The sequence below is a fragment of the Saccostrea cucullata genome, unplaced genomic scaffold, assembly GCF_032062105.1.
Source record: "Saccostrea cucullata isolate Sc308-1 unplaced genomic scaffold, CSIRO_AGI_Scuc_v1 ctg227, whole genome shotgun sequence".
In the NCBI taxonomy this organism is placed as follows: Eukaryota; Metazoa; Mollusca; class Bivalvia; order Ostreida; family Ostreidae; genus Saccostrea; species Saccostrea cuccullata.
In genome coordinates this window covers 92,647-195,000 of record NW_026925050.1, presented here as the reverse complement: position 1 = coordinate 195,000, position 102,354 = coordinate 92,647, and the positions used below count along the sequence as shown (strand labels likewise).

The following is a 102,354-nucleotide window of genomic DNA, read 5'->3' as shown; positions in this document are numbered from 1 at the left end:
CTTGTTATAATCTGCTTACTGACGTAAAGTACAATGTAGATGGGGATACTTTTTCAGGACCATATTTATGAGGCCAAAGCTAAAGATGCTGCATATTCCACGAACAAAAGTCAAATTATTGGTCTCAGAATTCTCGCTTGGTTTATTACAGTGTAAGTATATCATAAAAGTACTGTATGCAGGGAAATTTTCGTCCCAGTTTTATTTTCGCCCCTTTCACCCTTACCTTGATTGGGCGAATTTAAAAAGGGGTGAATTCAAAGAATACCATATAATTTCTTTTAACAAAACTGTGACTGGGCGAATTTAAAACAGGGCAAAATTGTTTGCAAGTATGAGAGGGCGAAAATTAAGCGGGGCGAAAATAACCCTGTATACAGTATATAGTAGTATAATTATACTCTGGTAGATGTTTACTTTTAGAATAATATGTATAACAATGTCAAGTGCAAAAGGTAACTGACACTCATGTTTTGCAATGTAAAAAAATATTAGATACATTATAAAGTTTTGCATTTCATTAGAGTTGTCATATCTGACAATTTTTAGTAGCTAACTAGCTATATAGTTATAGTTTTTGGACGAGTACCCGGTTACTAGTATTTAAAGGATTGTTTCTTTTGCGTCTTGATATTTTTCATTGCTCAAGCTTATTTAAAAATTACTGTAGTATGTAATTATATGTATAAATTCTTATTTTGATTGCATTTTGATTGCATTTGTAAAATATGCAAGATATACATAAGAAACCCTATTGTTATTGGACTCTTTCAAAAATAAAGTGCAGAGTAGGAAATGTTTACAATTCCACTCTTATTTATGATACTGATATGTTTACTAAACAACCACTTTATTTTCAGACTAATCATCGGTGGTGCCTGTGTTACCATTGTATTCCTTGTCATTTATGTGAATTTTACAGACCAGGCCCCCAACTCCAAAGTAAGACCTATACGATACTCAAAGTATCTTCAACTTAGATTATGTTTTATTATTGATTTATCATTATTTATTACTATTATAATGTGTTATGAGTATTACTCATTGGATATTACATGTAGTTACTTAAATTTAAATAAGTGATTGTTTGTTTCTTTTTTTATATACAGGAGAGTAACACTGATTTTATACAAGTGTATGGAACGCCTATTGTATTCAGTCTCGTTAATTTGCTGGTTCCTGCAATAATAACCAAGGTAAAATAACGTCACGGTGGTATCACCAACAATGATTGAAAGAAAAGAGCTTATATATCTATAGCCCTTCATTATAATGAAAAGAAGGCATAAATGGGAGATATTCATTTCGAATTTTGTAGAAATTATCTCACGTGTGATGTTTCTTGAGACGGGTTAAGATACTTGCATAAAAATAATCACTCCTGATTAATATAATTACATGGATACCAGGGCCACTAAAACAATGAAATATATCTTTAAAAACTTATTTTACTTACATTTTGCACATGTTTGCTGTCTTGTTATAATTTTAAAAAAAAGTTGAGCAGTTAATATACTAGTCCAACATTTATGTAGTTTATTTAATATAGGTCTAAGAATGATACAAAAAAATGTATAGCTCAGTAGTATACTAGTAAATAATTTTAAAAAAAATACTCATACTGAATTTGATTTTTTAAATTTATGAGTTTGAAATTTAAAGAAAGAGTTTATGATCATGCATTGATGTATACATGTTAAGGTTGACATACACTATTTTCTTACATGTACTAATTCATATGAATTAACAAAATAATAGTTTCATAATGTAGCAGCATGTATCTCGACAAAAAAAAGGTGCTTACAATGATAGAAAGCATTTTTAAAATTGTATTTTTATCATATTAAATAAAAGTGTAAATCGTTTTTCTTGGTATAATGGAACATGTAAATGAACTGGTAATTATAGAAAAAATTGTTGTCATTTTCAGATTGTTGCTCCACGATCATGTTAGTTTTAGTGTACTGATGTGAACTTCTATAAATGTGTTAATAACGCATATTTTATACATCATTAGTACAATTGAGGACACAGTTTACCTTAGGTTATATTATCAGTTCCGTCATTGGTGACTTTTTCAGCACGAAATTGTAATTTATTGCGTTTTACTGGGAAACCTCGATAGAAATCGGAACTAATCTTTGAGGATTATCATATATACATGTATGTATAAATGTCGGTCGCTAAAATGGCCATTTAGTTTCCTGTCGGTACAAGGCATAAATGTTGCTATGCTACTAAATTAAAGATACCAAATTGTCACAATTGGTCCAAATTTTGTACATATATATAGTATTTATGCATTAAAACATTTGAAAAATTTGTTACAAGTAATTTGACAATCTTTAAAGAAAGTAATCGAGTGTTGATATTTCAGAAAGCGTGACTCAGCTCTCATGAGATCCGACTGTAACAGTTTATATCACTGACAATCGATTTTTTAAAGAAAAAAAGATGGAAGGTGACGCAGAGCAATGTATATGTCCTTATGCTTTTCAGAATAATTTTTAAAGAAAAAGCAATGTATAAAATACCTTTTTATCGTCAGGAGTAGATATACACTTAGTCTAGTAGTAAAAAAAAATGAGTTTTAGAATTAAGTTTTTGAAATTGTAAACGAATAATGTAAAAAAGATAAACTAAAACCAAAACCAGAAGTCTCTGTCGAGACTGTAACTCCACTGGTTTGTACTAAAAAAAAAGGAAGAGAAAAGTAGCAGTTGGGACTTAAAACTTTACAAACGCAATAAATAAGATAAATGATCCTTGATTAAGTCTATTTTTGTGGCAAGATTGCAATAAGACTACATCTGTAGGAGTAGCTTTTAATAAAACTGTAAAGAATTTTCAATTTTAGTTACCATGGCAACATCAGTCATCAATTTCAAAAACACAAAACTGATGCCTATGTTTCTCAGTGTAAGAATTATGTGACTTAGTGTTGTCTACCTGTATGCCAAGTTATATTGAAATCAGACCAAAACTTAGCTGCATATCTGTAGCGTTATGGTTTTATATATTTGTCTTTGACCATAACGCTACAGATCCCGTAATGCAAAAAAAAGGTGCACTTCTGGGGAGAATTTCTCCACTTTTTTGCATTGGTCAATCAACTACCTTCCACTCCCTAATTCTAGACATATTTTGTTGCCAATATGAATATTTTATCCACCTCCCGACCATTTATAGTTGTCTCTGCAGGCAATAAACTCGTTGGAAGTGAATTTTCAGCAATCTAACAAATAATTCTAATCAAGCGAGTTTCTCACTTGTAGAGACGACTATAAAGGGTTGGGAGATGGATAAAATATACAGATAAGTTAAATATTGTGCCTAGAATTAGGGATTGAAAAGTAGTTAATTGACCGATACTAGAAAGTGGAGAAATTCTCTCCAAAAGTGCGCAAAAAATATTGCACCATAAATTGCACCTTTTTGCATAACGGGATCTGTAGCATTATGGTCAACGACATTATATAAAACAATAAAATCTGCAGCTAACCAAAACTGTAAGCATTTTAAAAGTATTTCAGAGAAATTTCTAGCTTAAGTAACCACGGCAACACCATTCATCGAAATCAAAAACAGATAAAAAGAATTATGAATCTTAGTGTAGTCTACTTGTGTGCCAAGTTATATTGAAATCGGACCAAAACTGTAGCAAGAGAGCATTTTAAAAGTATTTCACAGAAAATTCTATTTTTAGTAACCATGGCAACACCGTTCATCGAATTTAAAAACCGATATACAGAATTATGTATCTTAAAAAAAAATTATACTGAAATCAGACCAAAACTGTAGGAGGAGTAGCATTTTTAAAAATTGTTTACAGACAGACAGACGGATAGACGCCGGACGCATTACTATCGCATAAGCTCTACTGGTCAGAGAGAAAAGAACATTTAAATACTGAAAAAGATGTCTAGAAAATGTGACGTTTTTTTTTATAAATTGTATAATTACCTCAGTTACCACTGATTGAGAAGTACTCCAGTGGGAAGGTGGAGTTGAGTATCACTCTAGCCCGAGTGTTTTGTCTGCGGATGGCCAATCTCTTTGCTCTCATCGTGACCCTATATAGTCGTCTTACCAAGGTACGTTTTATCCCAAGAATTGTCTTAAAAGATGGAGAATTGTTTGCTTCCTTAAGTACTTAACACTGTCAGTCAGTTTATTTAGACATGAAATATAATAACAGCTTTTTCAGTCTTAAATGACATTGTAAGCCTTATCAATAGTTTATATATGGAAGAACCATGACTTGCAAAGACAATCCGTTATAAAAAGGATTTACCTGGTGTGATACGAAGATTATTATTTTACAATAATACTTTGCCTTCTTTTGTTTCAAAGGTCTTAAAATAAACACATATTAGCAATCCTTTTCAGTTGACATATGATTGTACTGGAACAGTTATAGGACAAGAGCTATATAAGCTAGTGGTTATGGATACATTTGTACACGTATGTGTTGGATTTTTCCTACCTTGTTTAGTCAATGAATTGCATTTGTTTAATTTCTAAGTAGAAAACAATATTTTATTTTTAATAATGTAATGTGTTTTATGATGGATATTGTAAAAAAAAAAATTGAAAAAATAAAAGAAGTCAATTCCCTTTTTAAAAAAATAAATTTCCTTTATTGAAATAATGTGAATAAGAGTACCTTATAAAAGATTCATGGAGTCTAAGCATACTCTAAAAACTTTTTTTGGCCAGGTCATCGATCAGCTTACTTATAAATATCATATAAATAAATTTGTATACTTGTTTCTATTAAAATCATTTTAAAGAAAAGATTCAGCAAAACTTATAACGAGTCATATTTACAAAATAATTATTTAGAAGTTATTTTAAAAGCAATAGATAAAATTATTTAAATAATTTAAGATATAAATAAAGTTAAAGTTCTTTTTTATTGTTGCAGTTATTTGGACAGTTAGCAGTGAACTACATTCGATATTTCTGGACGCAAGAAAAGTCAGAATTTGTTATTTCAGGACAAGCATTGGTTCTGATTTACCGACAAGGACTGATATGGGTAATGTATGGAAGCATATTAAGATTTATCTGGAAGATAAATGCATAAATTGGTCCTAAGTTTGCATTTACCCTGACTGGAAGAGAAAAATTGTTTTTGTTAAGGTTGTAAATATGTATATCTGTCCGTCATTTACTGTGTCCAAGGGATAAATATCAAGTCCTTTCTATATTGGAAGAAATTCACATTATTATCTTGACTCGAAACTGGCACATGAGTAATTGAAACTGTTAATGATCATAAAGATATCAGGTGGTGCCTTGAGCCACCATGTTACTAAAATTCTTTGTCAGTTCTTCGCTAAAAAAAAAGTTTTAAAAGTTGCATTTTGCTGCTCGCAAAGTTCGCATTAATTTACATAATTATTGAAAAAGACTATACTAATGAAAGAATCGGGCATTTTACTACTCAGGTTGGTACCCTGGCCTGTCCTCTACTCCCCCTGATCGGTGTGTTCTCAGACGTTGTATTCTTCTATGTGAACTACTACATCGTAAGAGACACCTGTAAACCCCCTTTGAAGCGCTGGAGTCAGTCAAGGAACACCGGTTTCCTCACGGCATTTTTATTGATCACGCTCATCCTGATTATTATTCCAATTTCCATTGTTATCGGCAGGTATGCTTTTAAATAAGAAGAAATAAACTTTTCTCTATCGAAATTCAAAATTTTGAAGCTTTTTGACAAAAAACGTCATACAGTTACATTTAAATGTATTCTTAATAATAATAATATAATAATAATAATTTCCTTGTTTTTTCATAGTCAGCAAGTTATCAATCTGGGACAATCTTCTAGCTGTGGACCCTTTGGTCAAGAGAAGCCTACATCAGTCTATACAAAGTTTCAGCTTCAGCAGTCCCCTTTATTCCAGAGAATCATGCAGTGGGCAGTGTCAGATAGTGTGGTTTTACCATTGTTCCTCCTGCTGTTGTAAGATACTTATATAATCCTAATATAGTCTAGATAATGCTTCTCGCTGATTTTCTTTTCTGTTTGAGAGAGAGAGAGAGAGAGAGAGAGAGAGAGAGAGAGAGAGTTAGTCATAAATATTTTATGAGTGAAATTATTATCATTTATTCAAACTTAGTAATAAATTCAATTGCCTATGTGATATGTATGATTACTATCTCCCATTTATATGTTTAAAGTGCATGTCTTCATATGCAAATCTATCTTTCTGTTGAAATGTACTTTCTTCCATAGCAACAACGTGTTTACCATTTTTAGCTCATATTATCATGAGCTAAACCCTCAAATGAATTTTTCTATTCAAATGTCTGTCATCCGTCTGTCTAAAGATTTTACATTTTTGACTTCTTCTCCAGAACCACTTTGCCAGTATAAACCAAAATTTTCCGTAAAGACCCTTGGGTGAGGGGGATTAAAGTCTGTTTAGAAGAGGAGTAAAATCATCTTTCATGGGGGTGAAATCATGAATTTGGTTAGGAATAATCGAAAATTAAATGGAATTTCTGTAAATCATCCGAGAATCACCGGGGCAGAAAAGTTGAAGCTTTATTACATAGTGTAGACACAAATAATTTAATTTTAATTGTAACACATCATTTGATTGGGTAAAAGATTTAATCCATTTCGTATAACATAACTTGCCTACGTCACAATGAGTTACGTCAAAAACGTATTACTCTGCTTGGAGTTTCTTTTAAAATAATGCTCAATTTGAAGCCTTTTTCCGGAGGAAATATTGTCTCGTTGTCCACATTGAAATTAAATTATAAGGAATGAAGCTTATTTCAACTTATGTTATCAGATATAACAAAACTTGGGGCAGTTTACGCTTTCTTCGTAAACTGCCCCTAGATATATTATAATATCGGATAACATAAGTTGAAATTAGCTTCATTCCTTAAATGTATTCAAATAATGAACCTTATGTGATCAAAGTTTTACCTAGGAATATTTTTTAAAATCTGCTGATGAAGAAAAACGGGGCCAAATTGACTCAAGTGAGCGCTGTTGCCAATTGTCCTTTACTTTGTTAAGTGTAAAATCATTTTCATGACTCATGTATACATAAACTTAATTTCTTCTTTTTTTTCGTATACTGAGTAATTGATAGATGAATAATCTTTTTGCTGTTTAATTGTCTGAAATTTTAGAAATTCTTTTTTACAGAGCATATATATTTTACCAAAGAGTGTTGATATCAGGGGAGAAAAGACATCGCCTGATACTTCAAGCAGAATTATTACAGGTAACACGGCGTGCACGCATCTTTCTTGACTGGTAATACCAACTTACATAATACAGGGACATTTTTTTTTATTCCTTCAATGTTCAAATACTTTTATAAATGTTTCATAGAATGTTACTTTAAAGTTACTTTGTAGGATTACATGTACATTAAATTGATACCAAAATAAAAGTCTGATTTGGAAGTAATATCTGCCAAGCATTTTCTTATAAGAAATATTACTGATAATTTTTATGAGATATTGTCTAAAACAAAACAGGATACCTTTCTTTGTAAATGTTCAAAGTGTTGTCTTGAATTGTTCAATAAGTGAACAAAAGATAAATTTAAGACAGGCCAAGAAATCAAAAATATACTTTAGTTGTTTTTATTAACAATCAAACGTCAGAGCAATGTTCGTCAACTTTTTTAAAGGTTATTAATTTTTTAAAAAAATAAATTTTTCTAAATTATTTTTTGTAGGAATCTGAAGACAATGCTGATTTACTTGGAAAATTACAGGGTATACCAAGTTATTCCTAAAAATCGGAATAATAATGATTGATCGTTATCATCCTAAAAAGGAGCATACTCGTAAATTTCATTTTTTTTATTATTAGAAGGTATTTTTAATACATCATAGACACAATAAACAACAAAAATACTAGATTTACAACACGAATTTTATATTGAACATATGATTGTAATAAACATGGACACCATCTATTGTAATTTCTCAAATGAAATCTAGAAACACTCTCTGAATTACAACATTAAAAAAAAAACACGATATTTTTTATTTTTAGCTAAATTATTCTTATGTCAAGTGCCATCTCATTTTTAATCTATCAGAAAGCTGTAAATACCTTTAAGCATGAAAACTTCAGCAATTTTCATTGTATAAAATGACAATGGGCACCTTGATCAGATGACATGAATTTGTGTCAAGGATTTTTTTTTCCATGAGAAGTAGACATGATTGAGACACGAATAATTATGCCAAGTCACTGCTCTTTAATGATCTGTCAAGAATTTCAATTTGGAAACGTATTTTCTTCCAGAGAAGGGACTTTTATCCGTGTTTTATTTTAGCATAGATAAGAAATCGTTTTAATTATTTTCTTTTACATGTTATTCATATGTTTTGAAGCGTTTTGCATAATTATAAAATACAAAGTTGTTGAGAAGCATGGTCTGTTGAAAAGTAGAGGAAAAACTATAATATACTAAAAAAGAGAATACATTGTTAGTATTGTACATGCACATGCGCATTACATTTTGCCGACTGTACAAATATTTTTTTTTGTTTTCATATTAAGAATACAATTGTATATTTAATGGGAAGATTGTGAAAATGTCTTATTGCAAATTTTTTTGGTGAAGCAATGATGAAATATATGAATTAATTCAACAAAAGGTATTTTTCTTGATATAGATCTTCATGGTTATAAATGCTTTGAATTCACAAGTGAATAACGACAAAATTACATAAAGTATGGGTTTAAGTACTTTTCTCACATATCTCAATGTATGCTTGATTGTTCTCTAGTGATCAACCGTCGCCAATGTTTTACTCAGTTTATCCCTTTAAAAAGCCGGATAGAAATTAGCAATAGCAGACAAACAGACAGAACATTTAGGAATAAAGAGTTCGACAAGTTGGACCCTGTTGATGTTTTCTTCTCGATAAGCCCAGAAAGGTAACTTTTATCTCCAACATCCGCTTTCCATATAAAGAAGTTGAACGTTCCAGTGCTAGAGGAATTCCCAAGAAAAGCTTGAGTATTACGAGAAGTAAACCACAAATATCCTTTGTCATCGACAAAGGGACTTTCTAACCACTGAGTCAGACAATTTTTTGTGACTAAGGATTTTTCCAGAAATGGATTTTGTGATCCTGATTTGGAATAATCCCATTTGTAGACGGAGCCACTACTGAGATCGGTTAAATATAAACCAGTTTTACTGCTATAAAGTCCTGTGCTAACAAAATCTTTGCCCCCAGCCTCTTTGACAGAGTCATCAATATCTTCACTAGAACTGTTCTCATCTCTTAAAACGGTAGTACTTATTTGATACAATTTTTTCCCGACTAAAGGTGTGTAATAAACATATTGAAAATTTGGAGAAATAGCGATGCCTTTAATCCCATTTCTGTGATATTTAATGCCGCTTATTGTAATATTTTCATTTTCGTTCTCAAAGTTCATTGAGGAGTGCGTTATATGGCGAGCTGTTTTGTTTTTGATGTCAAAAATAATTAGACTATGACCCAAAGAGTTTGAAATGTATGCAAACGCGGCAGTTTCGCCGACATAATCTAAGACAATATCTTCAAGAAAGTATTCTTGACCAAGCACACTATCCGGAAACTCATATCGGAACGCCTCTGACTCTTTGTATAAATCATAAACAACCAGTTTTGGCTTACATGACTGGCCTTTGGCCGTGTCCAGAATCAACATATATCCTGTGTTCATATCAATCTCAAGGCTTTGAACAAATTGCAAAGCGTTACAATCGCCTAACATATTCATAGCAGCCGATGGAAAGGGTATGATATAATTATCGTTCAAAACACCAAGTGTGGCAACAACGCCATCTTTTATCCTAGGTATAGTGACATAAATTTTGTCCTTGTGCACCCTAATTCCGCTGATTTCATTATTTTCAAGAATGAATTTGCTTGAATTTATTGCTTCTTTTCTTTGTATGCATGTTGGCCATTCGTATTCTAAGCTCACCCACTTGTTGGCGATATTTGCGGGGTGTGATCCTGTTGAGACTGACGCCGAACATGGTTGCCTAGGGCTGCCTCTAGGAGCAGATAGGTATCCTTTTTCACCGACATACACTTTCCATACGTAATAATTTGTTCTGCCAGGGGAGGTGCTATTACCAAAGTATCTGTGTAGGTTATTTGATGTAAACCAAAGATAACCATCCTCGTCCATACCAAGGGAATCCACCCATTCTATGGAAGAATTTTGAACCACTACCTCTTTCTTGTTTTTCACGATGTCCCAACGGTACACTCCATTTTGACCTAAAGTTGAGTAATACAGATATCTTCCCTTGCCAAAATAAAGTCCATCCGACTGAATATGTTTGTTTCCGAGAATTTTAATGGCATCGTTTATGTTTGAATTGTTGTTTCGGAGAGCAGACGTTGAAACACGGTACAATGTTTGAGAAGCAAGAGGGCAATAGTAAACTTCACTGAAATCAGAAGATAATGCGATTCCATTTACACCTAGTGGTGTCATACTGCTTTGGCCATTTATCTCAATATTAGCGTATGCAGGAACTCTTTCAAAACTAGAATGAAGAAAACTGTAAGACCTTTTTTCTTTGTGATCATAGACAACCATTTTCCATCCTAAAGTATCACTAATGTACACATACCTCACTTCGTCCTCAGATCCATAGTCCAATACAAGATCATTTAGATAGAAACGCTGTTTAACCACACTTGCAGGGAAAATATATCTGCCTACCTCAATGTTACGATTGATGTCCCATATCAATATCTTTGGTGAGCAGTGGTCAGCGACTTCCGTAGGTGAGCGAGGAACATAAGCCGTATCTAGGATCCACATGAGTCCCGTCTCAGGATCAATCTCCATGCTTTGAACCAACTGAAGCTTACTGCAGTCCCCTTGAGTGTGCATCTCCCAGCTGGGGTAAGCATTCAGTTTCGGCGACTTCACACTGCCCTGACCTTTGTCCACCTTTCACCAAAGAAGCAGCTACGCCATCCTTCAGCCTGGGTATTGTGAGAAATATATCCCCTTTATACAGTTTTATTCCGTTGATTGCGTTATTTTCCGGGATGTATTTTCCAGAGTCTATGTACTCTTGCTTCATCGTATCGTTCGGCCAGTTGAACTCCACTGATACCCAACTATACACAAGCTCTTCCTGATGGCTTATGCATTTGCTTGATGTCCGTTTTAATAAGCTCAAAATTGTGATCAATAAAATCACTTTGCACTGCACCATCTTGTGCTGTTATTTTTTTGTTGAAAAACTTAAGAAATTAGTACACATTTATATGGTCCACTTATTACCCTTTTGTTAATGCATGAGTGGTCCAAATGAAAAATTGTGAATCAACCCCATGAATTTTAAACTGTTTTCTCTCACAATGGGAAAACTTTGGAGGATTTTAAATACCTCATGATCCCTGGGTTGTAAATAACAAAAATAGATGTGCGATCTAGTCAGCAAATCGTGTAGTCGGGCATTTATCAATGACTTCGTTTTTGTCATGGTGGATGTAAGTCATAATGACGTAAGGCATAGTCTAAAACCTATCTATAAAGGCGAAAATGTACCGAAGAGTCAAACTCTTTCTGCCCCAAATTTGGCACATATGAATATATTCTGAGTTTAAAAAGATCAACAGTGATACAAAACTTTTAGTTGATCTACATTTTTAAACATGGCTTTTGCTTGATAAAGCAAAACAAGTTTACTGAGGAATGTCATAAATAAATATTTTAAAGATTATTTTAATTCATCTCGAATACTAACTTGTTATTTTATTATATTTAAATTTTTTATTCAATGATACTTTCAACACTACGGGGAAAACGATGACTTTGCTGTAATTTTGTATAAATTCATTGTGTGTTCCGTGTAGCTTTTTTATCTTAAATGTTTAAATATTTCCCCTTGTTAAATTTGTTAAGAAAAAGCGTCGTCGTGCATCGGACACAAGTCTCTAAAACATAAAAACAACATAATTTGTACATGTAACTTATTAATTTAAATTGAATTTTTTTATAAATGCTAACGTGGATAACAAGGAGAAATATACTTTTAGAGGGGCTGGGTGGTTGTGACCATTTTAAGACTATTTTGTTTTCTTTTAAAAGAAGAGCTTTATATAAAGATATAATAAAATCATCAAATTCTAAAACTAAAATTTATGAAAATTTTCTTGGCCAAATGATAGTTGACAGCTTAAGATATCATGTCTAAAAAATAAGTTTTATCTGGTGGGTTAATTTGTTGACCCCCTAGCCTCCTTAAAAGAACGTCAGTGAAGAAATTAAAATTCTCAATTTGTATTTGATATTTAATCAAAGCGATACTAATTTTGGTGTTGTCCGATTGCATGTAATTTGCGCCAATATCAGGAGAAGTATAATTTAACTTGATTTCACTTGTTTGGTTTATCCAGGTTTTTAACTATACCATGAATCTATAATGTGAATCTAACGAATAAAAGTGAATAAAAGTGCTAACTTTGACTATTAACCGCGTTTACCCAAACACTTCTCTTTATGTAACATTTTACAATCGATAAGATCTCGTCATAAAATAAGCATTACCCTTTTAGCGTTTCCTGCTGAAATCTGCATTTATAGACATTTGTGATACCATGCACGAAATAATAGAGTTACAGCTTAACGCACTTTTTAAACTCACTTGGTTTTTCGCAAAAAATTAAATTCACATTTTTCTTGCGATAAAACTTGAAATTATCGAGTTTCAGTACGAGACATAACCCTTATATTATTAGATATTTCATGCTAAAGGTGCATATATGCTAAAATCATTATCTTTACACAAAAGTCAACTTCACAAAGGGAAATTGTTTATAAATTGTTTTTTAATTTTAATGAAAGGTGTTGCCGTAGGTATTTACAAATTAATTTTCTGAACTTTTTTGATACTATTTTGGTTGATTTCAATATAACTTGGCACACATGAGTATTTTTCTAGGTACTTTGCACATTTTCCATACTTGTTTGGTTTTGTGAAATGTGTTGCCATGGTTAAAAAATGACAAATTTCTGCATAAAGAAATCATTTAAAGAATAGGATTATAACACTCCACCATGGCACTTGATCCCACCTCTGATATCCGTGTTTGCTTTGCTCCTCATTTGTATTGTTTTATGGAATTTGAATTCGAATACAGTGATTAATTTTTCATCTCCATATTTTATTTATAATTTGAAAAACTGATAGGTAATGTGATGCACAAATTCATTTTAAGTTCAAGGCTCATGGTTGTGAGACGAGACATTGAGAAACGAGATATTACGTAATTAAAAAAAACTATTATCACCAATGTATTTGTAAATTAAGGCTTTTTAATATGAAACTTAAGGTTAATCTCATTGATACAGAAAATCAGATATCAAAACTGTAGTTTACCAAATCATAACTAATGTTATTCGCAAAGTGTGTGCATTACATGTACCTGCATTATCATATATTACAGCTTTTAGAAATTTAAAATAAGCACATCATATTATGTAAATATATTTGTTTTGTTGATGTGTGAGGTTTCATTCTATTTGATTGAACAGAAAACAATTTACGTCATTTTAGAACCAACATGTACTGTACCCGCAAAGCAGACTTAATGGCAATGTTATGTCATAGCGTCAAGAATTTCTAAAAAAAAAAGTCCATCTCTAAACAATTTACACAGTATACTAGTAATCCAATGCCCACTCATTTAATCCTTTTTCCAATACTTGACTTTTTCTATATTGCATTATTTTCTTTGCTAAGATTTGTTTATATTAACATAACCTGCTTTCACAGTGAAATAAGACAAAACAATGATGAAGCGCCTACAGGGTGTAAACGGATATAGACAAGGGACGTTCCAACTTTTTAAAATTTTAACAGTTTAACCGTTTCTTCACAGATCGCCCTCATCCGATACAAAACTGTGTTACAACTGAAATTAATCCACCTGTATTACTTATATAACTTGCTACACACATGCATAACTCGCTACATAATAATTATTTTGTGTTTCCTTGAACATTTTTATAGTTAATTCAAAATAAAAAATTCTGTAAAATTTTATCAAAAGCCACTTTATCGGTTGTAGTCTTATTGCAGTCTTGCCACAAAGAGAGACTAATCAACGTCATTATTTTTGTTGTTTTGTAAAGTTTTATGTCCCAACTGATTTTCTTTCAACAAAAATTAAGACAGTTTGGCAGAGACTTCTGATGTATCAAAATCTTAATTAGAATTTCTAGGTTGTTTTTCGTTTATGTTCATTTTTACAGAGAATAAGACTACATACATTATTTAGTGTATTATTTGTAACTTACACAATTTTGACCTGCTCCGCGGACCGATTTTTGCGTTTTTAAAATCTGGATAAGTTTTGAATAAATCGTCCTGTTTTATAAAAATTAATATAAATCATTTGGATTTATTGTTAAAATATTTCTACCAAATTTGGATAATATATGAGCAAATAAAAATTAATTATGAAAATAGAACTTTTTGAAAGAAGTTATCCTATAAATGATTTTTGTTTAACATTATCAGGTTATCTATATTAAATCACTGGCCATTTAATTGTGTGTAATTGATAAATTTATCCGTGGTAAGAATATGTTAGTCCATTATTTAAACATTGAATTGATTGAATTGAACCCTTTTTGCGTTTCATCCAAACCAGGGTTGGGGTCAATTACTTTGAAATGTAATCAAATACTTTCAAATATATTGATAATTTTGTCGATTACTTACAATTACAATTACATTGATTTTTTTCAAATGTAATTTATTAATTACTTTGACAAATGTTTGACAAATGTTATGAAATACATTTCAATTACAGTCCTTCAGTTTTATTTAAAAAGAATCTTGAAAAACATATACAAGTATATAATGTTTCTACAGTTTTGAGTTCATTTTAATCATCATTAGATTTCAAAAATCAGATATCAAAACTGTCTTTACCTAATCATGAAGATTTCTTAAAAGATCTAGTACCATTGAATTATATATTTGGTTAAAACATTGCTGTGATATACATTCCCTTTTATTGCAGTATTTTACCTGTGGAAGTCCTGTGTATGAGCAGTCTGATATTACCTCAACAAAATTAGACTGTCTAGTCATTTATCCTTCAAAATTGCCCTGGGCAGCATGCCATGCTGTAATAAAAAATGTGATAATTTAACAAACAAATTAAAATTTCTCACACAGAATGATTTAATTATTGCAAAATTACAAAAAAATGAAATTTTCAATTACACCAAAATATACTGCAAACTATGCATTATAAAAAGTTACCAGATAATGCAAACTAAAAACAAAAAACATTTTAAATGTAATTGAAAAGTAAACTTGAAAAACATTCAATTTTTAAAAATGTATTTAAATACATTCAATTACTTGTAATTGAAAGCAAAGTGTGCAATTACAAAAGCACCAAATACTTTGAAAATTGTAATTAATTAAAATAAAACACAAACTTTACTTTTTATAAAGAACAACATTCAAACAATTTGATATTATTTTACCATGATAATGAAAATTCCTTGCAAAATCAAGGTAACTACATGTCAGCATATGATAATCAATACTTAATTTAAAGTTTGCAACAAATTTTGAAAAAATTTAAGATTTTCAAAAAAACACCTGATATTTTGAATTTTTTTTTAAATGGAACATCAAAAACAAAGGTATATGTTTACGCTTAACATAAAAAAAATGAAATGGACTAGTGTACCTTCAGCATCAGCTTAATTTTCTGTGGATATTCTTCATATCTGCATTTTCAATTTCTTTCCAAATCCATCATTCATTTTTGTCCTATATAATTCGTTGCACCGCTTTAATATCCGTGTAATATGTTTTAATGAACTAATTACAATCAATTACAATTACTTTTTTCAATTACCCCATCCCTGATCCAAACAGATAATAAATTACCATGATAATGTTCTTAAATCAGTGGTCACGAAAGGAATATATGTTAGTCATATATATTCTATGATTGGAAAAAAACTATGTGATTAAAGAATATATACATAAGTTTCAGTTTTCAGAATTTTTTTTTTCTAATTATCACTGTTTGGTTAAAAAAAAATGGAATTGGGTAAATATATTCCTTTATATAACTACAATATACTTATGAAAGAATATGTGTGAATTTACATTGTAGAAAACTTCTACGTGTAGATCATCTGCACTTAAAGGTGAACATTTGGATTTATTTTCTTGAACATTGGACATTTTTTATCGGGATTTTAAAAATTGAGTCAGATAGCTTTCTAAAGGTATTTTACTTGCAATTGGCTTCTACTTGGCTGAACATAACATTTATACAGGCGACCAAGGCTTCTGCTCCCTCCCCATACTTTTTTCTTCCCTTCCTTGATTTCAGTAATATAAAGCTGAAAAAAAATAAAGCTTTCTTCGATACTTTTTAAATATAGGGACTTCTCAGTACTGATGTCCTATTTATCATGATCTATTCTAGACAAGTTTGTGAACTAATGTAACAAAGATGTTAATGTAAATGCAATACTTAATGCAACGTTGTATAGAAAAAGTCAATTAAGGCATGATCTTACTTTAAAAACTAATCAGACATCCAACATGATTAAAGCAAAGATAAAAGATTAAAACATCATATTTTTGTTATTAATGGACAGTAATGTAAATAGTGCTTTGTAATTTTAAGTTAACATAATTATATGCTTTCATTTTCTAGATAAAAATATTTTCATTCTAAGTAAAGAAATGTTTGTATGAAAAGACATTGACACTTAGAACCATTGTTTTACATGCACAAATCCGCGCACTTTTTTAAATTCAGTGTCAGGTGGGGTTTAAAATATACTGCAGTAATTAACCTCGCATTGTTACAATGCGAAATTATGTACCAAAGCAACATATAACATTTTAAAATTGATTGTTTAAAATAATTTTAATTTTATTTCACTTACAAAAGGCATAAATCGTACGTAACAATTGGTACAACTTTGATATGCTCCTTTTTTGGTTTATACCTAATCATGACGGTTCCAAAATTATTGTTCATTATTTCTCATCAGATACAGCCGTATTTGTATGCGATCTCAAGTTAAATAACCCTTGCATCCAGGTCCTGTGAATGGACCCTGTCCCAATTGAAAATTTACTTTTTCCCCAAATTAAAGTAAAAAATTTCCCAAATGACAGACAGCCTGAAACTGTACTTTTTATACTAACACAAACTTAAATTTTGAGATTTTAAGATACCTTAAGGTGGGAATAGAGAGTAAACCTTCAAAGAAGAATATGGAGATAACGAATAGTATTCAATATCAAAGTCCATAAAACAATACAAAATAGGAGCAGACCAAACACGGACCTCCAAAACATCAGAGGTGGTATCAGGTGCCATGAAGAAGTGAGCATCCCCTGCTGACCGGTCACACCCGCCGTGTGCTCCTTGTCATGATCGGGAAATAACAGAAAATTCGTCGTCAATTCAATGTATAAATAATGAAACAATTGTTCAAAAACGTACATTCGACTTAATGATGAATTGTATTTGTTCATTGCTAGAACTTACAAAATGATGGCTTTAAACGAATCTGCTGATATTCTTGTATCACCAACTTGCTTGTAAATAATTTACATCGTTTTAGAAATTGTTCATACGTGATGCAGGTATATTGAAATATATACTGTATGCATAAGGTATATTGGCATAAGTAAAAGAAGTTGATGATAGAAAAGTTAAAGGCATCACGTTTATCATATAGCTTGGTTGTTAGATTACCATTAACGTCTTTTTCAAGTAAAATATCCAAGTATGAAACAAATGAGTCAGACTCTGTGGTATCTTTTATCTCAAGCTCTCCAGGACATATCGTATCGACGTAGGAATGAAAATTACCATTGTTAATTGACAATACGTCTTCGATATATCTAAATGTCGAGTTGAAGGCCACAACAAGTGTTTTCTTCTTTTCATGCATAAGATTTTGCAAAAATTCTCCTTCATATGCATACATAAATAGGTCTGCTAATAACGGAGCGAAATTGGTACCCATGGGAATTCCAATAGATTGTTGGAATACCTGGTCTCCAAAACCCACATATTAGATACTGTTAATCAGAAACTCAAGCATCTTTGTTGATGTCAACTTCAGAGTACTTGTGTGTACAATCAGAATGTGTTTTAACAAAATGATATTGCAAATGATCAATAAACAAGTAAGTAAATTTACGAGTTCCATTTTTATTGAAAATGCAGCTGTTCATAATATCAAAAAGCCTCGACCTTAATTATCGTGGGGAATGGTTGTGTATAAAGTTGAAAAGTCGTAAGTTTTTAATCTGTTGATTTTGGTTAAATCTTGTGATTTCAAATTTTCTAAAAGTTCTTTTGAATTTTTGAATATCCACATCTATTTCACATCACTTCTTGAATCAAAGTAACTCTTTATTCAACATTTTAACATAAAATATCACATCAATATTTCCATATGTTACCACTTTTTGTTTCAAAATTCCCAACAGGACCCTGTACCAGGCCCTGACCTCGAGATATTGAAACATCTTAAACTTTAATCAAAATGTTTATATTGTATTAAAATTTTGTAGAAGTCATTCATCCCTAAATTATATTACTGTATTATTCAAATCTTCAAATTTAGAGAATAATTCAATAATTAATATACATTTTACAGGCAAATGAAAATTTGACTTCAGTTTGAGTCTCACAATCCTGGGGTCTATTTTTTAGAAACAGCCCTTTGCCTTGCCTAGCCACAAAAACAGAGCAGCTCAAGTATTTTCTGTATTTAGTGCATAAGCATGACTGTAAAGTGCAAGTCAATAATGGCATTTCTCATCGCTGTGACTGGTCTCTATGTTTCTTTGTGCAGAGTTACTCTCTGAAATTTAAAATTATGAAAGATATGTTCCAAAGACAAAAGTCTCATACGTAAATGTTAAAGTAATTTTTCTCAATTACATTTATGGTAACAATTTACTATTTTAAAAGATTTCAAATATCTTCATCATCTTTTCTTTGTGCGTGATTTCCTTATACAACATTGTCCTTTTTCGGTGCCACATTTTGACAAAACCAATACGAGTATGGTAAACAAGTAGAGAACATAGAAATATTTTCATCTTCAAAGAAATATAAAAATTTCAAATGAAAAGTATCCAAGAAAGCTCGATTAATTCAATTTGTTTATACCTATAATGAATTCAAATAGTATTAATATCAAGCCATTTATTGACGAAGTCTCTTTTAATGCATGATTTAAAAGGACATGTGCCTTTAACATGAGATATTTCATGCATATTAGGGTTGTCTTTTCCTGAATGAAAGTTATGCTTGGTGGATACAAATTATGTAAAACAATTACTATTTTGCATTTTTCATTTATTAAACATGACTTTCATTAAATTAACATATAAGCAAACATCAATATATGCTATCTCTGAAATCTACATGTAATTAAATATAAAATATTACCCACATCATTTTTGCATGAGCCTAAATGTAAGGAATAAAAGGCAGAAAAACATTTGAACATATATTTGTATGAAATGATTCAATTTAATTCAGACATTCGCACTTGACGCAATTCTTGAATTTTTGTTGGCTAATTTAGAAGAATTATAGACTTAAGGTGATACAACTATGTCAATATAAATTTTAAAAAACATTAACAATGCATGACTGTGTCAATTGATCCATACAATCCTTGTACAGTTTTTATTGCTATGGCAACAAAGAATGAATAAATGTAAATATAATCATTAATATTCTCAATAAAGATAAAACTAAATAGTCTGGGAGAATACTGACAAATAAGCTGAAGTTCACAAGATGAAACTCTGCATTTATTGAACTAAATGGTGACTGAAGGTCTACTTAAACGTGACTGAATGACTGATATCTGTGACCTTTCCATGAACATTTAGTCAGTAGACAGTACAATTAGTACACTATATGTAGTGAAAATTCATTCTGTGTTTATCTACAATAAATCTTATATTCAAATCTGTTTAATGTACAAAACATGAAATATTTTATTGATTATCCTACACGTTTTTTAATGAAATATATTTCGTATATATTCACGTTGTCGTACATGATAATATATAATTTGTTAGTATTTCAAGATTGAAATCTGTAATCATTTCGTCTTAGAATCATTGTCTGGTGTTACTTACATGTATTGCAAATGAAAAATAAAGATGATTAAATAAATGATTTCCTTTTTTAGCTATATTCCATAACAACTTTTTTTTATTTAACTGATTTTCCTGCTTCTCGGTTTTTGCTAAAGAAAAAAAATATTATTTTGATTTGTATTGATTTGTAAACTTTTATCAAACGCAGGGACAATTAAGCCAAAATGAGCAGATTTTGAAATGCCAACTGTATGTCCGTTGCATAAAAGAGGCGTACCTGTACTTTATGCATTTTAATATAAAAATGATAAGCAATTAAAACGTATCTGACAGCATGATCTGTCAAACTCCCAAACAATAAATACATACTTAAAACACGGTATTACTTTTACAAGCCCTTGAGATTTCTTCAATGAGTGAAGTTTCTTTTTAAATACTGTGTTTGTCGTATATTTCATTTTGGACGATAGTGAAGGAGAAATAACTGTCATTTTCTTTCAGAATCTTAGGAGTGAATAAAGCTGATTTAGGAAGAGTTCTTGGTTCATCGGTCTATTTCAACATATCATTCCTTATCGCCACAGGATGAGAAGAAAATCTGAAAATTAAGATAATTAAAGATTAATACATGTATCTCTTTAAATTGAAGGTTTGTATCAAAACAACATGCATTCATATATGAATGTGTGTTGAATGGAAGTATGTGTTGAATAGTAATTTATATTGAAATTCCAAAATATATGGAGGAATGATTACCTTTGTTATACCTTTGTTATAAAATAGTAGTACAAAATCACACAATAAAAACATAAAAGTAAATACAACGGGAATTTTTTTTAAGTTAAATATTTGAAAGAGTAAGTTTCAAATGCATGCGCATCAATGTAGGTCTATACATCATCAAAACGATTTAAATTTGGAATATTTAAATTCAACATCATACTATTCTTAAATTCTTTGTCATTATTTTTAATTCTATAAAAAAATCGTAGTGGATTATATCTATATTATACATTTATTATATAATTATTATTAACCGCATCCATTTCCAATCTTAAACTGAACATAAACAAATGAGGTATATTTTTATGTCCAAATTAAGCGCAAATATTTCTATTCTTTCAGATTATTATTTCACACGAAATACCAGTGTTATTATAAGTAACGTATACTAAAGAAAAAGGTCAATATGCAAGACAAATTACTAGTACTCTAAGAAGGACAGTCATATTGCACGAATTCAAAATCGAGAAGCACGTCATTTCAATAAAAAAAAAGTGCGTGGAAAAGAGTCAGTGTCAGCTAGAACTATTCGTAAATGAAATGTCTGAAATAAGCTTTTGGATTTATATATTTACATTTATAGCCTATAAATAGTACCTATATAATCTATACAAACGCATATATTTAATAACATTACAAATTCAACGGATTTAAAGCTGTATTCACCGGAGGGTCAATGCCCGTGCAGCGGCATTGTGAAGTCACAATCGACACTTCAAACATCGTTGGAAACAATGGTTGCAATGGCCAGAACCAGCTATGTATTTGAGATATTTTCTAAACTTTTAAATGTCTCATGGAAAAACTTAGAAAGGAAAAAACAGTATTACAAATTGTAATCTTGACTCTTTTTGTTTTAAATTTCAGCGAATAAAGTTTGTGAAGGAAAATGCTTTAAACTCAAACTCAGACTATATAATTATACAATTATGGGCTCTTTAGGTGGTAAATATGTACTGTTATTCACCAGAAAAATATTAATATTGACTTCAGCTTCGTCTTAGTCAATATTTATCGTCTCAGTCAATATTTATATTTTTTTAGTGAAAACAAACCATATTCACCACCAAAAGGTTCCATAATTGTATAATACTTAGTTTTTCTGTGTTTTTCAAATAAGACAACTGTGAAATTAATTCGAAACCTACTTTTGTGTTTACTCATGCATAGTAATATATACAAGGTGAAACTTGTGCAAAGTGACGTTACAAAGAGGGAGATATTAAAAATGTTATGCAACGTCACCGAAAAAATATTTATTGAGAATATTTTTGGATATTTTAACATGCAAAATGTAATATAAGGAATGTTTTAAAGTATAGTGTGATTATTGGTGTGTAAATCACACAGAGTTGCACGTAGGAAAATTTTTCATCAAGCACTAGCTTATGCTGAGTCGAGAAAAGGCTGGCATTCTTTTTTTTAAAGATGGCCAATTAAATAACATGAATTGATATCACTGGAATTTTACACATCAAATTCAATTCAAATTTTCCACAAATGGATTTGCAAGTACGTGCATTTTAAACTATCATTTATAAATGTTAAATCAAAACCCTAAATGAAATTATGTATACCACAGCCAATAGCATTGAAAAAATCTTAATGCCTTTTATGCAAGCTCATTGCTGCAAGTAATGATAAAAAGGCTTTCATGCTGCCTAATGCATACTAAATTTTATGATTGTTTAAATTATATAATGATAAGTATTTTCTTTGTGCTGACGTTGACTTGAGTTAAAGTAATTTGCATTTACACTTATGAAACTCTAGATTGTGGTTTTGTGTGGTTTTGTGTTCTTACTTGTAAATTGGAACATCGGCTACTTTTTTCCTCTGTAAAATAGATCTGGTAAATTATAGAGTGAATCCACAGTTCCTAAGTTTCTTTTTTGTGTCTGATGATGCGATTGGGGAAGTCGTTGATTTAAAAGTCTTAGAAGGCGCACCGCTGAAAGCACAATACGTTCCTGGAAAATGATATACATGTACATGTATATAGAAGTGTTTAAGCCATGACATGGGCATTTAATACCAAATAAATCATCATAGCATGGCATAAATTTACCTCTTGTTCTGTTGTTTGTTTTTCTTTTTCGTATGATACGGTTAGACAGACAGACGAAGTGAAGAGGCATACACTACAGAAAAACCACGTGATCTGGCTAACAGTCGCCATTCCCCTCCCTAAAGAAATTAAAGCAATTCTAAAATGGGAGGCTTCTCATAAAAATGAAAATAGGAATAAGGGATATTTACTCTTTCATGGCACTTAATCCCAACTTGTTGCTGATATTCAGGACTGCTTTAACTCGTTCTGCTTCCGATGTGTATTATTTCAATGAACAGTTTAGCATGTTGACTTTAATTTATCTCCATATTTCTTTGGAGAGATTTACAACCATATATTTCATTTGAAAGAGTTCAGAAATTGCGTAATATTTAATCATTGTCATAATATTCACACTATAACTTTAGACAATGCTTGAAATTAAACGGTGGGAACCGTCAAGGATAAAATACGTAAGTGTTTAGTTTTTACTCACTATAATACATATATAATTATAATACTTTGGTGTGAAACCATCACTAAGAAGTTGAGAATATTAACCTACAATGTAAACAATTCTGTATCATTGGATCTCACTACGACATCAAAACTTATCGGATTATCATTATCGTGCTGATATTATTCAATGTCACGCCTTTGTCATGTAGTATTCCGAAGAACAGAAGTCTCTTTTATCTTGAATAAAAAGCATTTAATATGTTTTCATTAAAACGGGTACACAAGATACGCTAAAAGCTTTGCATTTTTTCTAAACATGGACATTTTATACATCAAAGCCGTTTTTTTAATATATAAAAGTCACTCGTTTCAAAGAATATGCTGTATAGATTGTATTATATTTTGGGGTTTTATTTTGATGAATATTAATTTTTTTTAAAATTCTTTATGGTAATTTTATATTTTGTGTGAATTTTAAATTTTATACTGAAAGAAATATGGAGAAATCAACCTGGAAATTTTCAAAAATCCATAAAACAATACATTCGGAAGCAGAGCAGATGGGGACTTCTAAAATATCAGAGGTAGGAATCAAGTGTCATGAAGAAGTAAGCATCCCGTGTCGACCAGTCACACTGACCGTGTTCCCTATCATGAGCGGGAATAAAATTTAAAGAGTCTCTACTCTAGATAAGAACACCCGACAAGACAGCCAATGACATTAAAGACACAGTGACATACGTCGTTACTGATTAAAAAGAATTTGGACAATTACAAATAATGAAGGTTCCTCTTTCATCATTGTGACAATTTTATATTTAAAAAAACAATTGTCTTAAATTTGCTGACTAGTCCATACTCTGGTTTTATGTAAAGGTTTTTTTTAATATATAAAGTATGAAGATAATGAACAATTTGATCAAGTTTCAAACTCCATTATAGCAATACAGATAGGGAGCACAGCAAGCATGAAGAAAAAAATAGCGATTACAACTTAATTTCATTCAAATGTTAGCGGAAATCGTACTTTGCTTTTCATTCTAATCTGATATAGTCAATGAAATATCACAGGGCTCTTGTAGAAAGCAACAAAACTATTTTTAAATATATATATTAACATGTACCATTTTTATTTTTAGGACAATACTCAAGCAAAATATTTATGAAGTTTAAATGGTCGATGGACTGATCAATTTTAACATATTCATCAATTTATTTTTCAAAATATAAAATAATTCTTAAATGTCTGTTTTTATTTAATAGAAAGAACAAAATAATAACTATTTGCTGCCTGAAAAGCAAAAAAAAAAAAAAAAAAAAAAAAAAAAAGCAACAAGACACCAAAGATTGTGTCGTGGCGATGCTTGTAAAGAGCCTACCTGAGAAAGATCTGTCGACAGTCGTGTTGGTTGCCTTCTAATGCTGCAATGCAGTGCTTGTAGCCGATAAATAAGCAATCGCCTCCGAGGTCACATATACCAAGTTTATACCTACGGTATATTGACTGACAGCAACTCTAAGCAGCATACATTATCAACATTTGGGAGTTATACACGATTTTCGTCATAGACTGTGTTGATTGCGATAAGTGGTTTCTCGAGCAAATTAACAACTCTCTAATGTTCACCGTTGGATTGGTAAATAAATCTAATTAAATACTGAAACTTACGTCAGTTTATTTTCAAAAACAATAATTTGTTTTGTCTGATTTGATGAATATGATAAATACAATATCGTTGAACTTTATAAAAAAAAAGTACGCATAGAATCATGAACTTTCATTTTCAGGCATAAAATCTAAATTTCTTTTCATCATCAAAGATCAAAGTTAACCAATGTACGTGATATAACATTCATACCGAAACAGCACTTATTTCTTCAATGATAAAACATTTTAATCATTTTTTATAATTGAATTCTCCTTTTAAAAATATCCATTTCATAATATGAAATTTAAATCTATTTTTTGATGCTTACAGTCAAAATATTTTTTTCTGTTTCTGAAATGATTTTTCTTCAACAACCATATCTAAAAAAAAAAAAATAATTGCAAAATGTAATTTTAACATCATCTACGCAATTACGATAAAATGTACATGTGATTATAATCATCACTCTATAAGACAAAACACCTTGCATTTGAACTTTAAAATGACACATTTTATCTTTTTTATCTTCTTTTACATGTTTTTTACGTGGTAAATTAAAAAAATTAAATTTAGAATAGTATAAATTCAAACTTGCCCCAGTTTTAAAGGAATAAAATGATATTAACACTTGTATTAAATTTAATGCTTATTCAGAATATATTTACACGTAATTCTCTTGATCTCTAGTTATGAAAATCTTTTTTTCTGGATGAGAAATATGCATTCATTAGAGACAAAACGTAAAGATTACTGTAATTTGGTGAAGAGATAGTATGTTTTCCAGAAAATTATGGTATGCCACTCTGTCTTGTTCATGACCTCCACAATTTATACTGAAGGTCGAAGCTCTCGGGAATTTGTTCAGAGCAATCACAAAACAGTTCTTCGAACAATTTTCTGAGTACTGGGTGTTCTTTAATTACATGTACCTGACTTTTTTTTCGAATTCCTATGAAGCAAAATTCTAACTTATAAACTTCAACTCCTTGAGTGCGCCTTTTAATTCAACATAACGACGTTTATCAACAAAAAAAAATTTCCCAATCATACGCACGTTGTTGCAATACATCAAAACAGATTGAGGGACATCAATTATTTGTAGATATTTTACTATTTTAAAGACATTGTTGGTCGATTAACAACTCATCTTTATGATAAATGGTTTAACCTTCATTTATGCAGTAATAAACCATTATCACCTTCATTCCACATTACTACTTTTATACGCAAGAACGTGTTCTGCCTTACGTCAATGTTCATTTTGAGGCTGGTTCCGACAAATACGGTGCACTGAATTGGTTAGAGATATCAACATTCTCGATAAATTTCTAATTTTACCTCATTCTATTGGTGCTACATGGCCATTTTAAAAGAAAGAGCCATTATGAAGGGTCAAATGTCGATTGAAATATTTAAAACAATCGTAAAATCATTGCATTAGATACTGATTTGTCTAACAATTATTCTACTAAACTATGTTAACTGATCAAGAAAAGGGATGTAACAATTCAAAGAGGTTAAGCGCCTTCAGATGTTACTATTTGTGTTTCCAAAGGTCCTGATATCGTCTTATTATTTTTTTATTCGATATTAAGATTTTGCATGAATTTTACATTTTATAGAATATCGTGTAAAAAATTAATTATTGACACAAGATGTACTGTGGAAGCATTTTCATTTGTGGGTGGGGGGGGTGGGGGGTTCAATGTTCGTGGGCAAGCAAATCCAGCTGGTATCCGTGAATGTAATTTCGTGGTCAAAAATGTAACTCGTTTAGTTTTAAGCAGGCAAATGAATAACATATGTAATCGCTGTACTTTTAGAATTGATTTTCAGATTTTCATCTGGAGATCTTTATACTAGTATGTTCTTTTGAAATACCGGTATGTCTAGAAATTACGTTAGTACAAAATATTGATAGCATACAATGGATGGCCAAAGTTAAATAAGTATACATAAATAAATAGATAACTAAAAAGTACATACACACTTTGAAATTCTTGCCTTTCCCTTTGCCTTGTAAAAATATTAAACAAGAGGCCCAGGGGCCACATCGCTCACCTGAGCACTGTGGCTAGGAAAAGTAGAAATTGGTTTATTATTGAAAAGTTTAAATCCAAAAGTAGTCCCATGACCAACCATGGATTTGCTATTCTTGAGAAGATGATTTTTAAAGAATTTTCCTATATATTCCTATCTAAAACTTTGGTCGGCCATTGTGGCCCCGCCCTACCCCCGTGGGTCATGACTTGAACAAAATGGAATCTACACTACCTGAGAATGCTTCCATATAAATATGATGAATTATGGCTTTGTCATTCTTGAGAAGAAGATTTTTAAAGAATTTTTCTATATATTTCTAAGTAAAACTTTGGTCGGCCATTTTCGCAACGCTCTACCCCCGGGGGTCATGATTTGAACAAATTGAATCCACACTACCTGAGGATGCTTCCATATAAATATGATGAATTATGGCTTTGTCATTCTTGAGAAGAAGATTTTTAAAGAATTTTCCTATATATTTCTACGTAAAACATTGGTCGGCCATTTTGGCCCCGCCCTACCCCCGGGGGTCATGATTTGAACAAAATGGAATCTACACTACATGAGGATGCTTCCATATAAATATGATCAACTATGGCTTTGTCATTCTTGAGAAGAAGATTTTTAAAGAATTTTCCTATATATTTCTATGTAAAACTTTGGTCGGCCATTTTGGCCCAGCCCAACCCCCATGGGTCATGATTTGATGAAACTTGAATCTACACTACCCGAGGATGTTTCTCCATAAGTTTCATCTTTCCTGGTACAGTGGTTCTTGAGAAGAAGATTTTTAAATCATGCCAACAAATTTTCATTAATTCCCAATTATCTCCCCTTGAATGAGGGCGTGGCCCTTCATTTGAACAAACTTGAATCCCCTTCACCCAAGGATGTAGCAAGTCTGGTTGAAATTGGCCCAGCGGTTCTCGAGAAGAAGTCGAAAATGTGAAAAGTTTACAGACAGACAGACGGACAGCTAGAGAGACGGACGCCGGACAAAATGTGATCAGAAAAGCTCACTTGAGCGTTTGGCTCAGGCGAACTTATAAAAATTTTATCCTTATTTCTACTGTTTTAGTATTGTACATTAATTCAATAACAACATGGTTTTTCTCACCACTGATAATAAGATGCAACATTTTCTTACACGTTATGACAGGAAATATGGTGCTGACTGATCAAATGGAAACATAATAACAAAAACTAATTACCGCCAGGGAATATTTTCATGGAGTTTTGAATGAAAAGCATATTTACTGCATAGAAACAATCGATAATGAGCATTAAGAGAAAAACTTAATCAAAATATGATTAAAGGGCCGACCATTGGTTTCTGAGAGTGGGTGGGTTTGTTCACATCTATTTAATATTTTGGAACTTTCACAGACTGGTATATTTGGTATAATCAAATTAATCACCCGCAAAGACAGTAATTTCAAAATGCTCTGTTACATGTATATTTATCATAGAGATAAAGAATATAATTTGGACCACAGTGTTTAAGATAAGTTTTTTTTTAGTTAACTTCATCAAGATAAATTTTATCTTATTCTGAAACATTGGCTATCAAAGCTAGAAGGTATGCTTTTCTATTACATGCATTCAATTAGTAATTTGTTAAGAGAAAATTATTTTTATAATACATCATAGAATATTTAAGGAATGGTGGTTATTTTATGTTATGTTATCGATATAACATGAGGGCAGTTCATGCTTTATAAACCGCCAAGGGGTTTATTTAAAAGCGTTAACAGTTTCAGTGTAGACAATAACAAAATTTTCATCTCCAAAAGTGGCTTCAAATTGAGCATAATTGTATTTTGAAATTAACGTCAAGCGGAGTAATACGTTTTTGACGTAATTCATTGTTATCTAGGCAACTTATGACGTGTTACAAATTAAACTAAATTATTATATATTATAATACTGTGTCTAAGAAGAAAATATAAATTGAATTGTAATTTTATAAATGTAACCTCTTTCAAAAACAAAAATCTACGGAAATTCATTATCAATAAAAATGTAGACAAGAACAATGCATTTATTAGCGCTTACCTATTGGTGTAAAGACCGAAACAACTGAAACAGGATGTGATTCTGTTAATAAAAATTAAAGACTGGGGAAAATGATTGAATTTAAAAGTTATCTATAATAACTTTTAACGTATGTCACTCGTCAGCGTTTTAGAAAAGTTCACGCAGTACCTCTTACTTCAAAACTATTTATTAAAATTCAATTTTTATAACATATTTAATTTCAACAATGTTAATGTTTCAACATTCAACGAAAAAACTGCTCAAAAAGCTTCAAAGAAGCAAGATTTATGAGGGACTATTTCTTGTGGTGAAAAGATATTTAGCAGATAATTCTGCAAATCTGCACATTTATTAAATGTAATATCTTGGAACTTTGGCCTTACATACTTTTACTCGGAGAATATTTTCCATTATGATATTGCTAGGAATATTTAATATAGGTCTTAATTTATATTTTTAGAACAAGTTTCAAAATTAACATCACTGACCCCAACTTTTTCTTTCATTATTTTAAAGTACTTGATACTTGTGACTGATCAGCATTTAAGTCGTAAAAAGCTTGATTTAAGAAAATGTTTTATTGGCTATTTAGTTTTTTAATACCCCAAATATATTACTTTTTAGTGCAAAAAGTTCACACAATAATTTACACGCATAAATATGCAAGATTTGTTCAATGATAAATATTCCTCAAAATACTTTACGTAAAATAAAATAATATTTATTGCCATGGTTACATCTGATAAAATATGATAAAGGTTAAAGTAATTAACCAAAGAATTAAAATTTAAGTGCAAAAAGGTCAACTTCATTGTACGGTAGATCAGTAAGATGAACACTGACCCCCTTTTTTCTCTGCGATTTTGAGTCACTCTATATGAGTATTTATCCAAAATATACTTCTCAAAAAATCCTTGATTTAACAAATTTCACGAGTGACATACCTTAAATTTAACCCTTTTCCTCACTCTTTAATTCTGACTGACGTTTTCATACTATTTGTTACATATGTAGTCCATTTTTTATACACTGAATTGACGACGGGATTTTTCGTAAATATTTCACGATCATGACAAGGAGCACACGGTGGCTGTGACCGGTTGGCAGGGGATTCTTACTCCTCCATGGCACCTGATCCCATCTCTGTTGTTTTGGAGGTTCGTGTTTGCTCTGCTCCTATTTTGTATTGTTTTGTGGACTTTTGATCTTGAATACTGTACGTTATCTCCATTTGTTTCATTCAAAGAAATCTTTCTCTAACGTTACGGTCAGCGACTCCGATCATTAAGGTATTAAAAATTATATTTCAATTTTCTCTTTCATTTTGATTATTTATACCTTGTAAACCGTCGCATTATCTGTGTCTAAATGTTCAATGTTGCATTTGAGCATCCTAACATGAACAAATTCAATTAATTAAGATCTCAGGTATTTAAATCGGTTTGTAACACTTGACCTTAAGTGCAGCGATATAAAATTTAAGATTTCAGTCTAATGCAACACTAGTGCTCATTTACATAAAATCAAATATATGCAGGGCAGAAATAGATTTTCAGGGCTGATACGGATCGCCAAATAAATTAAACAATAGTATAGTTCACTTTTTTGTTCACATGAACTCTTTATTTTAAATTACTGTTCTTAGATAACATAAGCTAAATGTCAGCACATATATAACGTGTAAGTGCATGATAAAATTGTATTTGTATTTTTTAAAGCGATGTGTGCTGACTTTTATTACTAAGTATGCAATAAACATAATAAAACATACCCTTTTCCACATCACGTCCTGTATCAGCCCTAGGGCCTTTGATTCTTTGGCTTATATTTGTGTCTCAGGCTGATACAGAATGTGAGATTGAAAAGAGTAGATGTATGTAGTATTCTTGAACGAGAACCATATGCATTTATTGAGGAGTGCTCTCACCTTGATAAAACACTAGTATGTTCTTTTTGTGTAGTGCTAAAATGTCCCTTTTCTGTCTACTTTATTTTCTTTAAAAATAAGATTAAGATGTCAAAATCTCGGTATGCAGTATTCTTGAATGAGAACCATTTATTAAGGAGAGATTGAGTACTAATACAAAATATTTATTTTCCTTAGCTGAACATATTGCATTACAAAATCTATTCGGAGAATTTTTTGAAGAAAAAAAACCTCATCGATAGCGTGTTCGTAGATCAAAAACCCTTTTCGTAAATTTATATAAAAAGTAATATCAAATGCCTGTACTGTGTGTTACGCACAGATATTCAGATGAACCTTAAGTTGGGTTAAGATGCAGAAATGAAATAGATTTACACCATTTTCCAAAATGTATGAATTTCATAAATCACATTCAAAAATTGGTCTGTACATTCCTTTGTTCTAGTATGCTTAGAGAATTGTCAGCAGTGTTTTTAAAGCTTACACATTTTGTAACACATGCTGTGTTCCTATTCCATAATTTAAACATTCAAAAAGGGGATGAATAAATTTATAATTGGTACAAGTTCAATGAATAATTTTCAAAGTCCAGTAAAGCGCTGCATAATTTACTACAATAACAAAAAAGGTCAGTAATTAAGAAATAATTAACACGGTATGTAATAATTAACTGTTCTTTCATGTATTAATTATATATACTGTGACTGTGTTTAAGCTATATATAATTAATATACAATTTTGCTTTAACACCTATTTTTCGCGTTTATTTAATATTCGAATGTTGTTTCATTATTCGATCGTCGGTCCATTCGACTGATAGTCGAATAGTCGACTATTCGTTGACATTCCTAGTACTAATACATAATCAGCTGATACAACAAAATCTCAATATCTTATGCAAAAGAACCGAAAGCAACGTGAGGCAGTCGAGATTTTGCAACACATTTTGTAACACATGCGTGTCTTTTCCCCCATTTTCTAAATTAGAAAAAAAATACCTGAAGATACTTCCATATTAATATAAGGTACAACAAATCATGGCTCTATACTGTTCTTGATGCGATTCTAAAAAGATTTCCCCCTTTTTTTTCCCATGTAAAACTTTGATCTCCCTTTGTAGTCCCTTAAAAACCTCGGTGGTCATAAAATCTGTACAACCTGGAGATACTTCCATATTGATATGACTTCTCATGGCTTTGCTGTTTTTGAGATGAAAACTTTTAAGATTTTTTTCTTTTATTTTTTTGTACAGATTTTGTGGCCCCTCTCTAACCTTGCGGGCATAATTTAAACAATGTTGAGTTTTAATTATCTAAAGATATTTCCATATAAATATGGTCAATCATGGCTTTGCTGTTCATGAGAAGATTTTTTTTTCAAATTTTCCCCAATTCTTTTCAAATGTAAAACTTTGATCCCCCATTGCAGGCCCGTCCTAACCCTCAACAGATCATCATTTGCACAAATTTTAATCTACACTACCTGAAGATGCTTCCATATCAATATAACTAATCATGGCTTTACTGTTTTTTTCGAGATATTTTCATTAGTATTTATTCAAATTCCAAATTAAAATTTTTAAACATAGGGTAAGGGTGAACATAATATTAAAGGAGCATGGACAGTTTCAGCTAAAATTTCAATTTATTTTTCCATTTTCACAAAATATTTAACTAAGGTCTTCATCAAAAATTAGAACACCAGTTGTCTAGATATAAGACAGATCTAGAGCTCCAAACCTCTGTTATGTAAACAAGGCTAGTGTCATGTTTTTATTTACACAGGTTAATATACTAATAAATGTTCATTCAAAGTAGATAATTTCAAATAAAGGTTAATTTTAAATACGATTCGACAGTTTCTATTGATTTGCTGAAATTCGTTTTGTTATAAATATAATATTTTCTATAGGTAAACAAAAACAAGGCACGAGCCTTGTTTACAGTATGAAGAACTCTAAGTTCTGTATCTTGTTTGTTAATCAACAAATGGTGTTCAAAGTTTTGCTAATCAATAGATGATGCCTTAGGTAGGAATTGTAAACATTAAAATCGGTTAAAATAATTCAGTTAAAACTGTGCCCAGGCCAGTAATGCTAAACTTTGATCTCCAACTGTAGCAGCATCCTATCCCCGGGGGTCATTATTTGAGCAAACTTGGATCTGCACTTAAAAAAAGTTTCCTTTTCCCAAAGGTTCTTGAGAAGGTATTTTTAAGTTACCGCCATATTTTCACTATTTCTGAATTATCTCTTCTTGAAAGAGGACTTAGCCCTCATTAGAACAAACATAAATGCCCTTCACCTAACGATGCTCTGTGGAATGTTTGGTTGAAATTGGCCCAGTGGTTTTTGAGAAGTTAAAATGTGAAAAGATTACAGAGGGATGGGCGGACAACAGACAGACGGATGGACCAGACACAAAATATGATCAGAAATGTTCACTTTCGTATTCAGTTCCGGTTAGCTAAAAAAGATCTTCACCAGTTTAGTTCCTCGCAATGGAATCTTTAAACAAGAGGCCCATGGGCCACATCACGCACCTGAGCACATGGGCTAGTTATAAAACACAATCAGCTCAGTTTTGAAAAGTTTACTTGTTAGGGGAGGGGAGATTTGAATTTTCTAATATGTTTTACGGTGTGACCGTTGGGGCAAGCGCAGTTGTACCTTCAAAAATACACCTGAAACGTTGATCAGCCACTTCAAACGTCAAGTTGCACGAGACATCTAGACTCTCACACGAGAGCTTGTTACTTTTACGGAAACAGTCGAGCTTCTAGTTGAAACTTTAAACCTGGTTCAATTTTTGCCGAGAGACATTGCAGAATTATTTTTTGTTTCTTTTAAAGATTTCTACAAACTGAAAGCCTTTTATGCTTTACCTTATTAATTATTTATTAATTTATTCGCGCAAAGGGTATTGGGTACATGTAGCAAAGGAATTCTGGGAAGATTCCACATAAAAACTTGCCTGACAATTTCATCAAATTCGAAATCAGAATTTCCTCTGCTCGTACACATTAGTCTATTGAGCTCGCTTTGCGAGCATCGTTTCGCCACGCTTGCTGCGCTCGCTGTTACTTGAGAATGTCACTATATCAATAAACAAATATGTATAAATTTGCCATACTTGAAAAGAAGATTTTTGATCTCCCATTGTGACCATTAATGGGGGGCATTATTTGAATAAATCTAAATCTTTACTTCTCTCACATTCTTACAGGTCAATTTTACTTAACAAAACTTTTCTGTTCCGGAGAAGATTTTTTCCAATATATTCTTATGCAAAATTTTGGTCCCTCATTGTAGCCACATCCTAACCCCGGGTTCATAATTGGAACAAACCTGAATCAAAACCACCTGAGGATACTTCCATTAGTTCCATATAAAAAATATTACTTTTCATGGATGGATTTGGTGTTCTCCAGAAAATTTTTAAAGATATTTAAGTATAAATTCTTATGTAAAAATTGATCCCACATTCTGTCTCCACCCTATACCACCAAGAATTTGAACAATCTTCAAACTACACTACCTGGGGATGCTTCCATATAAATATCACCAAGCATGCCATGGCTTTGCTGCACTTGAGAAGAAGATTTTTAGAGATTTTTCCTATATATTTCTAATTAAAGCTTTGATTGCCCATTATGGCCCAACCCTACCCCCAGTTGTCATGATATGAACAAAATTGAATAAACTCTAATCGACGATGTTTCCATATTAATATCATCAATCATGACTTTGCTGATCTTGAGAAGAAAATTTTTAAAAGATTTTTCCTACTTATTCCTATGTAAAACTTTGATCAGCCATTTTGACCCTACCCTAGCCCCAGGGGACAAGATTTGAGCAAAATTGAATCGACCCTACCTGAGGATGCTTCCACACGAGTTTCATCTTTCCTGGCCCAGTGGTTTTGAGAAAAAGATTTTTAAAAGATACCATTTATTTTTCATTAATTCATAATTATCTCCCCTTGGAAGAGAGCTTGGTCCTTCATTTGAACAAACTTAAATCAGCTTCTCCCAAGGATACTTTGTGGCAAGTTTGGTTAAAATTGGCCTAGTGGTTCTTGAGAAGAAGACGAAAATGTGAAAAGTTAACGACAACAACAACAACGACAACGACTACGAAGACAACGGACAAATTTTGATTAGAAAAGCTCACTTGAGTAACTTTGGCCATTCTGTTTTTCACCATAGTCCCCCTTGTAATACCTGATGTGGCCCAACCCAACTTCTCTCCAGGGGTCATAATATTTATAGTTTAGATTCTACACCACCCTACAATGCTACCTCATTAGTTTCAGCTTTTCTGAACCAGTGGTCTTTGAGAAGAATTTAAAATATTTCCCCTGAATATTTCAAAGTTATAAACTTTGATTTCCTATACGCCCACCCCCGGGATCAATATCTGAAAAATTCAGATTATAAATTTCCCCCAAGCAAATATTTCAAACAAGTTTCAACTTTTCTGGCTCAGTGCTTCTTGAGAAGCTCTAAGGTCCCTTCCTCCACCCAGGGGTCAAGATTTGAACAATTTAGAATCAGCACTATCTAAGGATGCTTCCACATGAGTTTCAGCTTTCTAGCCCAGAGGATCTTGAGAAGATGTTAAAAGATGTACCCAATATACTAGTAATTCAATGCAAGACCTGGATTCCTTATTGTTTCCCGCCCTATCCCCCGAGGTCATAATTTGAACAACTACCCCAAGATGATTTTTAAATGACCTCCCCCTATTTTTGTCTATTTTTGATCACGATCAGAGCACGTCCTGTCATATACAACGGTAGTCAGGAGTTGTTTGAAGGAAGAATTCTTCTCTGGTTTCTGACTAGATGAAAAATTCAAAGTGCATTTGCTTATATGTCTTATACATGTATATTTAAGTGTAATCATAACAGATTTAAAAGACCATATCTTTCTTTCCTCATCACAACTGTACAACTTTAAATAGATTTTTTTTTAATTAATGCCCAGGAAAAGGGTAATGACCTTGACCTTGTCTCTAATATAAAACGGTCAAATTCAATCTCACTGACACCATCACTTAGTGATATTGTCTTCGTGATTCTGTGAAAATTTCATTAATTTTTAAATGCAAGAAAAATGTGAGAAGAATCCTCCCTTAAGTATTCCACGTCTTATTATTATGACTGACCTATAGGCTTATCAACTTGCCAGTCACATTTAAATTATATTGTACGTACTAAATGCTTTAGTACTATTGCAGGTGGCTGAATGATAGTGACCACATAATTCCCTTCAAGAGGATTAAATTGTTTGACGTCAGATAGCAATTATAATCAGTATCTTCAGTGATAAAATATACATACTCATGATGAATATTGTTATTAAGGTGTAATATCCCTCTGATAAGAGAGATAACTTTCTGGGTACATTTTTCCATAAAAACAATGAATTGTCTTGTCAGAATTTTCAGACCATATTTAGTCAACTGGTACTCAATCAAATCAACTCTTTCATACATATGTTGTTTTCTAGTTTCTATTGCCAATATTTTCATTAACTATCTGTAAAAGTTTACCTAAAACATTTATATCTCTTAGACGTTGCGCATAATATTGGGGCTGTTAATTAAGTAATTTGTAACACTAAAAGACGGGCGCTAGTATTTTTTAGTCATTTTTTCGCTTAGCCTTAATGGATTTTTTTGCCTTTTAGCACATATTTAGCCTGGTTTCTACGTCCCGCAGTGGAAATCGTGACACAAGGATCAACTCTTTACTCTGTGATTTTAGAGCAACCGCTCTAACCACTTCACCGCGTGGGCGATGACTGCCATTTGTATTTCTACTTCTGGATAATTACAAACTATTTATTTGATAGATTCTAATACACGCATAAGAAGACAGGGGTCAAAATATTTAGTAATAAATTTATATGCCATGATTTCTGTGCAGTTGTTTTTATTATTACCTCTGGATCTTACATTTATAAAATTATGAATATTTCAAAGGCAACATTTACCTTCTTTTCTGTCTCGACATTTTTTGACAAAATAAAGGTGGATAACTCAATTTTATTACTGCATTAACAATTAGAGAAGATGTGTATCTCCCGTGCTTTGTAAGGATTAAACGATGAATTCATTAACAGTCATTTGATTCTTTTATTCCAGTTGATTTACTTTAAAAATTTACTCCCAATTGCTGAACCAAAGCCGTCAAAAAATCAGTTGACCACAAGTCTTCCGATTCATGGTCACCCGCGTCTAACAGTGGTTAGAGCGTCTGCTCCAGAGTCGAGAAGTAAGGAGTCACTCAATCCTTAAGTTGCAGCTTCGAATCCCAAAGTGGGATGTGGAAACCGGTCCTTCGGATGAGACCGTATAAACCGAGGTCCCGTGTTGCAGTAGTAGGTGCTGGTACAAAAAGATCCCTCCCTGCTCAATGGCCCTGAGTGCAGAGTATAGGACAAAATTTGCAGCTCTCCATCGGCAAGTGGTGGCGTCTTCATGTATGAAAAATTCTCGAGGGACGTTAAATAATATATAATCAATCAATCCAATTTATGCTTGTAAAATATAAACGAATATTAGTTACTTAAGTCTTTATTTTTCAATAAATGATGTTAGTATGAAAGACATACAAAGAAAATGAAAATGAAAAAAAAGATGTCCTCTATAACATTATGTTAACTCAAATGCTGGGAAATACGCATTTTCTGGATTCAAAATATCCGACAAGAAATAAGTAGTCCCAGCCATGCCTGAAAAAGAGGGAAAAATCATATTTTTCCTATTGGCGTATGTGTCATAAAATATATACATCAAATTATCACTCCAAATTAGCAGATTATTATATTCATGTTACACGATTGGCAGTATTTTCACTTTTGGTCTCTATAAACTAGCTTGTTTTACCTTTAATAATAGCCATAAATGGTCATACGCAGATTGAAACATTTAGTTCTTCTAACAACTTAAAGGTGAAATAACGAAAATCTGACCTACATTTGAATGCTGATCACGTCATATGTTCACGGTGGATGTGACTTACTCTTTAAAGATAAGCACCTGATCCCACCTCTGGAATTTCAAGGGCCCTGTGTTTTGGTCCATGTTTACAGACCTTCTTTATTTGTAAAATGTTCAATCGATCATTGTTCGTATCTTTGCCTATTTTAAGCACGGTCATGAATACCATTAAATTCTTATACAGTAGTAATTCACAGTAAAAATATCGCTTCAGCTGCGGTTTTACATGCTAATTTTTCTATAGAACAATACCACGAAAGGATCAAAGTATAGAATAAATATCAAAGACATCAATTTATTAAATATTCGATGCCCAAGGGACAACTTTCATAATGAAGCAAAATCAGATGTGTTTTTAAAGCCAAATGAATTGTATTAATTTTTTTTTTCAGTTATACAATCTAAAGCTTCTTTCTTCAAATTTCCTCAGTCTAATTTAATATCTCAATCCAGGAATATTGTTGCAAAATAAAAATGAAACTAATTAAAGATAATGGGCATTAATTTTAATGCCAATAAAATTAATTTAATACGAACAAAAGTTACACATGCTCATATCTGCATAAATCCCTTTTAAGGATATTAATGATAAAAAAATATGAATATGACTATTAGGAAAAAGATGAGACAGCCTTTTATTTAAAAAAAAAACGCAATAAAATATACGTCGGTTGAAATTATTAACATGATTAATATTATAATATATCAAATGCTGAGAAATCAGAGCAAGTCAGACAATAAATGACATTTGATTACTTCTATGTTGATACAAATAAATCGAGTATTTAATTCAAGTAAGAAGCATAAAAGAAAAAAGGTTTGACCTAAGTTTTGAAGGCTAGAATTGTAAAAAGGTCTATAGCTTCAAGCGGTTGCATAAAGTGGGTTAAAATTTTGATTTCCAACTGAATGCATGATCTGGAGATAAGCACTTTCCTTACCTAAAGATATTTATGCCTTCTTATTTGCTAACGATAAAATTCCCATCAATCAAAATGATTTTGAACAAGAAGTCTCTGTCGAGACTGTAGCTCTACTGTACCTACAATAAAGGAAAAGGTAGCAAATGGGACTTGAAACTTTACAACAGCAAAAATAGATACACTGTAGTTAAGTCTCTTTTTGTGGCAAGATTGCAATAATACTACAACTGTAGGAGTTGCTTTTAATAAAATTTTACAGAATTTTCATTTTTCGTTACCATGGCAATATCATTCATCAAAATAAAAAAAAACCAAACAATTATGTATCACTGTAGTCTAGTTGCATGCCCCATTATATTATAATCAGACTAAAACTGTACATGTTTGGGGTAGCATTTTACAGAAATTTCTATTTTTGGTAGCCATGGCATCATTGTATATCGAAATCAAAAACCGATAAACATAATTATGTATCTTAGTGTACACTTCTTGTGTGCCAAGTTATATTGAAATCACACCAAAACTGTAAGAGGAGTATCACTATGAAAAATTGTTTACAGACAGACCGACAACGGACACATTACTATCACATATACTCTTCTGGTCTCTGACCAGTAGAGCTAAAAACCATACTTATTCTGGATTCCAAATTTCATAAAAAGCCTGACATATAACGACACACTATAGAAATTTGAAATCCAAATTTTATCAAAATCAATAACTTCAAAACTTTTAAACACTTTACACATAATCTATCATTCCCATGATAAATCAAATCCAAGCTTTTGAGCATCACAGACAGATGCTTTTTTGATAAAACATACTAAGTAATCAGAGATTACAGTACTTACCTCAAATAATCAGTGAGTCAAAGTCCCATCTTAAACTAATCATCTAGTAGTGTACATCCCAAGTTGCAACAATTCAGCAATTTTGATCTTATAGGACTTGCAACTACTTAAGAATAAACTTATCAAAAGTCTTCTTGTCATTCGTCTAGAAAATTCGTTCAATCCGGCATCTGAAGCAGGTTTAAGAATGTTCATTACTTGTAACATCATCCATGCAAATTTGGTTCAGATAGGCCTGATAATTTCATGGTCACCAATTCGTAAAATGCACACCTGATCCAGTTTCCGAAGCAAGCCTGGCAGTGTGCATCCTTAGATGTATCGTCCATGTAGGTTTGGTCAACATATGGCTAATGAATACTCTAGAATAAACAAGATCTGAAAACTTGAGGGGCTGAGGTCAATGCAAATTTCTTTCAGTACCAATTTTTTGGCATTCAATGCTGCATTTCCCTGATATCAATTACCTGTAGTATATAGTGGGGGCCAACCAGCCTTTCAATGAAAATTTCCAATAGTAAAAGTAATGTTGGGGAAAAAAAAGTGGGGGCCTTCCACCCCCCTCCCCGGCCCTTCATGTTGCTACGTGCCTGCTGGGTCTCTGACAATAACAATATCTTTGAAGTTTTCCAAGATTAAGTCTTCCAATTGCAACTTCTTATTAGCAAATCTGTCTATTTTTTTTTTTATTTATATAAGGCAGAGTTTATTTCAAAATCTTCTAAAGAAAAAGAAAACACTTGCCATGACCTTCAACTCAATATTCGGATATATCGACAATTTATTTCCAATTAACAGTTTTTACTTTATTCATGTCATCTCTATATTAAATTATTTTCAATCAACAGTTGTTACTTCCATTTATGTCATCTTGATATATCCTAGTTAATTTAAAATAAAAGATACCTAATAATAAAGCTTTATGAAAAACAAGATGAGTGACTTCAACTTTTCTATCGTTAACTTTTCCCTATTTATGTAGCAATGTACATATCAACTGCATGTACATATGGTATTTACGTCTCTCAGTTGATTCATATGCAATAGCATGCACTATGTACAAACAATAACTAAATCAGGGCAGGCTATTGATAAACATCAAGCTAATAAAACATGGATACCATATAAGTAGAAATTTTAGCGAGAAGCAAATTTAGCGATTTCTCCTTAAAAACTGATATCTTATTTTTAGTGACATTAAATTTTAGCAATTTGAAAATGGTCTTTAAAGGCGATTGGCATTTTGGAACCTTATCAGCAAATATTCTCTCTCACTTCTGTATTGTTTAAAGGACTTTTGTGCTTGAATACTGTTCATTATCTCCATATATTTCATTAGTTCAAATGCGACTTTTTCATACCAAATGTTAGACCATTTTTTTAATATACAAAATTGTCTATGTAATTTTTTCATTTACTTGATCATGGCTAAGACCACAACTGTTGTGTGTGATCAACAGGAGATGCTTTCTCCGATCCAACCTGTGATGTTTAAGAGGTCCATGATTGCTTTGCTCCCAATATATACTGTTTCAATGGACTTTTTAGCCTTAATCATGTTAATACTTAGCAATTTCTCCATATTTCATCAATATTCTGACCCATATTTTAGTGGGTATCTTCCCTTGTGACTTACAACCACAACTTTATGAAGTAAAAAAAAATGAAAAATCAAATACTATTTTATGTATCTTGTTCTTTACTATCTCATAGAATCAAATATTCATTTGTAGAGATGCATTCATAATCAAAAGGATCAAAAATATTAAATTCTATGGAAACTTGACAGTAAGGGGAAGACATGAAATCACTTTGAACCAACATTATTTTTTTTAATCTAACTTATTTACCATGTATGATTGTCTTCCATGTTTTTTTTTCATTTTCATTCCTTTATTTTTCACACTTCTCTCTTTATTAACGTCAAAGAAAACAATATTAAGTGTTTGGTTCTCTACATACGTGTGTATGGTTTTCTCCCACCAATTACTTGTTTCCTTCCAGGTTCACTTACTCTTTTAAGACAGAAAACGTGACATGCTTGGTTCTACACTTTCACGTTTACCCAAACATCCGTTCCATTCTATCAACAGTTCACTACCTTCAAACACACAATATGGAATATTTGGTTTTCCCTATTGGAAAATTTCTTCCTCTTAACAGTTCACTACCTTCAGACAGACAATAAGGAATATCACAGTTCACTTACCTTCAAAGAGAGAATAAGGTGTGTCTGGGATTCTACAGCCATGTTTTCCATAATCACAGCACCACTCAGCAAACTGAAATATACAATGCCTTAAAGTACCAGTGGTTAATATGCATCAGCAGTCAAATTTGACTTGGCAAAACATCTGTTGATGTATTGGCCTCTTGGAGGTAATGCAGCTCTTTCTTGACAAACTCACATCTGCTGTCTTTCAAACATATGAAAAAACAGGGAAGGCCCCCTTCTTCCTTTCACCTCCTCTTTCCCCAAATAACTTGAAAACAAGAGGTCGATGGACTAATATGCTAAAATACTGTATACAGGAAAATTTTTGCCCCCATTTTATTTTCGCCCCTTTTGCCCTAGCCTCGTTTGGATGAATATAAGAAGGGGCAAATTCATAGTATATCGTATAAATTTTTAAACAAAACTGTGACTGGGCAAATTTAAAACTAGACAAAATGGTTTGCAAGTGTGAAAGGGTGAAAATAAAGCGGGGCGAAAATAACCCTGTATACAGTAGCTTTCAATGACATTTCATCTTTTCTAGTTTCTTAGTTCTTGGGAAAAGAAATTTGAAGATTTTTTCCTATGGTCTTACCCTACCCTCTGGAAAAATGTTTGGAATTATTCAGAATCTACTTTATGTCTATAAGTTTCATTTTTTTCTAGTCCAGTGGTTCTTGAGAAGATTGTTAAACATCTGTTCTTTTATAATTCAATGTTTAACTTGCATCACATACTTTTGCCCCATCCTATCCCAATGTTTTGAGTTAATCAGAATCCAGGAAGCTTCCACATAAGTTTCAATTTTCTGGTCTGGTTGATCTTGAAAGATTTTCTATATTTCTCTAAAGTACTTCAATGTGAAATGTATTCCCTATTGTAGCTCACCCTACACATTGGGTCATGATTTGATTGATGGTAGCATCAAAACATTTGATTGATTGAACATACATGTTGGCTTTTGTTAATACTGGCTACAGAAATAATTCAAATGGAATAATCTCTTACATTGCTCAAGTCTGTCTCACTGTCTAAGAGATAATACTGAAATTGATCATTGGGATATATTTCTGAAGACAGTAATAAACCTAATAAACAATTCTTTTTGTGAGATCAATGCCCCATTGTTCAAAACTTAAATAATACTATGTAATTGTAGATGATTTTTAATCAATTGTGGTTTGTAGCAGCTTTTTTCCTACACAATACAGGGCATTCTCCATTTCTCCTAGAAATTAACACTGCTTTATATGTAAAATTTAAATTAAAAGTAACAGATGTTAAAATATATTAATACTTTAACTGTAGATGCACTACATACATCTGATTACAAGGAGAGGCATATACTCTTTTTGTCCTCTCTCTCCAACAACTTATCCCCAACCACCTTAAGTCTGATACGGGTGTAAGCAAGGTTTTTTTTTTCTTTGTACATCATAAACATGTACCTTAACAGTCCTATAAAGTAATTTTTTTAGCTGTTATGTTGTACATGAAATTAAGCATGTACATGGAAATTAAGCATTATTCAACAGTTGTTTTAAGTAAAAGTTCTTCAGCTCAGTTGGATTATCACCCATTTTATTTGCTCATTTTACTAATTAATAGTAAATGCAGTTTACTTTATAAGCCATCTTACCTGAACCATAGATGTAGAAGTGGCAAATATTATAAATTAAAATGTTTTTTTTTCAGTATCTTTTGCTAAAGTGTTTATATATCTGACAGCAATTATATACACAAAAGCTGATTTTGTGTCCTACCAGAATTTTTATAACCCATAAATATATACTATTGGTTTATAACTGACCTTTTGTACACAATATTTTTTTTTCTAAAATCAGTAATCTAGCACTGTTATTCATACTGCTAGATTCTATTAACTTATATTTTATCTATTGGGGGGGTCTCACAGTATATATATTTGAAAGTCTGATTTTTATTCTCGAGTTTATATGCTCAATTTTATTAAACATTTTTCAATTTTTTCAATAAACCATAGTTATTAGGAATTTTTTTTTTTTTTTTTACTTCATTTACATGGTTTTCCATTTTCGATTGTGAAAAATTACAAATATTAGCCCTTTGTGCAAGTCTCGTGCCATATTCATATTTGAAATGATGGAGAACTCTGACATTAAATACATTTGTACTTTTATGGCCCTTTTAAGGATAATGTTTTTACCTGTAATTTCTATCATTAATTAACTTTAAGGCTGCAGCTTTAGTCCTTATCCTATTTGTTTTTGCATTTATCTATATTAATATCTCTAGATACATGACTACTGTAATAGTTTTCATCTTGTCATTCAATGCATTAATACCTTTACCTGCTTCTGTTCAGCACAGTTTTGTGTTATACTAGCTACATCGTCACATACCTTTATAGCCCTATGTAAGTAGAGCTCTTCTCCTGTCACTTTATACATGGCTAGGAATGCATAACCATTTCCTGCAGTTCCATGGCACAAGCCGTAACCTTTCTTTAAGAGTCCGCGTGACCAGATAACATCTGCACAGTGTTAGATATTTGCTGTCAGCATTTTTTTTTTTGAAATATTTTTTCTAGATATTTGCTGTCTAAACATTCTATATTCTGATCTTTTCTATTATATCATATAAATTATAAAGAGAAATATGTGTATATTTTTCTGATCTTTCCATAAAATTCAAATTTTTGTCACTTACATGTATAGTCTGTAACCTATTTTAAATTTTGAGGGGTAATCATCACAGACAGTAATGAGAGTTATTTATAGATAAAAATACAAAATAACATTAAAAATACACATTTGCATTATATTCTTGATTTCATTTCTATACTTGACTAAATTTTAAGCCTGAAAAAAACTTAGATCCACCCACAGGCTACATTTCACTCACCTTGTAAGCCTGAATAAACATGTAGATCCACCCAGGGGCTCCGTGGCACCAGTGAACAAGCTTGTCTCCGGTGCTGCTCCCTAGCGAAGAGGGGGTGTTTCCTGAGGGAAACTGGAGAGACAGCATAAAGTCCACAGAGGGTCTAACCAGGGAATCTATCTCAGATTGTAGGGCTGGATCCTTGATCTGATCAAAAAGAAAAATCTACATCTATAATGAAGTAAACAAGGGACCTTGTCAGCTGGGAGTTTTTCTCTTGGCCTGGATGACTGAAAAAATCATATCTGTAATAAGTTTTACAGAGGGTTTCATTGTTTGGAGGGCTGAAACCTTAATCTGTCAAAAATAAAAACATGACATATCCTAGCCAATAGGTCCGGTTTTTGGGAGTTGCATTTTTAGTCCAAAACTCTATGTCCAACTAATAAGCAATTTATAGAAAAATGCTTTTTTCCTGAGGGTGAAATTATATTTTATAAATATTTCCAACTATTACTATCATTGGTTAAATTAAGTTTGGATATATTAAAGCATTTATATATTGTAAGATTATGCATATATATACACATAATAAAGTACACTTACATATTTTAATAACTTTATTTTTATCTGAAGTGTGCATTGCTTTATTTTTTAATGATTTAAATCATATATCAGTGTTGTTTTTAAAAATATTAATTGAAACTAGGTACAAAGATCAGAGCACTTATTTGAAATTGTCAACCGATTCTGGCAAAAAGTTGTACCGACTTATAAGCGGGTCAATGACAAATCCCTCCAAAATAACAGCAAAAAATACAACCAACTTATAGGCAAGTTTATAGGGTAATGAAATCCACAGTCTACCTCACTAAGTAGTCACCTTAGTTGGGAGGTGGGAATAAAGCTTGATCCTTAATGTGATATAAAAGAGAAAAAGACAAGTCACTCATTTCATTTTAAAGGGTAAAAACCTTCACGTAACAAAAACATAACCAGATAAAGAAGTATGTACCTTTACATGTACAAAGTATCAATATTGATTAAGTGCCTTTGCTTAATTGATAAGCAAGAGCATTTCAAGTAAATGCATTCTCTCAAAGCTACTTAAGGAGGTATTGCACTTTACAACTTACACACACACAGAATCAAAGTCAATATTAATCTTACCTGAAACAATATATAGAGGATTCCAGCCAATCCGTGAGCAGCTCCTAGGTAGTATTTCTCATGCCACTGGTACATCAGGGGATGTTTAAAGCCTTCTTGTTTGGCTAAATCTTTACCTGACTTTAGCACAGTCATTGTCAACCTCTGAAATAGAATATATTGTAGAATGTACATTGGTATTCAGCATGTACATGATTTTATGCTCTGTTTACATGAAAACACTTTATATTTATCATTAAATACCTATTAATTTGCTGAAAATGAATTTGCAGTAAATAAATTTCAACCAAACTAATGTGAATTAAATTGTGTTCTTACAACAGTTTAAGCAAGGTTAACTAATGCCATTAATATCTTTTTCTACAATACATGCAACACATTTACAGTAGATGACAACACTTTTTACTGAATCAGATATATACACTTTAGAAAATAGTGTCTCAGTGTACATGTTTTTTAATGAAAATCTAATTTTTCCTTTGTTTTTACTCACAATTAGCACAAGTACTTATACATGTATCACACCAATGATATGAGGCTTAAATTTTGCTATTATACATGCATCAAAATTTAATTTAAATTAGCTTTACTTGGCAATGCCATTGACTGAGTTAAGGAAAATTGATCAATAGTTTTGCATGATAACAAAAAAAATTTTAAATCTTTAATAAGGGGTGTAGATAACATATCCCAAAAAATTTTGTGGAAATTAACTGAACAGCATTGAAGATGCAAATGTGCCTCAGTATCAAGCCATCAGACTGTTTAAAATTACTGTAAAATCACATATATTCTTGGGGTCAAATGTTCATGGTTTGAGGAAAAAATATGGATCTTTGGGGGGGGGGGGTTAATTCCATGGATGAAGATTTGTTGAGTAGCGATATCTGTAAAAAAAATTCCATTTCATGTTGGACATAAATTCCTGGGTCTCTTTATGTCTTGAAAACTATGAAAATCATCCTGCTCCCCCTGAAAATTAGTGATTTCACAATACCTTCAGAAGAGCTTTGTCAATCACTTCTTCCCCAAGCTTCTTTTGTACAAACAGGAGAGAAAACACATATCCTACTCTACCATAGAGGAGCTCATCAGGTAAGTGTTTGTCTGCTATAACATCCTCACTCAGATCTATCAACCTGATTAGAAATTAAAACCTGTACAACAGTTACTTTAAATACTTGAAATTTTTATCTTGATTACACATGTACAATAGATTTTAGTACACATGTAGTAAAAATTACCAAAATAATATTTCCCTAAATAATCAAATGAAATTGTTATCAAAAACTAGATACCTTTTCAGATATTTCTCAGTTACCATTTGATATACTTTTGAGATACTTCTGAGATATCTTTTTCAAGATGAATCAGAAATTTTTGCACTCCTATTGAGATACTTTAGAAAAAATGTTTGAGAAACTTCTGAGATTATTATTTGAGATATCTCTGAGATACATTTAGAGATACATGTACATCTGAAATTTTGAGAGTATCTTTTGAGATATTTCTGAAATTCTAGGGGTATCTTTTGCTATACTTCTAAGTATCTGAGATACCTTTTGAGATATTTCTGAGATTGTGAGTGCTGGCCCAGAAGAGAGTAGATCACAGTAGCCAGAGCTAGAGGTCCTGCATCACCGCACAGAAAGGTCAATCTCCTCCCCTTCAGGTGCCCTAGGTGCCCCCTGATGTAATCCAGTGATGTGTGGAGCAGGGAGTCATCTCCCTTGTTAGGACTGATTTCATACAGATGAAGGTAAAGTAAAGCTATTCCTATAAGTAAATGTTACAAAAAGATATTATTACATTAAGCCATCTTTAAAATAATGTTTGCTGGCCCTCTCCTGACTCGGTAAAATTTTTGGAATTGGTAAGTAGGAGGTAAAATCTTTTTTCCAGAAAATTCCAAAATATTTGTTGACGGGATAAGAGAATAACTAGAGGTACTGTGAGCAATGAGCTCACTAAATGATATCCCCCACCTCCCATATGGTTATAATGGCAAAGTCCATGTTTTTCTGTGGCTGGGAAACCCAAAATATGTGTCGGATCAAAAAGTAAAATAGGATGTGCACAATGGAAATATGTATTAAAGATTCTCTGAAAGTTTCATTAAATTTCACTCAGTGGTATAGGAGGAGTTGCAGATAAGAGATGGGTACCCCAAAGCGTAACAGACAGACGGACGGACATACGGACAGATGGACATACCGATTACAGTATACCCTCCCACTTTTCAAGCGGGGGGTATAAAAAAAAATGTGTCCTAGCTGGAATATAAAATGTTTTAAGTTGGACCAATTTTAATCAGTTGGTTGGGACTTGGGAGAGTGCAACCAAACATGGCCTAATGCCAGATATTTTAATTTTCTGGTACATATTAAAGGTAAATAATTAAGTAAAAAAACAATTGAAATAGAGATGGTAGAAACGCTCTATAGTCATGACACATTATATAAATGGTGCCTGTTTTGGAGGGTAACATTTGAAATTGACACCCCAAGGTCAAGGAAAACCATTGTCAACCGACGCGTCAGCGGAGGTTGACAATGGTTTTCCGAGGGGTGTCAATTTCAAATGTTACCCTCCAAAACAGGCACCATTTATTTTATTATACTGAATGTCTTATTGATTTAGGACGTCAGCAAAAAAAAAAAAAAAAAAAAAACGTCGATCGTCTTTACGTTCATGTATAGAAAACTTTCACACTCACCGGTTCACTAATCTCCTTATTGTTTGTTTGATACTCGAATTAGAGTCATTTATCATATAAAGTTTCGTTATTTCTGGCTCGAAAGCATGTTTCCTACACTTGCAAGCATGTATCGTCTGTCGTTTGTTGTTTTCAAGTTAGCTATATCGGACGCAAGCTTTTATTGACGTCAAGTTAATTCCAGTTCTTTCAAACGCGCAACTGACGTTTTGAGAATTCTACGGTGAACCGTACGCGCATAATTTCCACGCAGGTGGCATTACCGTTGTGTTACCCGTTGTCACGTGTGTTGCTAAGGCTCAGGGTAATCGAACGGATTGTTAAAGTTCTGCGTCTAAACCAATCAGATTTTAGTATTTAACATGAAAGTATAATAATATTCATTACACACATACTCAAAGTATTTGAAATTTCTTTTATGTTTCCAAAAAAAATGTATAAAAATATTACATGTTTATGTGTTACCTAAAAAAAGAGGGCTTCATATTTTAGCAGCTTTGGTGCAAACAACAATGTACTAATTCATGAATACCACTTATAAATCATTAATCAATATTACACAGTGCAGACATGTATAGTGCTAATTTGTGATTTCACCAATAACACCATAATGATATCCAGTGATCTGCACTAAATCATGTACACACAGTACTTGAACTTACTTAATATAAATGTCTTCACATGCACACATATATATAAAGTAGGGATTTAATTTTTATGAAATATGGGCAGACAGATTTAATACATCAAGTCATCTAACATTAAAAGTAATGAACTGTCAAAGATCTTGTATGATATATGATAGACATGTTGGTAAAAGTTCCTTAATAGCTTGAGTTCAAAAGAGAAGATGTACTCAGTTATCTTTCTTAGCCTTACTATCACATTACTTTTGACAAATAAATTTGATTGCAAAACTTACAGGGAAGGGCCATTTCACCAACATCTCTTATCCTAAACATGCCACTTCTAAAATTTAGACTAATTCCATCCATATTCACATGAGTAATACATACATGTACCAAACAAATAATCTTACTCTAACTGTAACACTGGACATGCTGGAAGAAACCAAAAAAAAAAACAAAACTGGGATCAGCAATAAAACTGCTTGATCACAACACAAACACATCCATCAAACCTAATTATTGAATGAGATGAATAAAATGAGAGTCAAGGTACACTTACATGCAATGACACTTATTATTAATCTGACCTGCTGACCCTGTGTACACTGAGTAGTCTCCCTTATCTTCAGATTCTATTCCTCTTTTTACTTTCTCCAGCAGTTCATGGTATTTCTCTTTGAACTTCTCTTTATATGTGTCCAACAACTATCAAATATTAAATTAAAAGACTCAGTGTCAATCAAAACTATTGATAAAACACATGTTTTCACGACTGACAACTGCATCACCAATTTGGAAAATCAAATTATCACTGTAGGGGACAGAGCCATGATACCAAAATAAATTAATGCTTTAAAGTCCATAAATAGCCACTGAAGTGGGGAGGGTTTTTTTTCCAAGATGGGAACTTGCATCCCTTATAGCTGTGGTTTTTCTTGCCTTTTTTAAGAGTATCTAAAGAAGATTTAAAATTCTAATATGTCTCATGGTGTGACCTTTGGGGTGAGTGCAGTTGTGCCATCAAAAACACACTCGAAACATTGATCAGCAACTTCAAACATCAAGTCAAATGAGACATCTTGACTAGCTGTGACATCACTAGACGAATCATAAGCTTGTCAGAGCTTATGGAGACAGCTAAGCATCTTTTGGAAACTAAAGACCTACTGCAATTTTTTTAATGAAGGCATTGTTGAGTATTTTCTTGCTTCTTTTAAGATTTCTACAAACTGAAAGCCTTTTTATATTTTATTTATTATTCACCATTTTTGCATGGAATCCAGTGGTAGCAAAGGAATTCTGGGATATTTCACACAGAATTTTGCTTGACGTATGTACAGATTTCCTCTGTTCTTAAACATTAGTCTATTGAACTATAGCTTTACAAGCATTGCAAAGCTGCACTCACTATTAATTTATTTTACATTTAACAATCCGGAAACCAAGCCCCTATCACTAGGCTATCTGCCCTGTGTATATTTGCACCATTTTGGAGATGCTTTGGAATTGTTGTCCTCTCCAGAAATAGCATATTTTAAAACATAGGAAAAGGCTTCGTTATTGCAACTGCTGGTAGCATATAAAAGAGAAATGTCATTTCTTTTGGTTGAACCTACCGAGGAACACAACAGTCAATTTTTGCAATTATTGTACGTTCTGCGTTTTAGAAATATCCCTTTCAGAAATTAAATTGTGAAAATCAAGAAATGATCTTGAACGAAATGTGTGCATACCCCTTTTATGTCTACTTTAGCCCTCTTGATACAAACGTCTTCTGTTGCATTCTCGTCTAACGTCCAATCTTTAAAAGGGTTTTGAAAGCTTCTGTCATCCATTCGCTGAATCAAATAGGAAACACATCTCTCTCACTAAAATTAAAACCAAACACGATCAATGTATAATAATCCGGAATTTATGTGAAATTGCATTAATATTAACCCTGACGTCTAATATAAATGCAACACCAACGATAGAGACATAAGACAAACACACGAGGAAAAACATTTAACTTATTATTTGTACAGTTTTTACTTCTTATCACTGAACCTGATATGCACCTACTTTTCGCCTCATCATTAACATATCTAAATATAGATTTTTTATTTACTTATTTTCGCGTCCATCGTGAAAGAGAAGATGGATTATTTAGAAAGCATTATCAAGTTAGGAATTTCTCCAGTTGAGAGTTTACAAGTTCTCACGTGCATGCTCGCAGGGATAAATGCCGGATGTAGTCTTTACGTAGCGGTGGTGGAAGCTCCAAGCCGAGTCAACCTGCCTTTGCATTCACACTGGGAACAATGGGTCACAAGCTTCAAGAAGGGGGCGAAACTTATAGTGAGTTTAGGTTTTGTCAAAGGTCAAGATATCCAAATATTTATTTTTACAATAGCTCCAAAACTATTTGAGGTATAAACTAAAAACTTTTACAGTTTGGAAATATAAATACAAATACAAATACAAATACTTTATTGGCACAAACACAATTACAATAATTGGCAAAGGCCCACTGAACAACATTAAATAATGTTTACATATTTTTTCAAGAATTGTCAAGTAATTGACTTCTAAGATCAAAACAGTCTCTGATAAATTTAACAGTAACTTTCAAGACTTTTTGTATACTACTGTTTATACATAATTGTAGCATATATTTCTCATTGCTAAGATTAATATTTTTCTTTGTTATGTTATAAATATTACTAAAGAATGTGTTTCTTAGCTTAGAGTAAGAATTACAGTGAAAAAGAAAATGTATTTCATCCTCAATCACACCAGTATTACAAACATTACAATATCTTTCATTTCTTGATGTGGAAATATATCTACCACTTTCTATTGCAAGTTTATGTGCGCTTAGTCTAATTTTACTAAGAGAGGATCTCTCAGATCTTTTTTTGAGTAAATCAACATAAGGACTTCTTTTTCCTGAGTATACTTTCTTGAAAAGATCAAGTTTTTCTGAACCAAAGATTTTTGATGTTTGCTCTTGAGTGCACTGATCTATGATTCTTTGTTTAATGTTTGGTAAAAGGTGTTGGATGGAACCTGTATATTTTGTAATGTTAGAGAATCCAAGATTATCAAGAATAGAAAATAATTTCTTAGTCCAAGAATTACAGTTAATTGTGGATTGGTAAAGTTTAAAGGCCAAAGAATCAGAAGTTTTCAGGTGATTCCAATATTTGATACTTGAGAGGGAAATTTTGGACCAAAGTGGTAGTCTTTTAAGTTCTGCTAAACAACCAGCATTGGATGTTTTGCAGTGCACTCCAAGGATGTCTTTAATGAATTTTAAGTGAAAATTTTCAACATTTGAAATATCTTTGGATGAGAGATCCACTCCCCATATTTCACTACAATAGAGAAGAACTGGAAGTACAATAGCATCAAAGAGTTTTTCTAAAAGTTTACATGGGTTATCAAATCCAATAATTCTTTTCATTTTAAAACATGCTTTTCTGGCCTTTTCAATAAGCACAGCTGTTGCTAAATTAAACTTCCTATTACATTTCATCATAATACCTAAATAACAGTATCTTGGTACAATTTGTATTGCATTACCATTAAAACTAAATTCATTTCCTTGAGGCTTGCCATTTGAGTTAAATATCATAACTTTAGATTTATCTACATTAACTTGGAGTTTCCAATTTGAGCAATAGTTACTGAGAATATCAAGACTGGTTTGTAAACCGCTTTTGCTTTCTGAGAAGATTACAATATCATCAGCATATAACAGACAATTTACATGCATATTGTTTACTTGTACAGGATCACAATTTCCATTTTTTAAGTCATGGACAATACCATCAATAAAAACATTAAAAAGTGTGGGGCTTAAGACATCCCCTTGTTTGACACCACACTCAGAATTGAATACATCACTTAATCCATCAGAAAATTTGATTCTACTCATTGTATTATCTTATATCTTATTGATTAACAGGTCATAGGCGTCGGACGCAAATTTAAAGGGGGGGGGGGGGGCTAAACCAACAAAAAAAGATAAACCCCGTTTCAATGCCTATATTATGTATATACGAGGGTTGTCCCGTAAAATCGTGGACAAGTTGTGTAGTTTGAAAAATAATCATCACTGCGTTCTGAAATTTTCACTACTTTTATGAATATACATAGCAAATTTCAAATAGATATATGCATAAATAAACAAATTATTAGATTTTATGTTATGTATTGTATCGCCCTACGGCGCACGGATGATATCGTCAAAGTGTCTGAAACAGCGCCATGTTTCATCTTTGCTAAAAATAAAGTTGGATAAGTCCAACTGAAATTTAGAAATTCCATTGATTCACATACGTGATTGTCTATTACCAGTTCAGGTACCAATCTGGCACATACATGCGATCTTCTAAAGATTTATTATAAAGTTACGGACAGTATTCTCACCATTAGTCAACTAACATACAATCTCATATCAACGGTCGACAGTGACAGCGTCTTTTTGCTATTACAATAGCAGTTTGTCCATATATTACCTGGCGACTCAATCAAAAAGACTTCTCTAGAAAACTTCCATTTCATTTATATACTAAAGATCTGGTGATTTTTGTCATGTTTTCTTTCTTCTGTATATTCATTTAAAGTCATTACAACCACAGGGGCCTGTAACATACTGTATCACTCTCTACCATCGGCTCATACATTCACCTCTGTCGTTGGCTCGCGTATATCACAGTGATAAACACGAGAAATAGTGCGTTTGTTTTAATTCATTATAATTCAATTTATATGTTTATTTCTGACTTTTCAGATAGATATTTACTAAATTAATCCAGAACGTTTGATTTAATTTGAAACAATCCTGCAAATATTACTTTTTATACGTTATGTCAAAAATCTTGACGTGAGCCCATTGCAGAGGTGTCTGAGAGAGGAACGAACGACAACTCTGCATAGGAGATTGATACTGTATTTGATTTTACGTAATCACTATAGTGATTACGTAAAATCATAAACAGTATGTTACCGGCCCCTGTGATTACAACATCCTAATCTAACTGAACTGCTCTCCGGTGCGCCGTAACGTCATCAATAACCGCGATTTTTCGTGTATTGTGTTAACCACTTTCCCATTTCGAATGCTCGGGAATCTTCCAAAAATAAACAAATGCCTTGAAATTTTTATAAATACGACAAAATTAATTAAGGAATCGAATTATAATAATTTTCATCCCTATCTTATGTATTGAAAACTTTTATTACGAATTAATTCTTGTGTATTCTCTAATATAACAAGGTTATTTTTACCGTGCGCCGTAGGACAGTACCCTGTGCACATTCAAGTGTAATAGAATCTTTATTTCTGTCTGTATATTATCAAAAACCTAAAGATGCACTTAAATATGATGAATAAACATTTACTGAAAGTTTCAGCTTTGTGCGCCCATTACTTTTCGAGAAAAGCGCTTTGTCCACGATTTTACGGGACAACCCTCGTATTTGCAAAAAAAAGTGGGGAGGGGGCTAAACCCTCTATATACCCCCCCCCCCACCCCCCGGTTTCGACGCCTATGCAGGTAGAAAAAAAATATAATTTGCATATTTTAAAAAAAATTACACCAGTCCTGTTTAATTCTGTACTTTTAGTGAAAACAATCACTGCAGATGTAATAATTGTTTATCATTTAAGGGCAAGTCCAACCAGCACTTCAGTTACAGATATTGTTTCTGCAATAATGGCTTTCTCTAAAAAGAATATAAGCATTTTTGAAAAGAAATTTTCCATCTTGACCTTTGGCAAAACCTTAAAAACCGAAAGTAACTTCATGAATTAAATACTAATAAATCAAATGTATAATTATTACTTAATTTTAATCCTAAATGATTATTAATAATAGAGCAAGCATCATTATGTGCATTTAAATTACATATTGTGAATCTGTGTTGTGTATGTGTTTAATTATAATTGAAGCTGCGGATCCAGGAATTTCATAACGGTGGGGTGCAGTAGAAGGCAGGGTGTCTGCATTGAACAGCTGATGAAGCCCCCAGTGGGTTTTTTTAGGGGAAGGGGGGCAAAGTCCCGGAAACTGAGGGATTTTAATAACAAGAGGCCCAGGGGCCACAGCGCTCACCTGAGCACATCAGGCTTGAATTTACTCCACCCCCCCCCCCCCCCCCCTCCAGGCGTTCATCATTTGAACAAACTTGAATCTACACTACCTGAGGATGATTCCATATAAATATCACTAATCATAGCTTTGAAGTACTTGAAAAGAAGATTTTAAAAGGTTTCCCTATATATCCCTATGTAAAACTTGGGTCGGCCATTTTGGCCCCACCCTAGCCCCGGGGGTCATGATTTGAACAAACTTGAATCTACACTACCTGAGGATGATTCCACATGAGTTTCATCTTTCCAGCTGGCCCAGTGGTTCTGGAGAAGAAGATTTTTAAAGATTTTTCCTATATATTCCTATGTAAAACTTGGGTCGGCCATTTTGGCCCCACCTTTGCCCCGGGGTCATGATTTGAACAAACTTGAATCTACACTACCTGAGGATGATTCCACATGAGTTTCATCTTTCCTGGCCCAGTGGTTCTGGAGAAGATGATTTTTAAAGATTTTTCCTATATATTCCTATGTAAAACTTGGGTCGGCCATTTTGGGACCACCCTTGCCCCAGGGGGTCATGATTTGAACAAACTTGAATCTACACTACCTGAGGATGATTCCACATGAGTTTCATCTTTCTTTGGCCAGTGGTTCTAGAGAAGAAGATTTTTAAAGATTTTTCGTATATATTCCTATGTAAAACTTGGGTCGGCCATTTTGGCCCCACCCTTGCCCCGGGGGTCATGATTTGAACAAACTTGAATCTACACTACCTGAGGATGCTTCCACATGAGTTTCATCTTTCCTGGCCCAGCGGTTCTGGAGAAGAAGATTTTTTAAAAATGCCATTAATTTTTAACAAATTCATGATTATCTCCCCTTGGAAAAGGGTGTGGCCCTTCATTTGAACAAACTTGAATCCCCTTCACCCAAGGATATTTTGTGCCAAGTTTGGTTGAAATTGGCCCAGTGGTTCTTGAGAAGAAGATGAAAATGTGAAAAGTTTACAACGACGACGACGACAACAACAACAACGACAGACGACGAACAAATTTTGATCAGAAAAGCTCTCTTGAGCCTTCGGCTCAGGTGAGCTAAAAATGAGGCGTTCCCTTTTTTTGAGGATGACACCATCAATACAAACAAAATTAAAAAAAAAAAATCAGTGGGGGGGGGGGGGCCCGCGCGGTGCGCCGGTGCTAGATCCGCCTGTAAATTGCTCGTAAGGTAAGGTAAGGAGGCTGCACGTGTTTGGGTATAACCCGCCACAACATCTCCAATAAGTTTGTTCGTTGTTCGTTGAGAGGAGGACAAATATCATAGTCATTCAATAGCCACTCACCCACTGTGAGAAATAGACCTAAGTAAAAGTTACATTTCGCGATAATCTGAGGGATGTATCATCCTTTGTCCACCGAACACAAAATCGTAACTTTTGATAAGCGATCAGATTAATTAATATTTGTGCCCTATTTTTCCGTAAAGTGTTCATGATAGATAAGACTATAGTGTTCACGAGAGATACACAATTATATAATAATGGTATAAGGCGCGGATCAAGGAATTGAAGTTGGAGGAGGGGAGCCAAAAGAAGGCAGGGGGTATGGTGTCGCCTTGAGGCCCCCAGTGGGTCCAGGGCGAAGGCCTGGTGGGACCAGGGGGCGAAGTAAAAAATATATTTACTGTACATAACACCCTTTTTATATACAGTAAATATGACATTTTTAAAACGTGCTATAATTTCAGCAATTTTTTATCTTTATTTCAATGAGGGTATTCAGACACACCTAGAAAAACACATAATACACAAAATACACCATCCTGAAAATACACCACCCTGAAACCAAGCGCCCATGATACATATAGAAGAATGCGATATTATCATGTTTGTTAATGTACTCAGTACTGTAGTTGTTTTAATATTGCATTGATTTACAATAAGAATATGTAAAATATGATTTAATGGCCCAAAAGTAAAGAAAGAGTACATTTTTAATTTGATTGTCAATTCAAAATAAATCGTAATAATATTTTGCAGCCCGCTCTATTACTGAGTATGGTCGCGACTTCCGGAGCTGTCTATTATCTCAGTCCGCCCTCGCCGGTCCGGAACTTGTGGTTAGTCCCAGTTGGCGCATGCGCCTTCTCGTTCCTCTACACAGTTATTGTCATGGGCCCGGAGATAAAAGTGTTATTAGAGAATGACGTCATCTCAAAGAAAGGTATAGTGACTCTCAGTACCAGTGATATCGCATGAATTATACTCATTTTCTTGTCAGATGAACTGTCAGTGATATTTTATGATAGCTACGGTCTGTCAAAATATTTTTTTTGGAGAGCTACAGTTCTGCAGCAAATTTCTTTTTTATCCATCTGCAAATAATTTTACGTTTTTTTAATATCCTTTTTATCCTGAAGGGGAGGGGGCACATAATCCCTGAATAGTTAAGCGCATATTAAAACTTAAGATTATTTTACATTTATGTTGGCATCTTCCATGAATTTACAGGCAATGACTGGGTCAAACAGGCGACTTCCCGATGGATCAGACGTCACTACATCCGAGTCGTGATTATCTTGATCACGTTCGTGGTGACCCTCTACGCAGCCGTAAAGTCCTAAGATTTTATCAACAGGAAGTCTGAATTTTCCATGACGAAATTTAAAAAGTAAAAAGCTAAAATTTGTGCCTTCATGTGTAAACTGAGTTTATTAATTTTATATAATTTATGCGTGTGATTTACATGTAATGCATATCATACATATAATATGTACTTTGCTGCTATTATTTTCTGATAACTTCTCGTTATTATTCGTATAAATTACATGTATAACATAATACATTTGATTGCATAATATCAAATATATTTACGTATTACATTATAATTTTTAGGAGCTTTTATTTTCGCCCCCTTTTATTTTCGCCCTACTCACAGGAGGGCGAAAATAAAACGGGGCGAATGTAAGAAACACAGTATGATTTCTTAAAAAGAATCGAAATTGGGCGAATATAAAACGGGGCAAAATATTTTCTAAGTGTGAAAGGGCGAAAATAACACGGGGCGAAAATAACCCTGTATACAGCATGCATGTTGTATGATTTATATCAATTTTAAAATTTGAGAAGATGAGTGAGTTTTGCCGCGTGTATACTTGTACATAATAATTTAAAAAATCAATAAAATTAATGTTTTTCCCTCATATTTTCATATTTATTGATTGAATAGGTGTTAAGTATTAATTATTACCATATAAGCATTGCAAAAAGACCATATTTAAAAACGTTTTCTGCGAAATTAATTACATGTCAAAACGAACAAAATGGCAACACACTCATTTAGTCTCACGCATGCTCCAAAGGATGGAAGTCCTACGCTTTGTCCGACCTAGATATATCCTGTGTTAATCCTCCGACAATGGTTCACCTATACCGATCAGTGGTGTTACCATCGGGTGTGAAACCTGGAAGCACATGACTAACAGACTAAAGAAGACGTAACACGTCTTAATACTTTCCAACAAGGAATCTGAAAGCAGATCTTTAACACCGTGAAAAGGGACACACGTGGGATTTCGGTTAAATACAAAATAGTCTTGAATACCAAAATCTATGTTTATATACCAGCTACTGATTAATAATTATTTGCAGGAATACCTCATGGTTTGATGACTGCAAACAATTTTAAATTGACTCCAATTTCCTCTTTGCTAATCTAGATATTTGTTGAGCAAATTTTGAAAAGTACATTAAAGAATGACTATGTATTGATTAGGTTGATGGAATTATTGTCGAATTAAAAACTATTTCAATTGGTGTGTAAAATGTTAGCCAAAACATTACTCAATATATATATATTTCCTTACAAATTCACTATACCGTTCAACAAACGATGACCCCAGACTGAAGTTGTCAAAAACCTTGCAGTATCAACTTAAACTGATTTTACTACAGTACCTGTTTACACCAGCAGCTAAATCTAAGCTGTAATGGAATTGAGGCTTTTGCAGATTTTATCACAACTAGGCAAAACTGAAAACAATGGCATCCTTTTATTTTCCACTTATTCTCAAAATATATTGTTTAAGTGCATGCCTTTGCTGTCAGACTTCCAGGCCATGACTTCGATTTGATTACGACCAATTTTTAAACTTAGTTAATCTTCTGACAAATAAGTTGATTTTACATGGATTCAACCACATTTAAAAAGTCAGTTTTTTGCTAGAGGAACGAGTGACTGCTAGCTAGATCTGCATGGGAGATTGTATGATTAGTATCCGAATCAATTGATATCCACAGTCTATGCAATATTTCATCGGTTTTTTACGCTTTCTACCGATATTTCGGTAAAAACCGGTAATTTCGGCGTTTTGAGTCACCCCACTCTCTACCATCGACTCGTACATTCAGAGAGGAACGAACGACAACTCTGCATAGGAGATTGGAGTCACCCATCCACTGAATCTCTTAGGAAACGAATCTCTCCCACTTAAATTAAACCTAAACACGATCAATTTATAAAAAATCCGGATTTAGTGTGAAATGTGCATTAACCTTGACGTCTTATTTAAAGGCAACAACAAGGGGGGAGATATGACGTATATACGAGGACACATTTATATAGTTTCTTATTATATGTGCAATTTTTTTAATCATAGGATCTGATATGCACCCCTCTTCCGCCTCATCATTTACATAAATGAATATATCTAAATATAGATTTTTATTTACCATCGTGCAAGCGAAAATGGACTTTTTAGAAAGCCTAATCAAGTTAGGAATTTCTCCTGTTGATGGTTTACAAGTTCTCACGTGCATGTTTGCGGGGATAGTTGCCGGCTCTAATCTGTACGTGGTGGTAGTGGAAGCTCCAAGCCGAGTCAACCTGCCTTTGCATTCTCACTGGGAACAATGGGCAACCAGCTTCAAGAGGGGGGTGAAATTTATAGTGAGTTAAACATGTTAAAACCAAGAGTAACTTCATGAATTAAATATTAATAAATCAAATGTATAACTATTACTTTTAAACATTAATTAATTATTAATTATTAATAAAGCAAGTGCATGACGTGGGTATATAGACTGATTTCAGGCCAGTTTAATACTTATAAGATGCCGACAAAGAATTCAAACGGGGGGGGGGGGCTAGATCCGCAATGAAGGGCAAGTTGAACGTGATTGGTCTCAAAGGCTGTAATTGAAAGCATGGCATGCGTAAGGACAACACCCCTATAAAATCTGCCATTTGCAATGCACTTTCGGTTTCATTCATAACATTTGGACAAAAAAAAAAGCTATTGTAAAAATAAATTTTGACATACTGAACTTTGATGAAACCTTAATGCAATTTGAAACGAACGCAACAATCATATGGTATATTCTTTTTCTTTGTTAGTCAAGAAACTATATTTGGGAGGAGTGAAACAAGGGGAAAAATAAATTCATTTCTTTACGTTTTTACTTCAGTATTCTCCGTGACTTTCCGTATCTATAAAGAAACTGTTTTTTCATACACGAGCGCTTAAATAGATCTCAAAGTGAACTGAATACATGTGTGGAGCCTTTCTGAGGTAGTATAGATTCTAAATTATTCAAATCATTAACCTACGGGGGTAAGATGGGGCCACAATAAGTATAAGTAGGGAGAAATCCGATGAAGAAAGAGCTAGAGAGCCATTGTAAATCAGGTGAGCTTTTGCCACATGGGCCTCTTGTTTGAAGAAATCAATTTCTTCTTTTTCTCTGATAAAAAAAATCTTTTAAAATAATTGAGAGCTATCATTGACCGTTCGATGCTGAAACCATAATTTATAAGGTATTTCTTAAAGATCTATTAAATACAATTTTAAATGTAAAAGTTTTGATGTGACATTCTTCAGTTGATGTTATACGACTCGATTGATTTAGCTCCTATATAAAGCAATACATGTAAAAAAAAAATGGATTTGATACTATCATGTTTATTTACTACATGTAAGACTTACATCTATAATTACTACTTTTTATTAAAATTTATTCTAATCAAACAGCGTTTTTCAATGTTTTAAAGTGGCATTGATTTACAATTAGAATATACATATGAAATACCTGTATGATTTAATTGACTTAAAATGTAAAAGTAAACAATGAAAAGTACACTTAACGCTTAATTTAATTGTTAATTTAGAAAAAATAAATATTTTGCAGCCCGTACTAATGTGGAGTATGACCGCAACTTCCGGAGCTGTCTATTATCTCAGTCCGTCCTCGCCGGTCCGGAACTTGTGGTTAGTCCCAGTTGGCGCATGCGTCTTGTTGTTCTTCTACACAGTTATTGTCATAGGTCCGGAGCAAAAAATCTTACTAGAAAATGACGTCATCTCAAAGAAAGGTATAGTGACTCTCAGTACCAATTTTACATTGTATCGCATGCATACTCATTTTCTTGTCATATGAACTGTCAATGATATTTATACAGCTCAACGCACTTTTTAAGCTCACATGGTTTTTCGCACAAATTAAGGTCACATTGTTGGAATAAAAATTACCATTTTCGAACTGCAGTACAATGACATAACCCTACGTTATATTACATATATAATGTTCAAGCATAGATGTCTTTTAAAATTATCTTAAGATTCCAAAGTGGATGCTTTAAGGGGAATTTATATATAAATGGTACGATGTTTCGACTATACGATTCTACTATAGGTTCTTAACAGTTATATACAAAACGAGCTTTCTTTGATACCATGTGGATGAAATTTTTTAATTTTCCTCTAAAAGGTAAGTAGTTTTTAAAATTCTTTGTTCATTTACCATACTTCTCTTGGTTTTGTCGAAATGTAGCGCCGAAAAGGGATAACATTGCAAAAGGAAACCACGCTAAAGGGAAGGATAATGAAGTATTGTTTATTTTTTTTTAAATAGTAAATTCCTTCTATGAATTCCTTCTATGAAAAAGAAAAAAAACCTCTGCATTTACGGTTTGAAAGGTTAGAATTTTGCAGTTGGATGAATCTCTCATGAGTCCAGATTTTAGAACTTGACTTTGAAAATCCCACCTTATTAACATGCAAAGCAGTCAAAGAGAAGAAAAATACTGTTATCTCCCCGAGTTAAAGAGACAAAATGTACAGCAAATACAAGTTGCAGTAGCTAAACTGAGTCCATGTCTAAGTTTTTGCAAAGAGCTAATGCTTTCAAAAGGACGGATAAAAAGACATTTGCAATTGGCAAGAAACCATAAAAATTCAAATGAGAGTAGTTATTTTTCAGCCATGAAAATATCAAAGTTCTAAACTGTACCAGTTGATATGTGTGAATTAGGTTTTAGTAAATGAAACACCATTGGTATAACTCAAATAATGTAAACAAATAATTTTAAAATGTATTTTGATGCCTCGATACACAATATTACATCATAACAATGTGACCTTAATTTGTGCGAAAAACCATGTGAACTTTAAAAAGTGCGTTGAGCTGTAATATATTGTAATTAGCTCTTTGGGCCTTCAGCTCAGTTGAGCTAAACTACTAAAAACAAAGTAAAAATCCTATTGACTTTCAGGTCAAATGCAGAAAGGTTCAGATAACTTCTTTTTAGCTGCAAAACTGTAGTTCTCCGAAAAAAAAAATTTTGACTGACCGGTCTGTCAAAATATTTTTTATGAGAGCTATAGTTCTGCATATACGGTCTGTCAATATATTTTTCGGAGAGCTACAGTTCTGTAGCTAACTTAAAATACTTTTATATCCATCTGCAATTAATTTTACCCGTTCTTTTATCCTATTTTTTCCTGAAAGGGGGGGGGGGACATTCCCTGAATAATTAAGCGCATATTCAAAGATTATTTTACAATATTTACATTTCCAAATACTTTTTTAAAGATATTTTTGCAAATAGCAAGACTGTTTATTTTCTCGTGAACTACAATTGGTGAGCATGGATATCTCCATTGTTACGTTATAATACCGCACTTGGCGTCAAAACTGTAGCGCAAAACTGTTTTGCTTTAAAAATGACAGTTGAACGGAATAAATTTTGTGGCAACTCAACAGCTAAATTGTGTAAATATTAGAAATGAATTTAATTTTTTAGGACTCATGAGGTATATGAACTACAACGCTTTACGTCGGCTACACCGGTATTTATTATGAAGCGCTAACGCGCGTCATGAAAGATGCTGGTCATAAAGTGTCGTAGTTCATAACCTCATGAATCTTAAAAAAAATATTCATTTCTTAATTAACGTTGGCATCCCTCCTGAATTTACAGGCATTGATTGGGTCAAACAGGCGACTTCCCGATGGATCAGACGTCATTACATCCGGGTCGTGGTAATCTTGATCACGTTCGTGGTGACCCTCTACGCAGCCGTAAAGTCCTAATATTTTATCAACAGGAGGTCTGAATTTCCACAGATAAATTTCAAAAGTGGAAACCTAGAATTTGTGCCTTTATAATCATATGCAAACTGAATTTATTAATCTTATACAAATTATGCTTGTTATTTACTTGTAATGCATATCAAACATATGTACTTTTTCTGATAACTTCTATTTACTGTACGTATATTACATGTATTACTTACATTTGATTGCATAGTATCATGTTTCAAAAATTACATTTTACATTTTTAGAAGCTTCTATATAATTATGCATATTGTATGATTTATACTAAATAAATGATGTAAAAAAAAAATCAATTATTTTTTTTTTCTCTCAAATCATATTTATTGAATTTTAAGTATTAATGATTACCATAGATACATTGCAAGATGGAGCATAATTAAAAACGATTTCTACAAAATTGATAAGAATAACAAACAAAATGGCAACACACTCATATAGCACAAAAAGTGACATAAATTGGATGCTGTAACAACTTTTTCAAAGAGTTGGTATTAGCTACATTTTTTTGTGACTGAATTTTGAAAAAAAAAAACATTGGATAGGAGGGATGCTTCTTAACATTACAAAAATTTGGCATCAAGGGTCGAAGGCCTACAGTTAACTGTACATTGTATTCAAAAACTACCAGTGCAGTGTATATAGTTTAATTCTTTCACCACGATCTTTACAGTTCAAATAAAACTAACTACGGATAAAATGATTATAATTGCATGGAGTAAAGGTAAACGGGGAGCTGTTTGAATGGACATTTACTGCGGAGAGTAGTCGAATCATTTTGTGATTTTTAGAAGAACTACACGCTTAGTTTGGACTTTCAGTAAGGCGTGGCATTCTCGACGTTGCCTATTTAGCTTCTGAAATTTACAAAGCTTCCCTTCACTGTTGAAATATACATATGATAGAAATGCGGCCGAATGTCAACTGGTGTAGTGAATAGCCAATTAAAAGTTCTCTCGCGGCAAAGAGGTGGGAAATAAGTCATTATCAACAACAATTTTAAGTTCCTATGTTATTAATTTCGTAACCAATGAGAATCTACTAGTATTCGCCATTACGTAGCGCTGAGAAAGTCACGCCCTACTGAAAGTCCAAAGATAGGGTAAAATCATCCTATGTAACAATCATTAGCAGACACCACATTTACGATAAATATTCTATTCTTGAGACCCGAAGAAAAGTTTATCAATAATTATAAATGATTGCAATTCACAAGACGGTCTTCAAATTCCTGATTTTATTTTGCTTCCTCATCAAGGAACAATCATGGGATGTACGCATATGAACAATGTAACACTATTTGGCCACAAGCAGAAAATAGGTTACACTGGCGACTATAAATTGAACTGCTGATAAGATAAAACAGGTCATATCGAACACTCTTCCCACGTCTGTCCAGCTGACGTCATAATCGTCAGTCATCTCACTCTTCGTTTGGAGATTTTCCACGACGTCAATTTCCGTTCTTTTCTTTCGAAAACATATTACTAGTCGAGCTAGACATCGAGGGACAGGCTTCTCATGGGGACATGATTGAATCCGGGAACTTATGATGACGAAGACAACTACAAGAGCCCCGCTCACCACATACGTCACTAGCATGTAACTTAATATGGATACGTTCGGTTCGGATACTGCTGGTAACATATCCTGGATGATCGTTAGATAAACAACTATGGATAACAGAACCGTGGTGGAAAAACCCAGCCTTTCACCTGAATCGTTCGGCAGAAGAAAAACGAATCCCATTAAAAGCGAGAATGCTGATATTGGTAAAATCAAGCTAACTATGTAATAAGCTGTTCTTCTTTTTAGATGCAATACTACAAAAATGTCCTCAAGTCCATAAATGTTTAACACTGAGTACGTTTCGGAATTCAAGATCTCCCATATTCCATTTTCGGAATATAAGTCGAAATCGACGCGCGGTGATGTGAATTTAACATTTACAGCATTAGGCTGATAACCAAAAATGAAGAACTTCATAAAACATTTCTGGGTATCAAAAGGAAAATTTGTGACATCAGCATCACATATTACTTTGTATGCTTGCAAAGGAAACCAGGTACATTTTCCTGTGTAAAACACATCAACTGTAAGCAGGTCACTGCCTAGTCCCCGAATATCTTCATAAGGATTGGTGTTGATAAAATTAGGTAGCCATAGCTTTGTCTGTGGAATCGCAGTCATTTCTAATGCGTTATACGTGGCTGGATTCCAAGCAAATCTCTCCTCAAACCAACTTATGGCGAAGACACCAGTGAGGGATAATTTCCCTGCATTTAAATCGAATTCGTTGATAGATAACAAAAGGAAGGAAGCGTTTATGACCAGAGTGTCACTTCTATCCGTGCCGGGTCGTATGTCCTTGTTGTACCCCGTCAGGAGAGCAGTGTGTAAATTCTGTTCATCAGTTAACGTATATCCACACACGAAGGTTAAAAAACAGTGGTTAAAGAGTAGAAACCAAAGGACGCGTTCCATTTATATGCTGCCCCAACCACAGATTTATAATGAGGAGACTGTTTTTCTTGAAAACTATGCCTGCTGATCCTCTTATGCTCTGTCTGTTTGTCTATCTGTATCGACGCTAGATTAAATATAGCGATCTTGGCTTGAACCCTGAAACATTTGTTTCCATAAAAAGGATCAAAGCCTTTTAATCTATGGATTTATGCATGAAACTTTTTGAACTTTTAAGTATCTACATGAGCTGCTTTTTAAACTTTCATAGACTTGAAATTGAATATTTCTTAATTACCGATTGCATGTGTTTAATAAGTTGGAGAAATTCGTTTCTGCAATACTGCAGTGATTACTTATGTATAACTAATCCATGATCTGGCTTATAAATTTTACGTCCACCTTTTATAATTAGTGCATATGTACCGATATCATTGCAATTGATTGGAACGAACGGCGTTTTGATTAATTTGACAAGCACTTATAATTTTTTTTTTTTTTTTTTTGAAAATTCATTTTTATCTTTTTGATATTCTTTTCATATTTTTTACTTTCTTTTGGAGTATTAGACAACACTTGAATTGATGAGAAATAGACAAATTTATGCATATGAAATTGATTAATTTAAAAGATTTCTTGACAATTTCTCTTTCCAAATATGAGTCTCAATGCTAGATGTAAATCACGCATGTATCTTTAAATAAAGACATTTACGTTAGTCGTATATTTACTTCTCTTTAAAAAAATGTTCGATTTCATATCTAATCTGTCCCATGTATTTGATGAAATGAAATAGTACCCTTGTAATTAATTCAAGTGTTATTAACATTTAAAAGGCCTAGATTATTTAATTACTTAAAGGTGTAAGGAGATGGGTGAACATAACGAGCTACGAGCTATACGCCTATAGCGCAACAAACATGAAGGTGAAAAATTAAATCTCAATTGTATCAAAAATTTCCTTAATATTTCATCTAACATTAAAGTAGAAGAGCAAAGAATTTTTGCAAAACCACAAAAAACAGTTTCATATGCCATTCTTAAAAATGAGTGGTCTTGTTGTTCAAATTCTTATTCGGAAAGGCAGTTCAACTTCTGGAGGAGTCTAGAGAGCAACTTTTTTGAAGAAAAAAAAGTGGAAACTACTACTGAAGTTTATGAGAGGAAGGAACTAGAATCAGGAATCTACTACATTAAATTTCTTCATTACAGCGTCCAAACCAACACGCAATGAAGAGTAAAGGAGTTTAGGGGATAAACGGAAAGTTACTGTTTTGTCGCACCAACAATATTCGCCAGGTCTTTCGATCACCCTTTGACTTGTTTCATTTTCCAAACATGAAAAAAACACCTTTCAGAACTTAAGAATTAAGAAGAAACATCATAAGATCCGCGATTAAATCAAATAATTTTTGAATTATACAAGTACCTGTTGTTCGTGAGTATCGGATTTCGAGCAGCAGCAGCTTTAAAAATCTGTACATAACGTTAAAAGTTCATTTCTATCGGGTTCGGAATGCTAGAAATATCGAGAACAAAGGCAATCGATTTTTTGGTGCTGAAGCTGGATAACACGCAATGAAATGTTTTTATGGAGAAATGGGGAGCTGTGATGGACTCTCTAAAATATCTGGCGTTGTGTTAGTGCTGTTGGTCTTATTTAGTGAGGTATGATAAATGTCAACAGTTAATTTCCACCTTATGCTGCTGGCAGGCTGTCTGATATTCTCTCTCCGAGTCTCCCTCCTTCCCCCTCTCCCTTTCTCTCTCTCCCCCCTTTTCTCTTAAATTTTATTGTTAGATAATGCTTGAGAAAAAGTTCAAAATGATATCTTCTGTTCAATATGAATATTTCAAAGGTGCATGTAAATGATGAATATGGTGTAAACATGGTAAGTATGTGTATATTTTTTTTAATTAAAAGAAAAATAAGTAACGTCAGGTGCCTGTGATTGGTATAGAAGAGAAAAAAGGTACCTATTTAATTAAGGTCCCTGGAGAAATTACAACAATAGGCTTACTTAGTAAATTTTTTTCACTCAGTATGGAAAGTAAGTATGTTACTGAATATCGGTGAGGTCATGTTTCCTAATTTTTAAAGAAAAATTATATTTTCTCTCACTTTGTCCAATTAATATGACATTAAATAATTAAGTGCTTAATAATCAACAAACATATATGTCGTAAACACGATGCTGCTCGCTAGCTCTTCATTTTCTATATACACAACATTTTCAAGATTCAGTATAATGATTCTAATACTTTCTATCTATATCAAATATATCAAACAAATACTATAAACTGCACAGTTTGATTCAAAATATGTATGTACATGCCAAATCAAAGTATCCCATGGAAGATTCCATATGTGTATCACCCATTTTTTCACAATTAAAATATTCTTATTGTCATCTCCCTCGGGAGATGACATATTAAGATTGTATGCCGGAAGTGAAGTCCTAGTGTAAGCCTCCATTAATCTTTCGGGAGTCCTCGATGTTTTACAGAGTTCCAAGTAGCCTGTAAACTGGTTTTCTTTTAGAAGAACTAGCTTAGGAGTGTGCTATCTACTTTCGGTTTAGGCCTATTTGAAAGCCAAGGAAAATTTAGAAAAGAAGTACGATGCTCATAAATATCTATAGTTTCGGTGTGTCGTATACATGTATGTATTGATCCTCAATACTATGCCTTATTAAATTGGTAAGCCACACATGGAGAATTGACAATGACGTGATTTCTATATATAGATTTGTTGACGCGAAGGGAAAAACTGGTTCTCGCACAAAAGAACAAGCTTACAATTAGATTCTGCAAAAAAATGTATGAAGAGTGGTCAACGCTAATTTTATGTTATTTTTTTAGTCTGTAATTGGATTTATTAAATTAATTCCTGTCAAACTTTAATGATTAGCTGCTTTTAAATGAAGGATAATTATTGTTGATAATTCCGTATTGTGTTAAGAAAATATAGTTCAAGGAAAGTATTTGAATTTAAGTAAATTGTAAACACCCAGAAGCACAAAGACCGCTAGAATGAAATTTCACCAAAAATCGCCTTGGGTGCTCTCGCAGACGTCCATGCTTTCCATATATGTACTGCGGCTAAAAGAAACTGCGTACTTTACTGTGGAGTTTGCTGAATAAGTCATTTGGGAACTTCAGGTGTAATAATCTATATATTCATTGCATTAAAATATTTCCCTTTCTGTATTTCTTATTGACATTATGACATTATGACATTATTGATACCAAAGAGATGACATTTCAGGCTTTCTGGAAAGCCAAACTTGTATTCTTGATAAAATTGATATTCCAGGAACCAAGCTAGTTAGAATAACCAACAACCATGTGATCTGCTATTTATTTCAACAAATCATGTGACCCTAGATTCTCTATGGCCACACATAATAATAAATATTTACCTTGCACATTTTCAGTGTACATGTTTTGCTGCTTGGGTGTCATTGAATTTTGGGTAGGGGGGTGTGGGTGTGACAAGAATGTCTAGATTTTTATTTAAAAATATGCTTTAATTAATACTTCCCCTCGATACTATGAAAATTATTATATATATTAGCCCGTATGGTCTTCTTGGCAATTTTCAAAAGTTTTCAATTCAATTATTTATTTTATCAAATTAAAATGATCTGATTTGAAAAACAAGAAATATGTGTATTTTGTATTCTTAATGGTCTAAAATGTTATTTAATTCATTACAGTTACCTTGGGCTTGAAAGGAAGTTTTTAGCGTATAACGTTAGTTCTCTTTTGGAAATGTCATATGAAAAGAAACGCTAAAAGAATCTTTTCAGCTTTTGTGTAAGGAATACTGTAAATCATTTTAATTCCAAGGTGATAAAATTTCATGATTTCTCAAAATGTACCATTCGCGTTTGTTTCACGCTGCAGGAAATATTAATTAATTTTAAGTTTCTTAAAAGCATATTAACATCTTTAAAAACTAATAACAGCATTCACGATGGGTTTAATTTCGCGAAGAAATGATAAATCGCGAACATAGCGAAATTAAAACCATTGTGATTATTTGCCAATCTTTAGTATTTTAAAATGGTTGTTTTTTATTGGTATCTTGAGAAAAAAAAAAGAGCTTTCCTGCTGTTTTTCATTATCTGCAGAATACAATGACCTTTATTTTATGAAATATGATATGACTATTGGGGAAAAAATCCAAAAACGTATTATTTATGGTGTTATAAAATGGCAGTTCGTATGTACATTCCCCTACATCACTGTACACAGAATTATATCATAGCTGTGAGAGACTTACATTATTCTTATAAAGTTATTTTTATTGCATCATGTGTGCACGAGGAAAAGAAAATTATTTCAGTACTTAATATACATTACAATTATGGACTCTTTCAGTGATGACTGGTGTATATGATCCATATAATCAAAAAAAAAAAAAAATTAAGATATCTTTAAGATATCATTTTCAAACTAATTATTCTTTATTACAGGTTTCTGGTATAATTTGTCCCAAAACGGGAGAAAGGTGAGTAAATTTTGTGTCAAACATGTTTTGAGTGAATATGACAAATGAGTAACAATTAATAAATTGAAAGTAATAAGTTTTTAATCAATTATTGTAAACCAATGATTATTCGCGTCATCTTTTATTCCATCTTCGCTAGCCAAGGGTTTCTGATACGCTCCTCTCCTCATAAACCCTTGGCCTACGGTGTTCATAGAAATCGGGATTTTTTTCCAGAGTTCTGATTGGATTTCAGTACTCCCAGGTCGACCAATCACCAATTGTTTTTTGTAAATGACGATATTTGCGTTCAGGATACATCTTCACTCTTTAATCTCGGAAATGAAAAATGCAAGTAAACAACGATCCGTAAGATAACATTCAATTCTATGAATAGCCATGGTGTCATCCAATATCTTCTAAATATGTGATTAAGAATCTATATTGAAGCTTCAGATTTGTTCTATAAATAATGAATAAACATAACTCAATTATTGCTTCTTAATTATTCTTGAAAAAAACTTTAATTTAATTTTTTTTAACAAGTGTCTTTATTTCTGGCGATGACGCAATCTGTGGGTACCTGATAGATTCGGGATCACGTGACGGAAAACAATCCTGTCTTTTGACTTCACCATATGCCAAGGGTTTATGAGGAGAGTAGCGTATCAGAAACCCTTAACTAGCGAAGATGCTTTTATTCGTGATTTGTCAGTCTGAAATCAATCGTTGACAATTTGTTTTCGTGACTGAGGAAATATTGTCTACCAATATAAAGCAAAATATATGGTTCACGGCAATGAATATTCGCAAATTAAAGTAGATAGCAAAACTCGCGGATATTTCTTGCACGCGAATAAAAGTTGGTTTACAGTAATTAAATAGTATTCTGGTCAGTATGTTGCATTAGCACAGAGATACCTAAGGCTAAATGAATTACATTTGCTTTGTATTCATTAAGCCTATTTTGGGTTGAAAGCAGCTTCTAGCTACTAAATCAAGTACATTGCTAAATACAGACATCAATGTCTACCACATTCAGTCATGTGCTAAATCCAATCTTTGCCAACTTGTTGAGCATGATAAAGTATCAAATTATGTCTAAATATCCTACAAGCTTATATATAAAGGTACATTTACAGTATATTGATTCATTAGATTATGATTTTCTACAATAATAAGTTTGATTTTTTTTCTATCTTTGGTGATACTTTTTCAAGATTTATTTTGCCTTTTTAGCTCACCTGAGCCGAAGGCTCAAGTGAGCTTTTCTGATCGAAATTTGTCCGTTGTCTGTTGTCGTCGTAGTTGTAGTTGTTGTTGTCGTCGTAAACTTTTCACATTTTCATCTTCTTCTCAAGAACCACTGGGCCAATTTCAACCAAACTTGCTACAAAGTATCCTTGGGTAAAGGGGATTCAAGTTTGTTCAAAAGAAGGGCCACGCCCTTTTCCAAGGGGAGATAATTATGAAATTAAGAAAAATTAATGGAATTTTTAAAAAATCTTCTTCTCAAGAACCACTGGGCCAGGAAAGATGAAACTCATGTGGAATCATTCTCAGATACTGTAGATTCAAGTTTGTTCAAATCATGACCCCCGGGGGTAGGGTGGGGCCAAAATGGCCGATCAAAGTTTTACATAGGAAAAATATAGGAAAAATCTTCTTCTCAAGAACCACAGGGCCAGGAAAGATGAAACTCATGTGAAATCATCCTCAGATAGTGTAGATTCAAATTTGTTCAAATCATGACCCCTGGAGGTAGAGTGGGGCCAATATGGTCGATCAAAGTTTTACATAGGAATATACAGGAAAAATCTTCAAAGATCTTCTGCTCAAGAACCATTGAGACAGGAAAGATGAAACTCATGTGAAATTATCCTCAGGTAGTGTAGATTCAAGTTTGTTCAAATCATGACCCCTGGGTGTAGGGTGAGGCCAAAATGGCCGACCAAATATTTTCATAGGAATACATTGGAAAACCTTTTAAAATCTTCTTTCCATGTACTTCAAAGCCATGATTAGTAATATTTATGTAGAATTATCCTCAGGTAGTGTAGATTCTAGTTCTTCCAAATCATGATATGTGCTTTTTTTCTAGCTTATGTTCTCAGGTGAGCGCTGTGGCCCCTGGGCCTCTTGTTAGTTTTATAATAATATTTTTTAACGTATACTCTCTTTAGTGAAGGATAGTTCTGTTTTGCACAAAAAACTGTGGGATTTTTCTTATTAATTCCATCATATATGCCTAGAAATAAGAATTCCTGTTGTTTTTGTGATGCTTAACATAGTTTGTTCCTACTACATGTATTATAACAAAGGCAGATGTTTTGTTGGTAATCTGAGAGGTCTATTACCTTCTGAATCAGTTGTGAGTCATGCTGTGAGGGTAGTTAATCTGTCAGTTATTTCAGTACTTTCTTTCCTTCAGCTGTGAGTCGTGCTGTGAGGGTAGGTGTCGTGTCAGTATTTTGAGGGTTGGTGCTGTGTCAGTAATTTAAGTGCTTCTTTCCTTCAGCTGTGAGTCGTTCTGTGATGGTAGGTGCTGTGTCAGTTATTTCAGTACTTTCTTTCCTTCAGTTGTGAGTCGTGCTGTGAGGGTTGGTGCTGTGTCAGTTATTTCAGTACTTTCTTTCCTTCAGTTGTGAGTCGTGCTGTGAGGGTAGGTGCCATGTCAGTATTTTGAGGGTTGGTGCTGTGTCAGTAATTTAAGTGCTTTTATCCTTCAGCTGTGAGTCGTGCTGTGAGGGTTGGTGCTGTCCCCTGCGAGGTGAAATTCATAATTTCAGGAACTTTTATGAATCGTTCATGAACATTCATGATGTGTTCATGAACGGTTCATGACTGGTTCATAAAGATGGTTCATGAACTTTATTCATGAATATATTCATAAAATGTAGTTCATGAACAAATGATGAATTTATATGAATATTGGTAATTTTCATTTTAAAGACAGAAAAAATGTAGAGTTCAAGGTATTGTGAATGTTCATGAATTTTCATGAAGACTAAAATAATTGACAAAAATGATTGACAGAAAACACTCATTACTCTCATAATGCAACTTTTGCATGCAGATGCAATTGTTGAACAAGCCCCTGGCATAATTTATATTTAATAACATTCTTTCACCAACTATCTGAAAAAATAAATCATGAAATCTCTAAACATTTCGTGTTTTTCTTTAATTTTAATTAAACAAACACTGCATCACCACTGACAGCATTTTTTTCAAATTGATTATTTATGTTTCTTCATAATTTAAATTAAACAGTTATATTCATCATAATGTGCTTTAAATAATGTCATTTTTCATCACACAACTTTTTTCGACCGAATTTTCTCTAACATCAAACTTTAAGCAAGTTGCAAAATAAAAAATTCACAGTTTCTTTTACAATGTTTTTTGAGACAAATATAAAAGCATATACCACTCAGATGTACAATATAAGCACACTTTTTAAAATGTATGTATTCTCAATGAAACTGCAAAGTATTTTACATCAAAGGTTATTAACAGATATATCCAAGAAAAAATAAGATTACTGGGGGATCACCTTGGTTAAATTAATGATAATCAAGTTATGATATACATGTAATGCAGTAAACTAAAGTATGCATTTTTTTTTAAATAAGAGGTTAGATTCATTAAATGACATTGGCCAAGGACTGGGAGAGGTCATTGAAACCTCAACAGGATATACATTTACAATAAAGTGCCAGTGGCCCATGTACATTTACTGTACAAAATTAGTGACTAGAGTGACAAACACATGTATTAAATGCAAAAATATATGTAGTACACAACTACATTGATACAAAGATCCCATAAAAATGAACAGTTGCTATTTTCCACCAATGTACGTGCCAAAGATCCCAATTATGGAAGATACAAAACTTCTGACATGTTGCTAGAATCACATCCTCACAGATATCCCATGAAATTTGCAATAGAGGGTTGACAGATATTTGGCATCACCAACGGATTCACTTTTAGTACGAAGGCTCAGCAAGTTCGATGTTGATCATTCAAACAGACACTTCAAACTTCCCTTGCACAATTTCTGAAAGAGGAGATGACCATTTAAGATGTATCATTATTGATATCAGTATAAATATATGACAAATAATAAACTAAAGCTCTACAAACAATTGTTCTTTTCTACCTGGCAGATCAGTTTACTGTAGAATATGAATTCACTGTCTTGCAATTTTTTGTTCAAATTAGGATTAATTCTGATATTAAAATGTAAAAATGTGAAAAGTTTATAGACAACAGACAAACACAAGACTGTGACACTGATCAAAAAACTCACTTAGGTCTTAAAATGGCTCAGGTGAGCTTAAATGAAAAGGCTAGAGCTGAAGCTCAATGACTGACTAACATTGAAAAAAATTAATTTCAATTCATGTGATTTTATTGATTAAGAAAATAATGAAGAAATCTTACCATTTTTTTTATGCAGTTCTTGTCCTAACTCTTGTGAGCATCCGGATTCCTGTAAAATGCATGTATACTTCATAGAAGATGATATCTTTGATTAAATTTGATCCAAAATAATTATACATACCCATGCTGTTAGCATGTTTAGATTACCTTTCAGAATTCATTGTTAAAAATAATAAGGATATGGAAAGTAGGCATGTTAAGAATATAAATCTTTAAATGTTGTTTACTTGGCATAGTTGCAATATTTATTTTAATCTTATGCTTAAAGACATAGATTAATAAAATCAAAGTTAGTTTATTTGTTTTGAATGATAATTTGAGCTGGTTCTCACCATATTCACAAGCCTAGTGACTGATTGGTTAAGCATCTACATGTATATGCACTTTTATCAAAGGCCAGGGCTGTGAAAATCATCTCAGGCAATGCAGCAACTATTAAAACAATCGAAACATGCAAGATAAGAGCTGAAAATGGTCATGAACATGCATTACAAAATATATAATTAATTACATGTACATCATACTCTGTAAATGTTATCTTGAACAAAGGAAGGTACAGGTAAAATTCTTTACATCAGTTCGATTCCAAGCAAGGAAATTCGGGTTAAAATCAATGACCTTAATGATATGTATAGATTTGTTAAATAATGATTACAGAAATAGTGCTTGTCCTAACGATTTCACCGTCGGGCATATTTTATGTATGGTGCCCGGATTAATCAAAAGTAGCAGAAACATTCTTCGTTCGAGGACACATAAAATACTGTACAATATTGTACCTACCGGTCTTAAAAATGTCGTCATCTTCTTCCATCCCAAGCTGACCATGATCCCCCTGTTCGTGACACTCATTCCAACTTTCCTACTGTGGAACATCAACATGGTATTCGATATTTTTGAATTTCGGTGTTGTTAAAATTAATTGTTCATCGAGCCCGACTTCGATCCCGATGTTATTGTAATATTAGTCCAATTTAATTGATGACGTAAAAAGTTCGAATTCTTCATTGATAAAACTTGTTTTGATATAAAAAAAATTGTATTTTCAGTGAAAAATTATTCAGATAGTGTTTGTTATTTTTTTAAACAGAAATCTTGGAAATTCGAAACTAACGTATTTCTTAGCTCTACCGTACATTTTTGAAAAGGCGCAAACTTGAAAACGCGCGAGACGTTGGAAGTGGGAATTTGGAGAGTGGAAGGATCGGTATTTGTGATCTATAATATTTGCATAGTCACTGATCTTTGTCAACTTTTAAAGAAAATAACAGAATATGAAGAAGGAAGACTATATATAGGATTGATCTACTTCATAACTGGTGAGTGACAAAAAATGGAGGCAATCACTGAGTCAGAAATCTTTCTGTAAATGTTACTGTCTATTTGTAAAATTAATAAATATGTCTTTTTTTTTAAATGAAAGTTTTGTCTAACTTTGCTTTGAGTTTGGATCCAACCATATAACATACATTAATTATAGACTGAGACTCGAAACATTCATAGGCCTGGTTGATCTACAAAATGGCGGTCCAAGAAAATAGGCTTAAATTCCATTCAGAATGTTTTAATTTGGAAGTGCCTCTGATGCAAAATTAAAATGCAAGAAAATACACAAAAAAGTCTTATGTTTTACAATCATGGGTAATTTCAGAAAATCTTTCTTTTTGAAGGAAAAAGAGAAGCAGTTCACAAATGTTGATGAGCAGAAGACAAGAAACTCTGGCTGCAAAAAAAAATCTGAGCTCTTGAAAAAAAAAGAAAAAAAAGAATTGAAAATATGAATGATATTCAATCAAAGGGTCCAAATGATGAAATTCTGGAAATTCCACATGGAGAGACAATAAGGATTTTTGAATTGACCATCTCTGCTATAAGAACTGCTTGAAAGCTGTTACCCTGGTGCTGAACAAACTTTTCTCCTAGACTGGAATTAAAAATTGTTCAATTTCTGGCATTAAAACACAATTTGAAATATGCTGAGGAAGGACCCCCCTCTCCTTTTGACCAAGTAAGGTTAAACATTCTGCAAGGAGTTGCATTTGAATTGAAATTTTTTATACTTTTACCAGGAATGAACTACATTACTCATTTACTATGGTTTAATGTGTCAGAATTGTCTATTTTAAGTTTTTTGACAAAGATTTTGTTGCCATGGTTGGAAAACAAACAACATTTCTGTGAAATCTTTCAAGATGCTGTATTATAAATCATCTACTGTTACTTTTTTAGCATGACTTCATGCATTTTCATGAATAAACATGAATAATAATATTGGATTTTTTGTTTACAAATAAGCAAGAATATTCATGAATGCTAATGGTTCATGAATTTTATTCATTCATGAACATTCCTGAAAAAATTCATCAAATTATTCATGAATAGTTCATGAAGATGCAATGAACTTATTATTGGACATTCTTGAAATGATGAATCTTCATGAATATGACTGTTCATGAATTATTCATGAAAAAAAATATTCATGAATATTCATCAATTTTCTTTCATGAATAAAAATTCATGATTTGAAAATGTCCAATAATAAGTTCATAGGATCTTCATGAACATTTCATGAAGATTTCATGAATAAAATTCATGAAAAATTCAAGGAAATTCATGAATTATTCATGATCGTCTCGCAGGGGGTGTCAGTAATTTGAGTACTTTCCTTCAGTTGTGAGTCGTGCTGTGAGGGTAGGTGTCGTGTCAGTATTTTGAGGGTTGGTGCTGTGTCAGTAATTTGAGTACTTTTTTTCATTCAGCTGTGAGTCGTGCTGTGAGGGTTGGTGCTGTGTCAGTAATTTGAGTACTTTCTTTCCTTCAGTTGTGAGTCGTGCTGTGAGGGTAGGTGTCATGTCAGTATTTTGAGGGTTGGTGCTGTGTCAGTAATTTGAGTACTTTCTTTCATTCAGCTGTGAGTCGTGCTGTGAGGGTAGGTGCTGAGTCAGTTATTTCAGTACTTTCTCTCCTTTAGTTGTGAGTCGTGCTGTGAGGGTTAGTGCTGTGTCATTAATTTGAGTACTTTCTTTCCTTCAGCTGTGAGTCGTGCTGTGAGGGGAGGTGTTGTGTCAGTAATTTGAGTACTTTCTTTCCTTCAGTTGTGAGTGGTGCTATGATGGTATGTGTTGTGTCAGTAATTTGAGTACTTTTTATCCTTTAGCTGTGAGTCGTGCTGTGAGGGGGGGGGTGTTGTGTCAGTAATTTGAGTACTTTCTTTCCTACAGCTGTAAGTGGTGCTATGATGGTATGTGTTGTATCAATAATTTGAGTACTTTCTTTCCTACAGTTGTGAGTCGTGCTGTGAGGGGAGGTGTTGTATGGATGATGAAGAGGCTGTGTCCTACACCTACAGAATCTCCTTCTGGAATCTCTGGTATTTCTGGTAAGTGCATTGATAAAAGGGAAATCAATTTTCTGAAAAAAATATTGTAAAAACACACTTGTAATGATTTCCAGGGACAGAAATTTTGCTTTGCTTTACATGTTATAAGCATATTTTGTTATATTCATAGGGTGATCAAAACAATTAAAGTCTATATACTATAGGAGAATGAAAGTCACTTTATTATCAGTATTAATTTAATGACAAGTGTTTTTGCTACAAGTGTATAAGGCAAAAAGCATGTGTGTTTTATTGTACTTTATCTTTATTAGCTGCAGTTCTATTTATTTTGTTTTCCAGATTTGATATATTGTTTATTATGATATCCTCTTTGTTTTTTAGGTTTGTTGTTTTGTTTATTCTAATGTCCTGTTTTGGAGGCTGTGGATACTACAAACACAGACAGCGCCTCCTTATGATGCCAAGAGAAACCTTTGTTCATAGAGGACGCCCTAATGCCAGGAATACCCCAGGCTTTGGCAATATGCCAAATAGGCCTCCAGCAACGATTAGTAATTCTAGGACAGAACAGTCATCTGTCAGTGTCTTGCCCCCACCATATTCAGAGGTAAATACCGTGAAATCATTAATTTTCATAAGGGTTTAATTTTTGTTGGTTTGTGGTAGGAAGAGACCAACGAATTTATGTCTTCCACAAAATGTAATTTTTTTTACATATATAACCACCAAACATTTCTTCATCCACGAAGTCAAATCCTCAGGAGCCCATATTTTTTCCTTAGACCATGAAAATTTGCCCCCACAAAAATATGTGATTGTACAGTAAAGCAACAAAAGATACATTCGTGACAACACCTCAAGATTGAGTGTTAGAAATAACAATATGTTGTACCACCTTAGGCAATAGGTTGACTCAGTACCTTTTGCAATTATGAAAAACTTTGGCTTTTAATTTCTAATATAATAAAATGAGTTGCCAAGGAAACCTGTATAATTTAGGCAATGTGAATTATTTAGCTTTAGAATAAATTTCTTTTTGGAATTTCAAGTGTTCACTTCTATTTGTATGAACCTTAGAATAATTTTCTTTTTGGAACTTCAAATGCTCAGTTTCATGTGTATGAGCCATTAGTTGGATAAATTTCTCTTTGGAATTTCAAATGCTTAGTTTCATGTATATGAGCCTTTAGTTGGATGAATTTCTTTTTGGAATTTCAAATGCTCAGTTTTATGTATATGACTCATGAAGACTCCCACTCATCATGTGGCATGGAAACTTTCTTTCAAAGAAAAAGTCTAGTTTCTATTTTTGTAGGTTGCTAAGCAACCAAGAGACCATTTTGAAACAAAGCCGCCACCATACCCTGGAAATGGATCAGGTAAGCAAAACTCTGAGAAAGTCAGGGATTATTGTTTGTAAGCATCTCTAATTGAAATGCCTCTTTCAAAATCCTGTATATGATGTCGACTGGATATTTGAATTCAATGATAGAGACTCTGTTTTAGTGGTTTGTGAGATAATGTATTATCTGTAAAAATCCAATCAAAATCTTTTCAAAAATATTAGTAATGTCATAGTACTAGCATTTAGGTTACTCAAAGATGCTGATCTTGTGAAAGCATAGTCAAGGAGCCAAAGAAGTAATTAGTATAAAATAGACAAACAAAATTATGCTACAGGAACATAAATTTGTTAGCAAAATAAATTTGAGTTGAAAATATGATTGAAAAACATGTTGTCCTCAGTTGTGACTAGATTTATGGTGTTTTTAACCGTAGGTTTAAAAAATATTTACAAATAATGTTTTTTATTTTCATAAATAATGTTTTATAAAAAAAAAATTAAAAAGTTTAACCAGCCTTTCTTTACATATTTTATTAGATATTCATATGATGCATTCATTTACAGCAAACTTTTAACTCGAAAACAACTTATTTGGATATAAATAATTTTTTTTCATTTTCTTTGAAAAAATACAAAAAAATTCATATAAAATAATTAAGAGCTAATATCGACCTTTCAATGCTGAAACCATTGTTTAAAAAGGATGACTCAAAGATCTATAAAATAAAAAGTTGGTGTGGCATTCCACCTTAAAAAGGTTTTTACATGATGTTATAAAAATTAGGAAACCATAGATTTGCCTTTCTCTTTCAGATTGATGAATTTAAGTGGAGATAAAGATTTATATATGTATTTTGTTTCTGTTTTCTTTTCACAGGCATGCCAGCCAATATGACTGAAAGAGGAGTTAATCCCCCTGCATATAGCAAAGACGTCCCTCAGTGAATCTTTGAAAATCAATGAAATAAGTCAGAAAAGTCTTCTTTTAATTAAAGAAAAAAACAAACAATCTTTTATTTACTGTAGATTCCTAATTATACTCGAGGAATTAATTATCGCATAATTTCGTTAGAGGCAACACTCATGAAATAAAATTACTCACTTTTATTTTTATGGTGCTGAAATCCATGTAAATTCTATTGATAAAGCATCCATTCTCGAATTATTATTCTTGCAATTTGACGTTAGAGAGCCATCTCGCGATAATAAGTTCTCGCGAAAAATAAGGAATCTACAGTATATGACGTATATGTATTATTTTGAAGTAACCATTACCGATATATAGAGAAAAATTCGACATTAAAGTAGATTGTTATGTACTTTTATTTTGAAAAATTTCCTTTTTTTAATCAGGTGTTATTGTGTTTTCAAAATGATTTTTGAACTCTGTTTTTGTATCACTTTTTAAAGTTCATTCTTTGAGCAAGAACATTTTTTATAGTTATCAGTCTTTTATAATCTTAGCCTTATTAGCACAGTTTACCTTTGGTGTGCAAAATATTCTTGCATTCACCTCCAATATATTTGTAAGTTAATGACTTTTCATTTCGTACATGTACAATTTACAATTTAGGTGTAAATGATTGCAAGGCAGTTAAATTTTTCTTATCTGTATAAGATATAGAGATTTAATCATTGAATTAATTTTACAAGTTTAAGTTCTTATTTGTTTTGCAAGTATCTCAGATAATAGACATTGGTAACCTGGAAATACATTATACATCATGTATCTACATGTACATATATCGCTACATAATAATGACATACACTGTAATGATTTTAATTGCCTTAAGAACAAGGTTGTGAAAAAAGTTGAAAATAGAAAAAAAATCATATAACTCGGTGATATTAGAATTTTACCTATTTTAAAGACTTCAAGTGGTATTTCGAAGTTTATTATCACAACAATTTAATTAAGTTTATATAATATTTTTTTGGGGGTTTATTTTGTCCCTTACTTGTAATCAGTGCATTACCTTAAATTATAACAGGCGTAGATCATAGAAAATCATATTGAATATCATTCCAAAGACTTATGAATGTAATTTATTTATTTTCTGAACAAATTTACCAAAAAGAACCCTTTGAAAGTACTGTGGAATCACACAAATTTCCGTTGGGGTTAAATTTTCGTTGTTTTCTTAGTGTGAAGAGACCCACAAATAATATATGTCCACCACGAAATGTAAAATGTTACATACATAACTACTCAACAATTCTTCACCCACGAAATCAAATCCCCACAATCCAAGAGGTTTTTTTCTGAAACAAGGAAAATGCGGTAATGACGAATATTTGATGGAGTTATACTGTATACTAAGTATATAATTATGTTCTAAAACAGGCCAGGGGGATATCTACAGACTTTATAGCACTGAATATTTTCATAAGCCATGACGTTACATGTTTGATAAGAAATCACGAAAATGACGTAAATTTAAAATTTCCATAATTGTCCATTGACTCGATAAAATATGTGATTTTCCAGTACTCCTTAAGGATATCATTTCTCAGTTCTGCATATCTCTAATTTTCTCATTACTTAAGGACCAAAAAACGGCTTTCAGGTCTGCAAAAAACCCTTTACAATCAAATATTATAAAGGAGTCACACGTCATATTGTTCAGAGAAAATCTTTTGTTGTCGGGCCATACTAATTTAATATTTTCTGATCGTACTTTGCTTAAAGCCTGCTGTTTAGCTCAGATTCACAAGGAATAACTTATTTAAAAATAGATAATATTTATACAGAAGAATTGCAGTTCATGTGTTTTGTATGCTGTTGTCTGATCTGAATTGTGTATGTAAATTGATATTCTCTCTCTCCCCCCTCCCCCCCCCCAAAAAAAAATCTGAATGAAGAAAAAGGGCACACTGTCATACACGTTTTTTGTGATATGATGGGGGGAAAAATTGCAAAACCTGTAGGTAAATAAGAATGTACAGATTCAAAATCTAAAAACATACAGTATATATATAGTTTACATTATATAGCAAATGTTTAAAATAAATTGCAGCAGATGTGGCCGGTTAACCGGGAATACTTTCTCCTCCTAGACAATCAGGGGTCAGTTTCTTTTGAATGGATCGTGATTCGTTTTATTTATTGGATATGTTTAGTAATCCTCATCCTAAACATTTAGTAATTGATTTGTAAGTCATATTGAGTTTTAAAATTCTTTCATGACAAAAGGAAATGTATCTTAATTGAAAGTTATCTTTGTTATCTGCTATTAATACTTGCCTTTTTAAGCAAGGGATCAATTGGTGTCTTGTAATTTTTGTCACTTGGTGGTGATACAGTTTTACTTTCGTTGTTAAGGTAATGTAAAACAAATGTTAACATTATGACGACCATTATTATTGTTCTAATTTACAAGTTATTTCATTTTTAGAGTGCATTTCTTTTTGTTGTTGTCAGTAGTTACCATAAAAGTAATCTATTTGTCTCAGAGTACAATAATATATCTTGTAACTTAGCAAAATTTTCTTCATCTTATGCATTTTTTATGCAAAGTAATTAAACTTTTGGGAAAAAGAGACGTTGTCTGTTATTTATATGCATTTTCATTTTTGTAAAAGTAATATTAAAAGATGAATATAGTGTTTTGTATTTATTAATTTAATGTTGTTACAGTGAAACCTGTTTAATCCGATATGCACTGGGAGACGAATTTTGTGTCGGAATAAACAGGTAAGGGTATTGCACTTTGTAAAGAGCATAGAAAACGGTAAAATGAGAATGAAAATAAAGGTCGGAATTCACAGGAAAAGGACTGGACGGGTGTTGGATGACACAGTTTTCACTGTATTTTTTTAAGAGAGAACTTGTAACAATAGTAGAACTACCTTATCTTACAGTATGGCCATTACTACTTTTCTGATTGCAAACAAAAGCAACAGTGACTGCAGTTCTTCAGTTATATGAATCTTGCATGTATAAATATTTTGCATACAAGATATGAGGTCATTGTAAAAGTTTAAAGTAGAATCCTTATATCAATTTTATGCTTTTTGATTACTTTAAAAATCCTTTGAAAATCTGTGAATATCAAATTCTAATTTTCTGTCCGTCGTTGCAAATAATTAATCAGTAAATTGTAGGACATTTTTCCCAAGTTGTATTGGTCTTTTGGTTTCTGTCATACTTTGATTGCTTACTGAATCGTGGAAAGAAATTCCGTTGTTACTGGATTAATTTGTTTGTTTGTTTAACGTCTTTTTAAGAATTTTCACTCACAATGAGATGCAATCACTTTCCAGTGGATCTCTGTAATTACGGCCTTGATTTGCTAGGGATGTATTTCGTGTGTGAGCATACCTCTACTTGGAATTTCGGCTTATATGTTCCCATCCGTAGGCCCGGTATCCGAACTCTTCACAGAAGGATAACTCCTTCATCTGCAACTCTTTGAGTAAACTCACTACAGTAAACACTGCTCCACACAGGAACCCGATTTCATTGCATTTTATATTAAATATATATGTAAAAACATCTTCATTAACTGAAATATCTTAATATTCTGCACAGAAAACAAATTTCCCCAAACCTGAATTTTTCTTCAGTTACAGACAATTTTGTTTCTTTTAAATGCAGACAGTTTAATGTTTTTGTTAAACTGGTAAATATACTTTGTTCCGAATCAATGTAAAGATTTTATACGACACAATGTATATGCAATCATTTCTGTCAAAGTTTAAAATGGAGCAAAAATGCATTATATCTTTATCTTACAATGAACAATATTTGAGAATCTTTGTCGACGTTGTTCTTGACGTTACAATGTTGGTTAACCGTGCTCCGTAGTAACAAAAATGTTGCTTTAAAAATTGGCTAGCATGAGTTCAATTTAATCAAATGGAATGAAACTTCACACTTCGACAAAATAAATGTTTTTATTTACGAAAATGTGTTGATCTATAATCTTGTTTTAATAATATGACGATGAGGAACATTGTCTACGTGTTTTTTGAATGACCCTCGTATTATGATAAAGTTTTTTTTTTTTACCATTTTGAATACGGAATACAAGCTGAAAATCTCGTCATGATCAATGCCGGAAGATTTGTGTCCAGTTGACAGGAGGTGTTTACTTCACCTAGGCACTTATCCCTCCACTCGGGGTTTACAGGGATGTGTTTGTCTTTTGTGCAATTTGTATTCGTTTCTGAGTTTCAAAAAAACCCCTGATTTTTGTTCCTTATTTTCTACTTTTACATGACTGCATGAGCAACTATCAGAGCAACTACCATAATTTTGTGTTTTCTTGTTGCTAGAATGTAACATCATGTTTTTTTTAGCTATCGAAAGCGTTTGCTTAATGTCAAGATTAAATATGAAGAAAACGAACAGTATAAAGGCTCAAAGGAAAAAAAAAACAATACACATCGGGAGCAGAGCAAAAAGTACCTCTAAAATATCAGAGTTAGAGACAGGTGTCATAGAGGAGTAAGTTTCTCCTTCCGACTGCTCACATCCACCATGTGCTACTTGTCTTTACTAAGAAAGCAAAAAAAAAAATGAACTTCATTCAGTTTGTTATATTGTTTATTTGTATGATGTTTAAAATCCCTCTCGAGAATTTTTTCACTGATATAAAGTTAAAAACCCCTTAGCATAGATTTGTCACACAGTTGGTATTAGCGATAGATATTTGTGTTAAATTCTTATCACAATGTCTTACATCAAAATATCTTCATTTAATTATATTTAATGTATATTACCCTGAAATATAATAACAAGCACTATAAAAAGGTTTTTAAAAACATAAATTTAAGAGAATTTAATAAATTTTATACATGCGGAAAAAAATTTTGTCCATTTCTTGTATGTATAAATGCATATAGGATTTGTTTTAAGCTTGTAAATATGAAGACTTAAATAAATACCAGCTTAATTTGTAAAAATATTTTTTTTTAATTTTCCTGTGAATAATAAATCTACATTAATATTATAAATCAATGAATCTAGACTGTAAATTTTTGAAACTCGTTCATCATATTCTTCAAAGTTATTTATATCCTATATCTGATTTAAATTTGCTTCATCATCTTTTTAATTTTACTGTCAGAGTTTTGTTTTCGTGATGTGTTCGTTATTTTTCAAAAAATCTATCAAGACACTGTTTTATGCTTCCCAGTCATCTTTTTATGAGGAATTTCCCTTGTTATAAAAATGTTATCAGATACATTTTATCTGAGTCATTTATTTTTTATAACCATGTTTAATGTCTTAATGACTCAAAGAAGAGCACATTAAAAAGATTAAAGGTATATTCAACCATAACGAATAAAAAATAGTTTCTGGCCTTTGATCTTCAAATCATGCAAAATTGATTAACCTGTTAATATCTGCATTATTCATCCATTTAAGAATGCGTCGTTTCTTCATAGCAATTAGATCATAACAAGGTCATAATATTTATTTAAAAATGTTTAATAGTAGATGCTTGCATTGTTCAAACCCCCTAGTTTAATATCTTCAAAAATCGAAGCATTGTCAATCCGTAAAACCTTTCATTCAAAAGCATATCTCAGATTTGTTTTTCATTTAAAATGAATATTTTAAAAAAGATTATTATTTGTTTTAATCAATTTCTCACTCATTAAACAATCTTCAATTATCAGGAAGCTGAAAATATGTAAGATTTAAAGCATTTTTAAAATATCAAGAAAAAAAATCATTTTTACAAATAATATTATAATTTTTAATGGTTAAACACCAGTATATATATATATATATATATATATATATATATATATATATATATATATATATATATATATATATATATATATATATATATATATATATATATATATATATATATATATATATTTAGATATTAGTGAAATTAATTTAAAATAGTTATCAATAATTACATATAAATAAGTACAAGAAGTAAAATCAACAGCCACATTTGCTTATGTCACAGAAATGTAAATATCAATTGAAAAAAATCGATAACATAATTGATTACATAAAAAGTTAAAAATTTCATTTTCTTCTCCCAATATTTTATCTTGAGATGTTCCACAAAAAACGATTCCATTAATTGCTGTAGCTTTCAAACCATCTCTGGTTGTGACGAAGGTGGTATCAACCAGTAAGTTTTCATGATACCTTTACCCTGAAATATAATAACAAGCACTATAAAAAAATATTAAAAATTTTTTTAAAAAGCATAAATTTATAAGAATTTAATAAATTTTATACATGCAGAAAAAAATTTGTTCACTACATGTATGTATAAATGCATGTAGGATTTTTTTTTTAAACTTGTTTTTTTTTGGGGGGGGGGTTGCATCTAGAAACAATTTTTTAGCATCTTGATAATAACTTTTAATAAAATTTCTATTGACTTGTTTTTTTTTTAACTTGCCTTGATCTGTAGTTCTCCTCTGTCCTCAAGAAAGAATTCAGGACTTCTACAGAGTAAATTCCTTGTGCTTTCGCTGACATGTATTTTCATTGCTGTATAAAATAAAATAAACTCCAAAATGAAATGTTTGAATATTGTATCACAATAAAGTAAGTGTTTTAGGACTTGATATTTAGTTTTATTGATTAATTTCAAATAAAAAATAATGAATAACTCCATTACTTGCTATTTAGTTGATTGAATTTTTTTTTAGCTAAACCCCTTCTCAATTTTACGTTTTATCCAGAAAACATTACAGAAACTAATTGATAGGGTTAATAACTATATAAATGTCTACATTTTGCATTTTTAGACTAAAAAAAAATCAAACTGTTTTTGACTTTTAAGATTTTGAATCATTAATTTTTTCGACAGAAAATATTGTATTATAAGAAATGGGTCCTCTATGACAGAAAATTATACATTGTAATGTATGGGTCTTTTATGACAGAAAATCCTACATTGGAAAGTAAAACTGTAAATTAAAAAAAATAATGATAATTATATGTTAAGGTGAATACTACCGTCTCCGTTGGACTCCATTCTTGACGCCGTATTGACGGTGTCCCCAAACAGACAGTACCGAGGCATTTTACGTCCCACCACCCCAGCACACACCGGTCCTGTCCGAGAGAAAGAAAAGTCACGTTCAACCAGACGCTCGGCTGTCTCCGTAAATCCCCGATGGGACTTACGGAGACAGACAAGTGTCTATTTGAATGAGACTAGGGAGATCTACTGCGATCGTAACAATCGCAACTATTCGGGTCTTTACGACAAGCGGCGACGTTACACCAGAAAGATCCCAACAGATGCTATTATAATCATATACAATTCTTCAAAATTCTCAACAAACACATGATAATGATAATAAAAGTACCAATTTTTTTAAATACGCTTTAAACGTTTAATTGTAAAATCAATGAAGTTCATTCAAAGAACAAGGGGTATTTTAAATGAAGGGTATTTGCAAGTCAGAGGAAACATTCCAGTCAAAAAAAAGCTCGGGAAAGGTCAAAATAAAAATGCAAACTTGATAAGAAAAAAACAATTCAAATACATATTAATTTAAATAAATTCATTGATACAGACTTGTAGAAAAACCTTTATTTCAACTTATTATACCTGAATGTATTCCAATCCGAGCGCGCAATGGCATGTCTGGCCGGTGTCTGATTTTGAACACCTTAACGTTCTCTAAGACTGATATTGCCATTCTGGCTATTTCTATTGAATGTTGATCACCATTCCTCTGGGGCAGACCGGAAACAACCATATAGGCGTCACCAATAGTCTCCACCTAAAATATCAATTGTACAGTGAAAACTGTCAAACCCGATACTGTGCAATCCGACACACTGCCCATTCTAACACAAAATTTGTCTCTAAGTGCATATGGGTTAGACAGGTTTCGCTGTACAAAAATCAGCTTATCAATGAGAAAGAAGGGAATCCGCAGGGGAGACCAGTATTAGATGTTCAGAAAAGATAACGAAAGTCCTTTAAAAAACAAAACAAATATCTACATAATTTATAGGAAGGGAATTGCATGGTCATTAGGAATAGACAAATAAAGCTTTAAAAAAGACAATGCACTCTGTTAAGAGCGTTTATTCTTACCTTGTAAACATCATAATTGTCTATAATTCTGTCAAAACAGGTATACAGGTCATTCAAAAGATCCACCACCTACAAATATATATTTTGGTGTTTATCTACTGCATTTCTTAAACATTTTTTTAAATATAAATTTTGATAGAATCGCTATTTTAAAAAAATCATTAAAAATTCACTTTATTCAAAAGCTTTTTCATTAGTTAACAAAGTTATATGGTGTTAAGTTTTAAATGATGCTTATGATAAAAAAAGAACTGAAAGTTAAAGTGTGATACTATGTACAAATGACCTGCATCGGTGTGCTCTCAGAGGAAAGTTGGGTAAAGCCAACGATATCACTAAAATATATGGTCACACATGCAAAGGCTTCTGGGTCTACAACTCGACCACTCTTAAGTTCAATGGCAACACTCCTGAAATGGAAAAGGAAAATTCCTAAACAAAAAGATTATATCCAAAAGAAATATGTTCGTTTTCAGAAAAGGCAAAACTATTTCTAATTCGTTGATATACAATTGTTACCAGTTATAACATATTTGGTAAAGAAAATGTGATTGATTAGAAAAGACATATCTTATTGTAATGTAAAAATAGTATACAAACACTGTCAGTTGCTTTCAAATACATCATAAAAGTCATTACATTATAAACCCTGTAGATTCATCTTGCTGATATACCAAGTTATACCTCGGTAAAACTTGGTATAAGAGTTCCTCAGACCGAATTTTCTCTTCTATCAGATTCTGGGTTCTCTCCTCTACCAAACCCTCCAAGTTATCAGCGTACTCCTCCATCCGGGATAAAAGTGTGTCCAGTAACTTGTCACCAGATTTATTCCTTTACAATCAGAAAAGGAGAGGAATACACGGTTTAAAACAGTGGAAACAATTTGATATATAAATTTCATGTAATTATATGTTTTGTGTGAACGATATTTGATGGAAATTAAATTGTCAAGTTAGTTAGATTTGATATAAGTTATATATTATAGTATAAAATATATAAAAAGACTTTCAGCAAGGTAAATGAATTATTTAGCTTGATTTAGCAATAATCAATAAAGATGAACATGCAACCAAACAAAAACTTACCATTGTAGTCTCCTGGAATCCTTTCTAATGGCGGAGAAGGTGGGCCTTGCTTTGGGATCTTCGTCCCAGCATCTCTTCATTAACATCTCCATATCCTTGTCTATTTCTACAATGTCTAGTCTCGGCCGGAACGGGGTTTCGTCAAAGTCTTTTAGCTTTTCTAGTATTTCTTGAAAATGAACGATGCATTTTAATTTCCGATTACTGAATGAATTAAAGGAATCGTGGAAGGATATTTCTGTTAGTAACACCTGTATAATTTGTAAAAATGTCTTTTATATCAAGTGTACTCAAACCTTTTTCAATGGCTTAATTACTGCAAATATAGATTTTTAATTAAGGAAAAGAAAGATATTACTGATTTTGCAACTATATACTTTTTTAAACACATAACGAAAATATGCTATGAAGAGAGTCAAGAATTCATAACCTCAAGGAAATAAACAAATTTCGTATTAGAGTATAGGGCTTCTCCTTGAACCACGAGTTCAAATCCCCTTTGAACCAGTATATTTTTTTAGACCATAGAAATTTTTATCTCTAGCAAATTAGTGATTTTACAGTATCTGAAAATAAAGATTTTACTGTTTTCGTTTGATTTTCAAAGATATGAGATATATTTTGTAAGCAATATAAATGTCCAATTTTATTTTTTTATGTACTGAGTATAAACCGCGCACCTTCCAAAGTCAGAAAGTCTTTATCATCCTCAAATGGTTCTTTCCGAGACAGAATTTCATACAGAATGATACCGAAACTGTATATGTCAGCACTCTGCATTTCCCAAATTTCCCTCTTCAATGAAAACTTTCGGAGCATCTCGGGAGCCATCCATAAACATTCTAAAATTAAAATCTTAAAGAATTGAAATCTTCAATTTATTACAATTTGTCTTGAAAGAAAATAACAAATTCGATACATATATCTCATTATTTCAAAGCTATTTTTTTTTCTATTCTGGATACATCTTTAATACGAATTCTCTGTTTTCTTATATTTTGTTTCATTTTATTGCCTAAGAAAGGGACTGTACTTTTGAGTTCAAAAGAGTAATTGACCTTTAATGGTAAAAGAAGTTTTCTTATATTTAACGCAGTTTCACCTTCACGAGACTCGTCAATTTCGAAGTCTCTGATGGACCGAATGCCATAATCTGTGACCTTCAGGACAAATCTACTGTCGATGACGCAATTCTGGCTATTAAGATGACCATGGAACTTTATACTGGAGGAGTGAATATACTCCATTGCCTACAGAAAAAAAAATGCTTGTATCAGGTTAAGTTCCTATGTATTTCTATTTATATTTCGACAGTGAGAAAAAAATCCATGACGCTTTATATTTGCTACATACTCTGAGGAAATATTCTTTACAAATACAAAGCAAAAAAGTATATTTTGCTGCGATTTATATTTTCAGCGAAACATTATTTTAAAATTAAATTGACTTTAAGGCTAATTTTTCTGTAATTTTGCACAAAAATCAATTTTATTTTATTCATTTTTATAATTAATTTCCATTTCAATATATATTTCCTATTAATCACAATAAATACTAAACCTATAGAATAAAACTTTACCTGGATAATGTCACATATCAATGAAATACAGAACTCTACGTTCAATTTGAAAGATTCGTTGCTCAGGATATCCTGTGAATTATAAATTTTTATTTTTCAAAAACCTCCATAAAGTTTGAATGTTGACATCTAATTTTAAGTGTAATTATCAACTATAGAAACTCTGCATTTGTCATGAATTATAATCATCAGCTTTGTAGTTAACTACAATGTCTGTTGGCATAAATAAAAGAAGCAATAAAAAGTGGTGTTTTTCTTAAGAAGAGGGGTAGGAAACATATGATGTTAAATAATGAGTAACATTAAAATAAAAAGAAAAGATCTCTACATAAAATCAAGTCATTTACAGTGTTGACATAGCTTCTGTTCATAACCAATAATTGCTTTTACGTTTCAATATTCCGACAATTTTTTTTTTCATCATAAAATGGATTAAATGCGAAGATAAATTTAATAAATTCAAACAAATTCATATTACAAAATGCAGTAAAGGTATAAAAAGTCTATCTAGATATAGACCCTTAATTATTTTTCTAAATCATTAGTGGTGCGGTTTTCTTTCAATATCTTTCTATAATGAATGGTCTTACTCTTAGTTCACCGCGTGAGCAGAATTCTGTTACTATAAATACTCCTGATTCACTTTCAGTTAGTCCAAAGAATTTCGCCAGATTATGACAATTAACGTCTCGTAACTGAAAAAGGTACAAAGAAATTATTAGTATTGTATATCATCAAAACAAAGCAAACTGTAACTACAAATGCACATGTAAGAGAAAATTAACTGGATATTCTATAATTACCTGTAATAATTCCATAAAAAGTCTCCGATTCGTTGTGAATTGTTTTCGTTTTGATTTTGATAATGAAACTTTGGTTCCCTGAAAGAAAAAACAACAACTAGAGTGATTTTATGTGAACATATTATAGGCATCATATAAATTGCATAACGAATTATTTATGTTGATATTGAGCTTATTCCTGTTAATCAAGCTTGGAATCAGAATGTTCTGTAAAATGGCATAAAGGAAACCACAAAGTACTGCAGTAAGAGGAAGTACAGTTTTACAATAAATTTTCTCAAATTATTAGCTATAAATGATTGGTATGTTAAACAATTTCGGAGGACACTATTATTTTTGTAAAAACTTGCTGATAAACCATACCTTATAGTATGCAATGCGTAGTTCTTCTTTGTCCAATATGCTCATACCATCTGATAATCCTTTTAACTGTATCATAATAACCAAATTGAAACATCATTTATATCAACGAAATTAAATCGTTGAAGAAAAGTATTTTCAATTTGCCAATGCCTGGATGCTTCTGATGTCAAATTCAAAATTAAAGAAAAGTGAATATGAATACTAATTTAATTATTCAGCTCCATTTTCTTGGCATTAAAAAGTTTCAAGTACATCCTTGTCAAAAAAAAAAAGAATAAACACTCACTTCAGATTCCTATTAATATTTTACATGTATTTCATAAATGTCTAATGAACATAGTATCAAGTATTTAACCTTGGCTTCTGAGAGACACAGGCTTGAGAATCTTGTGTTGACATTTGACGACCGTGTGATATCCTCCCAAGGAATCTTCCACCAATTACTGAACAGCTCAGAATCTCTCTTCATTTTTCTGTAAAAAAAACTCGATGAGACGTGTTGTTAGAAAAGATAAGAAAAAGATGAAAATAATTTACATCTGTATACATGTATACTACGAATAGTAGATAATTTACCTGTATTTTACAAACAGTTGACTATTTACCTGTACACATGGAATAGTATATAATTTAACTGTATAGTACGTACAGTAGATAATTTACCTGTATACTACGTACAGTAAGGGATATTGGTGTAAACCTTGAAAAAGAAATACCTGTATAACTTTACCTGTACAAAAGTAGATAATTTACCTGTATACTACGTACAGTAGATGATAATTTACCTGTATACTATGTATAGTAAATAATTTACCTATATACTACGTACAGTAGATAAATTACCTGTATTTTACAAACAGTAGACGATTTACCTGTATACATCGAATAGTATATAATTTAACTGTATACTACGTACAGTAGATAATTTAAGTGTATACTACGTACAGTAATTTATTCACCTGTATACTACGTACAGTAGATAATTTACCTGTATACTACGTGCAGCTGGTAATTTACCTGTATACCACGAGCATGCCCACACAGAAGAGCATGATGACAACAGAAAACACCACGGATAGAACCTTCACCAGAACGCTCTCTACATGAAAAAAGTGATTTTTGGACATAAATTTATAGAATTTTTATTTTTTTTCAGAACAAACGTATTTCCTACAGATAAAAAATTAGGGGATCTTGTACAACTAAATCTACGTATCATCTACTTAGTAATTTACTCCTCAAAATTAGTTATTTAATTACATATCATTAGGCACACTCTCTTAAAAGCTTATGTACTATACACATGTATTTGTAACATTTTCGGGACCATCCATCAAGTATTGAACCGAAATTGAATATCCTGACAGGTCTTTTCTTGTCATTTAAAATTTTGAAAAATGTTTTTAAAAAATTTCTCTTTAAATTCAATATAAATATTACCCTCAGCATTGCTGCATTCTGGTGCGTCGCCAAGGAAGCCGCACGGGGGACTGTTGGGTGGCGGGCCTCGGTTATTTGGCCACCGGATGACATTGGTGTTAGTGAAATAAAAAGACGTAGCGGCACCCCTGCCGACTTCCTACGATAAAAATAAATCCAACGACAATATAGTCGTACTGAGACAAGAGATTTTTGGCTTACAGCCGCTCCCAACATAGGTCAAAATTTAATTCAGTGAAAGTTGTCTCAATTTTTTATCCTATGATGAAGTAATCTCAAATTAAGAAAGTGGCTTCACAACTTCACAAGAAAAAGTTTACTTAGTACGTTTATTATGAAAGCATATTGATTTATTGAATCCACTGTATGAACGTGTAACCTATGAAATCACATCCTCGTAAACAGTAAACATTGAAGTTTGTTTCACACGAAAAATGTTTTGTATATATATATATATATATATATATATATATATATATATATATATATATATATATATATATATATATATATATATATATATATATATATATATATATATATATATATATATATTTTTTTTTTAAATAAATTTTAAGAAAACTCACGACAAAGTCTCCGGTATCTGGATCTAGGTCAAGTAGGGTCATGTAGACATTTAGGTCTCCTTTGAAGTCGATTAGCAGTTGGCCATTGATACCTGTTCAATATTTGGGATTCTTTACATCAGATGCATGATATAATAAAGAGAAAAAACATCGACTTGGTGATAAATGCTTGCTTAATCTTTGCGAATGTTGAGATTTTTTTAGATCAAAAATATTAAATAGAAAACTAAATTTCAGAGATGATGTTGACCATCAGTGTTCCTGTCGTTATTTGTTTGTTTCTTTTTTTGTTTAAGTCATCTTACCTTCAAATGTTCTATTCAAGATTCGTTTATTTATTTGAGTGCTGTCTTTGTAATCGTCTCCGTCTTCAACTGTCTCCTTTAGAGCTTCCCCATACAGGAGAAAGGAGTTATAAAACGCCACCACATGAGGATTAATCTGCAGAGAAATGACATTGAAATAAGTTCCATTTCTTGGAGCAGCTCTATCACCACAGAGATTTTATAGTTTAAACATGTCGTGGAATCATTTTAAATTGTGGGAGTTAAATGTTTTAGGTAAGAAAAATTTTACTTGTTCCCGCGGACGTAATTTCATCGCTAGGGATAACTCAGAAAATCCACAATCGTTAGTTTCCGACGAGCAATTATGAATATGATGTATTCGAGTAAAATGCGTATTCTTTTAATGCAATTGTCACCTTTTCAGCCATTCTACAAATCTCACAGGCAAAAAGACCTGATTTTGCAAAATGCCCGAAAAATTTTGTTCTCAATTTTCGTTTGTTGGTTTCTGATGCAATTCCTTCAGGCACATATTGAAAGAGCTGTCAAAAGCAGGGGTTCTCGATATTTTGAATCTGATTTTTCTGAAAATTTACGCTTTTTTAGAATATTGCAACTGAATGTTGCATAGCCTAAAAAGGAAAATGGGCGACTGGAACAGGTGTAGCACAGTCTTCAATTTCAGGTTTTAATGTTACGCACAGCACCATATCTAACTTATAAATAATATTTAATACTAGTCCAGAATGTTTATCAGAAAGCCTGTTATAAGTTTAAGAGTGCTAAGGCTTGGTTATGGACGTTAGACGGAATACTGCCTCCAGGACGTTGAAAGATTTGGTGGTGGTAGTACACTGATAGGGAAAACAGTATTACAATAAAGTAAGACTGATTCATATTCGAAGAATTTTGGAACAAGGTACTCTAACGATGATCTACCCGCACATACAATTTCAATTTTACAGCATCCTGGTGTCGTATTTCAATCTGACAATACATACCTACGTGTGCCTCTTTTAACAATTACATTCTTGCTAAGCAACAGTAGTTGAGCAGCGTTGTACAAAATGCATTGTCATGATAAGTCAAAGACATTCAAATCAACAGACTCTGCAACAGTTGATCATAGCCCTACATTTGGAATGGTAAAGTATTCTTAAATAGTTTTACAACACACGTCATTTGCTTCCATTAAATGATGTTTTGGCTACCATATGTGTCTGGGGGAGTGGGGGACAAACCCAATATTGATCTTTAATGATCTTGAACTTTCTATGATTTTCAAATTCTTGAGTAATTATGAGATAGAGATAGTATCCCTTTTGATAAGCACATTTCTGTATTATCAATACATCATTTTACTTAAAAATTTTTATATTCAATATGTAACTACAATTTTACTTTGCGTTTCTTATTTTGAAGAGTATATATAATCATGTCATAGATTTTTTTTTTCATTTTGGAGAATTTAGAATTAGAACGAGGATTTAATGCTTCGATCAAGACTCACATCTTCTCGTTCTTTGTAAGTGTAGTTGTAAACCTTCTGGGATTCACTTTTCACCTGGGCTTCAAATTCCTTATACTTCTGACTACTGGATTTATAGAGACTGACCACAAGCAATGCTTCATAGGATTTCTTAACAATCTGAAAATGTTTGAAATGATACGGTCATATAGACAGACAGTTAGTTGTACATGCACGTGTACGTACATGGACATTATAACAAATAAAAACAAACATGCATACAACTGATGTCAATTATTGTACAAAAAATTCCTTTTGAAGGTAAATGTTAAAAATATGTTGGGTTTTTTCGAAAAAAAATTTTATCAGAATTAAAATCTATTATGTTGAAAATTGTATGAGGCTAAATTCGATCATGAAAATATAGTTTGACATATTATGCATATTTTTTTGTCTTTCTCAAAGGTATTATATATCTTAAAAGTTCAAAAATCGTAATCGTTATATACATGAATTATCTATGTTGGTATTATCAAAGGCATATTCTATTACGAAATATACACTTAAGAGGGGAGAAAATGTTCGTTGGGCCAATAAGTTCCTCTTCCATTGTTTTAACCAATTGTCGACATATTTTTACGTTCTTTCGATGTTTTTGACGATAAATGACAATCATAACAACAAATAAATGACTATTAAAATAGCTCTGTTCACAAAATCTGATATCTTAGCAAAACATAAACAGATGTGCCAAGATAAATGAAATGTATTAAAAATTCTTTAACATAAATAGATTTTACAATATAATGAATTTTAAACTTAATACATTTTGAAAAAAAATCAGTGTATGGTCTATATCAACATAATTCAAAATTAAGGACAGAGGATACAAACAAACCTTATTTAGAAATAATAAAAAGTAAAAAAAAAACAACTTGAATACTAAGGTATGCAATGAAGAAGATAAAGTCCTTGACCTGACCTTATTAATCTTTATAAAATCGTTATAAAGATTCTTTATACAAATGTTTGCCTATTAAATCCCATAATTTTGAAACCTTGAATGAAAAATCGAAATTAGACGTGCTTCTTTTCAATTACATTATATATAATTTTATATAGATTGATAATTTGATAAGGATGGTAACAGATGGGTATATATTTGAACATCTTAGAATTTTTACAATTTCTTTGGGAGGGATTTTTACCATATTTTTTTAAATTTGAAAATTACAAGACATTTTAACAGATTCAGTATGGTTGAGATTCCAGTCGATTTTTTTTTGGAACCAAGGTCAGGTCAAAGACTTCTCATTTCACAAAAATTAATTATACCAATCTTTAATGCCTACTTTTGTTATAAAATCTTAATCAATTTCCGGATAAACAAAAAAGATACTATGTGAAGGATATGGAGATAACGAAAAGTGTTCAATATCAAAGTCATTAAAACAATACAGAATAGGAGCAGAGCAAACACGGACCTCCAAAACATCGGAGGTGGGATCAGGTGCCATGGAGGAGTAAGCATCCCCAAATTTATTATAGCCCCGTTTTATTTTCGCCCCTTTCGCCCTTTTTGTGCTTGGGCAACATTAAACAGGGCAAATTTATACAACACGGCATAATTTCTTTATCAGAATTATGACTAAGCGAATTTAAAACGGGCAAAAGTGTTCGCAAATTCAAAGGGGTGTAAATAACACCGGACGAAAATAACACTTTATAGAGTATCGACTAATCCGAATTCCCCATTTTATTTAGGTTTTTAAAAATATGTTTCATATATTCAAATTTGTCTTTATTTTTACATATTAAGATACAAGATGATATAAAAATAAAAAAAATAAACTTGGTTTGTGTACTTGTATTTAGAAAAATAAACGCTCTTCTGAATTTTATCTACATGTACATCTCTTCTTAGATTGCATTCTTTCTAAAGCTATAAAGTTTGTACTTCTGTTTGGAAAATCATATTTATCTCAAATATTTAAATATATGAGATGCGTAAGGAAATTTTGTTGTTTATTTTATTATTGTTATTATCATTATTATTATTATTATCATGGATGGTTTTTTTAATTTGCATTTGAAACTATAAAAATTTTTGTTCTGGTGAATTTGAAAAGCAGAAGTGGGGATATTTTCACACGCTGCCATTCCGCCAAAAATTATAGCTCTTGATTTCAAAATCAGTGTACCATTTCTGTTTTAAATCATATAATTATGAAAAGGAAAGAAAAGAATGATCTTTTTATTTTCTTACATATTCCCGTCTCTGATGATTTGAGTTTTAACTCGTCTCCAAAATTTGCATTGTTTAGTGGTCTTTAGAGGTTGAAAACTATTCGATATATTTAACATTTTATCTTGAAACCAAACAATCTCTCCTTAATATTATTATTGCTTGCATCATTTACAACTAAAATAGGCCCAAAGATATATGCATTCATTGTTTCGTTGGCATCATCTGTCCTTAAGATGGAAATAAATAAGGTATAAACAATATAAACGTAACCTCGTCATTTTCATCGTGCTTTTTCCAGGCAATGTCCCCAGTTACAAACCCATTAAAGGCAAAGAAATATAGAAAAACGTAATCTCCATTTGTCATCCCCATAGAATGTGCCATCAGCATCAAGTTTCTGAGGGCCACACTGTCACAGGAGATGATGATGACTGTAAAAAAAAATAAATAAAGGCGTGATAAAAAATAGTGCATCATTTCATTGATATCTATTCAGATCAAAATTGTTAATTGAACAAAACTACTATGAACATTTTTTTATTTCAATTTTTTGTTGGTTTTCATATTTAACTTCATCCTCTGCAATTATTTTTCGCAAGAAAAGAAATATTTTTAAGATAAGTTCGCGGAAGGAAATATTCGTGTGAAAAACAAGTTCGCAAAGCTCGCCAATATTTCTCACACGCGTGTAAGCGATTAAAACTTAGTAATCAACATACCTCTTGAAGTTTTGTTGGCTTCATGGAGTATGCTTTTGTATTCTTGCTGATTGTCTGAATAAAACTTTACGTTGGTAACGGTCAGGCCAGCCTCTAAGAGCTGCGTGTGTACATGATTAGCAATTAACTGGTTCAAATGAGAAACCGTAAATATAAGATGTTTTCCTTGGTCATAGATTATTGTTATATCAGTCCAGTTGAAATGTGCAAATAAGTGTATGTATATGTTGTCTAGATGGCTAAAACTGTATGCCATTCTTATCACGGTGTTGTAGATTTGTTTGTTGTCTAATGCACCGGAAGCTGAACTTGTTCCAAATACAGGAATTTTCCAGTAAGAAGCCATTCTTCCGATGTACTCCACTGGTCCGCTGCAAGCTAGAAATATCAATAATTTCACTTGGTAATGTATATTTTTATGGAACTCGTGAAAACTGAAATATATTTAGTGAATTTTCTTTTCACAGGAAATAGCTACCCTTTCGTGTCTGATCTCTCCTTTAGAATTTCTGCGAGTCCATGTTTATTCTTTTTCAACATGTAAAAATTTTTGAATTTTGTGAGCAATCTATTTTTTCTGTGTTTTTTTGTGATATTTTAATATCAGAACAGATCTATGAAAACAAATACCATTCCCCTGTACGTTTGGTTTCTATAACATTAAGTATAAAAAATAAAATAAACATCTACTGCTTATCGACGTTATTTTAAAGTTACATTTATACTACGTTACTTTTGTTTCAAAAACCTCTAACGTTGGCTTCATGGAGTATGCTTTTGAAAACACAGAAAAGACATTGGTAATTCGACATTTAAGAGCTACATCATCAGCAATATTTTATGATAAATCATGGATAGTGTTTTCCTTGGTCATAGATAATTGTTACATCAGTCCAGTTGAAATGTGCAAATAAGTGTTTGTATACGTTGCCCAGGTGACCAAAACTGTACGCCATTCTCGTCACGGTGTTGTAGATTTGTTTGTTGTCTAAGACACCGGAAGCTGAACTTGTTCCAAATACAGGGATTTTCCAGTACCATTCTTCCGGTCACTGAATCAATTATTTCTCTTTGTATTGTATGTCTTTACATTCGTAAAAACTAAATATATTAATTTTGTTAATTTGATTAACCATTTTCACCTGCATTTGGTGTTCATATTTTTCAAATTACTATCACAATTTGTATAATTGTAGGTTTTTGTGACATCGCAAAATTTTGTTTTCTATTTTTTTCATAGAAATTGATGATCTACAACGATTTTCCCTGTAACATGACTGAAGAAATTTTTTTTGAGAAAGTGCTTATTACATTGTTTTTAATTAACATTTATTCTACATCTCTTATATTATCATAAAACTTCTACATTAGAAGGAGAAAACACTTGCAGTACTGTAAATTCCTAATTAAACGTGACCCAATTTATTATCATAATATTTTTATTTTTATAAATCCAAATCATTTGTGTTAATTGTTTTTTACATATCATGATTAATTCAAAACTTGTCCAGATTTTAGAATTGCAAAAATCGGATTGTGGAACAGGTAAAAATTAAATAAAATTGACATCGTCCACAAACAACCCTCGCCTAAAGACCTTTTAATTAATATAACATATAATTTGGTCGTATTATGACTGATTTGTTTCATGCTTATTTGATACGTTTGACAGCGAAACCGTTAGAGCAAGTGCAGTTTAATTTTCTAATTTTTTTATGCATAATTTTTTCCAGATTTTATACATTTCTCTAATGATTTTTTACATTCTGCTTATTATGTTAGAATTTTCAGTAAACTCCTCATGTTCGTATTAGAAATATTTTATGACAAATAGAAAATTCTCTTACAAAGTTAACTTAACATGCATCGGGATCAAGACTCCGAAAATCTTGGAATTTTCCGACAGTATAGGAAATTCATTAGCCTTAAAACTGAGGCAATTGTGACGTCATTTTCTCTTATCAATAAAAAAATTCTTGTCGAATTTACGTAATTTTAGGACCTAGCTAACTATATATTTAATTGTTGTTAGTTACATACGTGCTCAAATTACGTTTTTACTTATATCAAAAAATTGCTTTATATTATGTGATTATCAATCATGATTTCAGTATATTTAAACCAATTTAGTTCAATAGCTGTATAATACGTACTTGGTCCAATGATTGCATTTACTTTTCCTAAATAGTACATCCTAGCCGCTGCTGTCGCAAAAATCCCGCGGAGGTCCGAAATGCATTCAGAACCGGAAATATGCCGAATCACTTCCACATCAAGCTTATCTCCAACAGTTTCATTCAGTCTCTTAATCCCCAGCTCTATTGCTGGTCCAGCCCGATGAATTCCGAATGGTAAAGTTTCGTCACCAATGAATAGTCCGATTGTAACTTTGCTTTTTTGGGAAGTAACAAGTGGACAAAAATGCAAGAGAATATAAATAACTAGCATCATCTATACATCAACTTAACTCAGAGACAAGTAAATCCCAACTTAAATCTACAAGAACAACCTCTTGTTTTTAAGTAATATGTTTCCATTTATTTGCCATTTTACTTTAGTATGATACTGTTATGATCAGTTTGACATTCAAACGGAATCGTTATCGAGATTTTTCCTCATTAGAGGTACACTTAGAGTTTTATTATAAACTAAAGATTGAACGGCTTTATGATGTCATTAAGT

At 32.1% G+C, this 102,354-nt stretch overlaps 7 protein-coding genes, 3 long non-coding RNA genes and 1 pseudogene across 15 annotated transcripts in view; 5 read left to right on the top strand and 6 right to left on the bottom strand.

Annotated features, from left to right (window-relative positions):
- The window catches only part of LOC134267936 (transmembrane channel-like protein 3), a 17,430-nt gene extending 9,324 nt beyond the window's left edge, over nt 1-8,106 (top strand). The window contains exons 8-17 of the mRNA XM_062750145.1: nt 58-152; nt 861-942; nt 1,110-1,196; nt 3,969-4,094; nt 4,390-4,464; nt 4,928-5,041; nt 5,454-5,659; nt 5,807-5,974; nt 7,181-7,259; nt 7,722-8,106. Of these exons, the coding sequence (XP_062606129.1) occupies nt 58-152; nt 861-942; nt 1,110-1,196; nt 3,969-4,094; nt 4,390-4,464; nt 4,928-5,041; nt 5,454-5,659; nt 5,807-5,974; nt 7,181-7,259; nt 7,722-7,781 (1,092 nt within the window). The 3' untranslated portion in view covers nt 7,782-8,106. The remainder of the gene's footprint in view (nt 1-57; nt 153-860; nt 943-1,109; nt 1,197-3,968; nt 4,095-4,389; nt 4,465-4,927; nt 5,042-5,453; nt 5,660-5,806; nt 5,975-7,180; nt 7,260-7,721) is intronic.
- On the bottom strand, nt 7,891-11,409 carry LOC134267935 (uncharacterized; annotated as a pseudogene).
- Nucleotides 11,410-20,387: 8,978 nt separating this feature from the next.
- On the bottom strand, nt 20,388-23,239 carry LOC134267925 (uncharacterized). The gene is made up of 3 exons (XR_009992255.1): nt 23,017-23,239; nt 22,753-22,918; nt 20,388-20,763 (listed from the first exon to the last, which is right to left on the bottom strand). It is a non-coding gene; the product is annotated as an uncharacterized LOC134267925 (long non-coding RNA).
- Nucleotides 23,240-37,677: 14,438 nt separating this feature from the next.
- On the bottom strand, nt 37,678-51,362 carry LOC134267934 (glutathione S-transferase LANCL1-like). The gene is given in 9 exon segments (XM_062750144.1): nt 37,678-37,851; nt 42,103-42,175; nt 44,490-44,641; nt 44,949-45,177; nt 46,141-46,284; nt 47,138-47,279; nt 47,700-47,916; nt 50,073-50,190; nt 51,219-51,362. Coding segments are annotated over 9 exon segments (1,257 nt in total). The 5' UTR covers nt 51,321-51,362; the 3' UTR covers nt 37,678-37,771.
- Nucleotides 51,363-51,565: 203 nt separating this feature from the next.
- Nucleotides 51,566-58,770, top strand: LOC134267924 (uncharacterized). Its single transcript, XM_062750127.1, has 3 exons — nt 51,566-51,822; nt 57,606-57,789; nt 58,077-58,770. The coding sequence occupies exons 1-3, from the start codon at nt 51,622-51,624 to the stop codon at nt 58,187-58,189; spliced, it is 498 nt and encodes a 165-aa protein (XP_062606111.1). The 5' UTR covers nt 51,566-51,621; the 3' UTR covers nt 58,190-58,770.
- LOC134267923 (uncharacterized) lies at nt 51,932-53,404 on the bottom strand. The gene has a single exon (XM_062750126.1). The coding sequence runs from the start codon at nt 53,402-53,404 to the stop codon at nt 52,028-52,030; it is 1,377 nt and encodes a 458-aa protein (XP_062606110.1). The 3' UTR covers nt 51,932-52,027.
- A 1,531-nt stretch (nt 58,771-60,301) lies between the features above and the next one.
- LOC134267922 (uncharacterized) lies at nt 60,302-64,175 on the top strand. Its single transcript, XM_062750124.1, has 3 exons — nt 60,302-60,513; nt 61,752-61,935; nt 63,823-64,175. Exons 1-3 carry the CDS (start codon nt 60,313-60,315, stop codon nt 63,933-63,935), a joined length of 498 nt encoding a protein of 165 aa, XP_062606108.1. The 5' UTR covers nt 60,302-60,312; the 3' UTR covers nt 63,936-64,175.
- A 3,765-nt stretch (nt 64,176-67,940) lies between these two features.
- On the top strand, nt 67,941-91,480 carry LOC134267933 (WW domain binding protein VOPP1-like). Of its 6 annotated transcripts, XR_009992256.1 has the most exons (9): nt 67,941-68,088; nt 70,902-70,936; nt 78,648-78,743; nt 79,086-79,311; nt 80,020-80,083; nt 80,927-83,202; nt 83,687-83,743; nt 89,828-89,965; nt 91,275-91,480. XR_009992256.1 is itself a non-coding variant. In XM_062750142.1 (7 exons), the coding sequence occupies exons 1-7, from the start codon at nt 67,999-68,001 to the stop codon at nt 80,992-80,994; spliced, it is 579 nt and encodes a 192-aa protein (XP_062606126.1). In that variant the 5' UTR covers nt 67,941-67,998; the 3' UTR covers nt 80,995-83,621. The 6 variants fall into 6 exon arrangements, 5 of the variants coding, with proteins under 5 accessions (XP_062606126.1, XP_062606127.1, XP_062606124.1 ...); XM_062750142.1 differs by lacking the exons at nt 83,687-83,743; nt 89,828-89,965; nt 91,275-91,480 and adding an exon at nt 78,274-78,297 and having other exon boundaries at nt 78,672-78,743; nt 80,927-83,621; XM_062750143.1 differs by lacking the exons at nt 83,687-83,743; nt 89,828-89,965; nt 91,275-91,480 and adding an exon at nt 78,186-78,209 and having other exon boundaries at nt 78,672-78,743; nt 80,927-83,621.
- On the bottom strand, nt 75,368-76,287 carry LOC134267920 (uncharacterized). The gene is made up of 3 exons (XR_009992253.1): nt 76,148-76,287; nt 75,697-75,796; nt 75,368-75,413 (listed from the first exon to the last, which is right to left on the bottom strand). It is a non-coding gene; the product is annotated as an uncharacterized LOC134267920 (long non-coding RNA).
- Nucleotides 76,549-77,635, top strand: LOC134267921 (uncharacterized). The gene is made up of 2 exons (XR_009992254.1): nt 76,549-76,683; nt 77,035-77,635. It is a non-coding gene; the product is annotated as an uncharacterized LOC134267921 (long non-coding RNA).
- LOC134267932 (atrial natriuretic peptide receptor 1-like) lies at nt 87,350-96,862 on the bottom strand. The gene is made up of 19 exons (XM_062750138.1): nt 96,748-96,862; nt 95,256-95,391; nt 94,951-95,042; nt 94,364-94,502; nt 93,941-94,022; nt 93,279-93,396; nt 92,924-92,989; nt 92,561-92,638; nt 92,348-92,452; nt 91,758-91,829; nt 91,281-91,428; nt 90,859-91,020; nt 90,179-90,347; nt 89,775-89,924; nt 89,377-89,500; nt 89,091-89,159; nt 88,596-88,770; nt 87,995-88,093; nt 87,350-87,523 (listed from the first exon to the last, which is right to left on the bottom strand). Exons 3-19 carry the CDS (start codon nt 94,990-94,992, stop codon nt 87,423-87,425), a joined length of 1,899 nt encoding a protein of 632 aa, XP_062606122.1. The 5' UTR covers nt 94,993-95,042; nt 95,256-95,391; nt 96,748-96,862; the 3' UTR covers nt 87,350-87,422.
- Nucleotides 96,863-102,354: the final 5,492 nt, after the last annotated feature.

Bases quoted from the DNA above. Each gene is read 5' to 3' on its own strand.
- LOC134267924 (XM_062750127.1), top strand. From the start codon at position 51,622: ATGGATTATTTAGAAAGCATTATCAAGTTAGGAATTTCTCCAGTTGAG. The intron at 51,823-57,605 runs GTGAGTTTAGGT...AATATTTTGCAG, and splicing joins AGAAGGGGGCGAAACTTATA to CCCGCTCTATTACTGAGTAT. The intron at 57,790-58,076 runs GTATAGTGACTC...ATGAATTTACAG, and splicing joins TGACGTCATCTCAAAGAAAG to GCAATGACTGGGTCAAACAG.
- LOC134267922 (XM_062750124.1), top strand. From the start codon at position 60,313: ATGGACTTTTTAGAAAGCCTAATCAAGTTAGGAATTTCTCCTGTTGAT. The intron at 60,514-61,751 runs GTGAGTTAAACA...AATATTTTGCAG, and splicing joins AGAGGGGGGTGAAATTTATA to CCCGTACTAATGTGGAGTAT. The intron at 61,936-63,822 runs GTATAGTGACTC...CTGAATTTACAG, and splicing joins TGACGTCATCTCAAAGAAAG to GCATTGATTGGGTCAAACAG.
- LOC134267932 (XM_062750138.1), bottom strand. From the start codon at position 94,992: ATGACCCTACTTGACCTAGATCCAGATACCGGAGACTTTGTC. The intron at 92,990-93,278 runs GTTAAATACTTG...ATTATGATACAG, and splicing joins TGTGTCTCTCAGAAGCCAAG to TTAAAAGGATTATCAGATGG. The intron at 87,524-87,994 runs GTAGTATTCACC...TATTTTATACAG, and splicing joins AATGGAGTCCAACGGAGACG to CAATGAAAATACATGTCAGC.
- LOC134267923 (XM_062750126.1), bottom strand. From the start codon at position 53,404: ATGAGTAGAATCAAATTTTCTGATGGATTAAGTGATGTATTCAATTCT.
- LOC134267933 (XM_062750142.1), top strand. From the start codon at position 67,999: ATGAAATGTTTTTATGGAGAAATGGGGAGCTGTGATGGACTCTCTAAA. The intron at 70,937-78,273 runs GTGAGTAAATTT...TCTTTCATTCAG, and splicing joins TGTCCCAAAACGGGAGAAAG to CTGTGAGTCGTGCTGTGAGG. The intron at 80,084-80,926 runs GTAAGCAAAACT...TTCTTTTCACAG, and splicing joins ATACCCTGGAAATGGATCAG to GCATGCCAGCCAATATGACT.